The following is a 144,179-nucleotide window of genomic DNA, read 5'->3' on the forward strand; positions in this document are numbered from 1 at the left end:
AAAACAGCTGGACATTGTCACAAGGGCTTGGCCCTTTTGCCTGTGATCAGTTTCTGCCACCTATGACCTCCAGGAGGCAGAAAAGTTTACTTTGGGGCAAGCTGCCACGGTGCACACCCCTCACTGTGTGCTCTCTCTATTAGAACAGAAAAGGGACTACTGGCTGACTTCTGGAAGCTTGGGTAGATATCAGGCCATACTTCTATATAACCCAAATGTGACTTTGAAAGCTGTCTCCACTCTAAATCCTACCACCTTGCTTCCTCAAACCACAGCTGAACCTGTACATGAGTGCTTACAAGTTATTGAGCAAGTTTAGTGTAGTCAACTAGACTTGACTGATATTCTTCTGGAGAATCCACACTTAAAAATGTTCAATGACGGGAACAGGTTTATGGATCAAGGGAAACAGAAGGCTGAGTATGCTGTGGTAACACTCTGATGGGTTCTGGAAGCAGAGGTACTTCCTCCTGGTGTGTTAGCACAGAAGGCAGAATTCATAGCACTATGTAGCACACTCCAACTAGGTAAAGATTTCCAGGTGATCATTTACACAGATTCCAAGTATGCCTTTTCCATTGTTCACACTCACAGGACTATCTGTAGAGAAAGGGGACTCCTAACCTCCAGTAACGAAGAAATTAAACATGGTAGAAAAACCCTAGCCTTACTAGAAGCAGTCTTAGAGCCCAAGAAAGTAGCTATAATACATTGTTTTGGGCATCAACGGACAGATAACTTGGTGGCAAAAGGTAACAGTTGAGCAGACTAGGCCACTAGAGAAGCAGCAAAGAAAAAGACCTCCAAAGCTCTGCTAATGCCATTAATACTTGAAACAGACCTCAGTATAAAACCGCGTAATTATTCAGAAGACTTAAAAAGAGCACTTGAGTGGGGTTTTGGCCCTGATCAAAGAACCCAGGACCGATGGATCTACAATGAAGAAGAAAAAGTCCTAGTACCTAAATATTGTATGATAGATATTATCAAACATACACATGACACCACACACTATGGCAGAGAGACCAATCTCCAATGGATTCAAAATTACATTGTTGAGACATACTTAAAGAGGACTATGCAAAAGGCATTTCTGGACCTACCCTGGTCCAGAGGGGAGCCGCCCACTGCTTTGAAGGGTGAGTTCCAGTCTGGGCAGCATTCACCACAAGCTGACTTAAGAGCCCTTGGCTCTTAAGGGAACATTAGCAGTAGTCGGACAGTACTTCTTGTGGTCTGAGGCAATGGTAGCTATTAGGTGAGGCTCCTCTGTATTTCCAAAGGGGAGAAAACAGTGAGAAGGACTACATCTTGTGGTTTGAGTGCCAGCTCAGGTACCATACCATAGAACACCAGGTAGATTTCTAAAGTTTCTGACTCTAGTCCCTGACTCATCAATGGCACCTCTGGACCCACCCAAGGGCCTGGGGGACCTTGCTTCCCTGAAGGGAAGAACACAGGCCTGGCTGGTTTTACCACCTGCTGATTGTAGAGCGACAGGGCCTTGAGTGGCAGTAGCCAGGGAGTGGTTACAACAGGTCTTGGTGTGAAGCACACCTGACCTGTGCTTCAGGTGTGACCCAGCACAGTCATAGTGGTGGCTACAGGGGTGCATGTGTCACTCCACTGCCAGATTTAGGTGGCTCAGAAGAGAGAGAGACATTCAGTTTGGGAGACAGTACAGGAGGAGAAGAAGAGTCTATTCCTGTTAAACCAGAAAATTATCGTGGGTCTTGTCCAAGATAAATAAGGCAGTACCTATCCACAAGAACCACAGAGTTACTGGGCTTGGGGTGCCCCCTAAAGAAGATATAGCTTAGATTACAACACCCAAGTCCTTTAAAATATCTGGAAAGCCTTTCCAAGGACAGCTACAAATAAGCCTAGACAATGAAGACTACAATAAATAACTAACTCTTCAATGCCAGACACTGAAGAACATCTACTAGCATCAACACCATTCAGGAAAACATGACCACAGTAAATGAACTAAATAAGGCACCCAGGACCAATCCTGGAGAAACAGAGATATGTGATATTTCAGACACAGAATTCAAAACAGTAGTGTTGAGAATAAACTCAAAGAAATTCAAGATAATACAGAGAAGGAACTCAGATACATTTAACAAAGAGATGGAAATAATTTAAAAGAAGAAAGCAGAAATTCTGGAGCTGAAAAATGCAATTGGCATACTAAAGAATGTATCAGAGTCCTTTAATAGCAGAATTGATCAAGCTCAGAAGAATTAGTGAGCTTGAAGACAGGCTATTTCAAAAGACACAGCCAGAGGAGGCAAAAGAAAAGAGAATTAAAACAATAAAGCATGTGTATGGAATCTATAAAACAGCCACAAAAGGGCATATCTGAGAGTTATTGGCCTTAAACATGAGGTAGACAAAGAGATTGGAGTAGACTTTATTCATGGGATAATAACAGAAAACTTCCTAAGCCTAGAGAAACATATCAATATCCAAGTACAAGAAGGTTATAGAACACCAAGCAGATTTAACTCAAAGAAGACTACCCCAAGGCATTTAATATATCCAGTGAAAACATCCTTCAACATGAAGGAGAAATAAAGACTTTCCAAGACAAACAAAAGATGAGGGATTTCATCAACACCGGATGGGTCCTACAAGAAATGCTAAAGAAAGTACTTCAATCAGAAAGAAAAGGACATTAATGAGCAAGAAATAATCATTAGTAAATAAATAATCAAGGTACAAAACTCACTAGTAATTAGTAAGGAAACAGAAAAACACAGTATATTATAACACTGTAACTGTGGCGTGTAAACTACTCTTATCCTAAGTAGAAAGACTAAATGATGAACCAATCATAAATAATAACCACAAGAACTTTTCAAGACATATTCAGTACAGTAAGATATATAGAAACAACAGAAAGATCAAATGAAGGGGGACAAAGTTAAAGCATAGAGTTTGTATTAGTTTTGTTTTTGTTTTTGGTTTGTTTATGCAAACAGTGTTAGGTTGTTATCAGGTTAAAATAATGGGTTATAAGAAGGTATTTTTGCCAGGCATGGTGGCTTCTGCCTGTAATCCCAGCACTTTGGGAGGCCAAGGTGGGCAGATCATGAGGTCAGGAGATTGAGACAAGCCTGACCAACATGGTGAAACCCCATCTCTACTAAAAATACAAAAATTAGCCAGGCATGGTGGTGCATGCCTGTAATCCCAGCTACTTAGGAGGCTGAGGCAGGAGAACTGCTTGAACCCGGGAGGTGGAGGTTGCAGTGAGCCAAGATGGCACCACTGCACTTCAGGCTGGGTGATAGAGTGAGACTCTGTCTCAAAAAAAAAGGCATTTTCAAACCTCATGGGATCCTCAAACTAAAAAACATACAATGAATACACTAAAAATGAAAAGCAAGAAACTAAATCACATCACCAGTGAAAATCACATTCACTAAAGGAAGACAGGAAGGAAAGAAAGAAGGAAGAGACGACCACAAAACAGACCAGAAAACAATTAACTAAATAGCAGGAGTAGGCCCACACTTATCAATCATAACATTGAATGTAAATGGAATAAATTACCCAATCAAAACACATAGAGCAGCTGAATGGATAAAAAAAACAAGACCCATTGATCTGTTGCCTAGAAGAAATACAATTCACCTACAACACATACATAGGCTGAAAACAAAAGGATGGAAATAGATATTCCATGCCAATGGAAACTGAAATAGAGCAGGAGTTGCTGTACTTATATCAGACAAAATAAATTTTAAGACAAAAAGTATAAGGAGAGACAAAGAAGGTTACTATATAATGATAAAAGGGTCAATTCAGTAAGAAGATATAACAATTTTAAATATACATGCACCCAACACTAGAGAACCCAGATATATAAGTAAATATTAGAGCTACAGAAAAAGATAAGCTTCAATGCAAAAATAACTAGAGACTTCAACACTCCACTTTCAGCATTGGATAGATCTTCCAGACAGAGAGTCAACAAAGAAAGAGCAGACTTAATATGCATTATAGATAAAATGGACCTAAGAGATATTTACTGAACTTTTTATCCAATGGCTGCAGAATACATATTCTTTTCCTCAGCATATGGATCATTCTTAAGGATAGACCATATGTTAGGTCACAAAAAAACTCTTAAAACTTTGAGAAAAATGAAATAAAATCCCAGTAATGGGATGGCTGGGTCAAATGGTATTTCTAGTTCTAGATCCCTGAGGAATCGCCACACTGACTTCCACAATGGTTGAACTAGTTTACAGTCCCACCAACAGTGTAAAAGTGTTCCTATTTGTCCACATCCTCTCCAGCAGCTGTTGTTTCCTGACTTTTTAATGATCGCCATTCTAACTGGTGTGAGATGGTATCTCATTGTGGTTTTGATTTGCATTTCTCTGATGGCCAGTGATGATGAGCATTTTTTCACGTGTTTTTTGGCTGCATAAATGTCTTCTTTTGAGAAGTGTCTGTTCATATCCTTTGCCCACTTTTTGATGGGGTTGTTTGTTTTTTTCTTGTAAATTTGTTTGAGTTCATTGCAGATTCTGGATATTAGCCCTTTGTCAGATGAGTAGGTTGCAATAATTTTCTCCCATTCTGTAGGTTGCCTGTTCACTCTGATGGTAGTTTCTTTTGCTATGTAGAAGCTCTTTAGTTTAATTAGATCCCATTTGTCAATTTTGGCTTTTGTTGCCATTGCTTTTGGTGTTTTAGACATGAAGTCCTTGCCCATGCCTATGTCCTGAATGGCATTGCCTAGGTTTTCTTCTATGGTTTTTATGGTTTTAGGTCTAACATTTAAGTCTTTAATCCATCTTGAATTAATTTTTGTATAAGATGTAAGGAAGGGATCCAGTTTCAGCTTTCTACATATGGCTAGCCAGTTTTCCCAGCACCATTTATTAAATAGGGAATCCTTTCCCCATTTCTTGTTTTTCTCAGGTTTGTCAAAGATCAGATAGTTGTAGATATGTGGCGTTATTTCTGAGGGCTCTGTTCTGTTCCATTAATCTATACCTCTGTTTTGGTACCAGTACCATGCTGTTTTGGTTACTGTAGCCTTGTAGTATAGTTTGAAGTCAGGTAGCGTGATGCCTCCAGCTTTGTTCTTTTGGCTTAGGATTGACTTGGTGATGCAGGCTCTGGAAACCATCATTCTCAGAAAACTATGGCAAGGACAAAAAACCAAACACCACATGTTCTCACTCATAGGTGGGAATTGAACAATGAGAACACATGGACACAGGAAGGGGAACATCAGGCACCAGGGACTGTTGTGGGGTGGGGGGAGGGGGGAGAGATAGCATTAGGAGATATACCTAATGCTAAATGACGAGTTAATGGGTGCAGCACACCAACATGGCACATGTATACATATGTAACAAACCTGCACGTAGTGCACACATACCCTAAAACTTAAAGTATAATAATAATAAAATTTAAAAAAGCAAAAATTAACAGACACAAATCCCGCAGTATTAGTAAAAACACTGAATGTAAATGAATAAAAAATGTAATCAAAAGACAGCTATTGTAAGACTGGATTTAAAATTCTAAGTGTATACTATCTACAGCACCTTGATATAAAATATAAATTTATTGAAAGTGAAAAGATGAATAAAGATATATTATACAAGCAGCAACCAAAGAATTAGTGGCTATAATAATTCTAGGCAGATAATGAAACAAAATATGTTATTGAGCTAATAACTTTTTTTTTTTTGAGACAGAGTTTCTCTCTTGTTGCCCATGCTGGAGTGCCATGGCACCATTTCGGCTCACTATAACCTTCACCTCCCAGGTTCAAGTGAGTCTCCTGTCTCAGCCTCCCAAGGAACTGGGATTACAGTGCCTGCCACCATGCCCAGCTAATTTTCTGGGGTTTCACCTTGTTGGCCAGGCTGGTCTTGAACTGATGACCACAGGTGATCCACCCGCCTTGGTCTCTCAAAGTCATGGGATTACAGCTGTGAGCCACCACGCCTGGCCCATAATTTTTATCATTATAAAATGATATATAATTTTATCATTATAAAAATGTATTCTATAATTTTATTATATTAAGAGAAACATTTTATAATTATAAAAACATGTAACGATAAAATGTTATTTCATCAAGAAGATACAATAGTTATAAATACATATGTATCAATAGTAACAGAGCACCAATTTACATGAAAAAAATCTGATGAAAGTAGAAAAAGACAAGGTGAAAAAATGGTTGCATACATAAATGCACCACTTTCTGTAATGGATAGAACAATCAGACAAAAAATAAAGGCAATAAACGATTTAGCACTATAAGCCAACTAGACCTGGAAGACATCTATAAAATGCATCACGATAATAGAATGTACACTTTCCTCAAGTGCACATAGAACACCTCCATGATAGACCATATCCTGGCCATAAAGCAAATGTTAATAAATGTAAAAGGATAGAAATAATGTGAAAAAAAGAGGAAATAGTTAAAGAAGAGGAAAAACTTCAAATAAACAATCTGGTGATGCATCTTAAAGAGCTAGAAAGAACAAAGCTGGAGGCATCACGCTACCTGACTTCAAACTATACTACAAGGCTACAGTAACCAAAACAGCATGGTACTGGTACCAAAACAGAGATATAGATCAATGGAACAGAACAGAGCCCTCAGAAATAACGCCACATATCTACAACTATCTGATCTTTGACAAACCTGAGAAAAACAAGAAATGGGGAAAGGATTCCCTATTTAATAAATGGTGCTGGGAAAACTGGCTAGCCATATGTAGAAAGCTGAAACTGGATCTCTTCCTTACACCTTATACAAAAATTAATTCAAGATGGATTAAAGACTTAAATGTTAGACCTAAAACCATAAAAACCCTAGAAGAAAACCTAGGCATTACCATTCAGGATATAGGCATGGGCAAGGACTTCATGTCTAAAACACCAAAAGCAATGGCAACAAAAGCCAAAATTGACAAATGGGATCTAATTAAACTAAAGAGCTTCTACATAGCAAAAGAAACTACCATCAGAGTGAACAGGCAACCTACAAAATGGGGGAAAATTTTTGCAACCTACTCATCTGACAAAGAGCTAATATCCAGAATCTACAATGAACTCAAACAAATTTACAAGAAAAAAACAACCCCATCAAAAAGTGGGTGAAGGATATGAACAGACACTTCTCAAAAGAAGACATTTATGCAGCCAAAAAACACATCAAAAAATGCTCATCATCACTGGCCATCAGAGAAATGCAAATCAAAACCACAATGAGATACCATCTCACACCAGTTAGAATGGCGATCATTAAAAAGTCAGGAAACAGCAGGTGCTGGAGAGGATGTGGAGAAATAGGAACACTTTTACACTGTTGGTGGGACTGTAAACTAGTTCAACCATTGTGGAAGTCAGTGTGGCGATTCCTCAGGGATCTAGAACTAGAAATACCATTTTACCCAGCCATCCCATTACTGGGTATATACCCAAAGGACTATAAATCATGCTGTTATAAAGACACATGCACACGTATGTTTATTGCGGCACTATTCACAATAGCAAAGACTTGGAACCAACCCAAATGTCCAACAATGATAGACTGGATTAAGATAATGTGGCACATATACACCATGGAATACTATGCAGCCATAAAAAGGATGAGTTCATGTCCTTTGTAGGGACATGGATGAAATTGGAAATCATCATTCTCAGTAAACTATCCCAAGGACAAAAAACCAAACACCGCATATTCTCACTCATAGATGGGAATTGAAAAATGAGAACACATGGACACAGGAAGGTGAACATCACACTCTGGGGACTGTTGTGGGGTGGGGGGAGGGGGGAGGGTTAGCATTAGGAGATATACCTAATGCTAAATGACGAGTTAATGGGTGCAGCAGACCAGCAGGGCACATGTATACATAGGTAACTAACCTGCACATTGTGCACATGTAACCTAAAACTTAAAGTATAATAATATTAAAAAAAAACAAAAAACAAAACAAAAAAAAGAGCTAGGAAAGAAAGAGCAAACCAAACCCCAAATTAGTAGAACAAAAGAAATAATAAATATTAGCGAGGAAATAAATAAAATTGAAATAAGAAAACAAAGATAAATGAGACTAAAGTGGGTGTTTTGAAAAGTTAAACCAAATAGACACACCTTTGGCAAGACTAACAAAAAAAAAGAGAGAAGATCCAAATATATAAAATCAGAAATAAAAAAGGAGACATTACAACTGATACTGCAGAAATTCAAAGGATCATTAGTGGCTACTATGGGCAACTATATGCTAATAAATTGGAAAATCTAGAAAAAATTGACAAACTTCTAGACACATACAACCTACAAAGATTGAATCAGGAAGAAATAAAAAACCTGAACAGAACAATAATAATAAGTAATGAGATTGAGGCTGTAATAAGATGTCTCCCAGAAAAGAAAAGCCTGAGACCTGATGGCTTTACTGCTGAATTCTACCAAACATTTAAAGAATCAATACCAATCCTACACAAGCTATTCTGAAAAATAAAGGAGAAGGGAATACTTCCAAACTCATTCTAAGAGGCCATATCACCCTGATACCAAACTCAGACAAAGACACAACAAAAAAACAAAAACTATAGGCCAATATCTCTGATGAATATTGATGCAAAAATCCTCAACAAAATACTAGCAAACTCAATTCAACACTTTAGAAGATCATTCATAATGACCAAGTGGGATTTATCCCTGGGATGCAAAGATTTAACATATGCAAATCAATCAATGTGATACATCATATTAACAGAATGAAGGATAAAAATCATATATTTATTTCAATTGATGTTGAAAAGCCATTTTGATAAAATTCAGCATCCCTTTATGATAAAAACCTTCAAAATACTGGGTATAGAGGGAACATATCTCAACATAATAAAAACCATATATGACAGACCCACTGCCAGTATCATACTGAAAGATCTTCCCTGTAAGATGTGGAACACAGCAAGGATTCCCAGTGTCAATGCTGTTATTCAACATAGTACTGGAAGTCCTAGCTAGAGCCATCTGACAATATAAATACGTAAAGGGCATCCAAACTGGAAAGGAAGAAGTCAGATTTTGTTTTTTTTGGGTTGGGGTTATATCATTTATTTATTTATTTATTTTTCTTCATTTCTTCTAAACACAAAAATGGGATACATGTGCAGAACATGCAGGTGTGTTACATAGGTATACGTGTGCCATGGTGGTTTGCTGCTCCTATTGACCCATCCTCTAAGTCCCTCCCCTCACCCCCCACCCCCCACCCCCCAAAAGGCCCTGGTGTGTGTTGTTCCCCTCTCTGTGTCCATATGTTCTCGATGTTCAACTCCCACTTATGACTGAGAATATGTGGTGTTTGGTTTTCTGTTCCTGTGTTAGTTTGCTGAGGATGATGGCTTCCAGCTTCATCCATGTCCCTGCAAAGGACATGATCTCATTCCTTTTTACGGCTGCATAGAATTCCATGGTGTATATGTATCACATTTTCTTTGTCCAGTCTATCATTGTTGGGCATTTGGGTTGGTTCCATGTCTTTGCTATTGTAAATAGTGTCACAATCAACATACATGTGCACGTGTCTTTATATTCCCTTGGGTATATACCCAGTAATGGGATTTCTGGGTCAAATGGTATTTCTGGTTCTAGATCCTTAAGGAATCGCCATACTGTCTTCCACAATGGTTGAATCAGCTTACACTCCCGCCAACAGTGTAAAAGCGTTCCTATTTCTCCACAGCCTCACCAGCATCTATTGTTTCCTGACTTTTTAATAATTGCCATTCTGACTGGCATAAGATGGTATCTCATTGTGGTTTTGATTTGCATTTCTCTGATGGTCAGTGATGTTGAGCCTTTTTTCATATGTTTCTTGGCCATGTAAATGTCTTCTTTTGAGAAGTGTCTGTTCATAAACTTTGCCCACTTTTTGATGTCTTTTTTTTCTTGTAAATTTGTTTAAGTTCCTTGTAAATTATGGATATTAGACTTTTGTCAGATGGGTAAATTGCAAAAATTTTCTCCCATTCTGTAGGTTGCCTGTTCACTCCGATGATAGTTTCTTTTGCTATACAGAAGCTCTTTAGTTTAATTAGATTCCATTTCTCAATTTTGGCTTTTGTTGCGATTGCTTTTGGAATTTTTGTCATGAAGTCTTTGCCTATGCCTATGTCCTGAATGGTTTTAGGAAGAAGTCAAATTATCTTTGTTTGCAGATGATATGGTCTTATACTTGGAAAACCTGAAAGATTCCACAACAAAACTATTAGAACTGATAACAAATTTGGTAAAGTTGCAAGATACAAAATCAACATACAAAAAGCAGTAGCATACTGCATGTCTATATGCCAACAGTGAATGATCTGAAAAAGAAATGTAAAAAGTAATCCAACCCCATCAAGTTATCAATGACTTTCTTCACAGAATTGGAAAAAAACTACTTTAAAGTTCATATGAGACCAAGAAAGAGCCCGCATTGCCAAGTCAATCCTAAGCCAAAAGAACAAAGCTGGAGGCATCATGCTACCTGACTTCAAACTATACTAGAAGGCTACAGTAACCAAAACAGCATGGTACTGGTACCAAAACAGAGATATAGACCAATGGAACAGAACAGAACAGAGCCCTCAGAAATAATACCACACATCTACAACCATCTGATCTTTGACAAACCTGACAAAAACAAGAAATGGGGAAAGGATTCCCTATTTAATAAATGGTGCTGGGAAAACTGGCTAGCCATATGTAGAAAGCTGAAACTGGATCCCTTCCTTACATCTTATACAAAAATTAATTCAAGCTGGATTAAAGACTTAAATGTCAGACCTAAAACCATAAAAACCCTAGAAGAAAACCTGGGCAATGCCATTCAGGAGACATAGGCATGGGCAAGGACTTCATGTCTAAAACACCAAAAGCAATGGCAACAAAAACCAAAATTGAGAAATGGGATCTAGTTAAACTAAAGAACTTCTGCACAGCAAAAGAAACTACCATCAGAGTGAACAGGCAACCTACAGAATGGGAGAAAATTTTTGCAATCTACCCATCTGACAAAGGGCTAATATCCAGAATCTACAAAGAACTTAAACAAATTTATAAGAAAAAATCAAACAACCCCATCAAAAAGTGGGCGAAGCATATGAACAGACACTTCTCAAAAGAAGACATTTATGCTGCCAACAGACACATGAAAAAATGCTCATCATCACTGGCCATCAGAGAAATGAAAATCAAAACCACAATGAGATAACATCTCATGCCAGTTAGAATGGCGATCATTAAAAAGTCAGGAAACAACAGGTGCTGGAGAGGATGTGGACAAATAGGAACACTTTTACACTGTTGGTGGGACTTTAAACTAGTTCAAACATTGTGGAAGACAGTGTGGCGATTCCTCAGGGATCTAGAACTAGAAATACCATTTGACCCAGCCATCCCATTACTGGGTATATACCCAAAGGATTTTAAATCATGCTACTATAAAGACACATGCACACGTATTTTTATTGCAGCACTATTCACAACAGTAAAGACTTGGAACCAATCCAAATGTCCAACAATGATAGACTGGATTAAGAAAATGTGGCACATATACACCATGGAATACTATGCAGCCATAAAAAAGGATGAGTTCATATCCTTTGTAGGGCATGGATGAAGCTGGAAACCATCATTCTGAGCAAACTATCACAAGGACAGAAGACCAAACACTGCATGTTCTCACTCATAGGTGGGAATTGAACAATGAGAACACATGGACACAGGATGGGGAATATCACACACTGGGGCCTGTCGTGCGGTTGGGGGATGGGGGAGAGATAACATTAGGAGATATACCTAATGTTAAATGACGAGTTAATGGGTGCAGCACACCAACATGGCACATGTGTACATATGTAACAAACCTGCACATTGTGCACATGTATCCTGGAACTTAAAGTATAATAATAAAAAAAGTAATCTCATTTACAATAGCCACACATAAAATTAAATACCTGGAAATTAACCAAAGAAGGAAAAGATCTGTATAATGAAAACTACAAAACGCTGATGGAAGACATTGACGAGGACACCAAAAAATGAAAGTTTCCATGTTCATGGATTGGAGGAATCAATATTGTAAAAATGTCCATACCACCCAAAGCAATCTAGAGATTCAATGCAATCCCTATCAAATTACCAATGACATTCTTCACAGAAGTAGAAAATCCTAAAATTCATGTGGATCCACAAAGTACATAGAGTATCTGAAGCTATCCTAAGCAAAAAGAATAAAACTGGAAGAATCACATTACCTAACTTCAAATTATCCTACAGAGCTATAGTAACCCAAACAGCATGGTACTGGCATAAAACCAGACACATGGATCAATGGAATGGAATACAGAACCAATAAACAAGTCCACACACCTATGGTGAACTCATTTTTGACAAAGGTGACCAGGACATACTCTGAGGATAAGACCATCTCTTCAATAAATGGTGCTGGGAAAACTGGATATCCATATGCAGAAGAAAGAAACTAGACCCCCATATACATATCTTTCCATATACAAAAATCAAATCAAAATGGATTAAATACATAAATCTAAGACCTCAAACTCTGAAAGTACTACAAGAAAACATTGAGGGAAAATCTCCAGGACATTGGTCTTGGCAAAAATTGCTTGAGCAATACCCCAAAAACATAGACAACCAGAGCATAAATGGACAAATGGGATCATATCAAGTTAAAAAGCTTCTACACAGCAAAGGAAACAGTCAACAAAGTGAAGAAACAATCCACAGAACGGGAGAAAATATTTGCAAACTACCCATCTGACAAGGGGTTAATCACCAGAAGATATAAGAAGCTCAAACAACTCTGCAGGAAAAAATTTAATAATCCAATAAAAAATGGGCACAAGATTTGAATAGACATTTTTCTAAAGATATATAAGTGGCAAACATGCATATGAAAAGGTGCCGAACATCACTGATCATCAGATAATTCAAATAAAAACTACAATGAGGCATCATCTTAACCCAGTTAAAATGGCTTATATCCAAGAGACAGGCAATAACAAATGCTGGTGAAGATGTGGAGAAAAGGACACCCTGTACCATGTTTGTGGGAATTTAAATTAGTACAGCCGCTATCGAGAACAATTTAGAGGTTCCTCAAAAAACTGAAAATTGAGTTTCCATATGACCCAGCAATCTCACTGCTGGGTATGTATCCCAAAGAAAGGAAATCAGTATATTGAAGAGATATTCCTGTTTGTTGCAGCACTGTTTACAATAGCTAAGATTTGGAAGCAACCTCACTGTCCATCAACAGATGAATGGGTGAATAAAATGTAGTACATATACACAATGGAATACTATTCAGCCATAAAAAGTATGAGAACCTGTCATTTGCAACAACATGGATGGAACTGGACATTGTTAAATGAAATAAGCCAAACATCACATGTTCTCAGTTATTTGTGGGATCTAAAAGTTAAAACAATTGAACTCATGAACATAAAAAGCAGAAGGATGGTTACCAGTGGCTGAGAAGGGTAATGGGGGGTGCCGAGGAGGGGCAGGAATTGTTAATAAGTAAAAAAAAACGTAGTTAGAAAGAATGAATATAAGACCTAGTATTCGATAGCACAACAGGGTGACTATAGCCAATAATAACTTAATTGTACATTTGTAAATAACTTAAAGAGTATAATTTGTTTGTAACTCAAAAGGATAAATGCTTGAGAGGATGGAATAAATAAATAAATAGGTTTTGTGAAAGTTCCCTCCTAAATATTGCAAGTCTATACCTAAGAATTATATCAATATACTCATAAAAAACAGAGATCGAAATATAAACGGGCCAAACCTTTAGTGAGTCTGTGCTAATGATTTTGTTTATAGAATAGCAGATCTGTGGGGAATCATTTTTGACCTTTCTGGAATATGATTAGTCATTCCTACTCCCAAACATGTTTTTCAAGTGCCTAACTTAAATTGAAGCTCAGAGAGAAACTTTATTGTCCCCAGGTTATACAGGTCAATTATTAAATACTTACAGTTTTTTATTCTCTTTGGTCTCAAAAGATCCCAGGAAACTTGGGTTTTTAATGAAATTATTAGGTTTCTTTTCATCTGAAGACTATCAGTTTCCTTTAATGACATCATGATCTTAGTTTGCCTTTCTTAATTTTGGACATCGTGGAAATGAAACAGGGCTTTGCTTTTCCCATGATCCAGCCTCTCAGTTTGAATTTTTCCAGGCATCCATGACCAAGCCTAGCATTTCAGAGTCTGGTCAAGAGAACTTCATAGTCTCTTCCATCTGTCTGTTACTTCCAGTTCTCTCTGACACCCTCCTAGTCCCTAGTGTCACATTTGGATTCCAATACAGATCCTGTGTCTGGTCACCTTTTCTGCCCACCCTTCCAGCTTCACACTAACTTTTTAAATGAGCACATTACAGTCATTAAGACTACCAGAGACAATTCAGTTCAACTCTCTCTCATTTTTTCCTGCTCATAAATTCTCAGCGACTCCAGTCTTAGCCTGCTTTGTGCTGCTATAGCAGAATACCTTAGACTGGGTAATTTATAAAGAGTGGAAATTCATTTCTTACAGTTCTGGAGTCTGGGAAGTCCAAGATTAAGGCACTGGAAGATTTGGTGTTTGGTAAGGGCTCAATCTCTGCTTCCAAGAGGGTGCTTTGAATGCTGCATCCTCCAAATGGGATGAACAATACTCCTCTCACGGCAGAAGAGCAGAATAGAGCAAACCCACTCCCATAAGCCCTTTTTATTTTGAACATAATCCATTCCTGAGGACACAGCCCTCATAACCTAAGCACCTCCTATTAGGCCCCACCTCCCAACTCTATTGCATTGGGGATTAAGTTTCAACATGAGTTCTGGAAGGGACAAAAATAGTCAAGCCATAGCAACCCGTTTCCAAACAGGTCAAGACTACAACCCTCTTTGTCAGTCTTCCAGGTCTACCCTATCCTCCCTTTGCATATTCTGTTATACACTCAGATGGGCTGTTCTCTCTACAGAAAATCCATTTTTGCTCCCTGTTTCCTTGTTTCCGCCCTCCCTCAACACACACACACACACACACACACACACACACACACACACACACACAATGGAGCTCCTCCTGGAAACTCTTACTGCTCTTAGAGTTTGGCCACAAATTATCTAACCTTTGAGCCCAATCACACCAAGCCTCTTCCTACCTTTTTCCTTCCGTTAGAATGGACATAGTCCTCTTTTCCCTTATGATACTAGTACTTATCAGGTCAGGTGAAGTTGTGATTTGATCATAGTTAGTGGTTTAGTGGCCAGCAGGAGAGATGGGGACAGAAGCTAGGGGAGCAAACTTGTCTTGTAAGGCAGATGACAAAATACTAACCTCATATAAGAAGTGAATGCTAGTCCTTAATTGGGAGAAACGGGTTGGGTTGCCAGTTTAGCAAAAAGATAAAAGAAATACAAAGATACTCAGTTAAATTTAATTTCAGATAATGAATTTTTAAAGTATAAGTTTGACTAAAGTATTACATGTAACATTACAATTAGCTCTTTATCTGAAACGCACTTTTAACTGGGCATTCTGTATCTTATTTGACAATCCTAGAGCTCAGAGGGTTCAGGTGAATGTGGGATGAAGATGAAGAGATGAAAGTCTCTTTATATGTTACCAAGGATGCCTTCTTTCATATTTTGCCCTAAATCGTCATTCATTTTCTCAGCTTTTTTCTTTCTATAATGCATCAATGGCATCTAAAAAGTCAGCAAATTCTATATAATTGCCATTTCCCCTAATCTTCTCAATTACTTGAGATATTACACTTGCATGTACATTCATTTCTACTAGTATCACTTGGAAGTTTAAACAACTGTACTGCCATAGCATGCCAGGGACTACCTATTATCAGTATTTTATCTATTACCAATGACAGAATCCTCATTGCCTGCTCTGAAAATCCCATTTTGGGGTCTGTTCCCTAGGATCACTTCTGTTATCCCCCGTTTTAGTTAAGGTTCTATGGGAAAATGACTATGAGATAAAAATTCGATTGTAGACAATTTATAGGGGTATGCTCAAAAGAACCTTTGTGAATTGGTGAGGGAGGAAAGAATAGCAGAGAAAGAATTGAACTGATACAGTCACAACGAAGGCCTCAGCTGATCCTGTGGTGAGTTTGGTAACTGAGATGACCTTTCAAAGTTGCCCAAAATTGAACCAGGAGGTCTGGCTTTTGTCTACCTACATCATTCCATCAGTGGATGCGGGCTGCATAACCTTAGAAGAGGCAGTTGCCTTCAGATAAGGGCAATTCTCCAGAATTTGGAGAAGTCAGTGCCCCTGACCTGAGAAGGTATGGCAAGGGGTGGGGAGTGGTTCCGGGCAGCAAAACACAGCCTCCATTTCAACAAATGTAATTGTATCTCTGTTGGCTATCTTTTATCTATTACTTTTATCGATCTTTAGTATATATATTTTTAAAATTGTTTATCTTCATTTCTCTCGTTACCAGTTTCTAGTGTCGTGTATTCCTTCCAAGTTAATCTTCATTTGTTTTTTTTTATTATTATTTCCTTAGTCCTGTCAGTTTTTGTTTCATAGCCTTCTGTTATTTCCGTGTTCTTTTTCTGATTTATACTGTTTCAAAGGTTTAAATGTTTTCTTTCAGCTCATTTAGAAATACTAGGTCAGAGTTTTTATCTGCTTTGTGTATGCATGTTTCTGTGCGTTCACATCCTATTGGTCTTGTCTCTCAAGGTGTTACACTCACCTTTTGATGTTTATTTTGCTATCATACTTTCTGGGATTTGATTTCTCTGGATTCTTCCTCCATCTGCTACTATCTGAACTTTCCTTTTCCCTTACCCACAATCTCTCTTCCCTGTTCAATTTGATTTCTGAAATAAGCAGTTTTCTTTCTGTATGTGGAATTTTTTCTTCTGGAAGAAAACATATGGTGGATAGTTGTGAAATCCTTAAGGGACAAGTTCACCACAGCTCTCTCTGATCTCTTGATGATTCTGTGCAGTTTTCTTATCTGTAATTCAGAACCTGTGATCACTTCTTCCAATGTTTCAATTGCTCTCAAACCTATTTTCCCAGTTTGGTCAAGAAATAATGATATCTCAGAGTAGGGTGATGACAGTAAAGATGAAGAGAACTGAACATTAAGAGAAACATTTTGGTGATATAATCAAGGGGAATTGCTTATGGTCTAATGTAGGAGAGAAGAGATGCTCAAAAATGGTTTTTGGCTTAGGCAATTAGATGGTTTTACAGAAATAAGGGAAACTAGATGAACAATTGGTAATGACAGAAGGCAGCATTCTATTTGGCTATATTAAGTTTGCAGCGCCTATTAGATAACCATGTATATATATCAAATAAATAAATCTTTGAACTGAGAGAAAATGGTCTGCTTAGATGTCCTTCGGGAAGCCTTTTCTGAATGCCCTCTTCCCATCCCATTAAGCTCACTACCTTTGCTACCCACAGCGTCCTTCATCACTTTGATTGAAGCCTTTATAAAACTTATTTTGTAACTGTCTATTTATTGGTCCATTTCCTCTGTTGGACTGTGAGCTTTTTGAAAAACAATGTGTGTTCATTCTTTTTTCAGGTTCCTTCCTGGCACAATGCTGACAGTCAGCTCTTATTTGTTCAATGCATGCACACAAGACAGTAAATTCTATTTTTCTACAGCTCCAGTTTTTGAAAACTATTTTCCAGATTTGCCCAGTACTTGCCTCCCTGTATCTTCTACCCAGTTCAGGATTTATCTCTGAAGTTAGATACTTTTAACTTATTCCAAATATTCTCTTATATATTTGACTTAGACCATATGTGATTTTCATGTCTGGGTGAGCATATTAGTCTTTCAAACCAAGCACGTAATAAAATCCTCAACACTGTTTTCACATATAATATCTTAAATTATGCTTCCTCAAATATGTTTTTGTATTGAAATACCCAAATGTAGGATTTACTATTTATATCATTAAATTTCATCTTAGTGAGTTCAACACTTAATTCCAGAAGTGGAGATAATTTGGGATCCTACACATAAACATCTTGACTTACATATACTCTTACCTCTAAATGCTCAGAGGCAGAAGTTGGGAGCATAACAAATGTGCCAAAGTTGGGCTCCAGACCCTTTCCCCACCTTCAACCAGAACATTATGTATTTAGGTTAATGTAAAATTTGTTTTATGGTGAGGTTAACGTAAAATTTATTTTTGGCAAAAAATTGTCTTAAAATTTTTGAAAACCACTTTTCTAGAGCAAGTCACTGGTGCATGTCCCAAGACCGTAATCAATACTACATCCTTTTTGGTCTACTCAACACATCACCAATTTAAATGGTTTTGGTTTTTAAAGTTTGCATGACTTATCCACTATAGATTAAATATGGGTGGATAATTTTTATGAATCATTGTATCTATTTTTAAAAGATGAGAGTAATTTTGTATCTTAGGGAATATTTTTATAATATATAGTTTTGAGTCCTCTCCAACTTTAAATACAAGCTTCTATGAAAGAATTCGTCAATTTAACAGATGCTGGCAATTCAATTGATCTTATCTTGCACTTTGTGAAAAGGTGCTGCAGTTCTTGGTGTGCTCAAAAAAGATAACTGACCAATTTGTGCTTGGTGATTCGCAGTCTATGTATTCTACTCTAGTTCTTCTTTCCCCTCTCCTTTCACCAATACACCAAATGTATTTAAAATGGGGGATGATATTGTAGCATAAAATAATCTTACAACAACAGTCTCATGGAAGAAAAGTGGATTTGGGAAGCATCTAATTCCATTTAGGACTATTTACTCAACTAGGTATAAACCCAATCAATCATATTATGCTTCAGCTTACATTTACTATTTTATTTAAATTGCAAAGAACAGCTATTAAATGCCTTGCCCAAATGCAGACATGTCACCTATTAAATGCTTTGCCTAAATGTAGATATGTCACCATCTAAATTTATTTTGTTATCTTTAAAAAATAGAGACAGGATCTCACTATGTTGCCCAGGCAGTTCTTGAACTCATGGACTCAAGTGATTCTCCTGCCCCAGCCACCCAAAGTGCTGGGATTACAGGCATGAGCCACTGTGTGGAGCATACATTTGTTTTTTGATAGGATTAACACATGAAGAGAACACAAAGCCTACTTTTCATATTCCTAGTGATTCCAAGTTGGATTCTAATGGTATTCTCACAAGGTCACAGAGCAACTTGATGGTGCAACTGAGACCAGAATCCTGGAATTTAGATTCACAGGCCATTATTACACTGTCTACTATCCCATTGTGATCCTCAAATACTTAGTGGTACTGCTCATAAATAAAGGGAGCACCAGCGTAAAAAATTTGTCAAAATCAAACAATTCAAAGGTAACACCCTCTGGTCCTCTACCACTTACCAATTCTTCCTTCTTCGGTTTCAACCATTTAATTGGTCATATTTTCCTAACCTTAAACTGAGTTTGAGACTCAGTATCAGCCTCTGTGAGATAAGATATAGAAAATATAAAATTATTACAACTTCATAGTGTGATCTCCTCAGAGGTATTAAGTGCCAACTGTTTAATTATTGCCCCTCCAACTCCCAAAATAATAATTTTGGATGGGAAATGATCATTTACATAAAACAATATGTAGAAATTAAAACACTTTAATATAAACATTTCCAGAATATAGACTGACCTTATATCAGTACTTTTTGAGACCGTTTTAAAACTATATATCATCTAAGTTTATTATAGACTGTTTCATTTTCCACTTTCAGAACTAGAAAATGCAAAAATACACTGCAAATTAGATTTAACAAAGAAAAAATCAGTTTAAGTTATTTCATACATATTCCTTGGAGAAAGCTGAGACACATAAACACAGAAAAACAACAATAAAATACCACCAACACTAACACAAAACCAAGGAAAGAACTGATTTTGTAACGCTTGGTAATTCTGTCCTTTAAAATAAATTATCTCCCATGAATAAATAATTCACTATCACAGCAATTTGATGAGCAGAAGTAGAGACAACTTCATTTAGGGAAATTACATTATATGTGAGATATGTGAGAAACATTTAATAATTTTTTTTCTTTTTTAAGAAAATGAAGGAAAGTAACTTGAGGAAAAGGCATACTGAATACTTTTACTTCACTTGGCTTTTTTAGAGATTAAAGTAGCCATCCACCTAGAAAAATTACAATAACATGAATTTTATAAAACCAAACTTTTTTTCCTTCAACTTTGAAGGAACAAAACTAAAAAGTTGAAAATCCTAGAGTAGACTCATCCCAAATCACTGTCTCTTCTGTCTTTTCTTGAGTAGGTTTCTTTTTCTCTTAAGTTCTTGTGTTCTCATGTTAGTGTTGTTCAGAGGCTAGGTTTAGGCTTTTTTGTTGTTGTTTCTTCTTTCAATTAAATTTCAAGTTTTTTTAAATAGCTTTCCTGAAGTGACACTGACTGTATCTACCTCTCCTTTTCTTCATCTGATCCTCTTGCTTTTGTCTAAAGTCCATTTTCTTAGCTGATTTCCTCAATTAATCCTTGGGCAAACAAAACTAAAAGTTCAATACCCAAGAATAGACTCATTCCAAAACACAGATTCTTGTCTTTTCTGTAACAGGTTTCCTTTTCTCTTATGTTCTCCTTGAGTTCTTATGTTCTTTTCTCAGAGGTTAAGTTTGGGCTTTTTTTTTCCTTCTTTTAATTCAATTTAAATTTTTATACAAAAAAAACCTAAGTGTCCTGAAGTGACACTGACTGTATCTACCTCTCCTTTTCTTCATCAGGTGTTCCTTTTTCTAAATCCATATTGACTGTTTTTTTTTTTCAATTCAACCTTGGGTAAACAAAACTAAACATTCAAAATCCAAGAATAGACTCATCCCAAAGCATTTCCTCTTCTGTCCTTTCTTCAACAGATTTCTTTTTCTCTTTCCTGTGCTTACGTTCTTCTTTCTCGGAGGGTACATCATGGCTTTTTTTCTTTTTTCGATGCTTAAGCTTTCCTGAACTGACCTTGACTCTATCCTCCTCTCTTTTCCTTTGTCTGATGCTCTTGTCTTTGTCTAAATCTGTATCTTCATAACTCTTTTTCCTTTTATGCTTGGACTGCTCTTTCTCTGGCCTTTCTTTGCCTTCTTCTAGGTGTCGTTTTCTCTTCTGATGTTTCCGTTTATGACCTGCTTGATGGTCAGCAGTATTGTTTTCTGAAGAGAGGTGCTTGTAAACTTCAGATTCTACACTGTATGAGCCAGAGTTATTTTCTTGCTGATTAAGGCTCAAGGGTACTGGTTTTTCTGGGAAACAGTCTCTGGTGAGTTGACAGTAGCTAATAGAATCTAGTCTCTGTTTGCTATCATGAGCTGGTAAGCAATGAGGTAACTGGTTTTCCACTACTTGTGAAATACTATATGGTCCTGAATAGGTCTGGAAAGTCTCACATGGGAGCTTTTGCTCCAACATTCTATGTCTGGGTCTGACATCAACCATTTCTCTGTTCCTGTGTGTTTCTACAGAGCTATCTCCTATCTTTCTGAAACAAGTTTTTGGCTCTAGTCCTCTGGCTTTCTGCACTTTTATGTAATCTTCAAGTTCATCTTGGAAAGAATCATATGTCCTCTTTGAATGGGTTGGTAGCCACTGAGGTAACTGGCTTTCCACTGGTGAAATATGGTATGGTCGTTGGTAGGTCTGGGAAGCCTCATGTGAAAATCTTTGCTCACACATTCTTGATCTGGGTCCAGAATCAACCATTTCTCTGTACCCATGAGTATCCACAGAGTTCTCTCTCATCTTTCTGAAACAAGTCTTTGGATCTAGTCCTCTGGCTTTCTGTACTTTGATGTAATCTTCAAGTTCATCTTGGAAAGAGTCATATGTCTTCTTTGAATGAGGTAACTGCTTTTCCATTGCTTGTGAAATATTGTATGGTGCTGCGTATGTCCGGAAAGTCTCAAATGGGAGTCTTTGTTCAAACATTCTATGTCTGGGTCTGGAATCGACCACTTCTCTGTATCTACGGGTTTCCAAAGAACTCTCTTCCATCTTTCTGAAACAAGTCTTGGCCTCTAGTCCTCTGGCTTTCTGCACATTGATGTAATCTGCACACTCATTTTGGTAAGAGTCTTGTGTCTTCCTTGAATTCTTCACTAGATTGATAACAATGGATTCTCTGTAAAGAAGACAGTAGAAAATTGTTATTAGATTATTTTATTCTAAATATTTTATTTGTTCTTAAAAGTATTAGTCTGAAAAAACAAAAACAACAAATTTAAAAACCCAAACAGATTTTAAAAACCTACTTTATTATAAAAGCTATAAATTGTGAATTTTTATGTCAAAAAAGCACATTGGACAGTGAGAACCTACCTCATTATAAAGCCATAAATCATGACTTTCTATGCCCCCCAAAAAGGAGCATGGAAAATGATATATCTCCTAGGCACCTCACAATTTTTATGCAAAAAAGAAAAGGAAATTTCCTTTGGCCCGGGATGAAAGGGAAGACGGGTATAAAGTAGCAGATATATCTGATGTTGTTGTAGCACTAAAAATGTTAAGGCATGTTGGAATGTATGGGTGGGGACTAATAATATTTAATGTCCTGACAGATGCTCTGATTTGAATGTCATATCATTTTTAAAGTTTTCATTAGTTCCTTATATACATCTTATAAATGTGATATGTGTTTATTCTGTAATCTTGAGATTTTTAAAAATCTAAATTATAAATCTAGCCAGGTGTGGTGTGTGTGCCTGTATTCCCAGCTACTGAGGCTGAAGCAGGAGGATCTCTTGAGCCCAGGAGTTAGAGGCTGTACTGCACTATGACGGAACCTGTGAATAGCCACTGGACTCCACCCTGGGCCAGAGAGCAAGAACCCATCTCTGAAAAAAAGGAATGTAAATGTAGGTTAATTGGGTAAGTCAGACAATTTAGCTTCTAAGTATTCGGATACAAATAATATAAATATTTTCTACTAGAATAAAACAATGTAACAGAAAGAATATGTCTTGATTTTATTTTATTCATTTTATTTTATTTATTTTCTTGAGACAGGGTCTCACTCTGTTGCCCAGGTTAGAGTGCAGTGGTGTGATCATGGTTCACTGCAGCCTCAACACCCTGGACTCAAGTGATCCTCCTACCTTAGCTACCCAAGTAGCTGTGACCATGGGTACATGCCACTAAACCTGGCTAATTTTTCTTTTTTCTCAGGTAGAGATAAGGTCTCACTACGTTGCCCAGGCTTGACCTCAAACTCCTTGGCTCTTCCTCCCACAGTGCTGGGATTACAGGCATAAGCCACCAGGCCTGGCTCTATGTCTTGACTTTAAAAGCATCAATACAAAGATAAATAGTCAAATACCCTTTGCTACCTGAACTAACCAATCTCCAACTGTCCATTCAATTCTCCTCTCCTTGAAATAACAGAATAAAATGGACTAAATATTTATTGAACTCCTACTATGTGCCAGGGCAGGCACCTTACACATATTATATTTCATCATAACAATCTTATGTAAGAACTGACCAAAGTTATACACTTGGTAGAAAAATGGATCTGGTATTCTAATCCAGGTCCATCTAATAGCAAGACCTCTGTTCTTAACCACTATACATCACTGGAAAAATGGTGACTGGGTCACTGAATCCCTGGAACCAAGCAAACCTTCCAGAAATTCTCTGCATTTGTATGGTTAGTGTGAGAGTGATCCTTTAGCATCTCTCCAAAGAACACTGCTCTCTAGTCAGGAGGGGTGCCAGTTAGCCAGGTTTGCCAGTACACTATCATTACTAGAACTAAAACTAGAACCCCTGAGGGACACTAGTATGCAATATGTTACAAATATTGCCAACCATACCCAGGTTAAACCCATAGGGACATGAATGCCTAAGAAGTTTGTAAAATACATCAAAGAGTGCTTGACTAGAAGCTCTGGTCTTTGGTATCATAGGAAAATTTTGGCAAAAATACTTACTTAATTTGATGTTCACTTCCTTGCATGTGGGACCGGAACATATCTAAAGATGTAAAAGCAATACTACAAATATGGCAAACATAGGTTCTCATACTAAATGCTGAAAAAACAAAGAGTTCAAGTTAAGAAGGTCAGTATAAATACATTTAGAATCACATAATGTTAGAACTGGACCAAAAATTTATTAGAGACCATCTACTTGACATTTTCCAATAAAGATGGGGCCCAGAGAGGTCAAATGACTTGGTCAAAGTCACAGAGCAAGTTAGTAGTAGTGTTAGCCTCTCAGAGCCCACACCTCTTAATTGAATGCCCAGAATTCTTTACACCACACCACACTGCTTCTCTAGCTTAACTTCTTCCCTAAGAATCTGCTATCTGTCTACTTACTGTTGCTACATGGAGGTGCAACAGGCACCTGAAATTTAGCATGGCCAACCAACCTTTGCCTCTGAATCTCTTAACCAGCCTCTTTTTGTTTGCCCCAACTCTGTTTCCACCCAACCAAAACCTGAAACGTCCCAAAACATTAAAAACAAATAAAGGCAAATTTTTTACTCTCTTACCTGAGATCACTGCAGTGCCTTAGTTACCAAAAGTAATTTCCACAGATTTTAGAAAGGAGAGAGGTTCAGTGAGCCCCACTCTCAGGATAAAAGCTGAAAGCAAAATTCTAAAACAAAACTACTAGTTACCACTTCAAAAGAGTCAAAAGCTATACACTGGGAACTATATAGTAACTAGCACACTATTCCACTTTGTAGGTAGAATTAGAAGCAAGGGATACATTAATTTTTTAAAAATCTCATCATCCTTCCACTTTATCTTTGACCAGAAGAAGCAAATTAATACATTTCATAAGCCAAATATAAAATCATTCTGACCCTAGGGAGGAGGAAATAAATTGGTACATGCAAAGATTTTGGGGACAACCATGGTAATCTTTTAAACCAAAAAGTGACCTAATCATTTCAAAGAAGCTAAATTAATTATTACCAAGTATATTGGCCTTGTCTGAGCAAAGACTATTCATAGAAACAGGAGACTGCTTGCAAGGGGAAAGAAAGATGCTGACTCTGAAGAAAATGAGGCTGCACACTACTGGCTATTGCGGGCCCAGGAAAACTCAGCAGGTTATGTCAAAATATGAATGAAATGTTCCCTCAAAACTATCCTTTTCTATGCTCTAATTTCATGCATACTAAGTCACTTTCTGATTATAATTGGTTTTTCATATTCTTTGATACCAAGAAAAGGATACCCTGGATGACAGACATCAAGAAAAACTAGGAAATGGAAATATGTATCTCCTCTTACCATAAATCAATACCAGAATGACAATACAATAACTTAAAGTACAATGTTTCCCAGACTTCTTTGATAAAAATCAACTGGGGTGTCAGTTAAAAATATAGATTCCCAGGCTCTCCCCTGGAGAACATGATTCAATGTTTCTAGGGCAGGGACAAGAAATTTCTATGATCACAAATATGGCAAATGATTATCACAGGCTTTGTGAGAAACATATTAAAGTAATATCTTTCCAGTTAGTTATCAGCCACTTTCAAGTTTGTTTGCGGTTAGTGAGTCCCTGATTTGAGGCTGATCATCTTGAAGATTTTGGACTTCTTGCAAAGCTAAGGACTAAACCCAGGAGAGTACATATTCACAACAACCTCTTTTAGGAAATTCGTACCATCTTTTACAGGTGCTGGAACTTAGGCTCAGATTAACTTTGCCAATACCATATATTTTGAGGGTACCCAAGTTGTGCAAGATAAGCAGGAGTCCTGGTTTCCTCTGGATTAGTGGTTCTCAATGCTGGTTACACATTAGAATCATATGGAAAAATTCAAAAATATTGATGTTACAACTCCATGTCAGACCAATTAAATCAGAATCTCTAGGAGTGGAATTAGGCACCCTTACTTTTTGAAAGCTTTACACACGATTTAACTGTGCAGCCACTGTTGAGCACTTGCCCTAGATCAAGCTTGTCCAACTTGCAGCCCACAGGCCACATGTGGCCCAAGGTGTCTTTGAATGTGACTCAACACAAATTCACAAATGTTCTTAAAACATTATGAGATTTTTATGTGATTTTTTTTAACTCATCAGTTATTGTTAGTGTTAGTGTATTTTATGTGTGGCCCAAGGTAATTCTTCTTCCAACGTGGCCCATGGAAGCCGAAAGATTGGACACCTCTACCCTAGATTATTGAGCTAATAATCTTCATTATGACTATAAACTCAGATTATATTTCAGAGTTTTTACATATTTATTTAGTGCTTATAAAGTATACTGTATACAGTGTTCTCCTCCATTCCTGCTTTGTTTCTCCACAAACTACATCAGAAATAATATTCTAATAGAGGTAACATAGAGGTTTAGAAGAGCTGCCAGTCATGTATTAAAGATCCAGAGGCATTTCTAGAACTGTAGTCTGATTACCATTACCTTAGCCCTTGGCTTTTTCACATACTGATGTTCTTTATCTTTTTCTAGGATTCAGACATCTCAGAAAATGATATACAAAAGTTGTGTAAACCCTTTCTGTGAAGATATGAAACCTATTTATGGCCCCAAGGTCAGAATTCCTGATTGAATCCTCCTGGGGCCTGCCTCCATTCTGTTTCTTATACTCTCCACTCTTTTATTTCAGAGACTATTCCGAGGTTCTGTTCTGCTCTCAGCCCTTCTAGGATTCCTTGTTTCTGAGTTCACCCAGAAACTCAGGCTCCTTTATCGCTTGTACCCTTCAGAATCTTCACTACCCTGAAACTTGTGGGGCCTACTCTTCCCCTAATCATAACCCTATCTCATAAGTCTCTGAACTAAGGTCTTTGTTTTCAAAGCATAAATTGGGAAAGTGTGTGTCTAACACTGTTTTCAATCTTGGCTCCATATAAAAATCACTTAGGGAGTCAAAAAAGAGAAAACAAAACACAAATGTGTAAGTCCCAGAGATGGTAATTTAATTGATTGGAGGGTTGGCCTGAGCAATGGGAGTTCTAAAAGCTCCTCACATGATTCTAATTAGTCAAGGCTGAGAACCACTGGTCTAACATCTTAAACGGGGAAAAGCCAATTGAGAGCTGCACATAATCAAAACTGCAGCTGTCAGGAAGAATTGCTAATGAACGCTGGGCTTAATACCTAGGTGATGGGATGATCTGTGCAGCAAAACCACCATGGCACACATTTACTTATATAACGAACCTTCACATCTGCACATGCACCCATGAACTTAAAATAAAAGTTGGAAAAAAACTGCATGTGAATATCGGATTTATGTTATAAAGAAAAACAGAAAATGTCCAATTTACCTATTTTAAAATTATGACAGGACAAAACATTTTTACAAACCTAACATTTGTTACAAACCTATTCTGTGATGGGTACTATATATACTACTTCAGTTAATTATTATTCAATCCTGTAGAGTCACATTATTTTCATTTTATACCAGAGGAATCTGCGGTGCAACTTGGCAAGTGACTGTATCTCCAAATCTATGTTTATCCCTCTATACAACACTGACTCTCAATAAACAATTTGCAAATATGAATTGAGAAAAAATTATGCCCTCATTACCATATAAAGCACTAAGAAGGATACTGCAGAATAAAATATAATCCTTTGTCTCAGAGAAGCTAATTCCCTTGAGGGGCTATAATTGTATCAATTGTCAATGAACAGTAAAGCCTATGAGAAATCAGAGAAAGGGAGAACACAAAGAACTAGAACAGTAAGAGAAGTTGTGATGGATCTTTGAGGACAGAAAAGATTTGAATTTGTAAGAAAGCAGGTAAGGGCATTCCAGGGGATGAAAATAATATCAAGTATGGCAGAGACAGAAATCAGCACAATGTGTTGAATCCAAATAATTGGTTTAACAAATACTGAATACCTATGTGGCACCAAGCATCAGGTTAGATGCCAGGGATACAAGATGAATGAAACAGCCAAGTTGTTCACAAATCCAGTGTGAGAAAGATACATGAACAAAAAATTTCAGTCTCACTTGGTAAAAGTAAGAGAGGTATGTTTAAGAGGTATGCGAGCACAAAGAAGCAGGGGCACTCAGCATAATACGGGGGTCTGAAAAAGGCTACTGGAAGAGATAATGTCTTAGCTAAACTTGGAGGGATGATGAATAGTTAACCTGAAAAGAGTTGAGAAGAGTGTTTTAGGTACAAAAATTCATGAAAAAAGCATAGACGTGCTTACAGGAACTTCTTAAAATTTGGAATTGTTGTAGAGTAAAACATAAGAGAAAGAGATGGGAAGAGGCAAAATGGGTCAGATCAAAGAAAGACTTATATGTTATGCTAAGGAGCCTAAATTTTTTATTCTGTGCTTTGGGAAACCTTGAAGTGGTTTATGTATTAAGTGACGTGGTTGGTCAATTGTGTGTTTTAGATGAGTCTCTTCTGTGGCTGCAATACAAAGGATTAATTAAAGAAGAGTAAGCCTAGAAGTAAGGAGATCAAGCAAGACATAATGAGGACATGGACTAGATGGGTCTCAGTAGGGGTAGAAAGAAGCAGGGAGATTGGTGTAACATTTAACTTTAAAACTGGCAAAAGTTAGCGACAGAATGACTGTGACGGATTGGGGAGAGGAAAGAATCTAGAGAAGTCTAAAATAATTCCCAGAAACCTAATTTGGTAAGTGGTTGGGTGGTGATCCCATTAACTGAAATTGGAACTTCAGATGTATGTGTTGTTTTAATGGGTGGGAGAGTAGGCAATGGTGAATAGTGTAAGTTTGAACACAGGGTCTAAGATAGCTACAAAACTTTCATGTAAAGGTGTCCAACAGGCAGTTATATACAGGAGTATGAAAGGCAGAAGATAGGTCAGAGAGATTTTGGAGATGTCAGAACACGGGGGTGGATAGTCAAAATAATCAGAGTGGATGAAATCTCCTGAAGATAATGTATGGGTGGGCACAGGAATAGCAACATACTGATAAAACCCTGGAGAATGCCATTCTTTAAAGAAAGATGGTAGAGAAAGATGAGCCTATGAAAAGTCCACCAAAGCAAAGGACAGCAAATTATAAGAATGAACAGGAGAGAGTGATGTCAAAGGAGCTAAATAAAGATGTTCATTGGACTTACAAATTTAGAAGTCACTTTGCCACTGTGAGTAGTAGTTACAGTGAGGTGGTAGACTGGTGGTGTGAAGGCTGAGGGAATAAGCACCAAAGAACGGCAGTGAGTTGAGTAAATAATAAGTGGAGACAGTAAGAGTGTACTACATTTTAAAAATAACTTGGTTAAGAAGGGAAGGGGAGAATGTAGGAGTTAAAGGAGAACTCAGGGTTACAGGAGGATTTAGTTAAACCAAGATACTTGGTAGTAATCCACATCTGATGGCCAAATTTTTCTTGATGAAATCACAAAGGAGCTTGTCTGAGAAGTGTGAAGAGAAGGAGTGTAGCGGGGGAAGAGAGTCTTGAAGAATGATATAGGTTTAAAATTGTCGCTAAGGGGAAAGTGAAGGAAAAGGAAACAGATTAAGTAGGACTAAAGGTCCAAAGAGGTTAGGTACCAAGACTCTGAAAACATACCCAATCTCTATAGTTTATAATTTTCCACAGCATCACTCAGTAGGCTTTATGCAGAAGTAGAAAATGTATAGGGTGGAACTGATCCAGGGTTGAAATCCTGCTACTAGGGAGTGAGAGAATAACAATGAGGTACAAGTAAGCTTTCCAGAAGGTTGTTACAGCATTAAGGTGTGAGGTGATGGTAGTAGAAATGTAATGAATGGCTACAGAAAGGAGAAATAGTTCTAAGATTTGATAAGATTTGCTAATGGATAGGATATAGATAATTAAGTAGTCAAAGACAGCCTCAAAGATTCAAGTGTAGGTGACTAATAAACATTGGAACTACTAGCAAAGACAGAAAACTTGGGAAATTCAAGTTGACTGTAGAGATTATTAATTCCGTTTTAGGTATGTTGAGTTATAGGTGAAGGTGAGGCATCTGAGTGCAATAATGGGGCCAAAAATTAGTAAGATAAACAAAACAAATATAATAAATAAAAAATACATACATACTTTAGTTCCATATCGTTATGGTAGCCATTCCTGTGCTAATAAGATCTGAGCTGGATGAGGGACATGAAGAAAGCAGTGAGAATGATGAAGAAAAAGAGAAAGATTAGATATGGGAGAAACATATATAAACAATAGCAGATGGAGAGGAAGGCAGACAGAAGAAAATGGGTGATGAGTGAAACAGTTAAGGTGGCATATGTTAAATTATTACCACTTACTCACTTGTAATGAGGGCATCTGCTGTTACTGTTCTTTGAAATTGTCATTAGCTAGTTAAAATTCTCCAGGTATTTTTTAATGTTCAAATGTTTACTGCTCTCAAAATGAAAGAGCCAAGGTAGGGTTGAAAAATCTATTGAGCTCTAGCTTCAGAGGCTAATGTAAAGTGATTCCAATGACTGGATTAAATTATGCTGATGATCATGCCCTCTCCTCCACCATCAGATGATAATTTCACCAAAATCCTTCTTTCATCATTCTAATAACATTAAAACTTCAGGGTGCCAAAATGGCCCCCCAATTTAGAAGTGACAGGAGTGCACACACTTCTCATAGTTAACTCAGTTCAAATTTACCTAATGCTAGAAAATTAGAAGCCCCTTATTTCAGATACACTCAACCTAGCAACAGGAAAAATACCTTAACAAGTGAAAGTTGTCATTTCTCTGAACATATACTCCTACTTTCAGAAGCCCTAGCACTTGTATTTCTACACTTGCCTAAATCAACATTCTTCATAATCCTAGATAAAAACACGTATCTCTATGTAACTTTCTGGGATATGCTGAATCACACTAAGTAGAAACCTGAAAGAGTAGAAAACAGGATAAGCACTCAACAAATAAAGATAATTAATAGTTATCTGATGCATGTATTAAGCTAATCTCTATTGAAGTGGTCCTATTTCTGTGCGAGTTTCTATCTATAGCACTGGAAATATAGATGAATTAGATGAAGTCCCTTGCCTCAAAGACCTTACATTCTAATTGGAGACAGACACATGCAGAGATACTTAGAAATGCAGGTTAAGGAAGCACATAAGATTAACCCTGAAGTAATTGAATGAGGGGGAGTTAGCCAGGGGAAGTGTTATAGGGATATTCCAGACAAAGTGGCAGCATGAACGAGGGCACAGACACAAAAAACAGGGTAATAGTTTCTGGCAACCATATGTAGTTTGCAGGTACTGACCCACATAGATCATGCCAGGAAGTAGCAGGGGATAAGCCTGGAGAAGGCAGGCAGAAACAAGATGGTGGAGAGCTATGAAGCTTAGATTTTATATTTAGAAGATGAAGGAATAATGAAGGGTTTTAAAGAAGGGGAATGACATGGAAATACTTACACTTTAAGTCAAACACTCTAGTGGTTAAATTGGGGGTGGGTTTGGGGAAACAAAACTGGAGGCAGAAAGAGTAGTTAGGAGGTTGTGGCAATCACTTCTCAAAACTTATTCAGTACAAATCACCTACAGATCTTGTTAAAATGCAGATTCTGATTCCGTAGGTCTGCAGTGGGGCCTGAGAGTCCTTGTTCTAACAAGTTCCCAGGTGATGCCAATGGTGTTGATCCACAACCCACACACTGAGTAGCAAACCTCTAGGAAAGATCTTGAGGACCTGAACTAATGTGGGAAGCGCAGGGCTGGAGATAAGGGGAGAGTAGTATTCAGGAGGTAGAAGAGTCACAGCTTGGTGCTTCATTAAATATATGAAGTTAAGAAGGTGGTGTTTGGGGGTTCATAGTTACCTGTGGGTTTCTACTTTGAATGACTAGGTGGATTTGAAATGGCTATGAGGCATCCAGGTGAAGCAGTAGCTGCCATTTGGATATGTGAATCTAATACTTGACAGAAAGGTCATAAGCATACAGATGAGAAATGAAATCAGGGAAATAGAAATCGTGTTTGTAGAGTAAGGTCAAGGATGAAACCATGGGAATACCTACATTTAGGTAATGAATAAAAAAAGAGCCCATAGAGAAAACAAAAAAGAAACAGAAATAGAGAAGAACCAGAGCATAAAGAGTTACATATGACAAAGAATAGAGCTTCAAGGAGGAGAGAAGAATGAACATTTTCACATGAAGGAGAAAGGCTGGGTAAAGAAAGAACTGAAAAATAATAGTGAGTGGAGGAAAAGAAGTGGGTGGAAGAGAGAATATGAAAGGGGAATAAAATACACTAGTAGTGAGAAGGTGCCTGTGGGGGGAAAAATGAAAAAAAAATATGGTTAGAAGAGCAAGTGGATCACTCCAGTCAGGATCAGTCTCTTTACTGTGCCTGAATTCTTGCCACTCTTAGCTCCAAGCCCTTTGGTTCATCCTTTCTTCTTCCCACTTCTATCCACTGAAAATCATCTAAATATATGAAGATTTTTCTGGACCATTATGCTTCACTTATCTAGTTACCAAAAATATGTACACAAAAATGCGCCTGTCGGCTCTTGCAATGAAGTATTATTATTAACCTAACTAGTTTACACGCTCGCTCCTTTAGGGAACTGTATTCCCAAGAGTGACTAGCCTAGCACCAAAGAGACACTTAAAACATACTTAGTAAGAATGATATAACCACATGATATTAATTTAAAATGCTTCCTTATGTATATACCTAAGGATCCTTATTTACCTAAAATAACATGAAACCATGAGAATTCCTATGTTTGATTCTAAAATTAAGAGGGGTCATCTAAACCATTCAGGTTCTCATTTCCTAGGAAATGAACAGATCAAGTTAGATGGACTTGTAAGTCCTTATAAAATTCTATGATTCCATGAATACTATCAACCTCTCACTCAAGAAGAGTAAAATGGTATGTAAATAAGCTAGTATGTTTTATAAAACACAAACTTCCTATGAAAAAGTTTTGGGATAATTTTATGTTTACCATTTGCATTTGATTTTGCTGGAAGAGATTTCTCTCTTATTTTGTCTAAAAATGTCTCCCTGGCTTCATTTCTTTTGTGTTTTTTTTTTTCCCAACATAATGTTGTTGAGTCATTACTGGACTATTAAAGGAAGCAGGATAGAGCTTGCAAAATTTGTTCGGATTATTCAAACCCAAATCACTGCTGGGAGAGGAAGGCATAGTCTTGTCTTTAATCCCACCTGTAGGAGGCTTGACAGGAAGGGGCTTCAGGAATGTTGACTCTGCAGAAGTAGTAAGAGGCACTCCTGCTGAAATAGTTGTAATAAGAAGTGATAAACACATTTTCAGATATTAGAACTGCATTTATTGTAAACTACTAGGGAAATTTATAATTCTCTAAAAACCCACTCCCTGGACTTTTTTTTTCAACAGACAGCTGCTGGATAAAGCTTCTAAAGTAAAAAAGAATTTCCTTCTGTGAGAATGGAAGTGTGAATATGAATTTGTCACCAAGTTTGATATGAGAAGGAAGTAGTATTCTGTATTAGGCATTGCCTGATTATATTCATATAAAAATCAATGAAAGTATGATAGCCATCTTATGATTCTTTAAAATTAGTGAGGATAAAACATATGATATTAACTTCTAAGTCTTTCTTGAGTAACAAAGTAAGGCGTCTATTCATTCTACATTTGTGATGTCTGCATCAGAATAAAATCTATGCAGTTGTTTAAGACTATAAAACTATACATGTTCCTACAATTCCAGTATTTCATAGCTCTTTTATTTATCCTCCTCTCTGAGCCCAAGTTGATAAATTTTGGGACTGAAGATAAAGCTTTTATAAGATGTTTTTTCTTTTAGGGCACACTGATTCTGTCTATCTTTTGAATGACAGGCAGAAAAAATGTATAAAAATTAGAGACTAAATTTAAAAAAATAATTCTGGCTTCATTTATTAAGAAAATAAAAGTTTTAATAACATATCTTGTGGCATTGACTTTGCTGGGTGACTATGAGTTCAAAATTGATGAGTTCAAATTATACTATGAGTTCAAAATTGATGTTGGTGAATTTTCCATGGCAGGCATGCCTTAGTCCTAAAGTGTTGAAGCTACAAAGAATGTGGTAAATTATTTACTACAGAGGATTAATCATCTTTTCTTGTTCTAGCACATCCATTTACAAAAATACAAGTTGGGTTTTCCAGGGTATACTCTGCCATCTTGGGCAACTTTGAGTCAGTTTTCTCATATGTGCTGGTGACCCAACATCACCAGGAGAAGGAAAGATGCAATGTTTTTATAATTCCCCCTGTATTTTCAGGATTTAACATAAAATAAGTACTCAGTAACTAACTGATGATGCTGGTAGTACTTCTTATTTATAGGAAGAAAGAAATAGGCTATCATAATAGAAAGAGAGTCAGTAACTTTTTTTTTGCCTACAGTTAGTAGGAAACACATAACTACATTATGGTGAAGACATTGATTTGAACACTCATATGAGATAATGTTTTGGAAAATACTAACGCAAAAAAGACGCCAAGGGGAAGAAGTAAAAAGTGAAGATTTTATTATTTGATTAAAAAATGATGAGTTCATGTCCTTTGTAGGACATGGATGAAATTGGAAATCATCATTGTCAGTAAACTATCGCAAGAACAAAAAACCAAACACCGCATATTCTCACTCATAGGTGGGAATTGAACAATGAGATCACATGGACACAGGAAGGGGAATATCACACTCTGGGGACTGTTGTGGGGTGGGGGGAGGGGGGAGGGATAGTATTGGGAGATATACCTAATGCTAGATGACGAGTTAGTGGGTGCAGCGCACCAGCATGGCACATGTATACATATGTAACTAACCTGCACAATGTGCACATGTACCCTAGAACTTAAAGTATAATAATAAAAAAAAGACATTATAAAAAAAAGAGTAAAGGTGGAACAAAGTGTCTATCTAAAAAAAAAAAAAAAAAAGAAACTGACAAAGCTCCAGCTGCTTACTGTTGTTTCTTTATAGCAGTATAGCAAATCACTTGCTTTTGTTTGAATTTGGTGAACTGAAAAGGAGAGGTCACAACATTTCTTAAAAATCAACTAGCAATTAAAATCTCCATATTAAATGACAAAGACAGACACAGAGATTAACTGGGAAGAAGAATAATAATCAAGTTATTTCAACTGGGGTGAAAGTCTCCCCCACTAAAAAGGATATGGCAGAGTTAGACAAAACATGATAGGTAGATCCTGCATTGAAGATCAAGAGGTGAATGGAACCTTACCCATCTCTGGTTGAAATCCTGATGGAGATGCCTGATCATGTTCCTCCATTAATTGCTTCAGTTTTTTAGCATGGACCTTTCCCACATAGTGAGACTGAGCAATAAGTGGAGAGCTAAACATCATGTTGCAGAGATCACAAAATTTGTTTTTGTCCACTCCTTCATACCTATGCACCTGAAATAGGCACAATCTTGTTAGAAAGATTCAATAACTCAAAGTTTGGATTACAATACCAACACACATCACTCACCTGAAAATTCTCAACATGCATCTTCATTTTCTTACCAGGCACTTCATTTTGTTCCCCATGCATTTGAAAATAAAAACTAACATTTTGAGCATGTTTTTCACCCTGAAAAAAGATATAATATGACTTTGTTTATTCAATAAAAGAGTCATTCAAAATTTACACCTTTCTGAATTTGAGGATGGCATTCATGTGTGTTAATATATTTAGTCAAACTTGGTACAGACTCACATGATTTCAAATCTCTAAATGTCAGTTAAAATGAAAATAATGCTAAATTTAGAAGCCAATAACTTTTAGATTCTTGTTTTTGAAATGGATTCCTAATTGCTGCCCAATATCAAATATCTTCTTTTTACTTAGTTACAGATCTTGAGCAATGTACCCAGTTAAAAGACTATGTTTTTCAGCCTTCCTTTCAGCAAGATGTATCCATGTAACTAGATTCTGGTCAATAAGATATAATTTGAAGTGTTATGTAGAACCTCTGGGAAGCCTCCTTAAATGACTGGGCCATAAGCCCTTATTCTACCCTTCTTCCTTACTGATTTTGGAATTAAGATACAAAGGATGGAGTTTCAACAGTCATCTTTGGACCATGGTGACATTGAGGAGGAAAACCAGTTCATCAGAGCAGAAAGACAGAAAATGCCCGCCAGACGTGGTGGCTCACGCCTGTAATCCCAGCACTTTGCGAGGCTGAGGTGGGCGGATCACAAGGTCAGGAGTTCGAGACCAGCCTGACCAACATGTGAAACCCTGTCTCTACTAAAAATACAAAAATTAGCTGGGCGTGGTGGTGTGCGCCTGTAATCTCAGCTACTCAGGAGGCTGAGGCAGGAGAATCACTTGAACCCGGGAGGTGGAGGTTGCAGCGAGCCGAGATTGCGCCACTGCACTCCAGCCTAGGCGACAGAGACTCTGTCTCAAAAAAAAAATGCCTAGGTCCCTGATAATGTTATAAAGCTGTCATATCAGCCCTCTACTACCTCCCTTGCAAATTCTTTTATGTGAGAAAAGAAATCCTTCTGGGCTTAAGAGACATTAGAAATAATCACTAACAAATATATAACCAAATATGTAAGAATAACTAAGATGTTGGTGTAGGGGGAAGGGAAACTAACATTTCCTGAGCACATAATGTGAGATAATCACTCTCTCTACAGAATTTTATTTATTTTTAAAATTTAATTTAATTATACTTTTCCATAAGTTATTAGGGTACAGGTGGCATTTGGTTACATGAGTAAGTTCTTTAGTGGTGATTTGTGAGGTTTTAGTGCACCCAGCACCCGAGCAGTATACACTGTGCCATATTTGTAGTCTTTTATTCCTCGCCTCCCTTCCACTCTTCCCCCCAAGTCCCCAAAGTCCATTGCATCATTCTTATGCCTTGCATCCTCGTAGCTTAGCTCCCACATATCAGAGAGAACATACGATGTTTGATTTTCCATTCCTGAGTTAGTTCACTTAGAATAATGGTCTCCAATCTCATCCAGATAACTGAAAATGCTGCTAATTCATTCCTTTTTATGGCTGAGTGGTATTCCAGTGTATATATACCACAGTTTCTTTATCCACTCAGTGATTGATGGGCATTTGCGTTGGTTCCACGATTTTGCAATTGTGAATTGTGCTGCTATAAATATGCGTGTGCAAGCATCTTTTTTGAATAATAACTTCTTTTTCTCTGGGTAGATAGCCAGTAGTGGGATTGCTGGATGAAATGATAGTTCTACTCTTAGTTATTTAAGGAATCTCCACAATGTTTTCCATAGTGGCCGTACTAGTTTATATTACCACCAGCAGTGTAGAAGTGTTCCCTGTTCACCACATCCACGCCAACACTACTGTTATTTGATTTTTTTGATTATGGCCATTCTTGCAGGAGTAAGGTGGTATCGCATTGTGGTTTTGATTTGCATTTCCTTGATCATTAGTGACGTGGAGCATTTTTTCTTGTGTTTGTTGGCCATTTGCATATCTTCTTTTGAGAATCATCTATTCATGTCCTTAGCCCACTTTTTGATGGGATTGCTTGTTTCTTACTGATTTGTTTGAGTTTGTTGTAGATTCTGGATATCAGTCCTTTGTCAGATGTATAGATTGTGAAGATCTTCTCCCACTCTGTAGGTTGTCTGTTTGCTCTGCTGACTGTTCCTTTTGGTGTGCAAAAGCTCTTTAGTTTAATTAGGTCTCAGCTATTTATCTTTGTTCTTATTGCATTTGCTTTTGGGTTCTTGGTCATGAAATCCTTGCCTAAGCCAGTATCTAGAAGGGTTTTTCCATTGTTATCATCCAGAATTTTTATAATTTCAAGTCTTAGGTTTAAGTGTTTAATCCATGTTGAGTTGATTTTTGTATAAGGTGAGAGATGAAGATCCGGTTTCATTCTCCTACATGTGGCTAGCCAATTTTCCCAGCACCATTTGTTGAATAGGGTGTCCTTTCCCCAACTGATATTTTTGTTTGCTTTGTTGAAGATCAGTTGGCTTTAAGTATTAGGGTTTATTTCTGAGTTATCTATTATGTTCCATTGGTCTATGTGCCTATTTTTAAACCAGTACCATTCTATTTTGGTGACTATGGCCTTATAGTATAGTTTGAAATCAGGTAGTGTGATGCCTCTAGATTTGTTCTTTTTGCTTAGTCTTGCTTTGGCTATGTGGGCTCTTTTTTGGTTCCATATGAAGTTTAGAATTGTTTTTTATAATTCCGTGAAGAATGATGGTGGTATTTTGATGGGGATTGCACTGAATTTGTAGATTGCTTTTGGCACAGAATTTGTAGATTGCATTTTCACAGTATTGATTCTACCCATCCATGAGCATGGAATATGTTTCCATTTGTTTGTGTCATCTATGATTTCTTTCAGCAGTGTTTTGTAGTTTTCCTTACAGAGATCTTTCGACTCCTTGGTTAGGTATATTCCTAATTTTTTTTTCTTTGCAGCTATTGTAAAAGGGGTTGGGTTCTTGATTTGATTCTCTGCTTGGTCGCTGTTGGTGTATAGAAGAGCTACTGATTTGTGTACATTAATCTTGTATCCAGAAACTTTGCTGAATTCTTTTATCAGTTCTAGGGGCTTTCTGGAGGAGTCTTTAGGGTTTTCAAGGTAAACGATCATATCATCGGCAAACAGTGACAGTTTGACTTCCTCTTTACAGATTTGGATGCCCTTTATTTCTTTCTTTGTCTGATTGCTCTGGTTAGGAATTCCAGTACTATGTTGAAGAGGAGTGGTGAGAGTGGGCATCCTTGTCTTGTTCCATTCCTCAGAGGGAATGCCTTTCAACTTTTCCCTATTCAGTATTATATTAGCTGTGGGTTTGTCATAGATGGTCTACATAATTTTAAAATGTGAAATATACCCATTGTATAGGAAAGAACAGGAAACAATATAATCGAAACCCATACCCACTATTCAGTTTTAACACTTTGTTGCATTTCTCTCAAATTTCCTTTAAAAGAGGTAAAATTTTACAGATATAATCCTATACCCTCATGCTCACAATCCTTTCTTCCTCTCTCTCTCTTAAAGTTGGTGTACCTGATTTCCTTTCATGCTTTTATTCCTTTACTACACATACATATCCATAAATAGTTTTATATATTACTATCTTGTAAAAATTGATTATAAAAAGTGGAATCATTTGATACATATTCTTTCCAAATTGCTTTTTAAAACTCAGTATTTTATTTATGAGATTTATTGATATTGATACATATAGCTCTAGTTCATTCATGCTATAATATTCTACTCCATATGCTACCTATCCAGTTCCCTGTTTAGGACAATTATGTTTCAGTTTATTTTGCTAACACAAGCATTGCTGCAATTAACATATATAAATAGATCTCCCAATATACATGTTCAAAAGTTCCTTTAGAATAGATACCTAGAAGTGGAATTCTTGGCCTATAAGGAGTGTGGATTTTCAACTTTACCAGGTATAAAATTTTGAAGCAGTTTACATCTCCAAATGCAGCAATGAGAGTGTTTCCCTATATTATCTTGAAGTGTTAAGTGTTATTAGATTTTAATTTTTGCCAGTATTATGGTTCTTATATGATAGTTTATTATTTTAACTTGCATGTCCTGTGTGATCACTAGTGAAGCTGAGTATCTATTCTATGGACTGTTCACATCACTTTCCCATTTTTCTATTTGCTTCTTGTTCTAATTGATTTGTAGTCCTTTCTGTATTCTAGACACGAATCCTTCGTTAGTTATATAGGTTATAGATATCAACTAATGTGTGGCATATATTTTTAATTTAGTTTATGATTTAAAAATTTTTAATGTCATATAAATTTCTTCTACAGATATTGTGACTCATTTGAAAGCTGTGACTTATTTTAAAGGTGAAATTGTTGTAGATATAGGAAACCAGGCTAATACAATAAAACAGGATAAAAGCCTCAAAACAAACCAATATATATGTGGAAATTAGCATACAATAGAGGTGCCACTACAAATCAATGAGGTAAGGGTGGACTATACAATAAATAGTGCTGGAACAACTGGCTATCCATATGAAAAACCTGTTGTCACCCTCCATACACGAAAATCAATACCAGATGAATTATAACATAAGAAGTAAATCTTCAAAGTTTTAGAAGAAAATAGAGGAAAGTATATGACAAAAGTGTATAGAATGGTTTATTAAACACATAAGCACAGACACAAAAGAAATATTAATAAATACAACCTCATTAAAATTCAAAACTTCTGCAATACTGTTATATTTTACAATACTATACTGAGAGTCTGTATATCTTTTTTGTAAAAATGCATGTGTATATGTGTGTGTGTGTGTTCAGAAATCATATTGGAATCACAGAAGCAAAAGAGAAATTCAATAATGGTTAACTACAAGTGATAGAATTATAATTTATATCTATTTTCTTGTATTTTTGCCTATTTTCTAGACTGAATAGTGCTTTATGATTCCATAAAAAGCTGTTTTTCCAATATAAATTAAAATGGTCCAAATGGATAAATTGTAGTTATCACAGAGCCCCTTGACTGTCTGTCTCTGTTACTAATTCTAAATCTTTGATCTATGGAGTCTAAAGATGTGCTAGGCACTCTCACACATTTGATTTCACTTAATTCTCACAAGTATAGTAAGAGGTTTTTACCACTCTCACTTTACAGGTCCAAGAAACATGCTCAGAAAGGTAAAGTGACTTGCCAAAGCTTATGTAACTAGTCAATGGTGGAATTAAGACTTAACCCTACCTCCTCTCAATCCACAGTCACACAATTTCCCTATCTGTAATTATAGTAAATTAATTTCAACCAACATTAGGATTAAAATATAATTACCAATAAGATTAGCAATGGGAAGAACAAGATGAGATGTTTAAAAAAGTAGAACTGGCATTACATTAGTTTTAAATGAATGTATCTAGTATTTTTGGTAACCTAGATACCAGATATGAAAGAAATCCAACAGCTCATCAGATAATGTAGAAACATGAAGCAACACCAAATGAAGGGAAAGAACACTGGATATGAAATAAGAAGAAATCATTTTTAGGCTTAGTCATACCAGTGATTAGCCATGGAGAAGTATTAATCCTCTTGGTCTCAGTTTTCTAATCTATAAACTAAGAGAGTAAGGACATTAAACATTCTCTATTTTAGCTCTAGGATTCTACATTCCTGTGTCTAAAAACATGTGGTTCAATCAAGTGCAAGACTGGTTCGTTTTGTTTTTATAGTCTTCATTTGCTGTTAAGGAAGACTCTGGGAGTTCTACATAATATCCCTTGATTCACATTAATAGTTTCCTATGCAAGCTTCATAATGCCTCACTTATATTTAATACAAGGGTGGATGGCTTGATGGATGCAAAGGGAGTGGTGTGAAGAGAAGAAAACAAGCTTTGGAGTAAAAGACTGAGTTTAAATCTGAATTCCCCAAACTTAAAGTAGTATATTACCATCCCTTTCTGAGCCAATCTCCTCATCCATCAAAGGAAAATACTACTACCTTTTTCACAGGATTCTCATAAGAATCAAGTAAGATGACTTACAGGAAGTTTACTTGCTACATTTAAAAACCTGCTTTAGACCCTACTTCCATTATTTTTAACCTACCTCATAATGTGAAATTCTTTGTGATTCAAACTGTAGCATCACTCCACATACTTGACAAAACTTATCTGTAAAAAGTTCAGCCTTTTCCTGTTCATTCCAAATGGCGTCTGTGAATAAAAAAGGGAAGACAAATATATCACATTAATAAATATTTAGAGGTATCATTTTTCATTCCTCAACTATATATGATTTCATATGATACTTCAAATTTGAGTGCTTGTGAGGCTACAGTAACAGCTTTTTGTTCGAGTGTGCAATTTAATATGCACATACTAAGTATCCCTCTAATGTCAGATATGGCAAGAGTTATTTTAGTATGATAAGTCTAGGCAATGGCATTCTAAAGGAATCATTATGGGGGCACCAGTAACTTCATGAGCTTCATGGAATGACTTGGGACACCAGTAATTAAAGGCTGGATTTAAAAACCCAGCCTTGGCCAGGTGCGGTGGCTCATGCCTGTAATCCCAGCACTTTGGGAGGCTGAGGTAGGAGGACCACTTGAGGTCAGGAGTTTGAGAACAGCCTGGGCAACATAGCAAGACACAATCTCTAAAAAAAAAATTAGAAATAAAAATTAGCTGGGCATGGTGGCATGCGCCTGTGGTCCTAGCTACTCCGGAGGCTGAGATGATCACTTGAGCCCAGGAGGTCGAGGCTGCAGTGAGCTATGATTGTGCCTTCCAGCCTGAGCTACAGCAAGACACTGTTTCAAACAAACAAACAAAAAACAAACCTGAAAACCAACCAAACAAACAAAAAACAGCCTTGATATTTTATGTTTAACAGCAGACAATCCTAAGAAATGCTTTGTTTTAGGACTGTCATTTGTCACAGGATTCTCGTTAAGAATCAAGAGATTTTTACCACTCTCATTTTACAGGTCCAAGAAACATGAAGCTATGCCTTCAATGTTATCTAGAAATCACAAGGAACCACAAACTATCTTTGCCCATAGTGGGCAAACATCCTTCATCATTGTACAAACACTAGCCTACTAATGTGGCCAAACAAGTCTCACACAAGCCTCTCAAAGCTATAATGTAATGTTCATATACATATCTAGAAATGTATGCTATAGTGTTTCTCACTGTAATAAATAAGGGGACATGCCAAAACTTTCTGCATTTACACTTGAGGTCTATAGTGTCATCTAAAATTCTTAAGAATTACAATGTATTCTGCCAAAGTTTATCCATTTTTTATACAGTATGAGTCACAAACATCAAAATTCTCATTGCTATTTGGCTATCAAAGTGAATAAGTTGGTACACATGCTTTCACAGAGAGATGCCAATTGCTTATTAAATGAATAAAAAGCTGTAGAACAAATACAATACATCCAATTCCCAATACTAACAAAAATTAAATATATGCACATATATGCACAGAAAAATCTGGAATAAAATAAACCGAATTTAAAAATGGTTAACTCTGGTAGGTAGGCCTAGAAAAGGAACAAGGAGAGACAACTTAATGTTTAACTTTCTGTACAACTGTCTTAATTTTTGCAGAAAAGAATGCAGGACTTTCTAATTAAAAAACTATTAGGACGGACATCATCAAGATGGTAGAATAGGACTCTTCAGCACTCATCTCTCTACAGAAACATCAATTAAAATAACTATCCACAAATGAAAATATCTTCACAAGAGCCAAAAAACTAAAAAAAAAAAAAAAAACAAATATGTAGGAGATTATATCAGCACCTGGGTGTAGCACAGAAATAAGGTGCATTCAAGAAGGTAGGAAAGAGAGTTTTACACTATCAGCATCAGCCCCCTACCAAGCCCAGCATAGAGTGGAGAGAGATACCCTCTGTGTGAGAGAAGGAGAGGGAAGTGAGCACTGAACTTTAATTCCAACTCCAAAACTGGACCCACCCCAGTAATATCCAGTGCTAGGAAGGCCCCCACAGCCCCAGACTTCAGGACAGTACCAGTGGACTCAGCCTCCAGGCCTGCTCCAGTGCCAAGCCGAATCATTCAACCCCAAGCTCCAGGCCTGCACAGTGGACTTGGTCTCCAGGTTACTCCAACATCAGGCCAACCTCAGCAGTACCATGTCCTCGACCATCTCCAGCATTGGACTAGCTCCCAAGGCTCCTGGCTTCAGGCCAGGGTCAGCTCCAGCACCCGGCCAACTCCCACAGCCCTAGTCATAAGGCTGGCACCTGCAGACTCAGCCTCCAGGCCAGCCCCTGGAGGGAGCTAATATAGGCCCCAAGAGGCTGGTACCCACAGACTGAGCCTCCAGTCCCACCCCAGAACCAGGCAGGATCCCACAGCCCTGCCCTCCAGGCTGGCACCTGTAGCTCTTGCTGGAGCTCCTGCATCTCAGTGTTCCAGCAGACCCAGGGCCCACCCAGGCCAGTTCCAGTAGACCACAGTGCTCGGCTTGCCCCCGTGGACCCAGGTGCCAGGACCATCCCTGTGTGCCCAGGTCCCAGGCTGGCCCTGTGGCTCCAAGACCCACATTAGCCCCCAGGGACCTAGCCTCTAAGCTAGCCCTTGCACACCCAGCCTCCAGGCTTGCTTCTGCAGACTCAGGCTCCAGGCCAGCCCAAGTAGCTCCAGGCATTGGGCTAGCATCCACAATCCTGGACTCCAGATGAGACTCTGGTTACAAGTTCCACACTGGTCTCAGCACCAGGCCCCAGGCTCCAGAGGACCCAGGCTCCAGGCTTATTCTAGAAGACCCAGGGTCCATGCCCACTCCTGTAGACCCCAGTACCAGGCAGGACCCCTTGGACTGAGGCTCCAAGACCACCCCTGCAGACTCAGGCTCCAGGTCTATCTCAGTGATCCCAGGAACCAGGCACCTCAGTGATCATTTCAATAATCCAAGACACCCCAGTGCTAGGCTAGCCTCCATGGACTCAAGCTCCAGGCCCATGCCAGTGGACCTAGGTGTCAGGCCCATCCAGTGTTCAGCCATCTCCTATAGACTCAGGTTCAAGGCCTACCCCAGCACCAGGTGAGCCCCTGTGGACCAGGCTTCAGGTTGGCAGGTTGGCTCCTGTGGATACAGGCTCCAGGCCTGCCCTCGTCAACACAGGCTGTAGGTCCATTCCTCAAGACCCAATCAACAGGTCCATCCCAGTGGATTCAGGCTTCAGGCCCAACCCTGAAGACCCAGATACCAGGGCCAGCAAGCGTATCAGGGATCATACCAGATGGCCTGCCCGGGAATCTCTGGATGGGCTGACTGGTGAAGGGCTTTCCCAGAAAAATTAAGTCTGCAAAAATTGGAATAAGTCCTTACGTTTCTTTAAATGTGCAGACATTAATGTAAGGCAATGAGAAACATGAAAAACCAAGAGACATAGCACCACCACAAGAACACAGTTTCTTAGTAGCTAACCTCTATACAAACGGTCTGACAAAGATTCAAAATAACTGTTTTTAGAAATCTCAATGAACTTCAAAAAAATAGAGAATTTAATGAAATCAAGAAAACAATAAATGATCAAATTAGACATTTAACAGAGGGACTGAAATTATATTTTAAAAGTATCAAATAAATTCTGGAGCTTAAAAATACAATGAATGAAATGAAAAATGTAATAGCATCAACCTCAGAATTGATCAGGCAAAAGAAATAATCTATGAACTCAAAGATAAGCTATTTGAAAATATACCGTAAGAGGAAAAAAAAAGAAAAGAATGAAAAGGAAAAACTAAAACAGAGCAGGAGTACCTATACCTATACCTATATTAGATAGAAACCGTTGAAGATATTTATTTTAAAAGTTATGTTAGATATCTTCACCTAAGTTAATTTTCAATATCATTACATGGACTAAAAAGGCTTACTTTTAAAAGTGCATACTCAAGAATAAATGTAACTAGAAACGTGTAAAAAATAACAATGAATAGTTACAAATTTATCTCTACTACATATAGTATCACCTCAATTATTTTTGAGATTGTTTTAGAATATGTGATTTATCTAACTTCGATTCTAACATCAGCAGTGTAAATAAGTTAATTAAAATGCATTTCATGACTTCCCTTTTTCAGGATTAACTACTACGTGCAAATTGAGCATAGTGGTATAATCTTGAACTTCCCATCCATTAAAATCTTTAATACGAATAAGTAAATATAGAAGGCAAAGCAAGATGGCAGAACAGAAAGCTCTACTGATTGTCCCCCAACCCCACAAGGACACCAAGTTAACAACTATCTACACAGAAAAAAATACCTTCACAAGAACCAAAAATCAGGTGAGAGCTCAAAGCACCCAATTTTAACTTCAGATCACTGAAAGAGGCACTTAAGAGATAGAAAAAAAAAGGTCCTGAATAGCTGATGCCACCCCTCCCCCATCCCTGCAGCTGCAGCCTGGTGCAGAGAGCATTTCTGGATGCTGGAAGGGAGAACACAGCAATTCTTAGGCAGTGAACTCGGTGCTATCCTGTTAGAGCAGAAAGGAAAAGCAGACCAAACTCAGCTGGTACCCAACCAGGGAAGGATCATTTAAACCAGCCCTAGCCAGAGAGGAGTTGTTCATCCCAGTGGTTCAAAGTTGAGTGTCTGCAAACCTTACCTCTGAGGGCCAAAGTGCTCTCAGTCTCTAAGTAAACCTGAAAGGCAGTCTAGGCAATAGGTACCGCAATTCGTAGGCGAGTCCTAGGGCTGAACTAGGCCCAGAGACAGTGGACTGGGGTGAGGGGGCAGGGCACATGACATACTGAGACACCAGCTGGGGCAGCCAAGGAAGGACTGAAATCACCCCTCCCTTAATCCCAGGCTACATGGTTTGAGGCTCCAAAAGAGACCTCTTCCTTCTGCTTGAGGAGAGGAGAGGTAAGAGAGGAGAGGACTTTGCCTTGCATCTTGGTTACCAGCTCAGCCACACAAGGATAGAGCACCAGTCAGAGCTGTGAGGACCCTGTTCCAGGCCATAGCTCCCAGATGACATTTCAAGACACACCCTGAGCCAGAAAGGTATTCCCTGACTTGAAGGAAAGGACCCAATCCTTACAGCGTTCATCATCTGCTAACTGAAGAGCCCTTGGGACCTGAATAACCAGCAGTGATACCCAGGAACTACCTTGAGGGCCTTGTTGAGCCTCTGACACTTGCTGGCTTCAGGTGGGGCTCAGCAAATTACCAGCTGTGGTGCTATGGGGCAAAACTCCTTCTCCTTTAGAAAAGCAGAGGGAAAAGTAAAGAGGACTTTGTCTTACCCCTTAGGTACCAACACCACCACAGTGGGGTAGGGCATCAAGCGGGCTCCTGGGGTCCCTGATTCTAGAGTTGACTGTTGGACAGCATTTCTGGGACTGCCCTGGGCCAGAGGCGAGCTCACAGCGCTGAAATGTGAGTCCCAAGCCAGGCAGCATTCACAAGTGCACTTAAGAGCCCCTGTGCCTTAAGGGAACACCAGTGGTAATCTGGCAGTACACCTTGCCTTGTGGCCAGGGGTGGCCGTGGCTATGGGGTGAGGCTACTCTGCCTTTGGAAAGTGAAGGAAGGATAAGAAAGACTGAGTCTTGTGGTTTGAGTACCAGCTCAGCTGCAATACAATAGAATACCAGGTAGACTTCTAAGGTTTTTTTAACTCTAGTCGCTGACTCCCAAACAACACTTCTAGACTCACCCAGAGATTAGGGGACCTCGCCACCCTGAAAGGAAAGGCACAGGCCTGGCTGGCTTTGCTACTTGTGGATTGTAGAGCCCCAGGGCCTTGAGAAAACATAGGCAGTAGTAAGGGAGTGGTTACAATGGGCCTTAGGCAAGACTCAGCTCTGTGCTGGCTTCAGGTGTGACCCAGCATAGTCACAGTGGTGGTGGCCACAGGGATGCTTCTGTCAATCCATCCCCTGATTTAGGTGACTCAGAACAGACAGAGACTCTGTAAGTTTGGGAGAAAGTAAGGTAAGAGAAAAAGAGTATCTGCCTGGTCATATAGAGAATTCTCCCAGATCATGTTCAAGACCATCAGGGCAGCACCTCTATGAGTCTGCGAGAACCACAGTGTTACAGGGCCTGGGTGCCCCAGAAAGAAGACACAGCTTAGATCACAACACCCAGGTCCTTTCAAATATCTGGTAAGCCTTCACAAGAAGGACAGCTACAAATAAGCCCAGACAGTGAAGACTACATTAAATGCCTAACTCTTTGATGCCCAGACACCAAAGAACATCTACTAGCATCAACACCATTCCGAAAAACATGACCTCACCAAATAAACTTAAAAAGGCACCAGGGACCAATCCTGGAGAAACAGAAACATGTGGACTTTCACAGAGAGAATTCAAAGTAGCTGTGTTGAGGAAACTCAAAGAAATTCAAGATAACAGAGAGAAGGAATTCAGAATTGTATCAGATAAATTTAACAAAGAGATTGAAATAATTAAAAAGAATCAGGCAGAAATACTGGAGCTGAAAAATCAACTGGCATACTGAAGAATGAATCAGAGTCCTTTAATAGCAGAACAGATAAAGCAGAAGAAAGAATTAGTGAGCTTGAAGATAGGCTACTTGAAAATACACAGAGGAGACAAAAGAAAAAAGAATAAAAAACAATGACACACACCTACAGGAACTAGAAAATAGATTGAAAAAGGCAAATCTATGAGTTGTTGGCCTGAAAGAGGAGGTAGAGAAAGAAATTAGGTAGAAAGCTTATTCAAAGGGATAATAATGAGAACTTCTGAAATCTAGATAAAGATATCAATATCCAAGTACAAGAACATTATAGAACACCAAGCAGATTTAATTCAAAGACGACTACCCCAAGGCATTTAATAATCAAGTACCCAAAGGTCAAGAATAAAGAAAGGATCCTAAAAACAGCAAGAGAAAAGAAAAAAATAACATACAATGGAGCTCCAATATGTCAGGCAGCAGACTTTTCAATGGAAACCTTACAGGATAGAAGAGAGTGGCATCACATATTTAAATGCTAAAGAAAAAAAAAGCCCTTTTACCCTAGAATAGTATATTCAGTGAAAATATCCCTTAAACATGAAGGAGAAGTACTTTCCAAGACAAACAAATGCTGACGGATTTCATCAATACCAGACCTGTGCTAAAAGAAATGCTAAAGGAAGTACTTCAACCAGAAAGAAAGGGACATTAATGAGCAATAAATAATCACCTGAAGGTACAAAACTCACTAGTAATAGTAAATACACAGAAAACCACAGAATATTATAATACTATAACAGAGGTGTATAAACTACTCTTATCCTAAGTAGAAAGACTGAATAATGAACCAATCAAAAAGAATAACTACAACTTTTCAAGACATAGTACAGTAAGATATAAGTAAAAACAACAAAAAGTTAAAAAGTCACCTCACCCAACAACAGCGAATCCACACAGGGGAGAAGCCCTATGAATGCAATGACTGTAGCAAGGCATTCAGTCACAGCTTGTCCCTCACCAAACATTAGCGAATCCACGCTGGGGAGAAGCCAGCCCTACGAATGCAACCAGTGTGGCAGAGCCTTCAGCCAGCTTGCTCCCCTCATTCAGCATCAGAGGATCCACACAGGAGAGAAACCCTATGAATGTAACCAGTGTGGCAGAGCCTTCGGCCAGAGCTCCCGTCTCATCGAACACCAGAGGATTCACACCAAGGAAAAGCCCTATCGGTGCAATGAGTGTGGGAAATCCTTCAGCCACAGCTCCTTGCTCAGCCAGCATGAAAGGACGCACACTGGGGAAAAGTCCCATGGGTGTCACGATTGCGGAAAGTCCTTTAGGCAGAGCACCCACCTCACTCAGCACCGGAGGATCCACACAGGAGAGAAGCCATATGTGTGCAGGGACTGTGGAAAGGCCCTTACACACAGCTCCTCCCTTACCAAGCACCAGAGAATTCACACTGGATAAACCCACTCCACATGTGCTGGGGACATGGGAAGACCTTAAGCCATAGCTCATCCTTTTCTAGATTTGACTCAATCATACACATGAGAAACGTATATTCATACAAAAGCCTTTTCACACAGCACTCCCCTCAGACACCCTCAGAGAGTTCACACTGATGGGAAATGACCATGGGACCACCAAGCTCTAGGTCATCCATCCCTGCATCCAAATAGTAGGGAAATGTGGAAATAATCAACACTCATGACCTTCAGCCTCGAACACCCATTAGTGCTACATTATAGAACCTACAAAACAGAAATGGAACAAGTGTAGTGGATCCAGGGAAAGCTTTTGTCCAAGGATTCACCGTATTCCAAACCAGAGATGTTCAAATTGGTGAGAAATCCAACAAATGCCTTTCATATATACAAGAACCAAATGAAGTCAGAATTAGCCATTATTGCACATTACATTTTTGGGTGGGGGGGAAGTGCTTATGAACGGTGCAGGTTGACTCTGATATTCATTCCCAAATGACAATATGGCAGAGTGTTCCAGAAATGAGAGTGGCATCTTTATGGAATCACTATGGATACTGACTGTCTCAGTAAAAAGCTGTCTGGTTTGTGTGTATATTGTTTGATCAGGGTACATGGCAGCCAGTTACAGATTGGAATTCCATATGACAAAGTATCAGTGTACTATAAACAGGTTTTTAGTTATCCCTGCATTATTTTTGCAATTAATCTTTATATACAATGAGACTGAAAAGCTTTGTATGGGAAGACTCAAAATGTAAAGCTGCTTCCATAGAGTCTCACTGACTTTGAGATGGCTTTTACTGCTCTGTTCTCCCTCTACATTTCTCTGCAGAACTCGCATTAGCAACACAGATATTTGTTTTACAAAAAGGGAGATTTTTCCTTTGTTAAACCATCATCTTATAAGCAATAGCAAATTCATGTTAGAAAAAAAAAGTGGGGGGATGAAGTTAAGGTGAGTTTTTATTAGTTTTCTTTTTGCTTGTTCATGTAAATAGTGTTAAGTTGTTAGCAGTTTAAAATAATGAGTTGTAAGTTATAAGAAGGTATCTGCAAGCCTCATGGGAACCTCAAACCAAAAAACATACAATAGATACACTAAAAATAAAAAGCAAGAAATTAAATCATATTATCAGAGAAAATCATCTTCACTAGAGGAAGACAGAAATGAAAGAAAGAAGGAAGAGAAGACCACAAAACAACCAGGAAACAAAAATCAAAAGGGAAGAACTAAGTCCTTACTTATCAATAATAATACTGAAGGTAAATGGACTAAACTTCCCCATCAAAAGACACTGACTCACTGAATGGATGAAAAAACAAGACCCACTGATCTGTTGCCTAGAGGAAACATACTTTACCTATACAGACACACAGACTGAAAATGAAAGGATAGAAATAGACATTCCATGCCAATGAAACTAAAACAGAACAGGAGTCACTATACTTAGATCAGACAAAATTGATTTCAAGACCAAAACTGTAAGAAGAGACAAAGAAGGACACTATATGATGATAAAGGGGTCAGTTCAGCCAGAGGGAGGACATAACAATTTTAAATAGATATGCACCCAACACTGCAGTGCCCAGATATATAAAGGAAATATTACTCAAGTGAAAGAGAGAGATAGGCCCCAATACAGTAACAGCTGGAGACTTCAACACCCCACTTTCAGCTTTAGAAAGATCTTCCAGACAGAAAGTCAACAAAGAAACAGCAGATGTAATCTGCACTACGGATGAAATGGATCTAACAGATATTTACAGAACATGTCATGCAACAACCGCAGAATACACATTCTTTTCCTTAGCACATAGGTCTTTCTCAAGAATAGACCATATGTTAGGTCACAAAATAACTCTTAAAACTCTCAAAAAACTGAAATAATATCAAGCATCTTCTCGAACCACAATGGAATAAAACTAGAAATCAATAATAATAGGAATTTTGAAAACTATACAAATACATGGAAATTAAACAATATGCTCCTCAATAACCAGTGGCTCAATGAAGAAATTAAGAAGGATATTGAAAAATTTCTTGAAACAAATAACAGTAGAAACACAACATGCCAAAACCTATGGAATACAGCAAAAGCAGTACTCAGAGGGAAGTTTATAGCTATAAGTCTCTACATTTAAAAAGAGTTTAGAAAAACTTCAAGTAAATAATCAAATGATGGATCTGAAAGAACTAGAAAAAAACAGCAAAACAACCCCCAAATTAGTAGAACAAAAGAAATAATAAATATCAAGCAGAAATAAATGAAATTGAAATTAAAAATACAATACAAAAGACCAATGAAACAAAAAGCTGGGTTTTTTTTGAAAAGTTCAACAAAATTGACAAACCATTAGCCAGACTACTAAGAAAAAAAGCAAGAAGATCCAAATATATCAAATCAGAAATGAAAAAGGAGACATTACAACTGATACCGCAGAAATTCAAAGGATCATTAGTGTCTACTATGAGCAACTATATGCCAGTAATTTGGAAAATCTAGAGGAAATGGACAAATTCCTTGATAGATACAGCTTACTGAAATTGAACCAGGAAGAAATCCAGAACCATTCAGGCCAATAACAAGTAATGAGATAGAAGCCATAATAAAAAAAAATTCTCAGTAAAGAAAAGCCCGGGACCTAATTGCTAAATTCTAGTAAACATTTAAAGAACTACGACCAATCCTACTAAAACTATTCTGAAAAACAGAGGAGGAAGCAATACTTCCAAACTCATTCTATGATGCCAGTATTACCCTGATACCAAAAACAGACAAAGAGACATCCAAAAAAGAAAACTACAGGCCAAGATCTCTGATGAATATTGATGCAAAAATCCTCAACAAAATATAGCAAACAGAATTCAACACTACATTAGAACGATCATTCATCATGACCTAGTAGGATGTTTTTCCCGGGATGCAAGGATGGTTCAACATATACAAATTAATCAATGAGATACATCATAATAATAAAGGATTAAAAACCATATGATCATTTCAATTGATGCTGACAAAGCATTTGATATAATTCAACATTCCTTTGTGATAAAAATCCTCAAAAAACTGGGGATAGATGGAACATACTTCAACATAATAAAAGCCTTATACTACAGACCCACAGCTAGTATTGCAATGAATGGGCAAAAACTGAAAGGTTTTACTCTAAGATCTGGAACTTGACAAGGATGCCCAGTGTCAAAACTGTTATTCAGCATAGTACTAGAAGTCCTAGCTAGAGCAATCAAACAAAAAATATATATATATATATAAAGGGCATCCAAATGGGAAAGGAAGAAGTCAAATTATCCTTGTTTGCAGATGATGATATGACCTTATACTTGGGAAAACCTATAGACTCCACAAGTAAACTATTAGAACTGATAAACAAAATCAGTAAATTTTCAGGAAACAAAATCAACATACAAAAAGGACTAGCATTTCTATATGCCAACAATGAACAATCTGAAAAAGAAACTAAAAAATAACTCAAATGCTTACTTCAGCAGCACATATACTAAAACTGGAATGATACAGAGAAAATTAGCATGGCCCCTGCATATGGATGACACACAAATTCATGAAGCATTCCATAGTTTTAATCTCATGCCAGTCATAATGGTGATTACTAAAAAGTCAAGAAACAACAGATGCTGGCGAGGCTGTGGAGAAATAGGAACACTATTACACTATTGGTGTGAATGCAAATTATTTCAACCATTGTGGAAGACAGTGCAGTGATTCTTAAGGATCTAGAACGAGAAATACCATTTGACCCAGAAATCCCATTACTGGATATATAGCCAAAGGATTATAAATCATTCTGCAGTAAAGACACATGCACATGTATGTTTACTGCAGCACTATTTACAACATCAAAGACATGGAACCAACCCAAATGTCCATCAATGATAGACTGGATAAAGAAAATGTGGTACATATACACCATGGAATACTATGCAGCCACATAAAGGAATGAGATCATGTTCTTTGCAGGGACATGGATGAAGCTGGAAGCCATAATCCTCAGCAAACTAACACATGAACAGAAAACCAAACACCGCATTTCTCACTCATAAGTGGGAGTTGAATAATGAGAACACACGGACACAGTGAGGGGAATAACACACATCGGGGCCAGTTGGGGGGTGGGGGCGAAAGGAGGGAGAGCATTAGGGCAAATAGCTAATACATGCAGGGCTTAAAACCTAGATGATGGGTTGATAGGTCCAGCAAACCATGGCACATATATACCTATGTAACAAACCTACATGTTCTGCACTTGTATTCTGGAATTTAAAGTAAAATTTAAAAAATTTAAAAAATAATCCAATTTACAATAGTCACACATAAAATTAAATACCTAGGCATTAACTTAAGCAAAGAAATGCAAGATCTCTGTAATGAAAACTGTAAAACACTGATGAATTATATTGAAGAGGACACCAAAAAATAGAAAAATATTCCATGTTCATGGATTGGAAGAATCAATATTGTTAAAATCTCCATAGGACCCAAAGCAATCTACAGATTCAAAGCAATCCCTATCAAAACACCAATGACATTCTTCACAGAGATAGAAAAAAAATCTCAAAATTTATATGGAACTACAGAAGACCCAGAATAGCCAAAGTTATCCTAAGTAAAAAGAACAAAACTGGAGGAATTGTTCCTCCATTGCCTGACTTCAAATTATACTACAGAGCTAAAGTAACCAAAACAGTGTGGTACTGGCATAAAAGCAGACACATAGACCAATGGAACAGAATAGAGAACCCAGAAACAAATCCACACACCTACAGTGACCTCATTTTTGAGAAAGGTGCCAAGGACATAATCTGGGGAAAAGATAATCTCATCAATAAACAGTGCTGGGAAAATTGGATATCCATATGCAGAAAAATGCAGCTAGACCCCTATCTCTATATACAAAATTCAAATCAAAATGCATTAAAGACTTAAATGTAAGACCTCAAACCATAAAATTACTACAAGAAAACATTGAGGAAAATCTCCAGGACACTGGTCTTGGCAAAGATTTCTTGAGCAATACCCCACAAGCACAGGCAACAACATAAAAACGGACAAATGGGATCATATCAAGTTAAAAAGCTTCTGCACAGCAAAGGATATAATCAACAAAGTGAAGAGACAATTCACAGAATGGGAGAAAATATTTTCAAACCACCCATCTGATAAAAGATTAGTAACCAGAATATAGAAGGAACTCAAAGAACTCCAATGGAAAAAAATCTAATAATCCAATCAAAACATGGGCAAATGATTTGCATAGACAGTACTCAAAACAAGACATACAAATGGCAAACATGCATATGAAAAGGTGTTCAACATAATTAATCATCAGCAAAATGCAAATCAAAGCTACACGAAATAACATCTCACCCCTGTTAAAATGGCTTATATCTAAAAGACAGGCAATAGCAAATGCTGGCAAGGATGTGGAGAAAAGGGAATCCTCATACACTGTTGGTGGGAATGTAAATTAGTACAACTACTAAGGAGACCAGTTTGGAGGTTCCTCAAAAAAATAAATTGAGCTACCATATGATTCAGCAATCTCACCGCTGGGTATTTACCCCAAAGAAAGGAAATCAGTATATCAAAGAGATATCTGCACTGCTATATTTGTTGCAGCACTGTTTACAATAACTAAAATTTGGAAGCAACCGAAGTGTCCACCAACAGATGAATGGATAAAGAAAATGTGGTACATATACACAATGGAGTACTATTCAGCCATAAAATGAATGAGATTCAGTCATTTGCAACATCATGAATGGAACTGGAGATTATGTTAAGTGAAATAAACCAGGCACAGAAAGACAAACATTGCATATTCTCACTTATTTGTGGGATCTAAAAATCAAAACAACTGAATTCATGGACATACAGATTAGAAGGATAGTTACCAGAGGCTGGGAATAGTAGTGGGGGGTTGGTGGTGAGGTAGAGATGGTTAATGGGCACAAAATAAACAGAATGAATAAGCCTAGTATTTGATAGCACAACAAGGTGCTTATTGTCAGTAATAACCATATATTTTTAAATAATGCAAACAGTAATTGGGTTGTTTGAAACTCAATGGATAAATTAGGGGATGGATACCCCATTCTTCATGATGTGCTTATTTCACACTGCATGCCTGTATCAAAACATCTCATGTATCCTACAAATATATACACCTACTATGTACCCATGAAAAGTAAAGGCCGGGCATGGTGGCTCATGCCTGTGATCCCAGCACTTTGGGAAGCCAAGGTGGGTGGATCACGAGGTCAAGAGATTGACCCATCTTGGCCAACATGGTGAAACCCCATCTCTACTAAAATACACACACACACACACACACACACACACACACACACACAAAAATTAGCTGGGCGTGGTGGTGCGCACCTGTAGTCCCAGCTATTTGGGAGGCTGAGGCAGGGGAATCGCTTGAACCCGGGAGGTGGAGGCTGCAGTGAGCCGAGATTGCGCCACTGCACTCCAGCCTGGTGACAGAGCAAGACTCCATCTCAAAAAAAAAAGTAAAAATTAAAAAGAAAGTAAATAAATATTATTTTTTGATTACAATATAACTTATTACAGAAGAACCATTTCTTTTAAGGAAACAAAAGGAAACTATTAAAGGTTCAAGAATTCCTAAAATTTAACACTTATTTCTCTCCTAGATCAACCCTTAATTCCAGACTTCTCCACTATTAACAGTCAAAGTTTGAAACTGACACTCAAGTTCATAAATATCAATGCTTTTTTTTTTAAACACACCCTTTCATGACTGGGGCTCCAGATCATTTCCATGAAGCCTATGAAAATACTAGTGCTCCTATAACTTTTCGTTTAGAATGGTGTTGCCTAGACTTACTTCCTTTGACTCATTTCCTCAAACAAGTTCTTGGTCTCTCTTTTTTTTTAATCAAATGGCATAATATTCCTAGGATTAAAATCTCAGTCATTCTTCTCCCCAGAAAATTATTGACTCATATCAATTCTAGCTTATAACATTTTTCAACATCTACCTTTTCCTTTTAATTCATAACACTACCTAGTTCAGGCCCTCAGTGTCTTGGGTATCATATAACTTTATTGTTATGTATTGAGCTTAGTTTCAAAGTATTATGGTAGATATTTTTGAGAGATAAGAAAGAACAAACATTTAATGAGGGCCTCTATATGTCAAAAATGATAGATTATCCCTTTAGACCTTAAGACAAATGTGCAAGGTAAGTGGCACATTTGTCTGAATGTTCAAAAATTTTGAAGAAAAGAAAATTAGGATTCAGTGAAATCAAAATAACTTGTCACGTCATTTGGGTTTAGCTGGAACTTAACTTTGCATTATCTTGACTCTTTTCATTATGCATACATAACGGTTCCACATGTTGGAGATGACAAACTACGTGATGCAATTCCTAATTTCATGAAATTGACAATTTAGTAAGGAAGATGAGATGTGTACCGAAAGAACTATGATCCCAAGACCAACATGGTCTAAGTGTTATAAGACACAAGAAGGTACAGTGTGCTCCTGCTGAGGAATTTGGGGGAAAAAAAGGTTTCTGGAGTAGAACTGATTTTGAACGAAACTTTAAAAGATATGTAAAATTCAAACAAAAAGAGTGGAATGAAAGTATTTCAGGGGAGGCAAGAGTATGAAGGACAATAACGGAAAGCTTAGAATAAAGCCAAGTCATGATGGGCTTCACAAGGGCATATGGACTTAACTCTGCATTCAACAGGCGGAAAGGAGTGACTTAAAGTGGGTATATCAGGGGTCAGTTTCAGGCTTCAGGATTGAACCAGAAGAAGGGTAGTGGGCACAGAATGGAAGGAAAGAATAGAAGAGGTATATCAAAACTAGAGAGTATTAAAGCTTGAGTTTAGAACTTGCTATGAATACAACAATCCTTTAGATTTATTACACTTTTTTTTTTTTTTTGAAACAAGGTCCTACCCTTTACTCGGGCTGGAGTGCAGTGGCGCAATCATGGCTCACTGCAGCCTCCCCCTCCTGGGCTAAGCGATTCTCCCACCTCAGCCTCCCATGTAGCTGGGACTACAGGCATACACCACCATGCTCAGCTAATTTTTTTATTTTTTGTAGAGACGGGGTTTCACCATGTTGCCTAGGCTGGTCTCAAACTCCTGGGCTGAAATAATCTGCCTGCCTCTGCCTCTGCCTCCCAATGTACTGGGACTACAGGTGGGAGCCACTGTGCCCAGCCTAGATCTATTACATTTAAGCTTAAGTAATGTTGTTCCTGATGCAGGAGATGGAGCTTTGACTTTACATGAAACAAATTCGTCTACAATTGTCAATGCCAAATTCTCTTTGTGGGTGTAATAAAATAAATATGTTGATGCTCTGATTTCAGTAATTGAAAATTAAAATACATGAAAATATGAAATTATAAAAGATACTGGAGTGATGATTCACATTTACAATGTACTTAAAAGGTAGACTGTGAGTTCTGCAAGGAGAAAATAATGGAAAAAAAAGAAAAATTAAAATGTACTTAAACGGATTTATCCAAATTTTTTCTAAGTAGCATGCTTTCCTAATTCAGTCAAATGGTTTATATCTACTCATATATTCAGGAACAAATCCTAATGTAAAAATAATTAATCAATCAGGGTTTTCTATCACATCCAAACACATAGCTTTTCAAAATCATACATGCTGAATTAAAATCAAAGTATCTGTGGGTGGTTCAATTCATCCATAAGTGATTCTTATGATCAGTTCGGATGGGAATCGTTGCCCTACAGGACAGGCTTAGACTCTTACAGATAACAGCTGTCCAATATCTATTTGGTGACTAAGCTGATTGATATAAAAGTCTTGCCATCTAGAATGGTACTTATCAAGCTAAATTATGCTTTAGTCTAACATGAAGAGATTTTTGAAAAAAAAAAAGGATATATAAATGTACATCTTTTTTGCACTACTTCAAATCTACTTAATTCTCCGAAGTTGAGGCTAAATAATCTGTGCTTTTAGCCTATATTTGGCCGTAATCTCTTAGTCAAACTAGTCATTTGGTTCAACCTTCCACCACGGTTGTTTTCAAGCCTAGCTGCACAGCAGAATCACCAATTAAAACATACCAGTGCCCAGGATCCACTCCAGACTAATTAGAATCTCTGAGAGCGGTTCCCAGTCATATTTTATTATTTGTTTTGTTTCTTAAAGCTTTCCAGGTGATACAACAAGGGTAAGTATAAACCTTCTTCTAAAATGACAATCCTTCAATATTTTAAGACAGCATTATTTATTTAGGACATATTTATTCTTCCCTCCCTCTCTGCCCTATTTGTGAATTAATCCCAGTATGTCATAATTTCTAATCCTTTTTTAGTGTTATTAGTTTGCCTAAATCCCTGCCACTCATAAGGTATAACCTAAACACAATCACTTTAATACTGTAATAACAACAAATAAGTAAAATGGGACCACCTTTTTCACCCTGCTATTAACTAGCTGTGTGACTAAGAACATATCACAGCCTTTCAGATTTCTGTTTCTACCTGACTTTATATGGGTTGATGGAGATCAATGAAAAAATATATTTTAGATGGGAATATATACGGAAGCAAAATTTTGGTGGGGTACTTATTTTTTTAAATTGTGGTAAAATCCATGTAAAATTTACTATCTCAACCATTTTAAGTGTACAGCTCAGTAGTATTAAGTATATTTAACTCCTTATTTTGAGTATTTATCTTCTATTAATACAGTCTACAATAGCTTCACCATTTTTTGGTGGTCATATCATACTGTTGACTCATGCTCAGCTAACTTTCGATTAAATACGTGGTTCTTTTTGATCTAGAACTGGTTAAAATATATCCCTCTAGGACATAGTTAGATAGAAATTCTATTGGATCCCAAACAGATCTAATATATACTTATATTTTTTATTTTAAGTTTCACCTTCTTAGAGTCAAACAACCATTTCCAGGCTTTCAAGATCTTTTTGGATCTTCTAGAATCTGCCACCAGGAGGCTCATGGAAGAGGGGTTTCCACTGAGAACAAATTTATAAAATGGGTGTTGTTTTCCAGAGGCTACTGTACACTGCCACATTCTCCTCAGGTTGCATTTCCTCTAAATTTGACATGAATTTGATGATGTCCACTTTCTAAAAGTCATACCTAAGACTTGGAGAGGTTAAACAGTTTGCCCAAAGTCACACAGTTGATAAGTGTCAAAGCCAGGATTCAAATCTAAGTCTGCCCAAGATTTCCCTGAGCTCACTCTTAGAAAGGCTAGGCCTTTTTTTTTTTTTCCTGAGATGGAATCTTGCTATGTCATCCAGGCTGGAGTGCAGTGGTGTGATCTTGGCTCACTGCAACCTCTGCCTCCGGGGTTCAAGTGATTCTTCTGCCTCAGCCTCCCAAGTAGCTGGACTACAGGCGTGCACCACCATGCCCGACTAATTTTTGTATTTTTAGTAGAGACGGGATTTCATTATGTTGGCCAGGCTGGTCTTAAACTTCTGACCTCAGGTGATCCGCCTGCCTTGGCCTCCCAAAGTGCTGGGATTACAGGCAAGGCTAATCTTAAAAAGAGACTTGATCTCCAGGCTTGACATATGTAAGAAACATATGTCTGATTCACAAGAGATGCTAAATGTTTCTTTCGATCCACCCGACCCCCAACCCCCACTATTTGAGACATGATTTTTGGACTCCCAGAAAAAAATGACCAATAGCCAATTCTGGAAGTCGAGAGGAAACTGGTGACAATACAGATGTCTTTCAGCCTGTTTCAGGGTGACAGCTTAGAGGAAAGGCCAGCCTCAGGGAGCAGATGTTCAATTAGAGGATAGGTGAGCAGATAATGTTGACTGTGAGGAAGATGACTGGGACAGGAACTAATGCTTACTGAGAACTCACTACCTGCCAGGAATAAAACTGTTCTGGCATAGAATTGGGACTTAGGAGCTGATTCTAGTAGAAATGGGAACCAAGGGATAGCTGAAGAAACTTGGGGGCATCTTCCTCTCTTCTCTTCTTTATACTCTCACCATGTCTTTTCTCTTCCTTAACTGATTAGAATATGAAATAAATCTATTTTTATTGGTTGGTTGTTAAGTGTGGGTTTATACTGATTCTTAATTCCAATAGTAAGAGTTGTAAAAAGCATTAGGATGAGAGAGACTGCATTAGTTTTCACCCTGCTATTAACTAGCTGTGTGACTAAGAACATATCACAGCCTTTCAGATTTCTGTTTCTACCTGACTTTATATGGGTTGATGGTGATCAATGAAAAAATATATTTTAGATTGGAATATATACGGAAGCAAAATTTTGGTGGGGTACTTACAGAGGACCCAAACACCTAGCTGCTTCCAAATACGAAGCACAGAAGATGATTTAAAGTTTTAAGCAGCTATACAGTTAACACAAACCTTTAAGGGCCTAAAAAATCAAAGGGTCCCAATATTTCTTCTCTTAATCTTCCATTATCTTTATTTTCTTGTCTATGTCCTAACCCTAAAGCTGGTTCTCTCCAAAATATCTCTTTGTAAAGATCTATGAGGCATTTCTATTACCAAGTGTAATATTTTAATAATTGCAACTAGAGTTAAAAAGAAATTTTTCTGCAAAATTAGTATTTTGGTTATGATTTAGGTACAACAGTTGAGTTTTCCCCAATGATAAATGTACAAAATTCATGGCAGATGGTCTTTTATCTTTCAATCTAATTAAGAAAGAAATTAGGAGAGCTAGGGTTAAAAATATAAACAGATTACACATTAGAATATCAAATGACAACATACTAAATATTGTGAAGTATGATTTCAAGTCTCATCTGGAAAAAATACATGTCTTTGAAAATGGTATGGTAAATACTTCCTGGTTAATTTTAGGCATATTTTTTCAATATTTCTAGCCTAGAATTTTTCAACTGTTCTTCATTCCCTGGTACATTTGAATTTTTTTATGCTACTATAAACTTGGAAAAGAGATAAGGATAGAGGAGCAAGTTTTTTTTTGTTTTTTGAGATGAAGTCTCACTCTGCTGCCCAGGCTGGAGTGCAGTGGTGAGATCTTGGCTCACTGCAACCTCTGCCTCCCGAGTTCAAGTGATTCTCCTGCCTCAGCCTCCCAAGTAGCCAGGATTACAGGCATGTACCACTGTGCCCGGCTAATTTTTGTAATTTTAGTAGAGATGGGGTTTCACCATGTTGGCCAGGCTGGTCTCGAACTCTTGACCACAGGTGATCCACTCATCTCGGCCTCCCAAAGTGCTGGGATTACAGGCGTGAGCCACCGTGCCCGGCCAAGGAGCCTACTTTAGTGAAACTTGGTATTGAGATCTTAATGACACAAAGGCATGCTCTCAAGTATGAAGTGGAATATACCATCTTTAAAATATACAGGAATTTCTGATGCTGATATCATTTATTTCCATTTTAACATGAAACAAAAGCAATGGGGAATAAGAAAGTACTATCAAAACCTAGGTTCAAAATGGGAAGATAACCTATATCTGATAATGAAGTAAGGGTTTAAAAATAATAAGATGTGGAAAAGATAAGACCAATGTTTACTAGATGGTCCCATTTATACTCAGGGTATAAGAGGGTAAAATTGCTTTGCAATGCTGTGCTTTGTGGTAATAAGAAACTATTCAAGTTGCCAACTGTTAACAAATTAAGCATGACTTTTAAATATATATTACTTTCCATAAATACATCAGAAAGTTCTTCAGAGTGGAGAAATATGGTCATATAACAAAACTATGACCTATACGTACAGAGTTTCAATTTGGGATGATGAAAAAGTTCTGGAGATGGACAGTGGTGAAGCTTGCTTGGCAATGTAAATGTAGTTAATGCCACTGAATTTCACACTTAAAATGGCAAAGTTTATGGTGTGCATATTTTACAATAAAACATAAAATAAAATATTGAAAAAAATAAAAGATAAAAGCATCTGAATCACTGCATGAAGGACAGCTGCCCTGCAGAGTCAACCTGCTGCTCAGAGGAAACTGCATGAGCAAGTGATGGTTGTTTTGCTACCATGACATAAACAATCCACTTCTGAATAACATTTATGATGGTTATTTGAAATGAAATGGTAGTTTTGTGACAAATTATAAATGGGATCTGATCAGAGAGCTCATATATTCCAGTAATGTATTTGATTACATTTAAGTGTGGCTTCAGCATTTGGTGGGAGAAATGAATAAACTCCAATTTTCTATAAATAAGAGTGTTTTACCTCTTCATTTCCCTCTTACAAGAAATGTTTTCATGACCTAAGAAAATAAATCTTTCATAATAATTTGTAATGGGGAGAAAAACTATGACCTACAGTACTGGGATGTTGGAAAAAAATAAATAAGATTCTGAGTTGGTCAAACAGATTCAAATCCCATCTTTACCCACAACTATATAGCCTTCAGCAAATTATGTAACCACTATGGACCGTTTTTTATTTCACCTAAAAGGTACAGAAATACAATGTGTAATTTTTAATTCTAGGATTTGGTGAATGTTAAATGAAATAATTTTTAAAATGTTCAACACATGTAGGCACTTGATAAAGTATGCTTGTTCACTAATCCAGAAGCTTTGCATTTTTTACTTAATATTATACATAATCATTTTATTTAGACCAGAGTTATTTTAGAGGTCATCTAGTTCATGGTTTCTGAAACTCGGCACTATTGTCACTTTGGGCTGGATAACTGATTGTGGTGAGGAGCCTGTCCTACGCATTATAGGATATTTGGCAGCATCTTTGGCCTCTGCCAATCAGATGCCGGTAGCATTCCATAGTTGTGACAACCAAAAATATCTCCAGACAACGTCAAATATCCCGTGAGGCAAAACTGCCTCCAGTTTAGAACCAATCCAATGTCCTCATTTCATAAAGGAGGAAGCTAAGGCCCAGAGAGGTAATAGGAATTAAAGAATTGAGGGAGGTAAACTGTAAAACATGATTCTAGACTCAGGTGGATTTGGTCTATCAAAAAATTCTAGTAGTCTGGGAAGAGACAATAGTAATAGAGGGATGTTCTTAAGTCAGTAAGATGCAATTAGGAGTACTAATAGCTCACATTCTATGGACTTGGGCATTACTAAAATTCCTTATGTTGATATAAAATACTCAATTCAGTTTGTACCAGAATATCTGCCTTCAATGATATAAAAAGCAAAGAGATTGACTTGACAGAAACTTACTTTTTAGCTACTTTTGTTGGATTGTGCCTACTCCAAATAGCAGCACTATTATGTGAAAGTAAAGTAACATTAACTTCTGCATTCAAAAGTGCAGCTGAGTGTGAAATCCAAATTATCATATTTGAAATTTTCTAATTAATGCTACTACATAACAACAGGCAATTTAAGATGAAATGCATTTTTATGACAAAAATAAAACATTTATGGCTTGAGTGAGAATAATGAATTTGGTCCACCCATGCTTATGGAATTGTAAACCATGCAGGATCTCTGAGGAAAGGAACCAGAAAATTACCATATTTCTTCAGTTCCGGGCAAGAGAATTCTCTGTTCATTCCAATTAAATGTTCTTTGTTAACCCCCAAGTTTAAGCTATTCAAATTAGGTGACTCTATTTTAGATATAACTGGCTATATTTAATAAAGTGAATCTCACTTGCATTTGTTAAATGACAATTAGGTTGAGTTGCACAAAACCCCAAATTTCCTCCTCAGGATAACCCGTCAGATGTTTATGGGAAAAACTTGCTATTAGATGTTTTAATGCTTTGCTGAAGTGGGAAGTTCACAGGCCAACTGATCTTGATGCAAAAACATCTAGCATTATAAAGGATTCGTTGTATACCCTATTTTAATAAAGTAACAAAAATGGAGCAAACTTCAGGACTGGCTGCAATATCATAAACATAAATCTCATTCTCAGTCACAGATTTCAAGTCAGGCATTACAAAATCTGAGAAATAATCATTTTAATTGTGCAAAGAGCACATGTGCTATATTTTCCATGATTACACTTTTAAACTCCCTCAAGCATTCTTGATTAAATAGAATTAAAAAAAACTGACTTGACCTTTGCAATCTTTTAACACCATCACAATCTTAGAAAAGAATGAGCAGAGCACAGCACTAAGTTATAGGAGACTGGGGAACTGAGTTAACCTACACAAAATGTTTTAACTCTTTTTCCCCTAAAGGTCACACTCTGTTTAAGGAATTTTCATGAATAATAGCTGTGGTAGAAATGCAGATCTGTACCTCTCAGCATGATGACCACTCACAGCTATAATGCTATCTAGTGTCCTTAGTTTTTCAGTTTATAAGACTACCACCTGACTTATGAGTTTGCCAAGTTTTAGCTACTTTACACAGTTATCACAATCAAAGAAATAATGAAGGGTTTCCCATGGCATGTTAACAATTACATATTACAACAGAATTAACAAAATAATTGGGAGTACTAGTTATATGTTTAACATTTACATTGTCTTTATTTAAACCAAGTCCTTTACCTTCATAATCATAAGCACTTTGTAGCTAGCCAGCTCAGGGTTCATGCTTGTGAAGTCAGAAACTGAATTAAGGTACTGTGTAAATCCATTAACACACCTGATCCCATGACAGCTACTTTGCATCAGAAAGCCACCAAATACATGGCATTCATTCCAACAGGTTAGTAAATGTGAATGAATCTGCAAGGCTGGTTTCAGATGAGAAAGAATCAAAGTTTTTATCCTAACTGATATGTAATAAATATAGTAGGGGGTATGCTTAAGTTAGTCTTTACAACAAGCTTAGTTAGTATTTTCACACACTGAAATCTAATAGAGAGGATCACAAACGAACAAATAATAATTTACCTCTCTCCAGATATCTCCACCTGCCAAATGCAGATAATTAAAAACTAATTCTGTAACAGTTTACTATTCTTCCGTCACACCATTAGATTTACAGTATAATTTGCTTCACTGTGCCTGTAGTATATAAAATACTATGAGCTACAGAGTACAGATTTATAATAAACAATGGAATGGTCCTGTGGCTCAGGATTCTGACTAGTAACATTTAAAACTGCATTCCTTCCCTTATTTAAATATTTTATAATTTTACTATCAAGCACTATTATTGAGTTGTTTAGTATAGCTGTGTTTAATTTGTCCGTATATCCTTAACACTAAGCATAGTGCCTGGCACACACACATAGAAGTGTTCAATAAATGATTCCTGAATACATGAAAGGTTACCCACTAGATTTTCTTTTTCTTTCTTTTTTTGTTTGAGATGGGGCATCGCTCTGTTGCCCAGACTGGAGTGCAGTGGCACTATCTCCGGTCACTGCAACCTCCCACTCCCAGGTTCAAGTGATTCTTCTGCCTCAGCCTCCTGAGCAGCTGTGACTATAGGCATGTGCCACCACGCCCGGCTAATTTTTTGTATTTTTAGTACAGACAGGGTTTCACCGTGTTAGCCAGGATGGTCTCCATCTCCTGACCTCGCGATCTGCCCGCCTCCGCCTTCCAAAGTGTTGGGATTACAGGCGTGAGCCTCCGCGCCCAGCCTACCCACTAGATTTTCTTATGGTGGTCTTACTATCATTTGACTTGAAACTTTACTGAATAATATGGAGACAAATGATAGTCTTGTTAGGGCATTGCTACACAAACGGATTAATAGCTAAATAAAAAGCCAGAAGGTCTTCCAATCTAAAACAGGATAAATTTGATATATTTTTTCTTAAAAGGAAGAGGTAAATAAGCAATTTTTTTTTTACTATGAATATATCAGAACATTATTCCTGGGTGAAAATTCATTTTTGAGCCATTAAACATTTTTGAAAAATGAAATATGAAGTGTCCTACAAAATCTCATAATTCCCTTTACTGTGAATTCTGAGTGTATATGTGTCTTTTCAGATGGCATTTCTTTTCTTTCTTTGTTCTATTTCTAGGTTTACTGCTCAATGTCCCATTTGTAATCTTTGAAAGCTTCTAATATTCCGTTTGCTAGTTTCTAATCTCCATTGACATTTGTTCATTATCCACCCCAAGACAGATGAAATCCTCAAGAATAACAGCTACAGTTCAAAATGGATCAGCAAATGCTTTTCCAAACCACTTTTAATGATCCTATAAGGAGTGGATTTGCAATAACTGAATCTTGACAATTCTTTGACATCTTTTAGGGCAATCTCTTTAACTAGGACTTAAACAAGCAAAAGATATTGGCACACCACCAAGTAACATTTTCCTTTCTTCTCCTTTATCTGCCATCATAATTGACAACCATTTATGGCATATATATATATATTCTATATATAGAGAGAGATTATATATATATATATATATATATATATATATATACACACAGAGAGAGAGAGAGAGAGAGAGAGAGAGAGACACACAAATATTTTGAGGCCTAATAGTGTTTCGAACAGTGCAATATATAAAATGTTTGCCATTTGTTAAGTGAAAAGGTGAGAGAATTTTAGTTTGGACTGAATAGTGAATGAAGGATATATAGCTAAAATGAAATGGTAAGAGAGAATTTTTAGGTTAACAATTATATTTGGTTTTTCATATGCTAGTAAATTGTCTCAACACTAACTCAACATAGATCTCATTATTCATTGAATGTCAGGTGATAACTATCAGAAAAGGTTTCTTACGATTTATGAGTTATTGTTCTAGTGCACAGCCATGGAAATGTGATGGAAAGACTATCAATCAGAACAGCAAAATCATGGTTGATACTTTCAGATCTGAAATCAACCCTCGGAGTGTGGGGAGTTTTACTCCCTTATTTCAAAAATGTCAAAACCCAAATCGAGAGGGCATGGGGCCTGTTCAGGGTCACAAAGTCCAGTGAATTAATTAGCAGGTGAACCTATGTTAACTGCATCACACTCCTATGCCAGGGTGCTCCTCATTTTACTGCCTACAGCAATAACATAAGTAAGGTATTGCTCCTACTTTATGAAATTAGCTCTCTGAAAGCCTTTAATATTTGCATATATTAAAAGATACTGCAAACAAACCAGTTGCATCTCCAGGCAAAAAGCCATATTTTTTTTTCCACGAGATACTGGTCTTAAACCTTACTGTGAACAGACGATGAGAGCCAAATTGAATTGTGATCTTGATGCCTATAAAACTGCTCTTGCCTACTAGCTGGTTATGGACATAAAGGTTGATATAAATTTTTAAAATCCAGATTTCATGTTTCCATCCATTAAGGCTGATTGAAGACACTAAATGGAGTCTTTCAAAGGTTGACTTTAGTAAGAGAGTTGATAAATAAAACATTACAGTGTACTTCTAACTTCCATATTTAATAAGTGGCATTTATGTAATGTGCCTATACAAATATTGTAAGGGATTTTTTTTCTACTTTGCCATTCCTCCAAAGTGAAAGGTGTGAAAGGTTATGGAATAGCACACAGGGATATATCATTTAAGAATGTGAAGAAGAGATTATTTTTATGCGATAATTTTAATGGAGTATCTTCCTAAGAAAAAGGAACTTACTTTCCTCTATTTTGGTGTCCACAATCTTTCACTTTGGAGGCAAGTTAGCAACATAAGGTAACACAGCAAATTCTGGAAATTAATTACGAAATTTACATGGCAAAATGCTTTACTGGGATGCTCTGCAGTGGAATGGTCTCCACCAGCTAAGAACATTTCCCAAACTGCTTTAAAACACATTTCAATGGCAAATTTTACAGTTTGCTATTAGTAGGCTGTTTACAAGTATACAGAACTTTGTGTGAATACCGCTTATATTGATACAGTCAAGAAATATCTTTTTATGTTAGGAGTAATATGTGTTGGTAGGTACAACAGAACTTATTAAAGCCAAACCACCTTAAAGATGGACCTGTAAATCTTGCTTTACTAGGTCACATCCTCAAATAGCCAAAGAAAACTCTCCAAAGTGATTCCTGAAATCTGTACTTCTGCCACACTCTCTTCCTCTCTTTCCCTAGTAGAGTCCCCTCCACCAGACCTTACCTTCCTAAAATCCGACAGATCCTACTTTAAAGCTCAAGTATACACTTGTAACCTGCCCAAATTTCTAACGCCATCTCTCTGTAAATATTCTACTTCTAGTTTCTACACTGCAGGACGTTGAACACCAAAGGGGGTTTACTCCCCCTTATTTCTTCGGTATTTCCTCTTTTATCTCCGCCCCTTTCTCCATCGGTCCCCGTTCCCTTATCCTTGACCCTCTTGGCCCACAGCACTTCTATCTTGCCTCCTCTCTCTTCCAAATCACACCTCAGCTTCCTACAGCACACTAAGGTGTCCTGGCTGGGAGAGAAATTATGTGGTATTTTTTTTTCCCTTCAAACTCCTGCCTCATGAGTACCTGCAATTCTTTTGCCTGGGGGCCCCCATCCTTTACAGGTGGGAGAGGTAGGGAAGGCCCTCTCTGCTTCAGTCCATCTTGCACACTCGGGGCTAATACGGCGGGGCGGGGCGGGGCGAGCTTGGCCTTTACTGCGCCACGGCAGGTGGGGGTGGGGCAGTGGCGAACCGCGCCCAGCCCAATCTCGGACGGGCTGAAGAGAGGCAGCGAAGGAGATGGGGCCGCCCCCGCACCCCGGGACGGGAACTCACCTTCTCTGAGGCAAGGGCGGGTGTCTACTTTAAAACTACTGCCCCCCCTCCCCGCCGCCGCCATAGTGGAGCCGCCAAAGCCGCCGCCGCCGCCGTCGCCACAGCCACCGGCAGGCGGGCAGGCAGGGGCGGAGGTGGCGGAGGAGGCAGGAACAATTACTGCCGCCGCCGCCGCCGCCGCCGCCGCTGCCGCGCAGGCGGTGTAGGAGGAGGAGGAGGCGGCAGAGACGGTAGCTTCCTGAGGGGAAGACTCCGCCGCCAGCGGGGTGACTGTGCTCGGCGCCGCCGCCATCGCAGCGAGGCGCGCGGACAATTGCACTTGCGTCTCGATTCCGTTAAGCTCCTTTAGCCCCGCCTTCCGTTAGCCCCACCCCCTTTGTTCCTCTTTTTAACGCTTCAGCTCGAGCCTCGTTCTCGCTCCTCAGTCCACCAATCGGAGAGCTTTAAGCCCGCCGGCCGTTTCCCCCTCCCCCACTGCCTTGCGTCACCCCACCTCCCTTTGGAGGGGAAGCAACGACGGCCAAGGGCAAAGGGCAAAAAGCGCGGGATGTGAAAGCACGTGGGCCTCGCACAGTGAGGCTTCTTTGGAGATCTAATCTAAAACCAATTTAAGAGGAAAAAATGTCTGGAAACTATTGATCTCACCTCCAAAATATCTCTGAAATATATCTTCACCTGGCTTTTTTTTTCTCTTTCTTTTTTTTTTTTTTTTTTTTTTTTTTTGAGGGAGAGTCTCGCCCTGTAGCCCAGGCTGGAGTGCAGTGGTGCGATCTCACTCACTGCTACCTCTGCCTCCCGGGTCCTGGTTCAAGCAATTTTGCCTCAGTGTCCCGAGTAGCTGGGATTACAGGCATGTGCCACCATGCCCAGCTAATTTTTGTATTTTTAGTAGAGATGGGGTTTCACTATGTTAGCCAGGCTAGTCTTGAATTCCTGACCTCATGATCCACCTGTCTCGGCCTCCCAAAGTGCTGGGATTACAGGCGTGAGCCACCACGCCCGGCCCCTGGCTTTCTTAAAGCACTTAGTACAGAGAATAGAACAGAAGCTTTCATTCTGACACATTGTTTCCGTGGCCTCTTAAAGGACTGCCTATCTATCGATCTGCCCATCTTAATTACAATAACTTCCTGTGAATTCAGCACCCAATAGAAGTACTAGAATATTACTGATCACTTAAATCTCATCTTGTCCCCCCAACCTCTCCTCTCAAAGAGACCAATATCCTGATTTATATTTATTATTTCTTTGCATTTTAACATATATTCTTATCACATAGATATGTGCCTAAATAGTGTTGTTTAGTTTTGATTGTTTTCAATTTTCACAAATATTTATATCTTTTTCTAGGTAGCATTCTGGGACTTGTTTCTGCTTTTTTTTCCCTCAAGCAATACTCTTACCTCAGCCTCTGGAGTAGCTGGGATTACAGGAAGGAGCCACCATGCTTGGCCTGGGACTTGTTTCTTTCACGTAACATTCTAAGATTCATCTATGTTGTTGCTTGTAGCTGTAGTTATGCACTGTCGATGCTGTAGGATATCTCACCCTTTTCCTTATTGATGGGCACACCTCCTGGTGCCTTTGTGCAAGTCTCCCTTAAGTATTCTCTCCTTTCCAGTCTTAGATCCGTTGCTGTATTTCAAGTCCTCATGATATATGGTCAGACGTATGGCATCCACCCCACTGGTCTTCTTTCCTCTGATCTCAATCCCTCCAATCTATTACCAAGTTGTTGCCAGTCGTCACTGGCTGTCCAGTGCTTATTGGACAAAGTCAAAAGACACAGTTTTGCCCTGTTAGTCTCCCCATTCACCTCTTTGACCTCATCTCTTTCCACTGTCCCCATCTCTCCCCTCTGCTTTTACTTTGATTTAGCAATCCCTAAATCTTCTTAGATTCCTGTGAAGACCGCCAGGCGCGGTGGTTCACGCCTGTAATCCCAGCACTTTGGGAGGCCGAGGCGGGTGGATCACGAGGTCAGGAGATCGAGACCATCCTGGCTAACACAATGAAACCCTGTCTCTACTAAAAATACAAAAAAATTAGCTGGGCATGGTGGGGGGCGCCTGTAGTCCCAGCTACTCAGGAGGCTGAGGCAGGAGAATGGCTTGAACCTGGGAGGCAGAGCTTGCAGTAAGTCGAGATTGTGCCACTGCACTCCAGCCTGGGCGACAAAGCGAGACTCCATCTCAAAAAAAAAAAAAGATTCCTGTGAAGACCATGTTATTTCATGATGTAATGTTACTATATATGTTCTTCTCTCTTCCTGAAACACCTTTTCCCCCACATTAGGCACTTGCCTAATGAAATCCTATACACCCTTAGAAACCCAGACAACACATCACCTCACCAAGTAACCTGTTCTGTCTCTCCTTAGAGTTAATTTCACCTTCTTCTGTGCTACATCTATATCTGGTGTGTATTTTTATTGTAATGAATTATATACTTTGTACTTCTCAAGAACCTGGGACCATTTGAGACAAAAGACAGCGTCTTATTTTCCATGACTCATGCTCCAGCCCAGTAAAGTCCTAGGACAGAAGTTGAAAGGCAGGGATCCCTAGGCCCAGGTCTCTAAGTCCCTAGATCTGGCTTATGATATGTTTTCTTCTACGTACACAATTGTTTATTCATGACCTCATCAACATTTGAAAGGGGTATTTCATGCAAAATAAAAGTCTCTTAACAACATGAAGATTTGGCAGTACTGGCTGTGCATTCCTGAATGGCTACAGTTGGCTAGAGCTGAATAACCAGTTAGAGAGACTTGGAGTTCTGGGCTTTTAAACACTTATCTTTATGTTGTTTTTTGTGGTTCAATAATTTACCCAAGATTACCTGAGTCAATGGGTAGCTTCTCTAGACTTCTACCTTGTCCTTATGTAAGTTAGATCAAATTTTACTCGTTAAGGAAATTACTGGATAGGCCAGACACAAGAAATAATCTGCTCAAGTAGCTAGTAGGACAAGGCAAGCATACAAATGGGGTGTGATTTTATTCCTTCTGATATGGAGGGATCTCTCAAAAACATTGTTTTTTGAAATATGAATCACAATCCACTTAGGTAAGAAATATTCATTCAGAATCTCTGGAGGAGTGGGCATCACTCAAGATTCAGTCAGCAAAAAAGAAACTACACTAGGTATTTCAAACAGAAAATATTTAATGTAGAATATCAGGTACTTAAAAGAATCAGAAAGGTTAAAGAAGTAAAATCCAGGAGACTTACGCAGATAAGGTCATCTGGCAGTTGGAAGCTTTTTCATCCTCGTCTATGTTCTCTCCTTTGTTGCAGAAGCTGGAATCCTGTGAATTACATTTCCTAAACTTCTTGCCAGCAGGATTCTGAATATGGTTTAGGTATCACCAATGCTATGTATTTGTATGATATTTTTTAAATAGAAAGGAAATAAAAACTGTTCTTTATGTGGAATCTGGCAGATATAAAACAAATTTTTTTTCAGACCCTAGCATTCTTCTGTAAGTCTTGTACTCAAAGGCTTTGGAGGATCTGTGAGATTAGCAGTGGTTTTCTGCAGTTCCCTGACCTCTGTCTGACAGTAACAACTATATCAGTCAACAAATATATATTAAATTATGGAATTACTTTGTCCTTCTTAGGATCCACGGAAAATTCTGTCTCTGCCACTTTAACAGTAAAAAGAAGTGGTAGGATAATGCACAAAATAAAATAAAATTATTAGTTAATTTTCTCCCCATCCTTCAGCTGCATTTGGTGACATGCCATAACATGAAAATGCCACCAAACCTCAGTCATGCACTGTGACAATAAGCACACACTTCCCTTTCCCTCCTCTTATACTTATCATTGCTCTCAATGACAGTAATGTTATTAAGTGAATGCCAATGTAATTTATCTCACAGGAAAGAGGAGGTGGAATATAGCACAGAGTAGCAATTAAGGAAAGCCTGCTATGGGCCAGATGTTTCCTAGAATTTCCCAGTCTTCTCACAAAAGTGATGTTATATTGGGCTCATTAATTCCATTTAAAAACGCAAAACTCAGTCTCATGAGTGTAAATAACTTCTCCATGGTTCTTTACTTATTGATTAAAATGGTCTGTTTATATCATTGACCCACAGGGAGGAGACTGTATTAATTGAAATGAATTTCAACTACCAATCCCCCAAATCATAGAAAGGAAACAAGGGTGGGATTAGGGGAGGGAAGTTGCGTGTAAGGTAGGGGTAGAGGTGCTAAAAAGAAATGAGAGAATATTTTTGCATATGTGAGAAATCAGCAAAAAACAAAAAGCATACCAGTGGTCATTTCACTATATTTGCAGTGAAATATAAAATACCTCATTTGGAATAATATGGGGAAATTGAAAAGCCATTATCAACAAACACAATACATTTAAAGGCATCAGAAAATGGGAGAAATAATCCAAACAGAATTTAATAGCATATAAGTAATATGACTGACATAGGCATGAATCTGACTAGGTATAATAGTAATGTTTAATTTTATTAACAAATGATTCAAAAGTGAGAAGCAATGGCAAACATCCAAAGTTGTTTAACAATACTAAAATTAAAGACAAATAAAAAGATACATTGAGATATACAAATAATCACCTCCCAAAGGCACTACCACTTAACACTATTACATTGACAATTAAGTTTCAACATATGAATTTTGGGGAACATTCAGACAATAGCAGTATGTATAATGTGACTCAATTTTGAACAAAAATGTATTTGCACATATGAACATATAGCCTTGGAATTATATATAAACACACATAAAATATATCTGGAAAGTATATATGAAAATACTATGAGTAGATAGCCTGTGGTAAGTCAGGCTTAAGATGAAACTATATGCTAATTAATGCATATATTTCCCCATTGTTTCAGGATTAATAGTGATAGATAAAATTACAATAGTACAGGATGTACCTGGTAGGGAATGGAAGTTATAGAAATTTATCTTTATTGATATGAAATGTTGTCAAATGTATATACATACATATATTTAAATGAAAAAGAAGTTATACAGAACTTTTATAAAAATAGATCTGTGTATGCCTAATGTATTTGTCTCATAGTGTACACTTTCATATATTCTCATTCTTGTTCTCTGCTCCCTACCCTCATCACAGACACACGCACATGTTGTCAGCCTAGAGAGGGTCTGAAGGAAATATCCTAGCATGTGATTTCGTATCCAGATCTATGCCAGAATCACTCTTAATGTTTCCTTTCTATGTAAACATCTAGAAAGTTCCAGAACATTCTCACTGTTTGACTTTAACCATAGGGAAGTGTCTTCCTTTAACCTAAGCTTCTTTATAATTGGTTAAAGGAAGAATGTAGTTAGACATTGGTCACTTAATCATTCTGTGGAGTATGGAGTCGGTGAACGATTTCATCACTCCATTTTCCTTTGTTTCATGTGCCTTTCTGATCTCTGATTTTTATATTTTATGTTATTCATCCTCTTTATATCGCCATGCAGGTCTTGCTTTAAAAGGCATCAACTTTCCTTCCAGGTGGTGTCTAGAGTTGTTCTTTTGGATAAAAACTGTTCCCCGCATTCAAGTGACAATGAAGATAAATAAAAGTAATTTGACATGTAATAGTGTATATTAGATTTTTAAAATTTAAGACTGATCCTAAACCTAGCTAATAATCATCTTCTGGATGTAAAGAACATCAGAATAAATGTCATTGTAGCCAATTTTTTTGTTATTGATAAAGGGTGTATTTCAGGTAGGCATTCTGAAAGAATTTAAGACAATTATAGAATGTGAAATTTTGTGCTAAGGGAAGAGGCTGAGAATTTAGCTTGATGATATATGGTGTGTGTGTGTGTGTGTGCATGTGTGTGTGTGTGTGTGTGTACTTAAACCAAATCTAGGTGTTTGAACTCTTCTTCAACAGAGCCACTCACCACAAGTCTTTTCTTCAGGAAAGAATGATTTTAAAATAACTCTATTCCAGGAGTGTTTGGGTGAGGGTCTGAACATTTTTACCGGGCCTCGTATTCCAAAACTACTCAAAAGCACCACAGTATACTTAACTAATTATAACAGTTGGCATTTACTGAGTCCTGAGTATGATAAGAGAGAGAGTGGCCTACTTTAGGTGCTGCAAAGACTGATGGCTCTGATTATGGGATACACATCTGCTGACTCTCACTTTAGTGCTCAATCCAATAGACCTACTCCCCTGAGTATTGTGTCTTTTCAGCCTCCAGGGATAGCACAGAAATGAGGTTCCAAGAAGGGAAAACCTTGCAACTTTATAGCAAGTTTATATAGTAATGATTCTGATAGTCCTTCCCCAAAGGGACCTATGACCATTTACTTAGCTAACTGTACACTGAGGGAAATTATTTATACATTTTTTAGGCCTTTGGACATAGGGTTCTAGCTGACCCTATGCCAACTAGATGCCTGAAGACCTGAAGCATCATCATGGCCCTCTATTGGAGGCCCTCACTGTGTTTCTACTGAGTCTGCTCAGGTCCGGTTCACTGTCATTCTAATGAACCCACAGACTAATCTGCTTGTCGTTTCCCTGATCCACAAATATATAATTAGAATGGATATACATGACAGATGATAGAATCTCCACATTTGTTCCTTAGCCTGTGAGGAGAAAGCTATCATTCTGGGGAAATTCAGTAGTAGCAGCTTCAGAGCTGCTACTATTCCAGCCAGAACAATAAATAAAACAACCATAAAAAATCCTGTGTGGGCCAGGTGTGGTGGCTCATGCCTGTAATCCCAACACTTTGGGAGGCTAAGGTGGGCAGATCACCTAAGGTCAGGAGTTCAAGACCAGCCTGGCCAACATGGGGAAACCCCGTCTCTACTAAAAATACCAAAAAACAAACAAACAAAAAAAAACCGAGTGTGGTGGCACACACCTCTAGCCCCAGCTACTCAGGAGGATGAGGCAGGAGAATCGCTTGAACTAGGGAGCTGGAGGTTGCAGTGTGTGGAGTTTGCACCACTGCACTCCAGCCTGAGTGACAGAGTGAGACTCCATGTCAAAAATAAATACATAAATAAATAAGTAAATAAAAATCCTGTGGGGAGTGGCAGAAATTTGTGCCACTCTTAATGAATTAAATGATGTAAGGGTAGTGATGTCTATCATTTTCCCATTTAATTCACTAGTCCAGAGAGATTATATAGAGGAGGAGAGTGAACTACCATAAACACAAACAAGTATTAGCCCCGATGCAACTACTGTACTGGATGTGGTATTTTTGTCAGAACAGATGAACATGGTTTTAGGTACATTGTGTGTGGCCGCTAATCTAGCAATGAATTATTTCCCATTACTGTCATGAAGAATGACCAAGTGCAGTTCACGTTCACATGCTTTGAAAAACAGAATCAATTTAGGGCTTTGCCCCAGAGATATGGTAACACTGCCACTGTTATAACGTAGTCTGAAGAGATATGGACTGTGTGGACATTCTGCAGAACATTGCTTTGATCCACTATATCGATAACACCACATCAATTGGATCAAATGAGAAAGAATTGGCAGGTACATTGAAGTCATCAGTAAAACACATGTGCTTCATAGGGTGAGGAATAAAATCATTGCAGATTCATGTCAGTAGAGTTTCTAGGGGTCCAGTGGTTTTGGGCATATTGGCACAATCCTACAGAAACACTACACACATTGTAGTATTTTGTGTTGTCCACCAATAAGTAGAAAACACCACACCTGATATACTGCTTCAGATTGCGGAGGCAATATATTCTAACTTGGGAATACTGCACTGATCCACTTACTGAGTGGCATGCAAGACTACCAACTTTGACTGGGGCTGAAAGCAGGAAAAGACTCTAAAGCAGGTCCAAGTTGGAGTGCAAGTAGCCCTGCTTCTTGGGCCATATGACCCAACAGATCTTATACTATTAGAAGTGCATTTGGAGGAAATAGATTCCATGTGGAATTTATGGCAAGCTTCAACAGGAGACTTACAAATAATCTCTGATGTTCTGAATCAGGGCCATGCTATCTGCAGTGAAGAATTAGCATTCAAAAAAGATTCCCTGTCATGTTATTAGGCCTTAAAATACACAGAGCACCTGATTCTTCAACATCAAGTGAACATATAGCCAGAATTTCCCATCATAAACTGGATACTGTCAGACTCACAAGATCATAAACTTTATTATTGTTATTATTATTATACTTTAAGTTTTAGGGTACATGTGCACAATGTGCAGGTTAGTTACCTATGTATACATGTGCCATGCTGGTGTGCTGCACCCATTAACTCGTCATTTAGCATTAGGTATATCTCCTAATGCTATCCCTCCCCCCTCCCCACACCCCACAACAGTCCCCAGAGTATGATGTTCCCTTTCCTGTGTGCATGTGTTCTCATTGTTCAATTCCCACCTATGAGTGAGAACATGCGGTGTTTGGTTTTTTGTCCTTGCGATAGTTTAATGAGAATGATGATTTCCAATTTCATCCATGTCCCTACAAAGGACATGAACTCATCATTTTTTATGGCTGCATAGTATTCCATGGTGTATATGTGCCACGTTTTCTTAATCTGGTCTCTCATTGTTGGACATTTGGGTTGGTTCCAAGTCTTTGCTATTGTGAGTAGTGCCACAATAAACATACGTGTGCATGTGTCTTTATAGCAGCATGATTTATAGTCCTTTGGGTATATACCCAGTAATGGGATGGCTGGGTCAAATGGTATTTCTAGTTCTAGATCCCTGAGGAATCGCCACACTGACTTCCACAATGGTTGAACTAGTTTACAGTCCCACCAACAGTGTAAAAGTGTTCCTATTTCTCCACATCCTCTCCAGCACCTGTTGTTTCCTGACTTTTTAATGATCACCATTCTAACTGGTGTGAGATGGTATCTCATTGTGGTTTTGATTTGCACTTCTCTGATGGCCAGTGATGGTGAGCATTTTTTATGAGTTTTTTGGCTGCATAAATGTTCTACCAGAGGTACAAGGAGGAACTGGTACCATTCCTTCTGAAACTATTCCAATCAATAGAAAAAGAGGGAATCCTCCCTCACTCATTTGATGAAGCCAGCATCATCCTGATACCAAAGCCGGGCAGAGACACAACAAAAAAAAGAGAATTTTAGACCAATATCCTTGATGAACACTGATGCAAAAATCCTCAATAAAATACTGGCAAACCGAATCCAGCAGCACATCAAAAAGCTTATCCACCATGATCAAGTGGTCTTCATCCCTGCGATGCAAGGCTGGTTCAATATACACAAATCAATAAATGTAATCCAGCATATAAACAGAACCAAAGACAAAAACCACATGATTATCTCAATAGTTGCAGAAAAGGCCTTTGACAAAATTCAACAAACCTTCATGCTAAAAACTCTCAATAAATTAGATATTGATGGGACGTATCTCAAAATAATAAGAGCTATCTATGACAAATCCACAGCCAATATCATACTGAATGGGCAAAAGCTGGAAGCATTCCCTTTGAAAACTGGCACAAGACAGGGATGCCCTCTCTCACCACTCCTATTCAACATAGTGTTGGAAGTTCTGGCCAGGGCAATCAGGCAGGAAAAGGAAATAAAGGGTATTCGATTAGGAAAAGAGGAAGTCAAATTGTCCCTGTTTGCAGATGACATGATTGTATATCTAGAAAACCCCATTGTCTCAGCCCAAAATCTCCTTAAGCTGATAAGCAACTTCAGCAAAGTCTCAGGATACAAAATCAATGTACAAAAATCAGAAGCATTCTTATACACCAATAACAGACAAACAGAGAGCCAAATCATGAGTGAACTCCCATTCACAATTGTTTCAAAGAGAATAAAATACCTAGGAATCCAACTTACAAGGGACGTGAAGGACCTCTTCAAGGAGAACTACAAACCACTGCTCAATGAAATAAAAGAGGATACAAACAAATGGAAGAACATTCCATGCTCATGGGTAGGAAGAATCAATATCGTGAAAATGGCCATACTGCCGAAGGTAATTTATAGATTCAATGCCATCTCCATCAAGCTACCAATGACTTTCTTCACAGAATTGGAAAAAACTACTTTAAAGTTCATATGGAACCAAAAAAGGGCCTGCATCGCCAAGTCAATCCTATGCCAAAAGAACAAAACTGAAGGCATCACGCCACCTGACTTCAAACTATACTACAAGGCTACAGTAACCAAAACAGCATGGTACTGGTACCAAAACAGAGATATAGATCAATGGAACAGAACAGAGCCCTCAGAAATAACGCCACATATCTACAACTATCTGATCTTTGACAAACCTGAGAAAAACAAGCAATGGGGAAAGGATTCCCTATTTAATAAATGGTGCTGGGAAAACTGGCTAGCCATATGCAGAAAGCTGAAACTGGATCCCTTCCTTACACCTTATACAAAAATTAATTCAAGATGCATTAAAGACTTAAATGTTAGACCTAAAACCATAAAAACCCTAGAAGAAAACCTAGGCATTACCATTCAGGTCATAGGCATGGGCGAGGACTTCATGTCTAAAATACCAAAAGCAATGGCAACAAAAGCCAAAATTGACAAATGGGATCTAATTAAACTAAAGAGCTTCTGCACAGCAAAAGAAACTACCATCAGAGTGAACAGGCAACCTACAAAATGGGAGAAAATTTTTGCAACCTACTCATCTGACAAAGGGCTAATATCCAGAATCTACAATGAACTCAAACAAATTTACAAGAAAAAAACAAACAACCCCATCAAAAAGTGGGCGAAGGACATGAACAGACAGTTCTCAAAAGGAGATCATAAACTTGAGTGGTCCAGCAACAATTCTTTGTAAATTGGTAGTGGTACGGCTGTGATTGGGCATAGGCAGGTCCAGAAAGCACAGTGAAACGATTGGAGAGGGGATCCAGACTTCCAATTTATCAACACTGTTGCATCAGAGCCTCAGGTCTCAGCTCACATTTACGGCCATGGGAGATCCCTTATGACTAGCTGATGGAGAAGGAAAATGACAGAGCCTGATTCATGGAGGGGTTGGCTCAATATGCGGGTACAAGCTGAAAATGGAATGCTGCTGCACTAAGCCTCACTCAAAGGTAACTGAAAGACATCCATTTTAAGGGCAAAGCTTCCCAATATGCATAGGGAATACCAGGGCAGAGCATCTGGTAATTTATCTTGGTTCAAGGAGAATTGGCTGGAGGTAGGTATATATATATACTCACAGGCAGTGGAAAATGACTTGTCAGGTTGGTCAGCGTCCTGGAAGGAGAAATATTTGAATATCAAATACAGTAAAGTCTGGGGAGAAGGCAGGCATGTGGATGGACTAATGGGAATAGGCAGAAAGTGAAAATCTTTGTATTGCCCATTAATGTCCACTAGAGAGCATCTACCACAGAAAAGATACTAAACACTTAAGTAGACAGGATAACCCAGCCAGTTACCTTCAGCCAGTCTCTATTAGCAGTCTATTATGGTGCTAGCAAAATGGGTACCTGAAGGGAGTAACCCCTAATGACAATGATGAATACTATGCATGGGGCCAACAGCATGGGTTTCCCGAATCCATTTTTCTATCAAGTGATCCCACTATTATGCTGTGTCCCTCTGTACCATCTTTTGGAACTCAATGGGAAATTTTCTCCTAAATCACACTATATGATAAAATCGGTGATTAGGAAAATACATGAAATAAAAGAAAATGATAAAATTATTCTTTTCTTCTTTACTAATTCCATAAGGTAATTCATCCTATAACCACTGAATATTGAAAATAATGTGATAAGTCTCTTTCTCTTCCCCCCCCGCCGCAAACACACACACACACACACACACACACACACACACACACACACAACTTTCCTTGAAAAATGAGATACTACTTATCAAGGAACAAATTCAGTACTTTGGCTGCTGGAGGGGCCACTGGACTGAATTCAGGAAACCTCTCTGGGTTCCAGTGAGAGATCTAACCCAGTAACTCTGCAACAACCTTGTGTAAATCCCTTCACCTCTCGTTTTTAGCTTACCTGTCAGCCTGAATTTTATCTATCCTGCTTCTCGAATATCCAGAATTGTGCAGGAGAATAATGTGAGGATTAGATAAATTACTTTATTTAAACATCTTCTGGGTCATCACATTGAGGCATGATGGCATCAAAAGGCACACTGGGGCTAATTACTAGCAAGAGCAGAAGTCTTGGATTCAGTAGCCCTAGGTACCGGTTCCAGCTTTATGGTAAGGATGTGGAAGTGGTTTAAAGCACCCTGAATTAAAGTTATTGGTTATCATTTTACTACAAAATAGAATCCAGTTTAACATAGTATGCAATGAGAGTCCACCCAAGTACCCATCAAACCAAAGTGTCCATTGCCTTAAAGGACCAGTTCCCCTCCTAGGTTATATATGATGTCTTCTTTCTCATAACTGGAAGCCCCTTTCCTATACTCAAGTAACAATTGGGTAATGAGGTGCATTTTTGTCCTTTCTCAGGAATACCAGACTTTAAAATGCAAACCAAGATTGTTCTTTCAAATAGAACTTCATTCCCATAAGACCACACACCTACACAACAGGGTTATCATTGATCAAGACATTGATCACAAGATACCCAATGTACAATTCTCACAAGAGTACCAGGATCACAAGACCACAGCCAGTACACTCAGCCTTTTTTTGATACACAAAATCAAGCCATATTTTCCATTTTTTTTTTGATTCGGAGCCTTACTCTGTTGCCCAGGCTGGAGTGCAGTGGCATGATCTCAGCTCACTGCAACCTCTGCCTGCCAGGTTCAAGTGAGTCTCCTGCCTCAGCCTCCTGAGTAGCTAGGATTACAGGTGCGTGACATTACACTTGGATTTTTTTTTTTTTTTGTATTTTTAGGAGAGACGGGGTTTCACTGTGTTAGACAGGATGGTCTCAATCTCCTGACCTCGTGATCCACCTGCCTCGGCATCCCAAAGTGCTGGCATTACAGGCATAAGCCACCATGCCTGGCCCACATTTTCCATTTCTAGAACCCATATGATTTATAGAACACTTGCAATGTCTCTCAATAGCTCTTTTTCTATTAATATGTCTTCACATTAGACATTCAAATATATAATACAGATGACTTATCAAGTCAATTCTCATATTTTTGTTGATCTTACCTTAGGTTCTTTTCAATAATGACTAATGCTAAAGGCAATAACATTGAATATAATGTCATAGGAATATGAGTTACAATATAATTTTTTCTATACAGTGACTGTGTTACCCAAGATTTCATCTGGTGAATAGAAATGATAACACTCCGGATCATAGTTATGCTGAAGGAAATAATTGGGTAATTTGTGTCAAGGAGCAAGCATAGTACCTGGCACACAGCAGTCATGGAGTTCCTGGGGTTCCCAGAGTACAAGGACCATGTAAACTTTCTTCAATCCTTCCCAAAACCAGTGAGCACATATTTGGTGATAACAGCAACAATAACAACAACAAAAAACAGTTTTTAAAGTTTCTTCTTAATGTAGAAAAAGATGAAAAAACAAGTTTAAAACAATATCACTTGTTGATATTTGTTGTGAAAAGTTGGTAGGATAAAATGAAGGAAGTTAATAGGATAAAAAAGAAGCATGGGGTTGATAGGTGCAGCAAACTACCGTGGCACATGTATACCTATGTAACAAATCTTCACGTTCTGCACATGTATGCCAGAACTTAAAGTAAAATAAAAAAATGGAAAGCTGGTGATTTTAAATCATGTTCACAAAATTTTTGACAGTTGCTATGGTCTGAATGTTTGTGTCCCTCTCAAATTCATATGTTGAAATCAATTTCCCAATGTGTTAATATTAAGAGGCGAGGTCTTTGGGAAATGACTAGGTCATAAGGGCAGAGGCCTTGTGAATAGGATTAGTTTCCTTATAAAAGAAGCCTGCAAGAGCTTGTTTGCCCCTTTTGCCCTTCTGGCATGTGAGGGTACAGCTAAAGGGAGTCATCTTTGTAGCAGGGAGCAGGCACTCACTAGACATCAAATCTGCTGGCAACTTGATCTTGGACTTCTCAGGCTCCAGAACTGTGAGCCATAAATTTCTCTTGTTTATTGATTACCCAGTCTAGGGTATTTTGTTATAGCAACCCGAATGGACTAAGACAGAAACTGGTACCAAGAAGTGGATTGCTGCTGCAACTAGTATCTAAAAATATAGAAGTGGCTTTGGAACTAGGTAATGGGTAGAAGCTGAAAGAATTTGGAGGCACATGCTAGAAGAAGACTACATTGCCATGAGTGGAGCATTAAGAGTGATGCTGGTGAAGGCTCAGAAGAAGAGGAGTGCTGTAGAGAAAGCTTCAGTCTTCTTAGAGATTACCTAAGTGGTCATAAGCAGATGCCAAAGGTGTTAACTGCTTACACCCCGAGCCGACCAGTTGCACTTCAACAGTCCTAGGAACTGCCCAGACCACCCATTTTCCAGCCTAGGGTCTATATGGGTCTATTCAGATTACTGCACCAGAGGGAGGGTACTGGACTAAACAAAATGCATTAAACTTCCTCTATCTCCACTAATCTTCATTCTCCTTCTGGTTGGCTGGTAGGATTACAAATTATGATATATTCAGCTAACATACATTGAGAATTTAAGTGTCAGGAACAATACCACTTAAGATATGTGCACTCCTTCTTTTATTCTTTCCAACACTTTTATGTTGTGTGTACTTTTATTTTTATTTCATAGATGAGGAAATAAGTTCTTAGGGAAAACACATAACTATGGTTAATTATCATGCAAACAACAATAAGTTAAACTCAGGCTTTCATTAAATATATCTATATATTAGATCGCTTTATGAACTTGCCATTTTGTTCCTTAAACATTCATTATCATGTTTCTAGCCATAAAATGGGCACTTCTCACTTACGACTCTAGATATAGGATACCCAAATATAATATCACCTTCCACTTAATGACACCTTCCCATTTTACTACCTCTTTTCTATTTTGGCATAAATTATGCCAGATTGATGCCTGGATTTAAGGAAGATAACAGAATGGGGATCAATAAAATCCAGAACCTCCCCCACCCCAAAAGTTTATTCCATATGCCACAAAAAGGCATTCTGCCAAAGTCTGCCGTCATTCTCCTTTATAATGGTTTTTAAGTTTAGTTAACTAACTGTAGGTTCTTAACAGGGAATAGAGATCTCTGCAACTGATCCCACACTTACAACTGTGTAGATCTTCCAATGAAGAATAAAAGATCTGAAATTAGTATTCAGAGCCAATATTATTAAGTAGGATACCAGCTCTGGCTCCAACCCATCACAGTGATGTTGAATGAGGAGCCACTACAGGATTCAAGATGACAATATCCATGAATCTCATCATAATAAACAAACACCCTGAGCATACCAGGGACTATATGCCAAAAGCCTGAAAATGTTGTAGAGCATTTATTCTGGTTATGCTTGTCCTGGCCAAGACTTAATTTAGTTCATGGTTTGGATGTGGACTTTGCCACTTCTGCTCAATGCCAAAGTCCTTGGGCTTCTTTTCCTCCTTCTTGTTTGGAGTATTCAATTAGTTCACAGTTTTTCTATAAGAAGTGACTCTGTAACTGCTAGGGCAAAAGACAAATCTCTGGACACTTTCATAATAACTTTTCAAAGGTACTTTACCTCAAGGTCTTAAAGGTAGCTCCAGACTCACATCAGGAGCCCTGACCTCCCACCACACTAGGTTCTTTACAGTTAACATCCACAAGCAGTAATGAACAACACAGGCCAACAATCATCACCTCAAGAATGATGACCTCAGACCGTCAATCCAACTTTTCCAAGATGATGACCTCTGCCAAAGAGACCAACTCTTTCCAAATGATGATCTCAGCACAACTGACAGTCCCAGCATTAACAATGATACCCTAGGATGTCCTGCCCCCAAAATTCCATGCCCAAACCCACCAAACAAAGATTTTGATCTCCTCCTTGCTTCCAAAAACAACCCCTGGCTCTTCCACTCCACCTGTAAACCCACCTGGATCCCCTATAATTTCCCCAACTACTCTTTCTTATTTCTCACCTCCTGCCTTATACCCCAAGTTTCAATCTATGCAGATATTTGTTTCCTACCTACCAGATGCCAACACCACCATGGTTACTGTGAACTGCTTAACTAAAGATCCCACCCATCCTGCTTATATATGCCTTTGTGATTTCATATACTTCTTATTTATGCAATGTTAAGGATACCTTACAAAGAAGTAAAGCTTATTGGCAGGTCCTTACTTGCCTAGACCATACCTAAACCCTGTTGAATGACACCATGGAGAGATCTCACAAATACAATCCCACTGGGGATTACTGTTTAAACATATTAATTTTGAGGGGACACAAACATGCAGCCCACAACAACCTCTCTCATTTAGCCTCCCCACAGAAAGAAGCACCAACCTATCTTTTTCTATCATATTGGACCTTATGACAATCTCTGGTATAACAGGAACACATTTAGTTATTTTCAATTCTGTAACACAGACTGAATTCATAAGGCCACTCAGACATTGTCACAGTCCTGGCAGACCATATACAGTAAGCATCTTAAGCCTTAGAAGCCCTTAATGAGGCACAAAGCCCTCTAGTTGCTGTGGTAGCTGACAAAAGATTAGCATTGGACTACCTACTGCCATGTCAAGGTAAAGTTTCTGTCTTAAAGAGGACCTCCTGCTGCATGTAGGTTAATAAGACAGAACAAGTCTCCAGAATATTTAAACAAATAGAACAAACCAAAATAATTAATAATACTACAAGAGTACTCTAAGAGATTCTCCAGACCCCAGTTGATACCTTCTCTTGGCCGTCTCCTGCATGCAGTGACTGGCTCTGCCCTATCTTTCAGGGAGCTATAATAGTTGCTGGTCAAATTATTGTGAATTGACTTTGCAAATTTGATCTCTCTCAGACAAAGTATATGTTTATTTACGGGAAACCTGAGCAGTTGCTGTGCTTACTCAGATTTAGGCATAATTGAGAAGACCACAGGAAAAAAAATCTTGTATCCCCACTGATACTTGACTGAGTGTCAGCAACCCCTAAGCCACATTCCTACTGTGTCTTTTGCCTTCCTTTAGCATTAGTATCCTGATAACCGTCACTCTGCCCCCACACACATACCACAAGCTAATGCACCCTCTTGATTCCTCTTTTAAACTTTTTGCTGGCAACTTCCTCTTTTATAAAGTGCCTGTGTACTTGCCAGTCTCTCTCTCTCTCTCTCTCTCTCTCTCTCTCTCTCTCTCTCTCTGTCTCTCCCTCCTCACCTGCCCCTAGGCTCTCTCCCAGAGGGCTAACCTTTCATCCTCTTGCCTTGAGATTTCCCTGCCTGTGTAAGTAATACATCTTCCTTTGATCATACCAAAGGATGACTGTTACAAGTTTCGATATCAGAAACAAATATTTTCAGGCCGGGAGATTTCCAGTGTCCCAGTACAGTTGCTATACCAAGAGGGTTTATTCACCATCCATCACAACAAAAGCGACTGGGATAGGTCATCCTTCCTCCAATTGGTCTGAGTCTGCTTAGGTGAGCTGATGCATGTGCCCAGCTGAATAATTCCATAGGCTTCTGCTTCCATCTACTATATTCAGGCTCCTTTCTATGTCATTCAGTGTGACAATGTTGAAAAGAGAGACCACTATAATTCCATGTACACACTCATTTAAGCAATAGAGGAAGAGGATGAATAAGGGGAGATAAGAACCCTGACACATAATGAATGAATATGTATATTCTGGAAAATCTGTCTTTTTTGGAGGGAAAAACCAAATAAGGGGAAAATTCCATCTTTTTGGAGTGAACAGCCAAAACAGGAGAAAGGCTTTGCTTTGATTTAAGCAAATTTATCCACTCCTTCAATACGTATTTACTAAATACCTACTATGTTCCAGGAGTTGTACTAGATACTGTAAATAAAAAGATGAATAAGAGGGCATAGTCCCTGACCTCTGAAAGCTTACAATTTGATGAAGTATACAGACAAGTAATCAAGCTTACAGCACATGTAAGAAGTGTTACTGGAGGGATGGGGGCTGTAGTCTGCTGTAGGTTGAAGAAGGAATTGAAGGTGAAAAACTGCAGAAATATAAGAGATAAGAAAGAATATAAGAAATAATTCTGGAGTTTGGCTGGCAAGATGGCTGAACAGGAACAGCTCTGGTCTGCAGCTCCTAGGAAGACCAATGCAGAAGGCAGGTGACTTCTGCATTTCCAATTGACATACCCTGTTCATCTCATTGGGACTGGTTAGACAGTGGGTGCATCCCATGGAGGGCAAGCAGAAGCAGGGTGGGACGTCGCTTCACAAGGGAAGTGCAAGGAGCAGGGGAGCCTCCCTTTCCCAGCCAAGGGAAGCCATGAAGGACTGTGCTATCCGGCCCAGATACTACACTTTTCCCACGGTTTTGGCAATCCACAGACCAGGAGATCCCCTTGTGTGCCTACACCACCAGGGTCCTGGGTTCCAAGCACAAAACTGGGCCATTGTTCAGGCAGATACTGAGCTAGCCTCAGGAGTTTTTGTTTTTGTTTTTGTTTTTGTTTTCTTTCTCTATCCCAGTGGCACCTGAAACTCCAGCGAGACAGAACCGTTTACTCCCCTGGAAAGGGGGTTGAAGCCAGGGAGCCAAGTGGTCTCATTCAGCGGGTCCCACTCCCACTGAGCCCAGCAAGCTAAGAACCACTGGCTTGAAATTCTCGCTGCCAGTACAGCAGTCTGAAGTTAACCTGGTACAATCCAGCTTGGTGGTGGGTGGGGCGTCCACCATTACTGAGGCTTCAGTAGGAGGTCTTCCCCTGACCACGCTGAAAAGGCCTGGAAGTTCGGACTGGGTGGAACTCGCCACAGCATGGCAAAGTGGCTGTGGGCAGACTGCCCCTCTAGATTCCTCTTCACTGGTCAGGGCATCTCTGAAAGAAAAACAGCAGCCCAAGTCAGGGACTTATAGATTAAACTCCCATCTCCCTGAGACAGAGCACCTGGGGGAAGGGGCAGCTGTGGGCGTAGCTCCAGCAGACATAAACATTCCTACATACCAGCTGTGAAGAGAGCAGCGGATCCTGAAAAGGAGGGTTCTCCCAGCACAGCGCTTGAGCTCTGCTAAGGGACAGACTGCCTCCTCAAGTGGGTCCCTGACCCTTGCGCATCCTGACTGGGAGAGACCTCCCAACAGGGGTTGACGAATACCTCATACAGGAGAGCTCTGGCTGGCATCAGACCAGTGCCCCTCTGGGATGAAGCTTCCAGAGGAAGAAGCAGGCAGCAATCTTTGCTGTTCTGCAGCTTCTGCTGGTGATACCCAGATAAACAGGCTCTGGAGTGGACCTCCAGCAAACTGCAGCAGACCTGCAGAAGACGGGCCTGACTGTTAGAAGAAAAACTAACAAACAGAAAGCAATAACTTAAACCTCAACAAAAAGAACCCCCACACAGGAACCACATCCAAAGGACATCAACCTCAAAGATCAAAGGTAGATAAATACATAAAGATGAGGAAAACCCAGCACAAAGAAGCTCAAAATTCCAAAAACCAGAATGCCTCTTCTCCTCCAAATGATTGCAACTCCTCTCCAGCAAGGGCACAAAACTGGACAGAGAATGAGTTCGATGAATTGACAGAAGTATGCTTCAGAAGGTGGGTAATAACAAACTCCTCTGAGCTAAAGGAGCATGTTCTAACCCAATGAAAGGAAGCTAAGAACCTTGACACAAGGTTACAATAGCTGCTAACTAGAATATCCAGTTTAGAGAAGAACATAAATGACCGGATGGAGCTGAAAAACACAGCATGAGAACTTTGTGAAGCATACACAAGTATCAACAGCTGAATCGATCAAGTGGAAGAAAGGATATCAGAAATTGAAGATCAAATTACTGAAATGAAGTGTGAAGACAAGGTTGGAGAAAAAAAGATTGAAAAGGGACAAAAAAAGCCTCCAAGATATATGGGACTATGTGAAAAGACCAAACCTGTGATTGATTGGGGTCCCTGAAAGTGACGGGGAGAATGGAACCAAGTTGGAAAACACACTTTAGGATATTACCCAGGAGAACTTCCCTAACCTAGCACGACAGGCCAACATTCAAATTCAGGAAATAGAATACCACTAAGATACTCCTCAAGAAGAGCAACCCCAAGACACATACTCATCAGATTCTCCAAGGTTGAAATAAAGGAAAAAAAGTTAAGGGCACCCAGAGAGAAAGGTCAGGTTACCTACAAGGGAATCCCATCAGACTAACAGCAGATCTCCTGCAGAAACCCTACAAGCCAGAAGACAGTGGGGGCCAATATTCAACATTCTTAAGGAAAAGAATTTTCCACCCATTATTTCATATACAGCCAAACTGAGTTTCACAAATGAAGGAGAAATAAAATGCTTTCCAGACATCTAATGCTGAGGGATTTTGTCACCACCAGGCCTGCCTTACAAGAGCTCCTGAAGGAAGCATTAAATATGGAAAGGAAAAGCTGGTACCAGCCACTGCAAAAACACACCAAAATATAAAGACCAAAGACAATATGAAGAAACTGCATCAACTAATGTGCAAAATAACCAGCAAGCATCGTGATGATTCACACATGACAATATTAACCTTAAATGTAAATGGGCTAAATGCCCCAATTAAAAGACACAGACTGGCAAATTGGATAGAGTAAAGATCCATCAGTGTGCTGCATTAAAGAGACCCATCTCATGGGCAAAGACACACGTAGGCTCAAAATAAAGAGATGGAGATATATTTACCAAGCAAGTGGAAAGCAAAAAAAAAAAAAAAAAAAAAAAAAGCAAAAGTTGCAATCCTAGTCTCTGATAAAACAGACATTAAACCAACAAAGATCAAAAAAGGCAAAGAAGGGCATTACATAATGGTAAAGGGATCAATGCACCAGAAGAGCTAACTATCCTAAATATATATGCACCCAATACAGGAGCACCCAGATTCATAAAACAAGTTCTTAGAGACCTGCAAAGAGACTTAGACTCACACACAATAATAGTGGGAGACTTTAACACCCCACTGTCAATATTAAATAGATCAACAAGACAGAAAATTACAAGGATATTCAGGACTTGAACTCAGCTCTGGATAAAGCAGACCTAATAGATATCTACAGAACTCTCTACCCCAAAACAACAGAATATGCATTCTTCTCAGCACCACATAGCACTTATTCTAAAATCGACCACATAATTGGAAGTAAAAAACTCCTCAGCAAATGCAAAAGAACTGAAATCATAACAGCCCCTCAGACCACAGTGCAATCAAATTAGAGCTCAGTATTAAGAAGCTCACTCAAAACTGCACAACTACGTGGAAACTGAACAACCTGCTTGTAAATGACTACTGGGTAAATTACGAAATTAAGGCAGAAATAAGAAAGTTATTTGAAACCAATGAGAACAAAGAGACTACATAGCAGAATCACTGGGACACAGCTAAAGCTGTGTTTAGAGGGAAATTTATAGCACTAAATGCCCACATCAGAATGTGGGAAAGATCTAAAATCGACACCCTAACATCACAATTAAAAGAACTAGAGAAGCAAGAGCAAACAAATTCAAAAGCTAGCAGAAAACAAGAAATAACTAAGATCAGAGCAGGACTGAAAGAGATAGAGACATGAAAAACCCTTTTAAAAAATCAAAGAATCCAGGAGCTGGTTTCTTGAAAAGATTAACAAAATAGATACACGTTAGCCAGACTGAAAAAGAAGATAAGAGAGAGGAATCGAATAGACACAATAAAAAATGATAAAGGGGCTATCACCACTGATCCCACAGAAATACAAACTACCATCAGAGAATACTATAAACACTTCTACACAAATAAATTAGAAAATCTACAAGAAATGGATAAATTCCTGGACACATACAACCTTCCAAGACGAAACCAGGAAGAAGTCAAGTCCCTGAATAGACCAATAACAACTTCTGAAATTGAGGCAATAATTAGTAGCTTACCAACCAAGAAAAGCCCAGGACCAGACAGATTCACAGCCAAATTCTACCAAAGGTACAAAGAGGAGCTGGTGCCATTCCTTCTGAAACTATTCCAAACAAAAAAGAGAAGGATTCCTCCCTAACTCATTTTAAGAGGTCAGCATCATCCTGATTCCAAAACCTGGCAGAGACAACAAAAAAAGAAAATTTCGGGCCAATATCCCTGATGAACATAGACGTGAAGATCCACAATAAAATACTGGCAAACCGAATCCAGCAGCACATCAAAAAGCTTATCCACCACGATCAAGTTGGCTTCATCCCTGGGATGCAAGGCTGGCTCAACATATGCAAATAAATAAACATAATCCATCACATAAACAGAACCAATGAGAAAAACCACATGATTATCTCAATAGAGGCAGAAAAGGCCTTCAATAAAATTCAACATCCCTTCATGCTAAAAACTCTCAATAAACTAGGTATTAATGGAACATATCTCAAAATAATAAGAGCTATTTATGACAAACCCATAGCCAATATCATACTAAATGGGAAAAAGCTGGAAGCATTCCCTTTGAGAACTGGCACAAGACAAGGATGCCCTCTCTCACCACTCCTATTCAACATAGTGTTAGAAGTTCTGGCCAGAGCAATCAGGGAAGAGAAAGAAACAAAAGATATTCACACAGGAAGAGGAAGCCAAATTGTCTCTGTTTGCAGACGACAAGATTGTATATTTAGAAAACCCCATCATCTCAGTCCCAAAACTTCTTAAGCTGATCAACAACTTCAGCAAAGTCTCAGGATACAAAATCAATGTGTAAAAATCACAAGCATTCCTATGCACCAATAATAGAGAAGCAAAGAGCCAAATTATGAGTAAATTCCAATTCACAATTGCTACAAAGAGAATAAAATACATAGGAATACAACTTACAAGGGATGTGAAGGACCTCTTCAAGGTCCCACTGCTCAAGGAAATAAGAGAGGACACAAACAAATGGAAAAACATTACATCCTCATGGATAGGAAGAATGAATATCGTGAAAATGGGCATACTGCCAAAAGTAATTTATAGATTTAATGGTATTCCCATCAAGATACCATTCACTTTCTTCACAGAACTTGAAAAAACTACTTTAAATTTCATATGGAACGAAAATGGAGCCCATATAGCCAAGACAATCCTAAGCAAAAAGAACAAGGGTGGAGGCATCATGCTACCTGACTTCAAACTATACTACAGGGCTATAGTAACCAAAACAACATGGTACTGGTACCAAAACAGATATATAGACCAGTGGAACAGAAGCCTCAGAAATAATACCACACATCTACATCCATCTGATTTTTGACAAACCTGACGAAAACAGCAATGGGGAAAGGATTTCCTATTTAATAAATGGTGCTGGGAAAACTGGCTAGCCATATGTGGAAAACAGAAACTGGACCCCTTCCTTACACCTTATACAAAAATTAACTCAAAGTGGATTAAAGACTTAAACCTAAAACCTAAAACCATAAAAACCCTAGAAGGAAACCTAGGCAATACCATTCAGGAGATAGGCATGGGCAAAGACTTCATGACTAAAACACCAAAAGCAATTACAACAAAAGCCAAAATTGACAAATGAGATCTCATTAAACTAAAGAGCTTCTGCTCAGCAAAAGAAACTATCATCAGAGTGAAAAGACCACCTACAGAATGGGAGAAAATTTTTGCAATCTATCCATCTGACAAAGAATCTACAAGGAACTTAAACAAATTTACAAGGAAAAAACAAACAACCCCATCAGAAAGTGGTCGAAGGATGTGAACAGACACTTTTCAAAAGAAGACATTTATGCGGCCAACAAACATATGAAAAAAAGCTCATCATCACTGGTCATCAGAGAAATGCAAATCAAAACCACAATGAGATGCCATCTCACACCAGACAGAGTGGCGATCATTAAAAAGTCTGGAAACAACAGATGCTGGTGAGGATGTGGAGAAATAGGAACTCTTTTACACTGTAGGTGTGAGTGTAAATTAGGCAACCATTATGGAAGACAGTGTGGCAATTCCTCAAGGATCTAGAACCAGAAATACCATTTGACCTAGCAATCCCATTATTGGATATATAAGGAAAGGATTATAAATAATTCTACTATAAAGACACATGCACACCTATGTTTATTGTAGCACTATTTACAATAGCAAAGACATGGAACCAACCCAAATGCCCATCAATGATAGACTGGATAAAGAAAATGTGGCACATATACACCATGGAATACTATGCAGCCATAAAACAGAATGAGTTTATGTTCTTTGCAGGGACATGGATGAAGCTGGAAACCATCATCCTCAGCAAACCCAGGAACAGAAAAACAAAAGCCACATGTTCTCACTCATAAACAGGAGCTGAACAATGGGAACACGTGGACACAGGGAGGGAAACATCACACACTGGGGTCTGTTGGGGGATGGGGGGCAACGGGAGGGAGAGCATTAGGACAAATAACTAATGCATGTGGAGCTTAAAACCTAGATGACAGGTTGATAGGTGCAGCAAACCACCATGGCACATGTATACCTATGTAACAAACCTGCATGTTCAGCACATGTATCCCAGAACTTAAAGTAAAAAAAATAAATAAGAAATAGTTCTTTAAAAATATTTAATTATTGAAACAGTGACCAAAGAATCTCCATATTGTTTATTGACTGCAATGAAAAACCAGTAAATAGTGAAATTTCAGAGACCCTAGGAGGAGAGGGAACAATTTATTCAGCAAAGTCCTGAAGTCATAGGAGGAGTGGGGAGTTCTAATGAGGTGGATATTACAGTGGAGTTTTCAGCCAATGGAGAGTTCAAAGGAAAGGAAGTATTTTGGATATAGCAGTATAAGAGACCGGAAGAGCTAACCTCATGTGCAGAGATGACAGATATGTAGGATTTTGTTTTGAATGGGGAAATCTCCCATTCCACTAGGCTTCTAGGGAAGATTGTAGAAATAAATGCAGATAAAGATATGGTTGTTTGGGTGGGAGGAGAAAGCTCAGGGAATCCTATCTTCTGGTATCTGTTTTCTTTGTCAAGTAGGAGATGAGGTCATTTGATAACAGCCGAGGACTCAAGGACAACAGTAAATGTTTGAAATAACTCCTGGGATAAAGAGGATAAAGGGAAGAGAGACCCATAGAAGCATTATATAATTATTACACAGCAATTTAATTAAAAAGTACCAAAATTATTCCCACTTTTTTTTAGATATGGAAACTGAGAAATCAACTTGCCTGTGGCTCTACAGCTAAGTGACACTATTAGGTGATGGAGCCAGGAGTCCTAGGCAGGTATCTAAATGTTGCAGCTCCAAAATCACTGTGCAACTGTGTCTTTTTTACCTGCCTTTAATGGGAACTACAAAAAGACAGCATAATGTAGCACACATAGTGCTCTATTTACAACTTTTTGTTAAGAAGATCCATTATTAATAAAGGCATACAATTTTAGTGCTAAAATAGATGGTAGCAATACTTTTTGTCACTCATTTTATAGGACAAGGCAAGTGAGATTACTAGAGGAAAGGTGACTAGCTCAACAACAGATAGTTAATTATCGGCAGAACTAAGAATCTAATCCATGTCATTCTGACTGCAAAATCTCACTACCACCCTTGAAGTACTAATTCTTTTGGCTTACCACAGGATATGAAAGTCAACCAATAGTAACTTCCTTTGAAATAAGGTTTTGTGTTAAGCCATCTGTCTTCATCACTCATTTGCATAAAGAGAAGGCCTATTATAAAATTTATTAGCTAAGCCATTAGTTAATGGGACACAGGACAAGTAATTTTTAATGAGAGGTAGTGATATGGTTTGCATTTGTGTCCCCACCCAAATTTCACATTCAATTGTAATCCCTAATGTTGGAGGTGGAGCCTGGTAGGAGGTGATTGGATTATGGGGACAGTTCTCATGAATGGTTTAGCACCAACCCTCCTTGGTACTGTATAGTGAGTGAGCTCTCATGAGATCTGGTTGTTTAACAATGTGTGGCACCTGCCCCTCTCTCTCTTCCTCCTGCTCTGTCCATGTAAGACATGCCTGCTTCTCTTTCACCTTTTTCCATGATTCTAAGTTTCTTGAGGCCTCTCCAGCCATGCTTCCTCTACAGTCTGTGGAACATGAGCCAATTAAACCTCTTTTCTTTATAAATTACACAGTCTCAGGCATTTCTTTACAGCCAGGAGAAAACAGACTAATACAGGGAGGAAGGAAAAAATGATCTATACTTGGAGAAAGGCAGATCAGGGCAGACACCAGCCTGTCTACTTCAAAAGTAAGAGGACAGAAGAAGAACACTGAACAACTGGAGAAATGAAGTCTAAAGAGGTACTACAGGGAGTAGTAAGGAAGGAGGAGTGGCAACATGTGTGCTATATATTTGCTTTCTCTGGGTTAGACACACTTATAAATGACTGTCTGGGACCCAAGATCATCACCTGTATGTAACCACACATCATCCTCTTGGTGAAATTTGAGATCTCTTCAAAGCTTGGAGGGAAGAGAAGACCTCAGGAACAGTACTTAGGATGTGTAGCATAGAACAGTTTATGTAAACAAAGGCTGGCTCCTGCTTGTGCATGCACTTCTAGCACAATTTCACAACCTAGATGAGTCATGTATCTTGTTTATTATAATTGCATTAGGACAGATCCTTCTTTGAACACATTTTAGGATCATGATGACATCAAGCACTCATTTTAAGTGTGGGAATGTCCTCAACGAGTTTGGAGAGCAGAAGATATATAATTTGAATAACAAAATGGTCCTATTTGGCTAAGACATAGGATATGTGGGGAGTAAAAGGAGAGACGAAACTGAAACACCAGGGTGAGGAGTCTTCGTGTGATTCAGTATGTAGTAGGAAAGTAAAAAATGGCATCTGAGTGATATATGATCAGACTTATAGTTTAAAAAATAAATTGTTATAACAATAATAGCTAACTTGATTAAACATACTTTGTACTACTTTATATAAGTGTTGGGAGAGGGTGTGTATGGAGAGGGAGTGCCCTCTCAGAAACCCTAAGAGATAGATGTTACTAACGTCCTCCTTTTTATCACAGGTGAGAAAATGGAAGCACAGAAGTTTACGTATTTTGCCTACTGTCACATGAGGAGCAAATGACAGAGCCAGAATTCAAGCCTAGGTTGTCCAGGTCTCTAGCCTATGTTCTTAACCCTCACTGATTCTCAATTCTGAGTACACATTAGACTCACCTGGAGAGTTTTTAAAACATATTCATACCTGAGACTTACCAAGGCTAATTAAAACAAAACCTCTGTAGTTTTTAAAAGCATCTGTATAATTCTGATGCACTGTAAAGTTTGAGAATCACCCCATTACACTCTGCTGGAAATGGACAAAATGGATTCTTATAATCGCCCAATGGGTTTTTCTTGCCTGCTGCACAGACAAAACCAATTCACTGAGACCATGGCATTGCAGCAAAAAAAGAGTTTAATTGATGTGAGGCCAACCCACAAAGGAGAATTATAGTTATTACTCAAATCATTCTCCCCAAAGGCTCAGAGGTTAGGGTTTCTCAAGGATAGTTTGGTGAGGAGGGGACTAGGAAATCAGGAATATTGATTGATTGGGGATAAAATCACAGGGGTGTGGAAATGGTCCTCGTGTTCTGAGTTAGCCTCTGGGTGGGAGCCACAGGACTGATTGAGTCAGAAGTCACAGTCTGGGTGGGATAAGTCTGAAAAATATCTTAAACAATATTAGGTTCTATAATAGTGATGTTGTCTATAGGAGCATTGGGGAAGACACAAATCTTGTGACCTCTGGCCTCATGACACCTGAGCAGTAAGGGAATATAGAAACAATGCCTACATTTTAGCAGAGTTCAGGTCCCTCTCATAATCATATTCTTGTGGCCTTTCATTATTTTACAAAGGTGGTTTTTGGTCTCTGAGCAAGGAGGAGGTTAGTCGTAGGGAGGGAACTACTATCATCTTTGCTTTTAAGTCAAACTATAAACTAAATTCCTCCCAATGTTAGCTTGGTCTATGCCCAGGAATGACCAAGGATAGCTTGGAGGTCAGAAACAAGGTGGGGTAAACTATGTCAGATTTCTTTTACTGTCAAAATTTGGAAAGTCAGTTTCATTATCACTTCCACAGTTAGACTTTTCATAAACATTCTAAGCATATATAGGGAGATGATAGTTAAAATACTTACTAACTGATACGAGACAGGCAGCAAACAATCAGAATAGACATGCTGGTCATAAACAATGAGTATGGTGTTGCCTTACAGTGTGCTGAATTTTAAAAATTGCACACACATATACACACAGAGTAGATATTTTCCCTTGTCAACAAAGAGATTTATATTATCCTTTTAAATAGCTGCATCTTTTCTCACTGTACAGAGTTAGCATACTTTATTTAACCAGTACCCTGGTTATGCCCATTTTTTTCATTTTTTATTGTTTGTTGCACACATTGTTTTGTGAGGTGACTCTCCCTAAACTACCCAAAAGTAACAAAATAGTAAACATTAGTTCCAACAGAATAGAAATATTCTCACATTGTAGATAGAAATCAAGATTTTCTTTCACATTATTTCTAGCTGCTGTAGGCCAGCGCTGCAATTAACATTCATCTTGCAGAAAATAGTTTAATCCTTTCGCCAGGAAATCTTGCCTCAGAGCCAGGTCTCCTAATGTAGAAAATAATATATTTGTTCTTTAGCTCACTCCACACACTTTGGCTTCTGTAGAGTTCCTAACTATACTTGAACTTCTATCTATCTTCTTTTCCTTGTCTTTCCGTATCTTGGTCTTCCTTGAGTTTCTTAGGCACATATACCTGTGTTTCTCCCAGGTTTATTCTATTGCATGCATCTAATAACCATATGTCTTCTTCTTGCAGGCATGGTTTCTGACTTGATATTTGCCTCAACATTTGATTTGGGTGTGATTTCAGGTTTCTAGCTGCTTCCTAGCCTAAAATAACCATGCACTTGACACCCTGGACCCTTGACTTCTAATCCATTCTTTACACTGTCCCAAACCTGTGGATATCTGTAGCACTGTGGAACTAAAAATCCTACCAACACAGAGAGTACTCTTTACTAAGTGTAGAAAAAAAGAACAATGTTTTATTTTTGAATAAGCATAGCCAAGTTTTGTGTGCATAAGCAATCTGAATGAGGCTACAATGTCAGGGCATTTTCACACACATTTATATAAAGAGTTTGTAGCCAGTACACAACTCACGTCCTTCAGGTTTAATGGTATCCTTATTTTTCCTATAAGAGGGCTTAACAGCACAATGTGTGTATATATATTTTTTCATATAAGTCATCTTAAATTCATTGGCAAATTGAAAATAGCTATTTGTTTTAGTTAATTGCCTTCAGTCTAGGGAATAATAAAACATCTTTTATCTTCTTTTTGAGCAAATGGTTACAGCCAGAGATAAACTCCTGGATTAAGCTTCCAAGGTGCCAGGGAGGCTTCCCTGGGTGTTTACATTTCAAAAGAGATGAAGTTCAGACCCTTAGGGAGAGTTATTTACATTCCAAATGTTAAAGACTGTTGATTAATTTGGTTTTCCAAAGAAAGGCTCTTAGAAGGGGAAGGGAAATTGTATATATGTCCCTTGTAAACAGACACAATCATTACAGTAGGTCTGTCATTGATCCCAGTGGGATTTTAGACCCCAAAAACCGTTATGAGAACTGTCTAAAATGCAGCAGCAAAATCACCCACCGAGCTGAAAAGACTCAGGAAACCTTATTTATCTTTCTGGAGAGATTTCTAGTAAGCTATAGGATTGCTCCTAAACTTCTCTACCAGCATCCCGGGTCCCCAAAGAGAATCAGTTCATGCTTTTCCTTTGAGAACAGAGGGCTCAAAAGCTCACTCTAATTTACTCTGGGTTTTAACGAAAGTAAGGGCTAAAGTCTCTTCTGATGCACGGACATTATTTTAGGGCCCAGGTGAGTGATAAGTTGGACCCTTTCCAGGAGTCCCAAAACTAGTAGAAGGAAAAAAGGGAGATGGGAAACAAGGATCAAAGGAAGGAGGAGAGGAGCCAGAGAAGCAGGAGGAAGGAAGGATAAAGGGAAATGTTGGCTTTTCACCTTTGAGGAGTTAGCAAATATCTCCATTATGGAATGCATGGGTGGAGGCTACAGAGAAGGAGAAAAAGAAACTTAAATGTACTTAACAGGTAGAAGCCAAACTAAAACTATTTACCATATACATGTTTACATGTACATATACAAAAGTGTTCATAAAGAAAGTTGACGCTAATTTAAAATTTAAGATGTGTCAGAAAGGTTGGCATTCTAATGAGGTTACCAGACCAGGATAAATCAAAAGACAAGAAAGAAAGGCAACTGGTCACATCACAGATTGTCACTGTGTATAGAGCACACTTGACGTAAGTAACTCCATCTTAGAAAATGACTCGATCTTACATTTCAAAATACATCAAGCCAACAGGGGCCAAATATTGGTCTAATAAATAGAGACAACACCTAACTAGATATGGGGATAGCCCTTTACTATCAATTCTCACCAGAAGACTCAAAGACCATAAAATGAGCAGGACATCACCAGCTAGACATGGTCATCTCCATAGACGACATCTTGCTGTCACTTGTGATCAGCACCCGACACCTGCCAACAAAGGCTCTTCCCAAATCAAGAACCCTTCCTTGCAAGACATTGATAATTGACAATCATCCAGATCAGTCTGGGACACTCTCCTTGTCTATGCCACTCTCCTTAGACTAGTTTGTAAACCTCCTTTTCCTGTTCACTTTTCTCTTGATGTTAAATGTTACCTTGTTTGATGTGGAATGTTTAATCTATAACATGTATATATTGATTAATTATACTACTATGTATAATTTGAAATATTGACTGACCTGTGGAGTGGTTTGAGCCTGTGTGCCCACGACTCTGACTACTGAATGAACTTGTAGTACTAAGGAGAATTGCCATCTTGGGAACTCCTTCATGGCTTTTATAATTGAAACAGCATCAATAAAAGACTGATCCTGTGAAAAGCCACAAATGTGTGTGGACCAGTTATGCCTTTGAGCTGCTCAAGACACACTGCTTAAAGGAACCAATAATAAGTTAGTTCAACTCTTTTATCTTATGAATGAGGAAACTGAGGTCCCAAATGAAAAGATTTGGGAAAATTCAGGTATTTAGAGACAAAACTTGGCCTTTTAAAATCTTAGAGTGTGCATGCTTTTAAAAAGTTTTCAAAATATTTTTCTGCTGATTTTTTAGATTTGGCTATTTCAATAAAGATATCTATTTGATATTTTATAAAGACTATAAGTTCCCAGTTTTGAATCTAGAAGAACTAAAAAAGAGATTAGCAATCTTTAATATTGAGGAAATGTCTACTTTGTAGTTCAGACTAGGAGATTTGGTAATACTGTCATTGTATTAGTTCGTTCCCACTCTGCTATAAAGGACTACCTGAGACTGGGTAATTTACAAAGAAAAGAGGTTTAATTTACTCACAGTTCCACAGACTCTACAGGATGCATGGCTGAGGAGGCCTGAGGAAACTTACAATCATGGCAGAAGGGCAAAGTAGAAGCAAGCACATCTTCACATGGTGGCAGGAGAGAGTGAAGGGGAAGGTGCCACCCACTTTACAACAACCAGATCTCATGAGAACTCACTAGCTTAAGAAAAGAAAGGGAGAAATCTGCCCCCATGATCCAATCACCTCCCACCAGGTCCCTCCCCCAACATTGGGGATTACAATTCAATATGAGATTTAGGTGGAACCCAGAGCCAAATCCATATCAGTCATTAACTAATAACATTTAGAGTGACAGAACAGGAACTAAAATTTACACATCAATTCTTTAGTCATAGAAACTATAAAATAACCATGAAAAGATTTGATAAACCACTAAATGTTTGTTCTATTTAAATTAGTTTTTTTATTTTGAAAAGAAAAAGGGGGTCTGAACTCTTTCTAAAAAGTGATTGTGAGAGCAGGTTGTAAAATGAATATAAAGGGCCAAGAGTAGAGAGGAAGGACTGTCTGCATTGCAGATGTAAGATGTTATCCCATGGGCTCTGTAAAGGTATGGGTAAGAACAGATCAGTAACACATTCTTCCCTACAGCTCCTATAATGCCTCATATACAACAATGCTCAATAAATATTTTCTGGAATAGGTAATTTTAGATTCTTTGAAAAAAATACTGTTCTTACATAAGCAGATGGAAAAAGAGGAAGCTTTGACTAAAACGCCAAGGTTGTCCAGGGTTGGAAAAGTTGAGAGTATCCCTCCTAGGTAGGAAAAGAAAAAAGCAGTAGAGACTCAAAGAAAATAACTTAATGCCAAGAAGAAAGTAGAATCTTTATTTTTAAAAAGTAGGGAAGTGAATATTGGGAAGGCCAAAAGGATAGAGACAGGAAAAGGAACATGAGAACAGATAGGGAATTTACATTTCCTACAATGAAATGCATCCTATTTCAATTGAAAAAAAAAATCACCATTTGAAAATTTATTTTGAAGAAATAACCCATGTATGTAGTTAAAACAAATCAAATAGCCCAAAAGAATATATAGGGAAAAGTAATTCTCTATCCCAACCCTGAAACCCAGTTCTTCCAGTTCACTTCCTCAGAGGAAACTACTATAATGAAGGAGCCCAGAGGAACTTCACCCCAAGATATAGCACCTAGGTATAATGAGTATTTTGAATTAAGAGCCCTCAAAGATCAACAGATTCTGCAAGAGACATTTCCCTTATCTGCATTAAGACTGGCCCTATCAAAGAGAACAATTGTTTTCCTTCCCCTCTGTATTAGTCCGTTCTCACACTGCTGTGAAGAAATACCAGAAACTGGGTAATTTATAAAGAAAAAAGGTTTCATTGACTTACAGTTCTGTATGGCTGGGGAGGCCTCAGGTAACTTACAATCATAGCAGAAGTCACTGTCACCAGTGTCCGTATGAAGAGATCACCAAACAGGCTTTGTGTGAGCAATAAAGCTTTTTAATCACCTGGGTGCAGGCAGGCTGAGTCCTAAAAGAGAGTCAGTGAAGGGAGATAGAGGTGGAGCCATTTTATAGGATTTGAGTAGGTAATGGAAAATTACAGTCAAAGGGGCTTGTTCGCTGGTGGGCAGGGGCCGGGGTCACAAGGTGCTCAGTGGGGGAGCTTCTGAGCCAGGAGAAGGAATTTCACAAGGTAATGTCATCAGTTAAGGCAGGAACTGACCACTTCCACTTCTTTTGTGATTCTTCAGTTGCTTCAGGCCATCTGGATGTATACCTGCAGGTCACAGGGAATATGATGGCTTAGCTTGGGCTCAGAGGCCTGACAGGCACCCCTTACAGGGCAGGGGAGAGAATGAGCGCCCACAGGGGAAATGCCAGATGCTTGTAAAACCATCAGATCTCATGATAACTCACTATCATGAGAACAGCATGGGGGAACCACTCCCATGATTCAATTACCTCTCAGCAGGTCCCTTCCAAGACACGTGGGGATTATGGGGATTACAATTCAAGATGAGATTTGGGTGAGGACACAGCCAAACCATATCACCCTCCTTGTTACCTCATTATATTGCAGAAAAGAAGACTGAGGAATGTAACCACACTTGAATGAACCCTTTCACATGCTAATGCTTATCTCTTAGGATCACTGAATAGGACCATTTACAAGTTAATTTCTATTCACTGCCTTGCATCCATTCATTCTCCCTAGTAATCATTTACTGCCCCTGGACAGAGTGACCTATATTCCCCATTTTCCCCCTCTCCCAACTCCTCTATGATGAAGCTAAAGTATTTGGGCCCTATTGGGTTATTTGGGTAGTCACTCTGTGATTCTCCCCCATGCATGTTAATAAATTTGTATGCATTTTCACCTATTAACTACCTTTTGTCAGTTTACTTTCAGTGAACTTTCAGAGGATAAAAGGGAATTTTCTTTACACACATACAGCAATCAGCTTCTATTAGGTGAGGAAACATTCCCAAAGTTGCATGGCACTTTGGCGAGAAAGCCAAGGTTTGAACTCATATACTATTCATGTTTCCCCACATCTCCTGATATTTTTCCAGTTTAATCTTAGATTTTCAGTGCATAAGAAATGAGTAAAATTGGAGTAATCATTAAGAAACCAAGCTTGGGAGTATTACCATTGTTTTGCTATTTTTAAGGCTTAATTCTATTTCCTAATAAAATATTAGGCTGAAATATAAAACAGATTTGTGAGTCTGTAGAAAAAAAATGGGCAATTAAAATTTGGAATATACCTGAGTTGACTGTAAATATAATAATTCCCAAATAATTATATTTTGTCTAATAAGTAAACATTTATTAAAACAGCGATTTCAAAGTATAAGATATATTGCTTTATAAGATGCCAAAATATTGATGAAATGATAGTTGAGTTGACTTAAGAACAGATAAATGACAATATTAAAAAATACTGTTAAAAGTCTTCTTGTTAACATGACAGTGTTAAAGTCTCTATTGCAGCACTAGTGGGCCCTGTTCTATTCTTACTGGGGTAATACAGCTACAGTTAATGCCAGTTGAATTATTAAAGAATCAGGAACTGTTAGACCTGTGTGTATTAAGCAGTGAGAGCCAGGAAGTGAAGTCCAGTACAGATGTATTCTCTTCCTCTGAGCCAGGCTTGGAAAATGCTACTTAATAAAAAGCACAGATTTCCTGATGAAGCCTTGAGAAATAAAAAGGGAAACTTTAGATAGAAATGTTCATACTCTCTCTGGAGCATATGAAATATTTTACTGTATGTGTTCTAAAAATATAGTTTTGGGTATAAACTGTTAAAGCTGCTTCAAAGTTATCCTCTAACAGGTGTCTCTGGAGCAGATGTGAGAGGGGAGGTATGGAAAGCATGGATTTACAGTGATAACTAGTATGATTGTGCTTGCTTCCCTCTTCAGACAATTTCCTGAGCCTCATATTTTCTTCTCTGTCTTAGGTTTATTCCTAGACTAGGTCTTGACACCCAGAGGGTGTGCATCTACCTTCCTCCTATTTCTCAACCTATGACATACTCTCATACTTACAGATGACTCAAAACTTGGCACAGCAACATGAAAGATGGCCTGATCAAAAATCAAACTGACCTTGAGTCTGGTATGCTAGATTTAAAGCAACTAGACAAGATTAAAAGTGAAGATCTGAATTTGGATTCTTTAAAAAGAATTATTGCAATATGGGCAAGCTAAGAAAATTCTCACCAAGCAGCAGCACCTGTGAGCAAAATCACCAGCAGCACTGGAGATTTTAATTGACTTTATTTGCAATATGACCTTAGATTAGTATGAAGTTTTGCTGAAGAAGGAAATGTGCCCAAGGGCTAAAAGAAGGACAGTGTCCAGATCCAGGAGGATTTGATGACATTACATCTGTACTGTTATACTGCATTCAGGACACCGTAATTTTTAGGTGTCATGACTAAGAATGGTAAGGAACCCTTGGTTAGGTACATTTCTGTGGCTGTCATTCTCCCTTCTACATCTAACTCCCCTTCCTCTCACCTGCCACACTTTTGCCTCTCTCTCTATCATTTTTCTTCCTTCCCCTCTACTCCCTTTTCTGAAAGAGTGTAACTGCCCCTCAGTTAATACCACTGAAGGAGCTTTTTGGGTCCTGAGATGTAACTTCTCTTCCCATAAGGAACCCATCTAGCCCAAGCAGATAGTCATGTTGGATGTAAGGCCCTTCCTTTTCCCAGATTGAAACAGAGGGTAGACAGGAGCATCTTGGGAGCAGAGGAGTGTTGGGAGTCAGAGAGATAAAAACCAGAGCTTCATGGTAAGGGCCTGCCTTGGAGCTGCAATGCCAGGGGCTTCATGATTTCTTGCATTGTAGACAGTGGACTGCAAAAGTATAAGGGTGGCCTTTGATATGTGGTAGTGGTTGTTTTTCTGTGGGCAAGCCAGGATCCTCCCTTCGATGCCAGTGAATAGGCTGAGACAGGAGAATTGTTATTAACAACAATAACACTTAATATTTACAGAGTCATTACCACATGCCAGTGATTCCCATATATTATCTGATTTAATCTTTATAATAGCTCAGTGAAGTGATTTTAATGTTTCTATTTTATAGAACAGAATTTCAGAAAGGTTATATAAACTGCAAAAAAATCATACAATTAGCTGGTAGCAGAAGATGGACTAGATCCCACAACTGTCAGGTGACAGAGATTCTGCTCTTAACCATTACATTATTCAACCTAATTATTAATTCAATATAATAGAATTATCCTGGGGTTCCCTAAAGAGGTTCTATCGATGTTAATTTCTTATTTATTTATTCATTTATTTATTTTGAGATGGAGTCTCACTCTGTCTCCCAGTCTGGAATGCAGTGGTGTGATCTCGGCTCACTGCAAGTTCTGCCTCCCGGGTTCACGCCATTCTCCTACCTCAGCCTCCCAAGTAGCTGGGACCACAGGCGCCCGCCACCACGCCCGGATAATTTTCTCTATTTTTTAGTAGAGACGGGGTTTCACCGTGTTAGCCAGGATGGTCTCGATCTCCTGACCTCGTGATCTGCCCGCCTCGGCCTCCCAAAGTGCTGGGATTGCAAGCGTGAGCCACCACGCCTGGCCTATCAATGTTAATTTCTGAATCAGATAACTTTCCTGCAGTTGGGAAAGATGCTAACTTTTGGGAAATCTGGGTGAAGTACATATGAGAATTCTCTGTATTATTTTTGCAATTTTTGTAAGAAATTAATCAAAATTAAAGTTAAAAAATTAAAATTGAAAATAAAAAATGTGATTACAAGACGGCTTTGGAAGCTGAATGGTTATAGAAAGCTTGGGAAAGAATAGCATGAGACTTTGTCAAGTCTCTGGATTTCAATCTTTCCTTATCAATTACAGGATGGGCACCATGAAAGGGATGTGGCCTCTGAAGTCAGGTGTGGGTCCAAATCCTTGCTCCAGTATCTAGCAGCTGTGTGACTTTGAGCAAATTCTCTAATCCTTCATTGTCTTATGTTAAAAGGGTAATAAAATACCTATCTGCTACTATATTTTATTTAGATTAATGACTTTACTATTATCTTAAAAATAAAAGATGCTCATTATTAAAATATTTAAGAAAGAAGAAAAGTATAATGTTTTTTAATCACCCAAAATGTCACCATTCTGTTATTTGGAAGAGTAAATTTTTAAAAATATGTAAAATAGCCAACATATATATTTATGTTTATAAATTTTCATGTTTATCATTATATAAAACATAATATGACATCAATTGTTAATGTATCAATGACATCAATTGTTAATGTATCATTTCTATTTACCTTTTAGAAAAAAAAATCTACCAGTTATTCTATAATGTGCCATGACTGTAGGCTGCATCAGGATTTTAGAAATGTTAAATTTTGGAATTATGCATTCTGAAATCAATAAAATACTTTATTATGCAATATTTACTTCATTCTAAAAAGAACTTTTTCACATTTCAATGTCTTAAATATAAGATATATATTACAATCAATATATAAATTCAGTGTATTATTTCTTGTACTAGCCTTAGCCCACATGCAACCCATCTGAATCAAGGAAATATGCATTAAATAGGCATTAAATTTATATAAAAAGTTGCAAAGATATACAACAGAATGTTATCAGTCATTAAGTACAAGATAAAGATTATTTTTAAAACTTTTTTCTTTTATTTCTATTTAAAATTTTTTTACAATGGGCTTTTTAAAAAGCTGAGTAAGGCAGTATAATGAGTCCCCAAATTTGTTGTACATTATTCAGAAGCCAAGCAGGTATATTCAACTTGAGGTAGCCATAGAACTTTTATTCACTGTCCTTCCAAAGACTGGGGATCTTGGACATAGCTCCTTGTAATGGTGAACAGGAGTAGTCCTCAGTAAACTGCTCTCCCACTAGCTGCTTCATTTTAACCTCCTTCTAATTCCAAATCTATAGTTAAATTACAACATGGAAGAAGGATGCAAATAGGCTTTATTTCAATGCCAATTCTGATTGATTGGTAGTGGCTCCTAAAGCCCCCACTTGGCAAGGATTATGAGGCCAAGTTGGAGTTCAGTAAAAAAGGGTGCCTTGTGATTAGTCATGTTTGCCAGGAAGCATGGTAGCACAATGTCTGAGATTTTCTCAGCCTCCTTGTTCTTTTATCTTTAAGCATAGCGCTTACTTTTTTCTATCAGCAACGTTAAAAATCTTAACCAGCCTAAAGGCTATACTGAATTCCTGTATTATTGTTATTTATGCTAAATTAAATCTTTCCTAGAAAAGTCATAATTCAAATTTGAAAGACTAAAGAATGGCATAGCTTGGCATTTGATTTAGAGATATGGTCTCACTCTCTTGCCAGACTGGACTCAAACTCCTTGGCTCAAGTGATCCTTTCACCTCCCAAAGTACAGGGGTTATAGGCGTGAGCCACCGTGCCTGGCTAAAATTTCAAATAAATTGAATTATACAACATCAATTTTGTATATATATGGCTGGCTACTTTTACTCAGAATAATGCTTTTGAGATATATCCAATATCTGAATTCGATATATATAAAATATTAATTGCAATATTAGCAGTTAGTGAAATATTAATAGCAATATTAGCAGTTAATTCTTTTCCATTTCTGAGCAGTATTTCATTATATGAATAAACTGTAGTTGGCTTGTTCATTCTACTGATTACTGATATCTAGGCTGTTTTCAGCTTTTGGCTAGCTATTATGAATGAAATCTGCTATGAACACTCTTGTACAAAGCTTTCTGTGGACATATGTTTTCATTTCTCTTTGATAAATACCTAGGATTGAATTACCGGGTCCTAAAGTACATTCATGTTTAAAATTTTAAAAAAATTGGTAGCTTTACACCATTCTAATTAATGTAGTGCTCAAAACAAAAACAAAGACATTCATTGTGCTTGGAGAGGTAAAGAGAAAGGCATAGCTTGAAATAGCATGAATTTAAAAAGGGCTCAGGGGGCAGGCACCGTGACTCATGCTTGTAATCCCAGCACTTTGGTAGGCTGAAGCAGGAGGATCACTTGAGCCCAGGAGTTTGAGATAAGGCTGGGCAACATAGTGAGACCCTGTCTCTACTAAAAACAAACTATCAAATGGCCTGAGGGATGGAGAGTGATTGCAAATAGACACGGAATTTCTTTTTGGGTGATGGAAATTTTCTAGAATTAGATATTGAAGATGGTTGCACAACTATGTGAACATACTAAATATCAGTGAATGGTATATCTTAAAATGGTGAATTTTATGATACATGAATTATATTTCAATAAAGCTGATATATGCAGGACACGGTGGCTCACATCTTTAATCCCAGCACTTTGGGAGGATGAGGTGGGGGGGATCACTTGACGACAGAAGTTCGAGACCAGCCTGGCCAACATGGTGAAACCTTGCCTCTGCTAAAAATACAAAAATTAGCCAGGTGTGGTGGTGTGCGCCTGTAATCCCAGCTACTCGGAAGGCTGAGGCATGAGCATCGCATGAACCCAGGATCCAGAGGTTTCAGTGACCCTGCACCACTGCACTCCAGCCTGGGTGGCAGAGCAAGACTCTGTCTCAAAAAATAATAATAAAGTTGATATTAAAAAGTGCCACTGTATAGACGGACTAATAGGTAATCTTTTGTGGGTCACTCAGTTCTGCATTCTTGTCTGGTTTTCTTACTCCTCCTCTTCCTGGAGTTCATTTTGGTTCTCATCTACAGTGGTTAATTGTCACCGGGATCGTACAATGTGAGCAAGGACAGAGAAGTCATAGCTTTTCTCTGATGCCACTCCAGACCACCTGAAGTATGTTCAAGGAAATAACAGTTACTCATCTGTGCAGTAGCAAGTGTAAGTAATATTATTTTGAAAGTAATATTGTTTTGAAAGTAAAAAGGAGTATATGTATATCAAAACATCACATTATACACCTTAAACATATACAATTTTTAATTGTCAATTATAATTGACAAAAATTTTCACAACAAAGCTGGAAAAATAATAAAAAATAAAATGGAAAAGGTGTCTGTTTTGAAATTTTCCAAACATCTTATATTCACCCAAGCCATCATTATTATTATTGCTATTGTATTAATTTTTTTTTTTTTTTGAGACGTGGTCTTGCTCTGTCACCCAGGCTGGAGTTCAGTGGCACCATCTTGGCTCATTGCCGGCTCTGCCTCCCGGGTTCACGCCATTCTCCTGCCTCAGCCTCCCGAGTAGCTGGGACTACAGGCGCCTGCCACCACGCCTGGCTAATTTTTTGTATTTTTTAGTAGAGACAGGGTTTCACTGTGTTAGCCAGGATGGTCTCGATCTCCTGACCTCGTGATCCGCCTGCCTCGGCCTCCCAAAGTGCTGGGATTACAGGCGTAAGCCACCGCGCCTGGCCTGTATTAATATTTTAGGTAAGATTTGTGTTTGCAGTATATACGAAAAGTTTTTATTTTAATTCTGTAGTCATTACTTCAAACAAAAATATCTGTGGTCATTACTTTTTTTCTGAAAAAAAAAAAAAAAAAAAAAAAAAGGACACGACCTAAATGCTTCAGTCAAAAAATAATGGCTAAGTAAGCTATATTTCCTAAGTCAGCTATACATGCACTTAGTATGCAGCTGTTAAATATTATATTCATGAAGAGTGTACAGTAGCATACAAAATAGCTAAATTGTTGTGTTTTGTTTTAATTTTTAATTTATGGGGGTACATAGTAGATGAATATATTTGTGGGCTACAGATATCTAAGTTGTTAAGTAAAAATATAGGAATTTTTTTTTTCTTTTTCAACTTTTGTTTTAGGTTCAAGGGGTACGTGTGTAAGTTTCTTACATGGGTAAATTGTGTGTTGCTGGAGTTTGGTATACAAATGATTTCATCACCCAGGTAGTGAGCATAATATGTGATAAGCAATTTTTTAACACCAACTCTCACCTTCCTCCTATCCTCCACCCTCCACCACAAGACCCTGGTGTTTTTTGTTCCCCTCTTTGTGTCCATGTGTACTCAGTGTTTAGCTCCCACTTATAAGTGAGAAAATGTGATATGTGGTTTTCAGTTCTTGTGTTAATTTGCTTAGGTTAATGGCCTCAGGCTCCATCCATGTTGCTGCAAAGGACATGTTTCATTCTTTTTTATGGCTGTGTAGTATTCCGTGGTGTATGTGTACCACATTTCCTTTATCCAGTCCACCATTAATGGGCATCTAGGTTGATCCCATGTCTTTGTTATGGTGAATAATGATGCAATGAACATAGGAGTGCATGTGTCTTTTTGGTAGAATGATTTATATTCCTTTTGGTATAGATCCAACAATGGGATTGCTGGGTCCCCATGCATACCAAACAGAATGGTAGTTCTGTTTTAAGTTCTTTGAGAAATCTCCAAACTCTTTTACACAGTGGCTGAACTAATTTACATTCTTACCAGCAGTGTAAGCATGCCCTTTTCTCTGCAACCTCACCAACATCTGTTATTTTCTTCTTATTAATAGCCATTCTGACTGATGTGAGATGATATCTCATTGTAGTTTTGATTTGCATTTCTGATGAGTGATGTTGAACATTTTTTCAAATGTTTGTTGGCCACAAGTATGTGTTCTTTTGAGAAGCATCTGATCAAGTCCTTTGCTCATAATTTTTTTTTAATAGGGGTGTTTGCTTTTTGCTTGTTAATTTAAATTCCTTTTAGATTCTGGATATTTGACCTTTGTTGGATGCATCATTTGTAAATATTTTCTCCCATTCCATAGGTTGTCTCTTTACACTGTTAATAGTTTATTTGCTGTGCAAAAGCTGTTCAGTTTAATTGGATCCCTTTTGTCAATTTTTGCTTTTGTTGTAATTGCTTTTGGCATCTTCATCATGGAATCTTTGCCTGTTCCCATGTCCAGAATGGTATTGCCTAGGTGGTCTTCCAGGGCTTTTATAAATTGGGGTTTTACATTTAAGTATTTAATCAACTTTGAGTTGATTTTTGTATGGTGTAAGAAAGGGGTCCAGTTTCAATCTTCTGCATATGGCTAGCCAGTTATCCCAGCACCATTTACTGAATAGGGACTGCTTTCCCCATTGACTGTTATTGTCATCTTTGTTGAAGATGAGATGACTGTATGTGTGCAGCTTTATTTCTGGGTTCTCTAACATATTCCTTTGGTTTATGTATCTGTTTTTATACCAATACCATGCTGCTTTGGCTACCATGGCCTTATAGTATTGCTTGCAGTCAGGTAGTGTGATGCCTCTGGCTTTGTTGTTATCACTTAGGATTTTTTCAGCTATTCAGGTTCCTTTTTGGTCCCATATGAATTTTAGAATAGTTTTTTCTAATTCTGTGAAGAATATCATTTGGTAGTTTTTGACAATAATATCAATGAACCTCTAAATTGCTTTGGGCAGTATGGCCGTTTTAACAGTTCTGATTCTTCCTTTCCCTGAGCATGGAATGTTTTTCCATTTGTTTGTGTAGTCTCCGATTTCTCTCAGCAGTGTTTTGTAATTCTTGTTGTAGAGACCTTTCACCTCCCTGGTTATTTGTATTACTAGATATTTTGTTCTTTTTTGGCTATTGTGAATGGTATCATGTTCTTGATTTGGCTCTCAGCCTGGATGTTATTAGTGTATAGAAATGCTACTAGTTTTTGTACTTTAATTTTGTATCCTGAAACATTACTTAAGCTTTGTTTTAATCAGTTATAGTAGCCCTGGGGCAGTGACTATGGAGTTTTCTAGGTATAGAATAATATTGTCTGTGAATAGAGATAGTTTGACTTTCTCTGTTCCTATTCGGATACCATTCATTTCTTTCTCTTGTCTGATTTCTCTGGCTAGCACTTCCAGTATTATGTTGAATAGGAGTACTGAGGGTGGATATCCTTGTCCTGTTCTGGTTCTCAAGGGAAATGATTTCAGCTTTTTCCTGTTCAGTATGATGTTGGCTGTGGGTTTCTCATAGATAGTTCTTATTATTTTGAGGTATGTTCCTTTGATGTACAGTGGGTTGAGGATTTTTAACATGAAGTGATGTTGAATTCTATCAAAAGCCCTTTCTGTGTCTACTGAGATGATCATGTGGTTTTTGTTTTTAGTTCTGTTTATGTGATGAGCTACATTTATTAATTTGCATATGTTGAAGCAACCTTGCATCCCAGGAATAAAGCCTACTTGATCATGGCATATTAGCTGGTTGATGTGCTAATGGATTTTGGTTTGCTAAGATGTTGTTGAGGATTTTTGCTTCTATGTTCATTAGGTATTCTGGCCTGAAGTTTTCTTTTTTGTTGTGTCTGTGCCAGGTTTTGGTGTCAGAATGATGCTGGCCTACTCAGGAAGCTGAGGTGGTAGGATCACTTGAGCACAGGAGGTTGAGGCAGCAGTGAGCTGTGATCACATCACTGCACTCCAGCCTGGACAACACAATGAGACACTGTCTCAAAAAAAAATAATAATGCTGGCTTCATAGAATGAGTTAGGGAAGAGTCTCTCCTCCTTGATTTTTTGAATCATTTCAGTAGGCTTAACACAAGCTCTTCACTATATTTCTGGTAAAATTTGGCTGTGAATCTGTCTAGTCTAGGGCTTTTTCTGGCTAGTAGGTTTTTATTACCAATTTAATTTCAGAACTCATTATTCATCTGTTCAGGATTTCAACTTGTTCCTGGTTCAATCTTGTCAGGTTGTATGTTTCCAGGAATTTATTCATTTCTTCTGTTTCTAGCTTGTGTGCATAGAGGTGTTGTTAATAGTTTCTGAGGTTTTTTTTTTTTGGATATCTGTGGGGTCATAGATAATGTCATCTATGTCATTTCTGATTGTGTTTATTTGGATCTTCTCTCTTTTTTCTTTAATAATCTAGCGGCTATTAATCTTATTTTTTTCATAAAACCTACTTTTGGTTTTGTTGGTCTTTTGTATGGATTTTCTCATCTCAATTTCATTCAGTTCAGCTCTGATTTTTAGTACTAAACTTCCTCTTAACACTGCTTTAGTTGTGTCCCAGAGATTCTGATATGCTGAATCTTTGTTTTCATTAGATTCAAAGAATTTTTTATTTCTGTCATAATTTCATTCTTTACCCAAAAGCCATTCAGGAGCAGGTTGTTTCATTTCCATATAATTGTATAATTTTGAGAGATCTGCTCGGGATTTATTTCTATTTTTATTGCATTGTGGTCCAACAGTGTAGTTGGTATGATTTTGATTTTTTAAAATTCGTTGAGAATTGGTTTATGGAAGAGTGTGTGGCCATTTGTGTAGATAAGCAGAATGTATATTCTATTATTGCTGGGTGGGATGTTCTGTAGATGTCTTTTAGGTCCATTTGGTCAAGTGTCAAGTTTAGGTCCTGGATATGTTTGCTAGTTCTCTGCTTCAATAATCTAACAAGCTCAGTGAGGTCTTGAAGTCTCCAACTATTATTGTGTGGTTACTTAAGTCACCTCCTAGGTCTCTAAGAACTTACTTTACGAATCTATGTGCTCTAGTGTTAGGCACATATATATTTAGGATAGTTAAGTCCTCTTATTGAATTGAATGCTTTATCATTTATGTGATGTCTTTGTCTTTTTGATCATTGGTTGTTTAAAGTCTTCTTTGTCTGAAATAAGAATAGCAATCCCCCTCTTTTTTGTTTTCTGTTTTCTTGGTAGATCTTTCTCCATCCCTTTACTTTGAACCTATGGGTGTCATTGCATATACGATGGGTCTCTTGGAGACAGCATATAGTTGGATCTTGCTTCTTTATCCAACTTGCCACTCCTTATCTTTTAAGTGGGACATTTAACCATTTATTTTCACGTTAATAATCACATTTGTGGATTTGATCATGTCATCGTGTTGTTAGCTGGTTGTTATGAGACTTGATTGTATAGTTCCTTTACAATGTCAATGACCTATGTACTTAAGTATGTTTTTGTGGTGACCTGTACTGGTCTTTTGTTTTAATGTTCACAGTGCATTAGAGAACTCATGTAAGGCAAGTCTGGTGGTAATTAATTCCCTTAGTGTTTTCTTGTCCGGGCTGGATTTTATTTCTCCTTCACTTATGAAGCTTAGTTTGGCTAGATATAAAACTATTAGTTGGACTTTCTTTTCTTTAATAATGCTGAATGTAGGGCTGCAATCTTTTCTGGCTTGTAAAGTTTCTGGTAAAGGTCGACTCTTTGCCCAGTGGGGTTCCCTTTGTATGTGATGTGCCCCTGTTCTCTGACTGCCTTTGATATTTCGTGTTGTGTTGACTTTGGTGAATCTAGTGACTATGTTTCTTGGGGTTGTTTGTCTTGTATAGTGTCTCCCAGGGATTCTCTGAATTCCCTGAATTTGCATATCAACCTGTCTTGCAAGGCTGGGGAAATTTTTTGGACAATATTCTCAGATATATTTTCCTTGTTGTTTGCTCTCTCTCCCTCTCTTTCAGGGACTCCAATGAATCACAGGTTTGACAGGTTTGGTCTCTATACATAATCCCATATTTCCAGCAGGTTTTGTTCATTTTTTAAATTTTCCTGCCTTCATTTTTTCTGAGTGAGTTGTCCTCAAGATCTAACATTCTTTCCTTGGTTTGGTCTATTTTGTTAGTAATGCTTCCTATTGCATTCCAAGATCTAACATTCTTTCTTTGGTTTGGTCTATTTTGTTAGTAATGCTTCCTATTGCATTCCAAAATTCCTGTGTTGAAGTTTTCATTTCCAGAAGTTCAGTTTGGCTCTTTCTTAAAATGGCCATGCTATCTTTCAACTCTTGGACCATTGTACTGTGTTCCTTGGATTGGGTTTTAACCTTCTCCTCTTTGTTGACGAGCTTCCTTGCCACCCAGATTCTGAATTCTATCTGTCATTTTAGCCATTTCAGTCTGGTTGAGAACCATTCTTAGAAATCTAGTGTGGTCATTTGAAGGTAAGAAGGCACTCTGGCTTTTAGAGTTGCCAGAGTTCTTGCTCTGGTTCTTTCTCATCTTTGTGGGCTAATGTTCCTTTGATCTTTGAAGTTGCTACCTTTTGGATAGACTTTTTGCTTTTATATTATTTGGTGCCCTTGAGGGGTTGACTGTGGAATAAGTTGTGTTTAGTCAATTGGCTTCATTTCTGGGTCCATTGCCAATGCCTTCTTTTCAAAGATCTGTTCAGAGTATTCCAGTCTACTTGATGGTCTGATCTCTTGGTGGGATAAGCTCTTCCTGGATGCAACTAGTTTTCCACCTTGGCTCTTCCTCCTGCATTGTTTCTATCACATGATCCTAATTGTGTAGTTTAAACAAATTAGAATACAACTTTAACATATGCCAAAATGTTAATAGTGCCTATCTTTGGGCAATTATATATTTTTACTTCCTGAATTTTCTAAGTTAACTAGATTTTACTTAATTTTTTTTTATTTCCATAGGTTTTTGGGAACAGGTTGTATTTGGTTACATGAGTAAGTCCTTTAGTGGTGAGCCCATCTAAATTCAAACATTATTGAAAAAGAAACTTCTTTTCTATTTTGCTTCTTAGGGAAAGGAAGCACCAGGAGATGGAGTTCTTTTCTACAATATGGTAGCATCCCAAATGTCGCTATTCATGTTCTGATGGTTTCTAGCTTTTGTCCCAATTGCAAATCTAATGGAAACCCTAAATGACTCTGTGGCACATGAATAAATAAGAATATCTTATAGTAAGCCAACCACAAAACCTAGATAATTTAAAAGTCTTGATAAATACCATGTATGCGTCATATATTTCACAACAACTTCTGTTTTGGAAAATATAATAATTGCAGTTTAGTTTAAGTTTTTTACAAAATAGTACTAGTTTCACTTTGTTTTTTTTTTCTGAGATGGAGTCTCGCTCTGTCCCCCAGGCTGGAGTGCAGTGGTGCAATCTTGGCTCACTACAAGCTCCGCCTCCCGGGTTCACGACATTCTCCTTCCTCAGCCTCCCGAGTAGCTGGGACTATAGGCACCCGCCACCACGCCCAGCTAATTTTTTGTATTTTTCTTTTTTTTTTAGTAGAGACGTGGTTTTACCATGTTAGCCAGGATGGTCTCGATCTCCTGACCTTGTGATCTGCCTGCCTCAGCCTCCCAAAGTGCTGGGATTACAGACGTGAGCCACCGTGCCTGGCCTAGTTTCACTTTTATAATCAAATGTGTTCAGGGTTGTTGGAAAATGGGAACTTTTGTATATTGGGGTGGGTCACCTAGGGTGTGTCTGCCACAACTAGGAATTCTTCTTCTAGCTATATATTGCAGAAAAATATCACACATGTGCACAAGCACACATTTACATGGCTATTAACTGCAGAAATATTTGTTTTATCAAAAATTTGGAAACTATTAAATGTCCCTCAGTAGGGGAATGGATAAATAATTTGTATATAGTCATAGCATGGAATACTTATTGCATTTAACACTGATGATCCATATACTGTATGAATCAATACGCCTACACTATAAATACCTAAACAAAAAGAGGTAGCAATATTTGTTCTCTGGCATTTTTAGCTATACATGCACCTTAAGGATGTGAACAAACTGAGAAAATGCCTGTATTGAGGGCTGATGGGGGAGTATTATCAGTGTTGTCCTAATTACAAATCTAATTGATATCCTAATGACTCTCTGGCACATGAATAAATAAGAATATCTTACAGTAAGACAACCACAAAGCCTAGATAATTTAAAAGTCTTGATAAAGTCCATATATGTGCCATATATTTCACACGAACTTCGTGGCAAGTAAACTTATTGAGTTATCAGTGTTTTGGCCATCCACTCTTCACTCCAAGGAGGATTTCATGAGAACCACTTGGAAAACTTTACCTATATCTCTGCAGTTTGAGTGCTAAAAGGAATCAGTATTTGAGTCCCACTTGTGGAAGACTGAGGGAACAAATTGTGACTAAAGTAGCTCTGGCCTGGTGGCAAAATTATAATATGGCTGCGTTTAAAACAAACTGCACTTTCACTGAAAGTATGAGAAGTGTGTGAGTATTCCTGTGTAACAAGTGTCATTCCAACAGAAGGGGGCTATTCTGCGCTAACATTACAATGGACCCCATACAAGAGTGCCCAGAAAGCATTAAGATCCCATCAGAAAGACCATTAGAAGCATTGAAACTGAGGGGGACCTCAAAAGTAATAGCTAAAGGGGGCATTGTCCATAGTAAGATGTTACCAGTAAGGGATCATGAAGGAACCTGCTTAAGCACCCTCTGAGAGAAGGAGTTGCCAATTTTTTATCTGCTGTGTTGAGGGTCCTGATTTCAGATGGCAACTATACCAGTTGCTAAGTCATCTTAACTTTTTTTCTTCCTTTCTGCTCTATATTCCTATAGGTGCTGAAAGGAGTATTTAGTGTGCAGGATAAAGGGTGGGGAAAGAAAAGAGTGAAGATGACTATAGGCTTCTTCACCTGAGGCAGGCCAGAACTAAGGAAAGGGGAGACCTTCATCAAAGGGTACAAAATTTCAGTCAGACACAGGGAATAAGAGATAAAAGTTTTGAATTAAGTAAAGATTCAAGTTTTGATATTACATCATGTAAACTTTCAATGACAGAAACTGAACATATCTCACATGTGAAAGAAATCCCCAAAGCTGTGAGATCTTCCCAAGATATCCTAAGAGATGGGAAAAAATAATTCCTTCAAGTAGATTTAAAAGATCAGTGGGAAAAAGAATAAAGCAGCTTTCTACTTCTGACCTATAAAATCAAATTCATTCAATAAGCTTACTTGCCACTAATAGTGTTGGATCAGAATTCTTACCAAAGATTTTCCAGTTTTCACCTAAGTGGGTCTCCCATTGTTTGCAACATAGGCCTTACCAGTCTTCACAGGGATGCACCATGAGCATCACATAGCCTTTCCATCCAACTGTCCTTGCTCCTGCCCATCTTGTTGTCAAAAAAGGGTGCTTTTCGGAGCATCCTCAAGACAATTCTAAGATCAAAGGGGACACCTAGACATTTGGAAAGGTGGTGAAATGGAGCCCTAAACCTTGGATATTCAATTGCACACAGTCAAGCCCCTTAATCTGGGGCAGTGGAGAGTGTATACTCTGAACACACCAGCTCAGGCTGGTTTCTGTCTCCTACAAGCAGTTGGCTTAATTAATTTATCCAATGAATCCATTTGTCAGTCTTTGATGGGAATATGAAGGAGGCTTTATGGAAAAGTCAATTTGTTCAGTTGGCTTCAATATTCTAGATAGAAAGCCCACATCACTTATTAACTTGTTACAAGCAAGTTGCATTAACAGAGTCTGTAGAACGCAAAAGTCTATTTTATTAAATCTTTTTTTAGTTATTCATAATTATTTATTATCAGCTTGCTTTGCATCAGGGACTCCTGTAGGCATGGAAGATATAGCAGTGAATAATACAGATAAAATGACTGTCCTTCTGGAATCTATGTTATTGTAGATGGAGATGGGGAAAAGACAACAGAAAATTAAGATAGTAAATATAAAGAAAGTATACAATGCAAAATAATGAGATATGTTATGATGAAAACAACTGCAGAAAAATAAGGTCATGGGATATATATAATAGGAATGTGTGCTTGGGGAATGGTACAACAGTTTAGACCCCTCGAGGAGCATTGGCAGCAATGACATCAATCAGTGTTAGCAGCTGGAACTGTGGGGAACTTGGTGGAGGAAACTTCCACTTGCCAGAAGTGGTGAGCACTTCCAGATCCTAGCAGCAAAGAATGGTAACAACTCCTTTATCTCTAGGAAACATCTACTTCTCCCCTTTAACACCTTTGTAACACCCTTGTAACCAATTCTCTGCATTAAATCCCTCTCTGCCTAAAATACTTAGAGTGATTTACGTTTCTGAAACAGAACTTCACTGGTAATACCTTGGAAGAGCAAAGATCCTCCTAGCCTTTAGAAGTAGATAAAATCAGGGTTCTCTTTTTCTGTCTCTTATATTTGCCACCTCTGTAGGGTGGCCTCACTTTTTATCTCTAAAGAAACACTGCTTTCATGAAATAGTCCTTAAATCTGGTAATTAGCAGTAGTGTGTACTGGTTAAGAATATGTACTCTTGAATCAAACTGCCTTGATTCAAATCCTGGCTCTACCAGGAGCTGTATGACCTCAGGCAAGTTGTTGAATCTCTTTTGCCACAGATTCTTCATCTGCAAAATGGGAATATTAATGATTCTACTTCATAGGAGTTTGTGAGAATACATTAGATTCTGTATATAAAGTTCTTAGAATAATCTATGGCACATAGCACGTATAAAAGTGGCTGGGAAAAAGAATTTGCTTTTTCTTTTAATAGAAATTGAAAATTTTTCCATGTTAATGGATTGGAAGATGTAATATTGTTAAGATGGCAATACTACTCAAACTGATCTACAGATTTATCACAATCTTGGTCAACATCACAGCTGATTATTTTGTAAGAATTGACAAGGTAGTCCTAAAATTCACATGGAAATACAAAGGGACCCAGAACAGCCAAAGCAGTATTGAAAAAAAAAAAAAAGAAGTTGAAGGATTCACACTTCCTGATTTTGAAGCTTACTACAAACCTACAGTAATAAAGGATTTGTCGTACTAGTAGAAGGATAGACATATAGCTCAATATGTACTTACATTTGTGGTCAATTAATTTTCAACAAGGGTGTGTAGACTGTTAAATGGAAAAGAATAGTTTTTTCAACAAATGGTGCTTGGACAACTGGATGTCCACATGCTAAAGAATGAAGTTGAACCCCTACCACACATCATATGCAAAAATTAACTCAAAATAAATAATGACCTAAATGTAAGAGCTACAACTATAAAACTCTTAGAAGAAAGTGTAAGGGCAAATATTCATTAGCTTGAGTTAGGCGATGCTTTCTTAGTTATGACACTTAAAGCACAAAATCAAAAGAAAAATAGTTAAAATGAACATTGAAATTAAAGTATTTTGTGCTGCATAGGACACTATCAAGTAAATAAAAAGATAACCTACAGAATAGGAGAAAATTTTTGCAAATCATATATCTGATAAGGGATAAGCAACTACAATGTATGAAGACCCCATAATTCAACAATAGAAAGACAAATAACTCGTTTTTAAATTGGACAAAGGGTTTGCTCCAAAAACATGTACAAATGACCCTTGAGCATATAAAAAGATGCTCATCATAAGTCATCAAGTAAATTCAAATAAAAACCACAATCAGATAATCACTTCCTATCTACTGGAATGACTGTAATAAAAATATAGACAATAACAAGTATAAGCAAGGATATGGATGAATTGAAACCCTTATATACTGCTACTGGAAATATAAATTAGTACAGTCATTTTGAAAAATATTTTGTCAGTTCCTCAAAATGCTAAATCTAGAGTTACCTTCAGTACTTAAACTTTGCCTGGGAGAATAAATAACACTGCTGGCTTGCCTCTTTCAGCAAGTTCTTCCTAATGCATTTCTTAAATTAAGCAATGTGTGTGGTAGCTTGTCTCTGAGCAGGAGGATTCAATGGAAATACAAACGTTTGCACACAAACAGAACACTTATACATGAAAGTTTATAATGGCTTTATTTATAATTTCCCCAAATTGGAAATAACTCAAATGTCCATCAACTCATGAATGGCTAAACAAACTATGATATGTTTATACAATGGAATGTTATTCTTCAATAAAAACTTGTCTTCCATGAATACTCACTGCTCTCTGCCCTTTTCTAGGTTTCCCTGAAGGCTCCAGAAGCCCCAGCATGTGAGGACCGTGGCTTAGATGAATGGTTCCCAAATATGAAAAGTCTTGCCATGTCAGAATCATCTGGGATCCTTGGCGGGATACATATTCCTGTGAACAACCCTCAGAGAATACAAATGGGTTTGTGATGAGGCCTAGGAATCAGATTTTAATAGGCTCCACAGGGTTGAGGACTCCTCTAATTCTGTCATGCAGGTTCTGTTAGAAAAAAATGCAGTGGACTGGCTTTTATCATGACAGTAGGTACTCAAAGGCACCAAGGACAGAGGGTTTTCTGATTTGAATCAAGTGAACAGAAAGATTGTTATGTATATCTGCAGTTTACCTGTATACTTTGCTATACCACTTATGAAGTCATTCTAGATTTATTTTTCACACAGATGAGGAAAGTGATGCAAGTGTTATGCAGCAAGTCAGGAACCTCAGAAAGACTTGAACTCAACACTTGACTCCCTGTCCAGGGATAAGCCACCACACCCATTGCTTAATTTAAATGATGCATTAGAAAGAACTTGCTGAAAGGGGCAAACCAAGAGGGTTTATTTTTTTCTCCCAGGTAGGAAAGAGAACCTGCCTGCCTGAATGTTGTGTCCACAGCTAAGATCTCTGCTATCAGCCTCAACCTTAGAGTAGGCTGAATTCCAGTGCTTTGGAGGCATGGATTCCCTGAGCCCTTGTGAAATGAAAGTTGGCTGCTGTGGAAGAAGAAACTATTATTATGGGTTATTTTTCATTCAGTATTTAAAGGGTCACCTCTAAGAGCAATGAAAAGTCATTTTTATAATAGCAAAAAAGCTAATAATCTCACCATATAAACACCTAAAAAAGAAAGCAAATTATGGCACTATGGACATAATCATGAATATATTATTTGCATTTACTTGCACCTTTTTTTGAGGATAAATTCTTAAAAGTTGTTTTTTTTCAGGCAAAGCATTATTTAGATTTCAAGATTTTTTGTCAATAAATAATATTAAAATATTTATATCAATTCACATTTCCACTAACAATGTGGGAGAGTTCATACCTCTCCCACATTATTTACAAGGACATTTAGAGTTCATAACGCAGCTAATCTCCTACTCATTGGTGAGAGACTGAGCTCTCGCCATAAGATAGGAACAAGATAGAGGTGCCTGCTTTCACTGTTGCTGTTCAATGTTATAGTGGAAGTTCTAGCTATAACAATTACACTAGAAAAAAAATAAAAAGCATCCAAATTATAAAGGAATAAGTGAAATTAGACACAGATAACATGATCCTATATGTAGAAAACTGCAAGGAATCCACAAAAAAATCTACTGAAGCTAATAAACAAATTAGGCAAATTTGCAAGGTACAAGATCAACACACAAAAATCAGTTGTATTTCTACATACCAGCAACATATCATTTCTAAAACTTGCTGAGAAAACAATAGCATCCAAAGGAATAAAATACTTAGGAATAAATGTAACCAAAGAGGTATAAGACTTGTACACTGAAAAAAATACAAAACATTGCTGAATGAAATTAAGGAAGACCTAAATAAATGGAAGGGCATCCTGGGTTCATGGATTAGAAACTTAATATTGTTAAGATAGAAATACTACCAAAACAACGTACAGATTTAATGCAATCTCTATAAAAATTCCAATCACCATTTTTGGAGAAATGGAACAGTCAATCTTCTAATTTGTATGGTATTTCTAGGGGCCCCAAATAGCAAAAATAGCGTTAAAAAGTATAAAGTGAGAGGATTCACACTTCCCAATTTCAAAACTTACTACAAAGCTACAGTAATCAAAGCAATGTGGTATTGGCATAAAAATAGATATACAGACCAGTGGAATTAAACACATTCCAGAAATAAATTCATACATCTATAGTCAATGGATTTTCCATAAAGTTAGCAGGACTATTCAAAGAGTATTCTCTTCAACAAATAGTTTTAGAACTACTGGATATCCACAAGCAAAATAAAATGTTGGACTCTTACCTCACACCAAATAAAAAAATCAACCCAAAATGGATCAATAACCTAAATATAAGAGATAAAACTATAAATGTCTTATAAAAAACATAGCAGTAAGTCTTCATAACCTTGGATTTGGCAAAGGATTCTTATATGTGATACCATATGTACAAGCAACAAAATAATCTTGTAATTGAGAGATTGGAGGCTCACTAAATAGAGAAGAATGACTATGAATTGATACTGATATTATTGTTTAAAAGTTTCAATTAAAAATTAACTTATACCTGAGAGGTTTGGGAAAAAATAAAAATAAAAAATAAATTATAAATAACTTAAAACTTGAACAAAATTATCATCATAATTATTATTATTATCATTATTATTTGAGACAGAATCTCACTCTGTCACCCAGGCTGGAGTGTGGTGGCACAATCTCGGCTCACTGTAACCTCTGACTCCCAGGTTCAAGCAGTTCTCCCTGCCTCAGCCTCCTGAGTAGCTGGGATTACAGGTGCCCACCACCACGCCCAGCTAATTTTTGTTATCTGTAGCAGAGACAGTGTTTCGCCATGCTGGCCAGGCTGGTCTCGAATTCCTGACCTCAGGTGATCCACCCGCCTCAGCCTCCCAAAGTGCCGGGATTAAAGGAGTGAGCCACCGTGCCTGGCCAATATTATTATTAAGACTATTTTTATAAAACTCATTGATGCATGCCTCCAAATCAAGGGCCGTTTACCAGTTATCTGCCTTGTCAGGAATCTGGGAATTCTGTGTGCCTCATCTAGGTTCCCTCAGATATGTTATCAGAGTTCTCTGGGATGTGGAAATATCATTTCCATTCTCTGTGAGTCAGAGCTATGAAGCCTCTTTTCTAAGATCCTATATGTTGTCCTAAGATCCTATATGTTGTCCTAAGATCCTATATGTTGTCCTAAGATCCTACAGTGGGAAACCTGGGATTGGCACCAAGATTGCTCCCAAATTCCCTGTTCTTGTTTTAACTCCTTATTCCTTAACTATCAATTACAAGTCTAAGAGACAGAAAAGACATTTTGTCCTATTGTTCTATGGCATGGTATCACCAGAATACTCATTTCCAGTTCCAGAGACCCAGATCTATGTTCCTCTCCTCCCACTAATGAGCTTTGTTTTCCTTGTATGTAAAGATTATGGAGAGAGCTTAGGTAATCAGGTTATTTTACCTATTCACATTTTATAATCTAAGGTCTGATACTCACCTCTTGAAATGGGTTACATTTTGTCCCCTCAAAAAAGATATGTTGGGGACTGTGTGGAGTGACTCACGCCTGTAATCCCAGTGAAGCAGGAAATGGGATCTGGAGGCAGGAAACATAAGGCCAATTCACACTTCAGCTATGACAGGAAATATCTTCTCCACAGGGCATATGCTGAGTAAATGACTTTGTAATTTTACTTCATCCTCTTCATTTACATAGGGCATACTCCAAGTAACCAATGGAATCCTCTAGAGGGTATTTAAACTCCCAGAAATTCTGCAACGGGGCCTTTGAGCCCCTATGGCAGGGCCCACTCCCACCTGTCCAGTGTACTTTCGTTTTCAATAAATTCCTTCATTCCTCCCTTGCTTTGTTTGTGCGTTTTGTCCAATTGCTTGTTCAAGATGCCAATAACCTGGACACTCTCCACCAGTAACACCAGCACTTTGAGAGGCTGAGGCTGGAGGATCACATGAGGCCAGGAGTTCAAGACAAGCCTGGGCAACAAAGCAAGACCACATCTCTACAAAAAATAAAATAAGTAACTTTGCATGGTAGTACATGCCTGTACTCCTAGCTGCTCTGGAGGCTGAGGCAAGAGGATTGCCTGAGCCTGGAAGTTCAAGGTTTCAGTGAGCTGTGATAGTGTTATGGCACTTCAGCTTGGGTGACAGAGTGAGATCCTGTCTCTAAAGTTTTTTAAAAAGTTGTGTTGGAGCCCTAGCCCCCAATATCTTAGAATGTGACCTTATTTGAAGATAGGGTTTTTATAGAGGTAATAAAGTTAAAATGAGGTCATTAGGGTGGGGTCTAATCCAATATCACTAATATCTTTATAAAACGAAGAAATCTGGACACAGAGAAAAGACCGTGTGAAGAGACACAGAGAGAAGATGGTCATCTATAAGCCATACAAAATTGCTTGGGGCAGATCCTTCCCTCAACACCTTCAGAAAGAACCATCTGTGTGTCACCTTGATTTTGGACTTCTAGTCTTCAGAACTATAAGACAATACACTTCTGATGTTTAAGCTACCTGGTTTGTGGTACTTTGTTATGGGAGCTCTAGGAAAGGAATACATCCTTACATTTCTCTGCCTTATCCCTTATATTACTTACACAAGAATTTGAATGTAGTCATTTAAAGTCATTAAGTTTGGGGAAAACAAGTAGAATGGAGGGGAAAACTGAGCCACAGGGAGTTGGGATCACTACAGAGGTATCCTCATGGAATCTGCATAACAATCCTGTGATATAGGTATCAGAAAGGTTACTTGCATTTTCCAAATACACACAACTTGGGGAATGTCTGAGCAGGAATTCGAACGCGATTCTGACTGCTTCCAAATTCTGTGTTCTCCCATTTTTCTACATGGCACTGCTTTAAGAAGTTGAAAAATAAGGCTCATGTACTGGCTGGAATAAATTAGATTGATCAGATATTCTTGTCTGGTCATGTATATGTGAGAGGGTATTCACAAAGACAACAATGTCTAGAAGTCAGGACAGACATGTCCAGTGATCATAGAGATACATACTAGCAGGTTCTGGCCCTTAACATGAGTATATTAAATGCTTATTGAATGAGTAAATGGCATGACATTCTATGATATACACCCAAAAAAGAGTCCATCTCTCAAGGCTGAGATCCAGACCTTGGTGGAGAGGACATAACCATGGCTCATTGAAAGAGCAGTCACTTTGGTGTCACCGAGGCTCAATTTGCTGAAAATCCATCCTCTGGAAATTGCTGGAGATCATCATTCTAGAGTTGCCAAATGAAATACATCTAGTTAAATTTGAATTTCTAATAATAAATGAATAACTTTTAGTATAATTATGTCCCAAATATTGTATGCATCTTGGTAATATAAATAATTATTCATTGTTTATCTGAAGTTCCAATTTCACTGGGTGTTCTCCATTTTTATTGTTAAATGTGGCAAAACTAATTACATGATAGCATAAAATGCAAGTTCATATGAAAAATGTAATTTCCTAAAATAAAGCAGATAACAGATTAACATTGTTTTACATATTTAAAAATATTTTTCACCTGTGGTCCTAGCTACTCTGGAGACTGACATGGGACAATCACTTGAGTTCAAGAGGTCATGGTTGCAGTGAGGTGTGATCATGCCACTGCACTTCAGCCTGGGTGACAGAATGAGACCCTGTCTCTCTCTCTCTATATATATATGTATATTTTTTACTACCTGGGCAAATAGAGGTCCACTGTAATTTTATATTTACTTTTGAACAGAATCTATTGACATCTCATACATAAAGCACCACTGAAAAATTCCAGTCTATATTTGTGGAAGAATGAGAATTCGAAAGAATAATGTTATAAAAATAGTTACGACCTTACAGAACTTCTGGAAGGCTTTCCTAGAAAAATAACTACCGGAACTAACCTTTTAGTGAAGTAGTTATATGGAACATTTTGAACATAATCCACTATTTTCCCTTGAACAAATTTAACTACAGATATATTAAACACAAAATTGTAATGTTTAGCTGATTATAGGAATGACATCTTAAAATCAGCAGAATGCCACAAGTCAAAAATTAAAATAGAACAAACTTTACTGAGCTACTGTTACCCTCCTAATGATTTTCATACATATAAACTCTTACACAGGGCTGGCATGTAGAAAATATTCAACAAAGAGTAGCCTTTTAAAAAGAAAAGAAAAGAAAAAAAGAAACTTTACTGGGCTATAGTTCATATACATATAATGTATACTATATATATATATATAATAGATGACTAAGGAAAAAAGCCTTTGGATTTTGCTACTCAAATCCTTCTGATGGCAGCTCATTTGTGGCTGATGTACTTGATGACGGCCTTCATGCCCTCAGAACCAGTGTGAACAGCCACCTTTATGGGAAGCAGCAGGTGAAAAACAGTTTGAACCTCTCTGGAGATGATGCCTGAGCACCTTTTGTAACAGACCAGCTAACAGGCCTTGTTTGGGATGCACTCATGGATGTCATCAAGTAAATAATCCAAGATGTTTGTGGGCTCTTAATGAAATGCCTAAGTCAGCATGAACCTGCTTCAGAACATTGTGGGCATCGGTGGAGTAACTCTCTCAGTGGCCCCATCTCTTTCACTTCTTTTTCCCTACTGGGTTTTAGAGGCAGCTTTTTTTTTTTTTTTGAATACTTCTTGCTAAACATAGGAAAGTCAGTAGAAGGTTCAGGCATGATAGAAGTACCTTTCTAGTGCCTTTGAAAAATGAGAATGGCCACTGATGACAAGGTGGGGCCCAGTTATAGGGTCTGTATTCAAATGAAGTGTTGGGTAAACTCAATATTTGATCAGACAATATGCAGTGAGGGAAAGCCTGTCAATAAACCACACCATTTTAGATGTGATTGAATATTCCTCCTACTTTGGATGAGTCAATTAGAAGGCAAGAAGCCTAGAAGTTTCCTGTGACCTTCACTAAAAGCACATTGCAAAGATACCCCTACAGCAGCAACATTGTAGAGATGTCAGCTTCAGTCCCTTGAAAGATCCTTACCTCTGTATAACTGATGTCCATAATGCCAGAGGAATTATGCTGGCTACATTTGGGCCATTTGTCCTCCAACCCCAATCCACAGTTGTTTAGGTCCCAAGCCACCTTGACTTAAGGAGGAATACTCTGACATGGGGAAACGTACTGCTTCTGGAAAACAAAGGACTTAGTTGACCCACCACTGCCTGTGGTTCTCACCAAAAACCTCACAGGATTGGAAAAAGGAGAAATGGCAAAATCCAGTCTCAACACAGACAACACAAACACAAATGGAGATATATATCTATATGTATATCTGTATCTATGTCTATATGTATCTACTCCATATACACAAAATATATATGTATATATATACTATATATGTGTGTGTGTGTATATATATATATATATACACTATACATGTGTGTGTGTATATATATATATACACTATATATGTGTGTGTGTGTGTGTATATATATGCTATATATGTGTATACATTGCTCAATGAGGGGGGACGTTCTGAGAAATGCCTTGTTAGGTGCCTTTGTTGTGCCAACATCATAGAGTGTACTTACACAAACCTAGATAGTATAGCCTACTACACACTTAGGCTGTATGCTATAGCCTATTGTTTCTAAGTTACAAACCTACACAGCATGTTACTGTACTGAATACTGTAGGCAATTGTAATAAAATAATAGGTAGTTATTTATTTAAATATATCTAAACCTACAAAAGGTACAGGAAAATACAGTATAAAAGATTACAACATGGTACACTTGTGTGAGATACTTAGCATGAATGGAGCTTGCAGGATGAGAAGTCACTCTGAGTGAGTCAGTGAGTGCATAATATTGTAGGCAGTTGTAACACAATAGTAAGTATTTGTGTCTCTAAACATATCTAAACCTAGAAAAGGTACAGCAAAATACAGTACAAAAGATAGAAAATGGTACACTTGTACAGGGCACTTACCGCGAATGGAACTTACAGACCTGAAAGTTTCTCTGGGTGAGTGGTAAGTGAATGAGTAAGTGGTAAGTGAATGTGAAGGCCTAGGACATTACTGTACACTGCCATAAACTTTATAAACACTGTACACTTAGGCTAAGCTGAATTTATTTTCAAATGTCTTTCTTCAATAAAAGCTTACTGTAACTTTATAAATTTTAAACTTTTTGACTTTTATAATAACACTTACCTTAAACACAAACACATTGTACAGTTGTAAAAATATTTTCTTTCTTTTTATCCTTACTTTATAAGCTTTTTTTCTAGTTTTAATTATGTTTTAATTTTAAACTTTTTGATAAAAATGAAGACATAAACTTACACATTAGCCTAGGCCTACACAGGGTCAGGATCATCAATATCACTGTCTGTCACCTCCACATCTTGTGCCACTGGAAGGTCTTCAGGGACAATAACATGGATGGAGGTGTCTTCTATGATAACAATGCCTTCTTCTGGAATAGCTCCTGAGGGATCAGCCTGAGGCTCTTGAGGAGATATCACTCTTTTCAGGAATATGTCCAAGATTGTTTGCTTGGTTTGTTTCTTTTTGTCATCATAGATTTGCTTGTAGACAGATAATGCACCATGCACATTCTTCTCCATTAATGAAAACCTTTTGGTGTTGGGGTCCATGTTTTCAAACTTTCTATGAAGCTTGTTGGGGTCTGTAAAATCTTTTTCTAAACCCTTTACTGTAAATTTTCTTGGGAGTTCTTCTTCTTTTTGTTCTCCTGTAATTTCTTGCCCCTTTATGCATCCTTATTCAAGTTTCAACAACTGCTCACTAGTCAATTCATCAGAAACCACCTCTGGGAGCTCCTCAGTGTTATTCTTATCCACAGGCAGGTTAAAGTTGTTTGCCATCAGCTACGGTGTCACAAAGTGATAGCAATTTTTCAGCTTCATTATAATCTTATGAGACCACTGTTGTACACGTGGTCTGTCATTGACTGAAACATCTTTATGGCACATGACTGTGTGTGTGTGTGTGTGTGTGTGTGTGTGTATACATACATAAATCTTTAAACATATATCAAGTTCAAGATTGTTTTCTTGACAATACTTAGGTCCTAGAAAAATACCTGAAACATGAAAACTGTTGGCAGGAAAAAATTATTAAATTATACCTCTAAGTAATCTCCTCAGGGAGAAAGAAAAGATTAATATAATAGAAACTATGTTAAAATAAAAGGGATACTCCTCTAAAATCTATGATAATACATTCAAAAAATATTGATAAAATGTATGAATTTGTGGAAAAAGCTAACACCTCTCCCTATACCCTGAAAGACTAAGAAGAATTGAAGAAATTAAGGTAATTAATGAGCTACCATCACAAATGTCCAAGCTTCCAGGTATGTTTTCTGACAGACCATTAAGGAATGGATATTTCTACTGCTAATGAAATGGTTCCGACTTATGAAAAAAAAATCAATTTTTTATTTAAAGAAAATAAAATATGATGATAAAACATACTGAAGAGAGCATGTTTTAAAAGTTCCTATAAATCATATTTATAAATGATGACACAATCCATCAGAATATATTAGCAATAAAATTTGATTTCTCACTAAAAGATGAACATTAAAGGACCAACCAGGATCCATAAAAAATACAGAAATTGTTTAGTATTGAATAAAATACAAACACGATTCACTTTATGGCATTAAGATAAAAGAGAACATCTTGGCATAATTTCAATAGATGCTTCAAATTCCTTTGCTAATATAATGAGTTAGAAAATGTTTGTTTCATGTTGAAATAATCGTATTAGCTGGGAATGGTGGCTCACACCTGTAATCCCAGCACCAGCACTTTGGGAGGCAGAGAAAGGAGGATTCCTTGAGTTCAGGAGTTCAAAAGCAGTCTGAGCAATATGACAAGAATCCTTCTCCACAAAAAATAAGATGGTGCACACCTGTGGTCCCAGCTTCTCAGGAGACTGAGGTGGAAGGATAGCTTGAACCCAGGAGGTCAAGTGTGCAGTGAGCCATGTTTGTGCCACTGCATTCCAGCTTGGACTACAGAGCAAGACCCTTTCTCAAAAAAGAAAAAAAAAAAGAATAGTATTATCATCATTAGAGTCAGGATTCAGGACAAATAAGCCATCTCATCAGGAAATTATTGATCATTATTGTAGAATATTGGAGAAATCATTTAAAAGAATTTGGAAAAGGATATTGCTGCCCAAGGGGACTGAGAAAAATGGCCTCAAAATCATCTGCAAGTGCTACGTGACTGACTTATACTTCTGGAACAAAATTTTGGAAAACCAAAGACTCTTTTCAGAGCCATGCATATAATCAGAGAAAAGCTGTTCATAAGTTCTAAAAAACAAAAAATGGTGTTTTGCTGAGTCACTTAATTTCTACTGGCTGTTTGAAAGTGCTAATACTTGTCAATATGCTGCACCAGTATTTTCCCCATTTTTTTAATATACTGATTTCATATATTACTGTATTATATGAGATAGCATTTTAACATACTGAATCCATTGTGACAGTTGTGTTGCGTTTTGGCTATTTTCCATTTGCAAATTCATAAAGAAAATAAAAGGATTAGCACATTAAGTTTTAAAATGCACCATAATTGAACTATAGAATGAAGACTGAGATGACAGAGGTGATTGAGATAGATGAAACCTGGCAAAGAGAGAGGAAAATTGAGGCTTGATATTATAGATTAAAAGGGAAAATTAATACATCTGATTGTTAACCAGTGGAAGAATAGGAAAAAACATTAAGTGAGCTCTGGGAGTGAGTGAATGGGAGAATAGGGACTAACTGTGCAATTGTGTGCTAATGCTGTGACTTAATGACAAAAGGTGAAATAAGAAAAACACCTTTACCACAATAAATAAAATATTCTAAGTGTCAACCCAAGGAAAACAATATAATAATAAAAGAGTATTAATTTTTTCAACAGGACTTAAATTAATAGACTCAAATAAATACATAACCAAGGACCCCCAAACAGCACATAAATAGCTAAAAAAAAAATGTCAAGAAACAGTGTCTTCAACATACCAGAATCTCTGGGATGCATTCAAAGCAGTGTGTAGAGGGAAATTTATAGCACTAAATGCCCACAAGAGAAAGCAGGAAAGATCCAAAATTGACACCCTAACATCACAATTAAAAGAACTAGAAAAGCAAGAGCAAACACATTCAAAAGCTAGCAGAAGGCAAGAAATAACTAAAATCAGAGCAGAACTGAAGGAAATAGAGACACAAAAAACTCTTCAAAAAATTAATGAATCCAGGAGCTGGTTTTTTGAAAGGATCAACAAAATTGATAGACCGCTAGCAAGACTAATAAAGAAAAAAAGAGAGAAGAATCAAATAGACGCAATAAAAAATGATAAATAGGATATCACCACCGATCCCACAGAAATACAAACTACCATCAGAGAATACTACAAACACCTCTATGCAAATAAACTAGAAAATCTAGAAGAAATGGATAAATTCCTTCACACATACACTCTCCCAAGACTAAACCAGGAAGAAGTTGAATCTCTGAATAGACCAATAACAGGATCTGAAATTGAGGCAATAATCAATAGCTTACCAACCAAAAAGAGTCCAGGACCAGATGGATCCACAGCCGAATTCTACCAGAGGTACAAGGAGGAACTGGTACCATTCCTTCTGAAACTATTCCAATCAATAGAAAAAGAGGGAATCCTCCCTCACTCATTTGATGAGGCCAGCATCATTCTGATACCAAAGCCGGGCAGAGACACAACCAAAAAAGAGAATTTTAGACAAATATCCTTGATGAACATTGATGCAAAAATCCTCAATAAAATACTGGCAAACCAGATACAGCAGCACATCAAAAAGCTTATCCACCATGATCAAGTGGGCTTCATCCCTGGGATGCAAGGCTGGTTCAATATACACAAATCAATAAATGTAATCCAGCATATAAACAGAGCCAAAGACAAAAACCACATGATTATCTCAATAGATGCAGAAAAGGCCTTTGACAAATTTCAACAACCCTTCATACTAAAAACTCTCAATAAATTAGGTATTGATGGGACCTATCTCAAAATAATAAGAGCTATCTATGACAAACCCACAGCCAATATCATACTGAATGGGCAAAAACTGGAAGCATTCCCTTTGAAAACTGGCACACAACACGGATGCCCTCTCTCACCACTCCTATTCAACATAGTGTTGGAAGTTCTGGCCAGGGCAATCAGGCAGGAGAAGGGAATAAAGGGTATTCAATTAGGAAAAGAGGAAGTCAAATTGTCCCTGTTTGCAGATAACATGATTGTATATCTAGAAAACCCCATTGTCTCAGCCCAAAATCTCCTTAAGCTGATAAGCAACTTCAGCAAAGTCTCAGGATACAAAATCAATGTGCAAAAATCACAAGCATTCCTATACACCAACAACAGACAAACAGAGAGCCAAATCATGAGTGAACTCCCATTCACAATTGCTTCAAAGAGAATAAAATACCTAGGAATCCAACTTACAAGGGATGTGAAGGACCTCTTCAAGAGAATTACAAACTGCTGCTCAAGGAAATAAAAGAGGATACAAACAAATGGAAGAACATTCCATGCTCATGGGTAGGAAGAATCAATATTGTGAAAATGGCTATACTGCCCAAGGTAATTTATAGATTCAATGCCATCCCCATCAAGCTACCAATGCCTTTCTTCACAGAATTGGAAAAAACTACTTTAAAGTTCATATGGAACCAAAAAAGAGCCCGCATCGCCAAGTCAATCCTAAGCCAAAAAAACAAAGCTAGAGGCATCACACTACCTGACTTCAAACTATACTACAAGGCTACAGTAACCAAAACAGCATGGTACTGGTACCAAAACAGAGATATAGATCAATGGAACAGAACAGAGCCCTCAGAAATAACACTGCATATCTACAACTATCTGATCTTTGACAAACCTGAGAAAAACAAGCAATGGGGAAAGGATTCCCTATTTAATAAATGGTGCTGGGAAAACTGGCTAGCCATATGTAGAAAGCTGAAACTGGATCCCTTCCTTACACCTTATACAAAAATCAATTCAAGATGGATTAAAGACTTAAACGTTAGACCTAAAACCATAAAAACCCTAGAAGAAAACCTAGGCATTACCATTCAGGACATAGGCATGGGTAAGGACTTCATGTCTAAAATACCAAAAGCAATGGCAACAAAAGCCAAAATTGACAAATGGGATCTAATTAAACTAAAGAGCTTCTGCACAGCAAAAGAAACTACCATCAGAGTGAACAGGCAACCTACAAAATGGGAGAAAATTTTTGCAACCTACTCATCTGACAAAGGGCTAATATCCAGAATCTACAATGAACTCAAACAAATTTACAAGAAAAAAACAAACAACCCCATCAAAAAGTGGGCGAAGGACATGAACAGACACTTCTCAAAAGAAGACATTTATGCAGCCAAAAAACACATGAAAAAATGCTCATCATCACTGGCCATCAGAGAAATGCAAATCAAAACCACAATGAGATACCATCGCACACCAGTTAGAATGGTGATCATTTAAAAGTCAGGAAGCAACAGGTGCTGGAGAGGATGTGGAGAAATAGGAACACTTTGACACTGTTGGTGGGACTGTAAACTAGTTCAACCATTGTGGAAGTCAGTGTGGCGATTCCTCAGGGATCTAGAACTAGAAATACCATTTGACCCAGCCATCCCATTACTGGGTATATACCCAAAGGACTATAAATCATGCTGCTATAAAGACACATGCACACGTATGTTTATTGCGGCATTATTCACAATAGCAAAGACTTGGAACCAACCCAAATGTCCAACAATGATAGACTGGATTAAGAAAATGTGGCACATATACACCATAGAATACTATGCAGCCATAAAAAATGATGAGTTCATGTCCTTTGTAGGGACATGGATGAAATTGGAAACTATCATTCTCAGTAAACTATCGCAAGAACAAAAAACCAAACACCGCATATTTTCACTCATAGGTGGGAATTGAACCATGAGATCACATGGACACAGGAAAGGGAACATCACACTCTGGGGACTGTTGTGGGGTTGGGGGTGGGGGGGAGGGATAGCATTGGGAGATATACCTAATGCTAGATGACGAGTTAGTGGGTGCAGCACACCAGCATGGCACATGTATACGTATGTAACTAACCTGCACAATGTGCACATGTTCCCTAAAACTTAATGTATAATAATAAAGAAAGAAAGAAAGAAAGAAACAGTGTCTTCTTTAAGCTCACTGGACTCTAATATTTCTATTTTATTTCATGCATATTTATTTGACTATAATCATTTCCAGTCTATATTCTTTAATTTAAAATACATAAGTCATCATGATTTGCCATTAGGAAAAACACTAGGACCATGGAGGATGATGGTAACATCCAGTGAAAGCCATCCATTTCTCCTTTCCACTGGCTCAGCCAGTAAAGGACTGACATCCCTGAGCCACAGCCAATGACTCAAACTTTGGATAGATGATCTGGGCTGAACCAACAAGTCTTCTCGGAATATTCACCCATGGAGATTGAGGAGGAGTATGGTGTGGTTCTTTGCTTGGCATTCCCCACTCCCACTATTCAAACATATGTGCCTGGTTTTTACACTTCCATATCTGAAATGGGTTGCTTTAGAAAAGGAGATAGATCAAATGTTGACGGAAGAAAGAAGTCCTACTCTGCCTGTCATATCATAATAACCCTGTCATATCATAATGCTTCTGCAGTGATGAATAGAAGGGTTGGAGCCTGTGCAAGTAAGGAAATTAGAAAAGAGATCCCTGTGTTAGTCCAGGTTTCTTAGTGGAATATATAAATATTAAGTGTGCAGATTAGAAAGAAAGGCATCCACAATCTCAGGAGACAAAGAGTAATGATGTTCTCTGGCCTGGTTTACGCTGGAAATGTAAACCCCCCCGCCAAACATAGTAATGGCAGATCTGTGTTTACTTTGATTGGGAGCTAAAACTATAACCAGGAATCCAGTCTGAGAATACACAAAAGAAGCTTCTGTCTTCCATGTGAGCTTCAGGGATAAAGGTTGCTTAGACCTTGTGGAACCTCCATCTCAATAAATGCTTAATATTCCCAGTGGCCAGAAAAGATGAGACAATAAGTCTATGTGTTAATACAAAACTTGTGTCCCAAATTTGTCTCTTAATAATTAAACTGCAGCTTTCTTTCTTGCTTGTTTTCTTTTTTCCTTCTTTCTATCTGTCCTCTTGAAAAATTCAGTACAAAAGTAATTGTGAGGGTTCAGTGACATCACTGAAAATGATGAAATAAAGAATTCTAGGGATACTTCTCTCCCCAAAATCAAATAATGATTTGGTAATAGCTGTCAGAATCCACTTTTGTAGAACTATGGAATTTAGTCAAAAACTTACAACAACCAGGGGAAGATATGATGAAGAAAGAAGCTGCTGCTTTGTGGTAACAGAGCACTGTGGAATTTTAAATTGCCTTTATACCATTCCCCTTTCCCATATTGGCACCAACCACGAGAACAGCAGCCTTTACTCTTGGTGCAGACTGCTAGTGACAGAAGGAGTAGTGCCGTCTTTACTATCAAAGAATTGTGATTGTGGATCTCAATGTATCTGGCAGCTCCTTCAAGGACTAGCACAAAGATTCTTTTAGTTTCACCCAAATTACAACATTGCTCAGGCCAAAGAGGCTTCCAGGTCAGCTTTCAACAAAAACATTTAAAGGTACATGTGTTGACTGCAGTTTGAGACTTTCATAACCCAGTCTTAATAATGAATGCAACAAGTACACAGAAGATCAATAAATAATAGAGTGCTTGAACAATAATACTAACCATCCAGACAAAAAAGACATATAGAGGCCACTTCACTCAACAATAGCAGAGTAAGGGACAACACTCAAAACAAGCAATAGACAGACCAAGAAGCCTAAGAAGAATGAGGCTGAGAGAGAAAATGCACGGGGGAAAGAGAGCTTTTAAAAGTTACTGAACAAGCAGTTAAGATGGCCAACTAGATGTAGCCAGGAGGAACATCTGCCGCCAAGAGACTGGGACATTGGGAAGACTGGCACATTCCAGGCAGATCTTAGGAGGAAAGACATTGAGAGTAGATGGAGGGAGGAAGCAGATGCTGGGCTGAAGAGGGAGGAAGCTGGGAACCCTGCATGAGACTACTGAGCACTGGTACTCATTTCTGGCCTTTAGTGACTCCTGGGGAAATAGTGAGTTGAACAGATGAGGAGTGGCCCACTCTCGCCATGTACCTCCAGAATCCTGGAAGCAGGAGACCCAATGATCCCCCAAAGACACTTGAGCTGGCAGGGAGAGAAGCATAGAAAAGTGATAAGGGCAGGACTCCAGACTATGCTGAGCCCAGAGGATTGGGTGTGGTAACATTTGTTGTGGAGCATGGCCCGGGATGCCCATCCCTTAAGGCTCACCATGCCCCTCTAGGAGACTTTAGCCTTGGGGTGACTGTTGGACCTCAATAGAGAAGGGTGGTTTTGCCAGAGAGACAGAGCCAATCTGATCTGAGTGCCCCCCGACAACTGGCCTCTACTGAAGCCTCAGCCTGACACATGCCCACTTGCAGCATAGCCTTGGATGCCCAACCAGGGTGCTTCCCAGGGGCCCCTCATCATAGCTCCTTCACTGTCAGACTGTGTCTGATCATTGGAGATCTCCAGCAGAGCAGCCCCTACTAATGTGCACCAGTCCACCTACACCCTTCTCCCGCTGCAGCCTCCCCGACATGGCCTTGCTGACATGCACTTGTCCATTCCTGCTCCCCAGCTGCTTTGACAGTGTGTGCATTCAGGCAGACCTTGCTTTCCCTCTCTCATCAGCATGCACTTGCACATGCACTGTGCTGTGCCACTGCTGCCAGCATGAGTGCACTCCACAATGTCCCCTGCTGATATGTGGGCACACAGCCACACTGCCATTGCCAGCACAAATGCACGCAGGAATGCCAATAACACTGACTGCCCACAACCCTGCGCTGCAACCACAGCTGCTGCTAATGTGCCCATGGCAACCCTGCCTCCCCCTGCCACCACCACTGCTGCCGCTGATGGTGGAAGTGCAAGAACAGACACCAGCAAACCCATCCCCACCAGAGCCCCACCCCTACCACACTGCCAGCAGGAGTGTATGCAGGAATGCTGCAGCTCCCCTCCTGCTGGTATCCAACCCCAGCCAACTCACATGCACTCTGCCACACTGCCAAGACTGCTGGCTTACATGAATGAGCACAGACCCCACTGTGACCACCCTGATGAAGTGGTTTATCCAGGACCACCCATCAGAGGGCTGTAGCCAGCAGACCAGAAATACCTTGGTCCTTTCAGCACAGCGGTACCTAACCTAGAGGGACTAGAGAAGAAAGACAGGAGCCCTGTACCAGCCCCCTAGAGTTAGAGCATGCAGCCCAGAAGTGCTGAGCTAAACCTTGGCCCTTGGAAATCTTCCAGAAACAAAGCTAGCTGACTGAACCCACCTTATACCAAAATCAAATCCCAAGGGCACCAAAGAAGAAAAAAGAAAAACAACGACAACAACAACAAAAAATCCAAAAGACAGCAGCTTCAACGATCAAAGGAACATCAGCCCACACAAATGAGAAAGAACCAGTGCAAGAACTCTGGCAACTCAAAAAGCCAGAGTGTTTTCTCATCTCAAAATGACTGCACTAGTTTCCCAGCAATTGTCCTTACCCAGGCTGAAACGGCTGAAATGACACACATAGAACTCAGAACATGAATAGGAATGAAGATCACTGACATTCAGAAGAAAGTTGAAGTGCAATCCAAGGAACTTAAGGAACATGATAAAATGATACAAGAGATAAAAGATAAAATGACCATTTTAAGGAGAACCAAACAGAACAGATAGAAATGAAATACTCATTTCAAGAATTTTATAATACAATCACGAGTATTAATGGCAGAATTGAGCAAGCTGAAGAAAGCATCTCAGAGATGGAAGATGGATTCTCTGAAATAATTCAGTCAGACAAACATAAAGACAAAAACAATAAAGAAGGAAGAATAAAACCTCTGAGAAATATGAGATTCTGTAAAGAGACCAAATCTATGACTCAATGGCATCCCTGAAAGACAGGGAGAGAAAGCAAGCAACTTGGAAAACATATTTGAGAGTATCAGCCACAAAAATTTCCCAAACCTCACAAAAGAGGCCAATATTCAAATCCAGAAAATGCAGAGAACCCTTGCAATATACCATACAAGATGACCATCCCAGTGCCGGGCGAGGTGGCTCACACCTGTAATCCCAGCACTTTGGGAGGCCAAGGAGGGCAGATCACCTGAGGTCAGGAGTTTGAGACCAGCCTGGCCAACATGGTGAAACCCCGTCTCTACTAAAAATACAAAATTAGCTGGGCATGGTAGTACATGCCTGTAATCCCAGCTATTTGGGAGGCTGAGGCAGGAGAATCCTTGAACCTGGGAGCCAGAGGCTATGGTGAGCTGAGACCGTGCCACTGCACTCCAGCCTGGGCAACAAGAGTGAAACTCCGTCTAAAAAAAAAAAAAATGACCATCTCCAAGACACATAGTCATCTGATTTCCAAGGTCAAAATGAAAGAAAAAATGCTAAAAGCAGTCAGGGAGAAGGGGTAGTCATCTACAAAGGGAGCTCCATCAAACTAAGAGTGGTCATTTCAGCAGAAACCCTACAAGCCAGGAGGGATTGGGGGCATATATTCAGCATTCTTAAAATAAGAAATTTCAACCAAGAATTTCATATCCAGACAAACTAAGTTTCATAAGCAAAGGAGAGATACATTTCTTTTCAGATGAGCAAAAGCTAAGGGAATTCATTATGACCAGGCCAGCAAGACTTGCAAGAACCTTACAAGAGGTCCTTAAGGGGGTGTTAAATATGGAAAGGAAAGACAGTTACTAGCCACCACAAAAATACACTTTATTATACAGACCATTGACACTGTAAAGCCACCATAAAATAATGTCTGTATAGTAACCAGCTAAAAACATGATGTCAGGATCAAATCCACATATATTAATATTAACCTTAAATGTAAATGGGCTAAATGCCCAAATTATAATAAGAGGCATAGAGTGGCAAATTGGATAATGAAGGAAGATTCCCTGTATGCTGTCTGCTGTCTTCAAGAGACTGATCTCACGTGCAATGAAATCCATAGCCTGAAAGTGAAGGAATGGAGAAAAATTTAGCAAGCAAATCAAAAACGATGAAGCAGGGGTTGCTATTATAATTTCAGACAAAACAAACTTAAAAAACCAAATATCAAAAGAGACAAGGAAGGACATTACATAATGGTAAAGGGTTTAATTCCACGAGAAGACCTAACTATCCAAAATATATATGCACCCAACACACAAGCACACACATTCATAAAGCAAGATCTGAGAGATCTACAGAAAGACTTCAATAACCACACAATAGTAGTGGGAGACTTCAACATCCCACAGACAGTATTAGACAGATCATCGGGGCAAAAAACTAGCAAAGGTTTTGGTACCTGAACTCAACACTTAACCAAATGGATTTAACAGACACCTACAGAACTCCCCACTCAAAAACGACAGAACATTCTTCTCATCTGCACCAGGCACATACTGTAAAATTGACCACACAATCATCCATAAAACAAATCTCAGCAAGTTAAAAAAAAATCATACCAACCACGCTTTCAGATCACAGTGCAATACTATATAAATAAATACTAAGAAAATCACTCAGAAACCATAGGATTATATGAAAATTAAACAGCCTGCTCCTGAATGACTTTTGGGTAAACAATAAAATTAAGGCAGAAATCAAGAAATTCTTTGAAACCAGTGAGAAGAAAAATACAACATATCAGAATCTCTGGGACACAGTTAAGCAGTGTTAAGAGGGAAGTTTATAGCACTAAATGCCCACATAAAAAATTAGAAAGATCTCAAATTAACACCTAACATTACACCTAGAAGAACTAAATAAACAAATACAAACCAATGTCAATCCTGGCAAGCGAAGAGAAATAACCAAAATTGTAGCTCAATTGAACAAAATTGAGAAGTGAAAAACCATACAAAAGATCAAGTAAACCAGCTGGGCACAGTGGCTCATGCCTGTAATCCCAGCACTTTGGGAGGCCGAGGCGGGCGGATCATGAGGTCAAGAGATCGAGACCATCCTTGCCAACATGGTGAAACCCTGCCTCTACTATAAATACAAAATAAATATTGGCTGGGCATGGTGGCATGCACCTGTGGTCCTGGCTACTCAGGAGGCTGAGGCAGGAGAATCACTTGAACCCAGGAGGGTGAGGCAGGAGAATCACTTGAACCCAGGAGGCAAAGATTGCAGCGAGCCAAGATCGCGACACTGCACTCCAGCCTGGTGACAGAGCGGGACTCAAGAAAAAGAAAAAAAAATTCAACTAAACCAAAAGTTTTTTTTTGAAATAATATATAAGATTGATAGAAGGCTTGCTAAACTAATAAAGAAAAAAAGAGAGAAGATCCAAATAAATGCAATCAGAAATTAAAAAAGGGGAAATTACCACCGACCCCACAGAAATACAAAAATCCCTCAAAGACTACTAAGAACACCCCTATACACACAAACTAGAAAACCTAGAAGAAAAGGATAAATTCCTGGCAAGATGCAACTTCCCATGATTGAACCAGGAAGAATTGAATCCCTGAGCAGACCAATAATATTTTCAAAAATTGAATCAGTAATAACATGCCTACCAACCAGATAAAAAGCCCAGGACAAGAGGAATTTACAGCTGAATTTTACCATATGTATAAAGAGGAGCTGGTACCATTCCTACTGAAACTATTCCCAAAAATTGAGAAGGGAGTCCTCTATAATTCATTCTGTGAGGCCAGCATCATTCTGATACCAAAATCTGGCATAGACACAAAAATAAAAAAAAAGGATTCAGGCCAATATTCTTGATGAACAACATACTATGAAACCATATCCAGTAGTATATTAAAAAGCTAATCCACCATGACCAACTAGGCTTTATCCCTGGAATGCAAGGTTGGTTCAACATATGCAAATCAATAAATGTGATTCACCACATAAACAGAACTATAAACAAAAACCGTATGATCATCTCAATAGACCCAGAAAGGCTTTTGATAAAATTCAACATCCTTTCATATAAAAAACCCTGAAAAAACTAGGCATCAAGAGAACATACCTCAAAATAAGAATGATCTATGACAAACACACATACTGGATGGGCAAAAGCTGGAAGCGTTCTCCTTGAGAACCAGAGCAAGGCAAGAATGCCACATCTCAATACTGCTATTCAACATAGTACTGGAAATCCTGGCCAGACCCATCAGGCAAGAGAAAGAAATAAAAAGCATTCAAATTGGAAGAAAGACAGTCAAACTGTCTCTCTTCACAAAAATATGATTTTATACTTAGAAAACACTATAGTCTATGCCCCAAAGCTCCTAATTTTGATAAACATCTTCAGCTGAGTTTCAGGATACAAAATCAATGCACAAAAATCACTAGTGTTCATATACACCAACAACTTCCAAACTGAGAGCCAAATCAAGAAAGCAATCCCATTCACAGTAGTCACATTAAGAATAAAATACCTAAGAATACAGCCAACCAGGGAGGTAAATGATATCTACAATGAGAATTACAAAATACTGCTGAAAAAAAATAAAAGATTCACAAACAAATGGGAAAACATTCCATGCTCATGGATAAGAAGAATCAATATTGTTAAAATGGCCATATTGCCCAAAGCAATGTATGGATCACAGTGCAATATTATATAAATAAATACTAAGAAAATCACTCAAAAACCATAGAACTATATGAAAATTAAACCACTATTTCTATCAAACTACTAATGAGATTCTTCACAGAATTAGAAAAAAATATTTTAAAATTCATATGGAATCAAAAAGAGCCCTAAAAGCCAAGGCAATCCTAAGCAAAAAGAACAGTCAGAGGCATCACATTACCTGACTTCAAACTATACCACAAGGCTACAGTAATGAAGACAGCATGGTGCTGGTACAAAAATAGACACAAAGAAACAGAATAGAGAGCCCAGAAACCATGCCACACAACTACAACCATCTGATATTTGACAAATTTGACAAAAACAAGCAATTGGGAAAAGTTCTCTCTATTTAAAAAATGGTGCTGTGATAACTGGCTAGTATTATGCAGAAGGTTGAAACTGGACCCATTCCTTATACCATATAAGATGTATTTAAGGCTTAAATGTAAAACCTGCATCAAAATAAAAAAAGCTACTGGAAAATAACCTAGGAAATGCTATTCTGAACATAGACTCTGGAAAGATTTCACAACAAAGATGTCAAAAGCAATTGCAACAAAAGCCAAGAATTGACAAATGGGACCTAATTAAACTAAAGAACTTCTGCAAGCAAAAGAAACTACCAAAAGAGTAAACAGACAACCTACAGAGTAAACAGACAACCTACAGAATGGGAGAAAATATTTGCAAACTATGCATCCAATAAAGGTCTAATATCCAGAGTCTATAAGGAACTGAAATAAATTAACAAGCAAAACCCAAACAACCCGTTAAAAAGTGGGCAAAGGATATGAGCAGAGACTTCCCAAAGGAAGGCATACACATGGCTAACAAGCCTATGAAAAAATGTTCAACATCACCAATCATTAGAGAAATGCAAATGAAAACCACAATGAGATAGCATTTCACACTAGTCAGAATGGCTATTATGAAAAAGTCAGAAAATAACAGATGCTGGTGAGATTGTGGTGAAAAGTACATGCTTATACACTGCTGGTGGCCATGTAAATTAGCTCAGCCATTGTGGAAATCAGTTTGGAAATTTCTTAAAGAATTTAAAAGAGAAATATCATTCAATCCAGCAATCTCATTATTGGGTATATACTCAAAGTAATATAAATCATTCTACCATAAAGTCTCATGCATGTGTATGTTCATTGAAGCACTATTCAAAATAGCAAAGAGATGAAATCAACCTAAATGTCCATCAACGATAGACTACAGAAAATGTGGTACATATACACAATGGAATACCATATAGTCATTAAAGAGCATGAGATCCTGTCCTTTGCAGCAGTGTGGATGGAGCTGAAGGACATTATCCTAAGCAAAGTAATGCAGGAACAGAAAACCAAAGACCACCTGTTCTCACTTATAAGTGGGAGCTAAGCATTGAGTACACATGGACACAAAGAAAGGCACAACAGACACTGGGGCCTACTTGAAGATAGAGGGTGAAAGGAGGGTGAGGACCAAAGAATTCCCTATTGGATACTATGATTATTACCTGAGTGATGAAATAATCTGTACATCAAACCCCAATGACACACAATTTGCTTATATAACAAACCTGTGCATGTGTCCCTGAACCTAAAATAAAAGTTTAAAAAAAAAAAGAAATAAACAGAGCTGGTACCACAAATGATTTCTTTAGCACCTGAAAGGGAATAAGGAAAAGACTCTAAAAATTTTCTACATACTTTACCCCAACCAGCCCAGACCTTTACGGTGAACTCAGTCATTGAATGATTTTGTATTGATGTCTGTACGC

At 38.1% G+C, this 144,179-nt stretch overlaps 1 protein-coding gene and 3 pseudogenes across 12 annotated transcripts, besides 4 other annotated features; 2 read left to right on the forward strand and 2 right to left on the reverse strand.

Moving 5' to 3' along the window:
• ZMAT1 (zinc finger matrin-type 1) lies at positions 19,694 to 69,431 on the reverse strand. 12 transcript variants are annotated; one of them, NM_001282400.2, is made up of 10 exons: positions 69,121 to 69,431; positions 41,628 to 41,734; positions 35,523 to 35,624; positions 35,272 to 35,446; positions 33,218 to 33,286; positions 31,858 to 32,308; positions 30,109 to 30,158; positions 24,602 to 24,708; positions 24,036 to 24,135; positions 19,694 to 22,225 (listed from the first exon to the last, which is right to left on the reverse strand). In NM_001282400.2, the coding sequence occupies exons 9-10, from the start codon at positions 24,125 to 24,127 to the stop codon at positions 20,914 to 20,916; spliced, it is 1,404 nt and encodes a 467-aa protein (NP_001269329.1). In that variant the 5' UTR covers positions 24,128 to 24,135; positions 24,602 to 24,708; positions 30,109 to 30,158; positions 31,858 to 32,308; positions 33,218 to 33,286; positions 35,272 to 35,446; positions 35,523 to 35,624; positions 41,628 to 41,734; positions 69,121 to 69,431; the 3' UTR covers positions 19,694 to 20,913. The 12 variants fall into 12 exon arrangements, with proteins under 12 accessions (NP_001269329.1, NP_001269330.1, XP_005262270.2 ...); NM_001282401.2 differs by lacking the exon at positions 30,109 to 30,158 and having other exon boundaries at positions 33,218 to 33,283; XM_005262213.5 differs by lacking the exons at positions 24,602 to 24,708; positions 30,109 to 30,158; positions 31,858 to 32,308 and having other exon boundaries at positions 33,218 to 33,283.
• Positions 43,358 to 43,859: an enhancer, noted in NCBI's record as "H3K4me1 hESC enhancer chrX:101160927-101161428 (GRCh37/hg19 assembly coordinates)". NCBI's record gives its function as "activates a minimal SCP1, AML or CMV promoter by ChIP-STARR-seq in primed H9 embryonic stem cells {active_cell/tissue: H9 hESC(primed)}" and the evidence as "EXISTENCE:reporter gene assay evidence [ECO:0000049][PMID:30033119]".
• Positions 52,993 to 53,099, forward strand: RNU6-345P (RNA, U6 small nuclear 345, pseudogene; annotated as a pseudogene).
• Positions 69,210 to 69,710: an enhancer, noted in NCBI's record as "H3K27ac hESC enhancer chrX:101186779-101187279 (GRCh37/hg19 assembly coordinates)". NCBI's record gives its function as "activates a minimal SCP1, AML or CMV promoter by ChIP-STARR-seq in naive H9 embryonic stem cells {active_cell/tissue: H9 hESC(naive)}" and the evidence as "EXISTENCE:reporter gene assay evidence [ECO:0000049][PMID:30033119]".
• On the reverse strand, positions 126,885 to 127,276 carry H2BP8 (H2B histone pseudogene 8; annotated as a pseudogene).
• Positions 136,985 to 137,485: an enhancer, noted in NCBI's record as "H3K4me1 hESC enhancer chrX:101254554-101255054 (GRCh37/hg19 assembly coordinates)". NCBI's record gives its function as "activates a minimal SCP1, AML or CMV promoter by ChIP-STARR-seq in naive and primed H9 embryonic stem cells {active_cell/tissue: H9 hESC(naive and primed)}" and the evidence as "EXISTENCE:reporter gene assay evidence [ECO:0000049][PMID:30033119]".
• Positions 137,486 to 137,986: an enhancer, noted in NCBI's record as "H3K4me1 hESC enhancer chrX:101255055-101255555 (GRCh37/hg19 assembly coordinates)". NCBI's record gives its function as "activates a minimal SCP1, AML or CMV promoter by ChIP-STARR-seq in naive H9 embryonic stem cells {active_cell/tissue: H9 hESC(naive)}" and the evidence as "EXISTENCE:reporter gene assay evidence [ECO:0000049][PMID:30033119]".
• C3orf49P1 (C3orf49 pseudogene 1) overlaps positions 144,057 to 144,179 on the forward strand; it is a 642-nt pseudogene continuing 519 nt past the window's right edge.

This window comes from Homo sapiens, chromosome X, assembly GCF_000001405.40.
Source record: "Homo sapiens chromosome X, GRCh38.p14 Primary Assembly".
NCBI classification, from domain to species: domain Eukaryota; kingdom Metazoa; phylum Chordata; class Mammalia; order Primates; family Hominidae; genus Homo; species Homo sapiens.

Bases quoted from the DNA above. Each gene is read 5' to 3' on its own strand.
- ZMAT1 (XM_005262212.5), bottom strand. From the start codon at position 69,412: ATGGCGGCGGCGCCGAGCACAGTCACCCCGCTGGCGGCGGAGTCTTCC. The intron at 41,735-69,120 runs GTGAGTTCCCGT...TTTTATTCACAG, and splicing joins CCGCCCTTGCCTCAGAGAAG to ACGCCATTTGGAATGAACAG. The intron at 35,447-35,522 runs GTGAGTGATGTG...TGCCTATTTCAG, and splicing joins TGCATGTTGAGAATTTTCAG to GTGCATAGGTATGAAGGAGT.